Source organism: Trichosurus vulpecula, chromosome 1 (genome assembly GCF_011100635.1).
Source record: "Trichosurus vulpecula isolate mTriVul1 chromosome 1, mTriVul1.pri, whole genome shotgun sequence".
NCBI classification, from domain to species: Eukaryota; Metazoa; Chordata; class Mammalia; order Diprotodontia; family Phalangeridae; genus Trichosurus; species Trichosurus vulpecula.
The window spans coordinates 12412596-12515010 of record NC_050573.1 but is presented as its reverse complement, the minus strand read 5'-3'; the positions used below and the strand labels follow the sequence as shown (position 1 = coordinate 12515010).

Sequence of the window (102415 nt, the reverse complement as noted above, 5' to 3'; positions counted from 1 at the left end):
AGCTACAGACACACGTTACTAATGACCTTTTAGACATCCAGAGCTAGATGTTCTATAGGCATTTGAAACTCACATGTCATATTGTCTTTTCCCTTCAAGCTCTTCTCTAGTTCTCAAATTTCCCTATTGCTATCTAGAATTTCATCATCTTTCCAGTCCTCATGGTTAATAGGAGTCATCTTGAATTTTTCACTATCTCCCCCCTCCCCCACTCCAATCTGTTGTCAAGGCATGTCACCTTTGTAGCATCTCTCGAATACACCTCCCTCTCTCCTCTGACACTGCCGCCACTCTGGTGCAAACCACTCATCACCTCATGCCTGGACTATTGAAATAGCCTGCTGCTGGCTCTGCTCACCTCCAATTTCTTCCCACTCCAATCCATCCTCCATTCAGCTACCAAAATGATTTTCTCAAAGCACAGGTCTGACCATTTCACTCCTCTATTCTTCAAACTCCAGTGTCTTCCTATCAGCTCCAGGATCAAATCCCAAATTCTCTGTTTAGTGTTCAAAGTGCTTTATAATCTGGTCCCTTCCTTCCTTTCCAGTGTTCTTATACCATACTCCCCAACACATATTCTATAATACAGTCACACTGGTCTATTTGCTGTTCCTTATTGGGGACACAAGATCTCTTGAACCCAGGGCACTACTTTGATTTTCTCTCATGGCCACGATACTTTCCCTATTCATCTCACTCCACACTCCCATCCACCTTACCCCAACCCCAGCATCTTCTCTCTGAAGCTATCTTCCCACCCTGCCCCATGTATATCTTCTATGTATATAAATTTTACCATATTGTCTATCCATTGGACTAGGAACTCCTGGAGAGCAGGGACTGTCTTTTACCTTTCTTTGTATCTCCAGTGGACACTTAGTAAGTGCTGCTTGATCAATTGATTATTTAAATCTCTGGTCCTCAGTTAAGAAATGGTGTTCAGAGGTGGAGCCAAGATGGTGGAGTAAGACAGCAACCCAGTTGAATGTTTCCAATATTTTCCTCCAAATAACTTTTAAAATAACACCTGAAATAAAAATTTGGAGCGGCAGAGCCAACAAAAGGTTAGAGTGAGACATTTCTCCAGCCTAAGATGACTTAAGAGGTCAGCAAGAGAGACCTATCATATCAGGGTGGAAGCTAGCCTAAAGTCTACATAGAGGCAGGCTTATGGCAGGCCTTGGAGATGGGCACAACAGTGGTGGTGGCAGCAGCAGTAACAGCTTTGGGAGCTCTCAGCCCAGAGATAGTAAGGAGGTTGGACAACTGGTCAGAAAGAGATTACAGGGGACTCTTTTCTGGCACTGGTGCAGCTGGTGCTGAGTGGCAACTCTATTGTCCATATGCAGTTCTGGGTTGCAGTTACAGGGCAGAGAGGAGTGTTTGTGGCTGCAGAGGAGCAGGGGCCCTTCCTGGGTACAGATCAGAGTGCAGACAAGAAAAGCAGTGACTATACATTTCCCAGGATCACTCCCCTTGGAAGCACCTAAAACTTGCAGACCTCCAGAACTAGCTCTGAAAATAGCAGCATGAAAAAGTCTGAAGCTTGCACAGTTCTTCCCAGGGGAAAAGCACCCAACTTTGACAAAAAGTTCAAAGTTAAGAAATAGGCTGAAAAAATGAGCAAACAACAACAAAAAGAAAAGAACTTGACCATAAAAAGCTACCATGGTGACAGAGAAGGCCAAGACATAAACTCAGAAAAAGATAACAATGTAAAAACAGGTACAAGCAAAGCCTCAAAGAAAAATGCTAATTGAACTCAAACCCAACAAGAATTCTTAGAAGAGTTAAAGAAAGAGATTAGACTAGTAGAGGAGAAATTGGGAAAAGAAGTGAGAGTGATGCAAGAAAATTATGAAAAGAGAATTAACAGCTAGGTAAAAGAGGCACGAAAAATACTGAAGAAAACATTACCTTAAAAACAGAATTGGCCTACTGGTGAAAGAGGCGAAAAAAATTCACTGAAGAAAAGAACTCCTTTAAAAGCAGAATTGGTCAAATGAGAAAACAGATACAAAAGATTGCTGAAGAAAAGAATTCCTTAAAAATTGGAATTGGGCAAGTGAGACATCAAGAAACAATAAAAGAGTCAGAAGAATGAAAAAGAAGAAGAAAATGTGAAATTCTCATTGGAAAAACAATTGACCTAGAAAATAGATCGAAGAGAAATAATTTAAAAATTATTGGACTATTTGAAAGTCACAATCAAAACAAGAGCATAGACAACATATTTCAAGAAATTATAAAGGAAACTGCTTCAATATCTTAGATCCAGAGAGTAAAATAGAAATAAAAAGAATCCACTGATGACCTCCTTAAAGCTTTCTCAAAATTAAAACTTGCAGAAATACTATAGCCAAATTCCAGAGCTCCCAGGTCAAGGAGAAAATATTGCAAGCAATCAGAAAGAAACAGTTCAAATATTGTGGAGCCACAGGTAGGATTGCACAAGATGTAACAGCTTCCATAGTAAAGGAATGGGGGGCTTGGAATATGATATTCTGGAGGGCAAAGGAGCTAGGATTACAACTAGCAATAAGTTACCAAAAAAAAAACCAAGTATAATCCTTCAGGGGGAAAATGGATATTTAAAAGAAACTGAGGGCTTTCAAGCATTCCTGATGAAAACACCAGAACTGAATAGAAAATTTGACATTCATAAGAAGACTAGTGAAACACAAAAAGGTAAGCATGAAAGAAAGGACTCAATAAAGTTAAACTTTATATATGGGAAGATGACGCATATAATTCCTAAGAATTTTATCTTTATTAGGGCAGTTAGAAAGAGTCTACAGAGATAGAGGGTAGCAGTGTGAGTTGATTATGTTGGAATGATCTCAAAAAAGAAGGGATGAGAAAGAGAGATGCACTGGGAGAAGAGGTAAGGGAGAGGTGATATGGAGAAAATTTTCTCACATAAAAGAGGCTTGCTAGAAAGACCTTTTATCATGAAGGGGAAAATGGGGATGGGTGGGCAATGCTTGATCCTCACTCTCATGAGAATTGGTTGAAAGAGGGAGGTCTGTAGAAACACACACACACACACACACACACATTCAGTTGGGTATAGAAATCTATTTTACCCAGTAGGGAAATAAGAGGGGAGAGGGTTAAGAGATATGAGAGGGGAGAGGAAGATAAAAAAGGGAGGGTGGATTAAGGGAGGCAGTAGTCAGACGCAAAACAGACTTTAGAGGAGGGACAAGGTAAAAAGAGAGAGAAGGATAAACAGAAGAAAATAGAATGAAGGGAAATACACAGAAATCATAACTATGAATGTGAATGGGAGGAGCTCACTCATAAAATGGAAGACAACAGCAGAATGAATTAGAAACCAGAATCCAACAATATGTTCCTTACAAGTGACACACTTGAAACAAAAAGACACAGTTAAAATAAAGGGCTTGAGGAGAATCTATTATGTTTCACCTTAAGTAAAAAAAGCAGGGGGTAGCAATCATCTCAGACAAAGCAAAAACAAAATTAGACCTGATTGAAAGAGATAATCAGGGAAACTACATTTTGCAGAAAGGTGACATAGACAATGATGTAGTATCAATGTTTTTACAACAATTTCTCTGATAAAGGCATCATTTCTCAAACATTTAGGGAACTGTTGTTGTTGAGTTGCGTCCAAGTCTCCATGACCCATTTGGGCTTTTCTTGGCAAAGATACTGGAGTGGTTTGCCATTTCCTTCTCCAACTTATGAAGCAGCTAGATATTTCAGTGGATAGAGGGCACTTCTTTGTGAGTTCAAATCTAGTCTTTCTCTTTGTGTCAGTTTTCTCATCTGTAAAATGAGCTGGAGAAGGAAATGGCAAACTTTTCCAGTTTCTTTGCTAAGAAAAACCGAATGGGGTCAGGAAGACTTGGATACGAATGAAATGACTGAACAAGAACAATGGTGAAAAAATGCTGTCTACTTCCAGAGAGAGAACTGATGAACTCTGAGAATAAATTGAAATATAATTTTCTCATTTTTTTTAGCCTTTATTGTTTTTGTGATATGGCTGCTCACACTTACCTCTCCTCTGTGTATCCTACAACCATCCACACTCACCTTCTTGTTGTTCCTCAGACAGGACATGCTCTCAATCTCTCTCTCTCTCTCTCTCTCTCTCTCTCTCTCTCTGTCTGTCTCTCTCTCTCCCTCTCTCTCTCCCTTTTTCCCTCTCTTCCTCCCTCTTTCCCCTCTCCTCCCTCCTTTCCTCCCCTCCTTCCCTCCTTCCTTCTTTGTCTCTCTTCCTCCTTCCTGTCCTCTCTCTCTCTCCATCTCTCTCTCTCTCTTGACCTTGGCCTTTTCACTGGCTCTGACCCCATCCTTGGAATTCTCTCCCTCCTGGTCTCCATATCTTGGCTTCTTTCCAAACTTGGTTCAAATACCACCATGCACAGGAAGCCTTTCCTGGTCCTCTGCCACTACTAGTGCCTTCTTCCAGTTAGGAAAGGGGCGGAGCTGGAATTTGAACCCAGGTCCTTCATGTCCAAATTCAGCATTCTTCCCACTGCCCTCAACAGCCTCCCTGGTGCTACATTGATAAGCCTGGTGATTACTTCCAAAGGGAATTGCTTTTTCGATTATCTGATGTTTGGTGTTACCGAGTCCTGGCTCCTCTTCCTTTAGTTGATGACCTTTGGCTCTCACACTTGTGTTGCATGTATGATTTACAATCTATAATAAAAACAACAATAATACTTTATATCTCATTTGATCCTCATAACAACCCTTGGTACTATTGTTATACCCAATTTACAGAAGAGGAAACTGAGGCTGAGAGGTTAATTGACTGCTCAGGGTCATACACAGAGGGTGCCTGAAACTAGATTTGGACTCATGTCTTCCTGATGTGCCTTCTATCCACTCTCCCAAGTGTGTGTGTGTGTGTGTGTGTGTGTGTGTGTGTGTGTGTATGTGTGTGTGTGTGTGTGTGTGTATGGGGCTCTGTATATTATGATAGCATGTGTGTGTATCCATTAGAGGTGATGTTGACTTCTTGAAGAATCTGCCAAAGCAGCCTGGCCACTTACACTTGTATGACCCTAACCAAGTCTCTGGACATCTCTGGGCCTCAGTTTCCATTTTTATAAAATGAGGGGGTTGGACTGGGTGACCCTTAAGATCCTTTCCAATTCTCTCTGATCCTGGGCTGGCCAAGCTTGTTCTCCTTCCATTCGAGGTAGGATGTCAGTGATAGAGAATGGTTTCAGGGTGACCCCTTTCAGGGCTATTTGCATTTCTTTAGGTCTCAGAACTTCCAGCAAAAGGAATGAAGCTTTAAGTAGGAATTTCAGTCACCAGAAGACAGAAGAGGTATGTTATTGTTAACATATAGTATATATGTTGCATGTGAGCTGGAGGGTTTTCCCTGTTTATTTATATTTGTAAATGTGTGTATATACATGTATATTGTCAATGTATGTATGTATTTGTATGTACATTTTGGGGCACCTGTGTACATGAATATTAGTGTGTTGATGTGTCTTTTTCTCTGTGTGTGTGTCTGTGTGTGCTATGGGTGTGTCTGCAACATACGTCTTTTTGTATGTGTATGTACATGCTGGTGTCTATAGATTGCATGTGAGTTCACCAATAACTTCAAACACTCCTTGAAGGAGGCTGCCTATTACAAGGAATTCCTGGGACCTCCTTCTTCTATCCAGATAAAGTAGGGGGCACTCTCTATGCCTCCCTTCTCCACCTGAGTTGCCCAAGTTGGAAAAATCCCAGAAGATATATTTTTCTCCAGCCTTTTACCTTTACTCTGTGTGTATCTCTCTGCTTCAAATATGTTTCTTCTAAACAACATATTGTAGGATTATTAAGTAGGTTATTAGGTATGTTTTTAATCCATTCTGCTATCTGCTTCCATTTTATGGGAGAGTTAATCCCATTCACATTCACAGTTATGATTACTGTATCTTTCTCTTCATGCTATAACCCTCCCTCTGCCCCCGTTTATGATTTTCTCTCTTCTTTCTCCCTTTCCCTCCTTACTGGTATTTTGCTTCTGACCACTGCCTCCCTCCATCTGACCTCCCTTCTTTCAATCCCCCTCCCTTTTCTTTCCCCTTTCCCCTCCTACTTCCTATAGGGCAGGGCCTCTTAAACTTTTTCCACTTGCAACTCCTTTTTGCCCAAGAAATTTTTATGCAACCTCAGGTATACATATCAAACATTTACTGATAATAAATCATAAAGAAATTTATTTTAAAAAATCTTTGGTTTACATATAATTTTACCATTTGTTAAAGAAGAAAGTAAATTTGCATACTAATGAGATGGATGGGTTTGTTCATATTTACGTAAGGAATTAAATCATGCTGTGGAATATTTGATACTTTAGAACGTAGAGCATCTTCAACATTTTTCAGAGTTGATCGATATTTTGATTTTATAATCGTCAATCGTCAATGCTGAGAACACTGCTTTCATAAACATGTAGCACAAAATGGCAGAAGTATGTTTAGGGCCATTCCAGAAATTGTTGGAAATTATGTCCCAATTCCAAACCAAAATTCATTCAATTATTTTGTATGTACAATAAGAACACTGCAATTCATAACATACCATAGTCTCAAACCCAAGCCAAGGTGTTTCTGGCAGCATTCGTTGGCGTTGTGTGGTTGTGCAGTGCAAAGTGCACATGTTATGTGTTCAGAACCAAGACTACCATGAAGTTGTGTGATGCAACATGGGCAAGCACTGCCAGAACCACCTTGGATTCATTACACATTTGATTTTTAATTAATTTTTGGTTGTTGTGTATTCAAAAACCTTTTACTGTTGCCAACTTTTTTTTTTGCGATCTCTACATTCACTCACATGACCCCATATGGGGTCGTGACCCACAGTTTAAGAAGTGCTCCTATAGGGTAAGATAAATTTCTATACCCAATTGAGTGTGTATGCCATTCCTTCTTTGAACCAAATCTGATGAGAGTAAGGTTCAAACAATGCTTGCCTCCTTCCTTTCTTTCCCTGTATTGTAGTAAGTATTTACACTTCTTCATGTGATGTAATTTTCACATTTCCACCTCCTCCTTTCCTCTTCTCCCAGTACAACCAATTTTCAACCCTTAATTAATTGATTTTATCATCACATCAAAGTCAACTTATACCCGTACCCTCTGTCTATGTATACTCCTTCTAAATGTCATAATAAAGATACATCTTTCCAGAGCTACAGTATCATCTTCCCATGTAGGGAGGTAAACTGTTGAATCTTAGTGAATAACATGTTTGTTTTTTCTTTCCTGTTTAACTTTTTATGCTTCTCTTGAGTCTTGCATTTGAAGATTGAATTTTCTGTTCAGCTCTGGTTTTTTCATCAGGAAAGTTTGGAAGTCTCTGATTTCATTGAATATCCATCTCCTCCCCTGAAAGATTATGCTCAGTTTTGCTGGGTAGTTGTTTCTTGGTTGTAACCCAAGTTCCTTTGCCTTCCAGAATATTATATTCTATGTCCTCCAATCCTTTAATGTAGATGCTGTTAGGTCCTACATAATCCTGACTGTGGTCTCACGATATTAAAATTATTTCTTTCTTGCTGCTTACAGTATTTTCTTCTTGATCTGATAATTCTGGAATTTGGCTACAATATTCCTTGACGTTTTCATTTTGGGATCTCTTTTAGAAGGTGATCGGTGGATTCTTTCAATGACTATTTTATGCTCTGGTTTTATGATATCAGGGTAGTTTTCCTTGATAATTTCTTAAAAAATGCTGTCCAGGCTCTTTTTTTGATCATGGCTTTCAGGTGGACCAATAATCCTTAAATTATCTCTCCTGTATCTATTTTCCAGGTCAGTGGTTTTTCCAATGAGGTATTTTACATTTTCTTCTATTTTTTCATACTTTTCATTTTGCTTGATTGATTCTTGATGTCTCATAGAGTCATTAGCTTCCTCTCGCCCAATTCTAATTTTTAAGGAATTGTTTTCTTCAGCTGGATTTTGTACCTCCTTTTCCATTTGGCCAATTCTGCTTTTTAAGGAGTTGTTTTTTTCAGTGGATTTTTTTTTTGCATTTGGCCAACTGTATTTTTTAAGGAATTGCTTTCTTCAGTCAATTTTTGTCCTTCCTTTTCCAAGCTGTTGACTCTTTCTTTCATACCTGAGGCTTCATACAGTTGAATCAACTAAGTCACATTTTAGCCCACTGAAACCCAAGATAGTTTTCAGATGAGCTTCTGTCTAACCAGACCTCATCTGGCTCATCCTTGGGAAATTGAGTTTTTGAACTGCAATGTAAGACTTTACATGGACCTTGATTACATTTCATCTTCTTCAGCCTGGTCCAATGTTCTGTCCTGTCAAGATCTTTTTGAATCCTGATTCTGTTATCTGCTGTGTTGGCTAGTCCCTCCAACTTGGTGTCATTGACAATTTATAAACAGATTACTTATTATGGATACAGCACTGGACTTGGAGTTAGAAAGACCTAAGTTCAAATCCAGCTTCAAACACTTATTAGCTGTGTGACTCTGGGCAAGTCACTTACTTAACCTCTGTTGGCTTCAGCTTCTTCACCTGTAAAATGGGGATAATAATAGCAATCCCTGCACAAGTTGGTTGCGAGGATCAAATGAGATGTTTGTAAGGCATTTTATAAGCCTTAAAGTGCTATAAACATCCAAGCTATTATTTATGCCCTCATCCAAATTAATGATTTCCTTCTTGACCTTCTAAATTCTACTCATCATGGCAACCCTTGCCAATCTTCTCTCCCTCTATGACATTGTACCACTTACTTTTGCAATTCATCCAGTGTGTCCAGCCCTGACCTCTTTTAGAGTTCTTTGTTTTTGTTGTTATTATTGTTGTTCATCCTTGGTTCTGGAGGAGGGACCAATGACATCACAAGGGTGATGTCCTGACCTGCTCATGAATTGGATTTAAGTGAGGCAGAGCCATAATTGGGCAATGTTTTAGAATTCTAGATTCTGTCTGGATGTCCTACTGTTACCTTAGTCGTGACATGTCAACCAATCAATCAACAACATTTATTAAATGCCTGCTATGCTCTGGGCTAGTTGTTGGGATTACAAGGACAATGGATGAAACCATTCCTAGTCACAAGGAACTTCATGCTCTAATGGGAAAGATAACAAATACACACATACAGAATGAATATAAGGAGAAAAATCCAGATAAACCCAAAGTAAAATATAAGGTAGTTTGGGAGGGAAGGAACTAGTAATTGGGGGAATCAGTTAAGTCAACAAGTATTTATTAAGCGCCTACAATGTGCCAGGTACCCTTAAGCATGGGGGATACAAAGAAAGGCAAAAGACAGCTTCTGCCCTCCAGGATGTTACAGTGATGAAAGATTTCATACAGAAGGTAATACTTAAGGTTCATGAGATGGAGGAAAGAAGGGAGTGCCTTCCAGGCGTGCGGGATGGCCAGAGCAAGGCCCTGAGATTGGAGATGGATGGTGGAGAGAAGAGGTGTTTGGCTGAGTATCAGAGGGGAAGCAAGCCCACTTTCTCATCCCCTATCAATCTTCCTTTCCCTCTTTCTGTTCATGGCACCCAGCAACCAAGCCTCAAAAGCCGAGTAATCTTTGACTTCTAATTCCTTCTCTCCCCTACTCCCCTCATTCAATTAGGCCCCAAATGCTATCATTTTTTGTCTTCTCCATCTTCCCTAACCATCCCCTTCTTTTAGCCTCCACAGCCACCCCAGTCATTCACCTCAGGAGCTCCCCACTTCTCACCTGTACTAGCTTTTCTCCTCCAGCCTATCCTACATGTCCACACCAAGTTAGTCCATTGAATGCAAAGATCTTTTCACATCCTGCCCTCACTCATGACTCTGGCTTATTTTGCTTGAGTATTTGAAATAAAACCTCATTCAATCCTCACAGCAACTCTGTGAGGTGGGTGCTATTATTATCACTTTCATCTTGCAGATGAAAAAATTGAGGGTCAGAGAGGTTACATGAGTTGCCCAGGGTCACACAGGACTTGACCTCATCTCTCTTGATTCTAAAACTACTTCCCCAGTTTGTCTCTGTAATTTCTCTCCTCATCCAAACTTGTGCTTAGATAAGTTCTATCCATATGGTCTCTCGCTGAGCTCTCCCTTATCCAATAAGCTATGAATTCACAGAATCTCAGAGATGGCAGTTTGGAAGAAATCAAATCCCATCTACATGCACAACTGTACAACTTCTTGGGCAACTGTTTGAATTGCTCTCCTTCCAAGGCAGCCGACTCTGCTTGGCTCACAATATTTCCGTTAGTTCTGTCCCCCAGGATCAAACAGAATAAGTTTAATCCCTTTGCCAAGTGCCAGCCCTTCAGATACCTGCTGACAGATATTTAATTTCCCTCTCCCACCCCTCTAGGTTAAGCATCCCTTTGTCTGGCATTCAAGGCCTTATGAAGACTGTTTCTGCTCTATCTCTCCAGTCCCACGCAACAGAGGGAGCCATGGTTTTGTTCTTAGTTGCATCCTCAACACTTAGTTAATAAACATTTATTAGGTGCCAACTATGTGTCAGGCACTGTGCTAAATGCTGAGCATACAAAAAGAGACAAAAGACAGTCCCTACTCTTGAGGAGCTCACAGTCAGAGTGCCTGGCTTATAATAGAAGCTTAATAAATATTTTATTTACTGATGGATAATTAAAATGTAATGAACATTTGTCAAGTACCACCTCTGATTAGAATTCTGTGGTCTATACTAGGGAAGTACAAGATTGAGCTGACTTCAGGGAGCTTGCTGTCTAATAAGTTCACAGGGCTCCTGCCAAACCTTGGGACTTGCTGACCCCTGAACCAGAACTGACTCGCCCCCCTCCCCCATATTCACCTTTTGAAACTAAGCCTGGGCTCCTCCTTGAACCCTCCTGGATACCTACCCTGACCCACCATGCTCCTTTCTCTGAAGCCCAGGAGCCCTGTACTCTACTCCTCTTGGACCCCTCTACAACCCAACATCCTGTCCAGGAAGGACCCACTCCTCCTCCCCTAAACCTGGTGGAGTCCCTCTTCTGCCCTGCCCTCCTCTGCTCCGCTACCTGCCAACCGCTTCTTCTTTTTACTCTTGTTCTCCCCTCTCCCAATTACTTTGTTTTAACTCCTTACACACTCTATATGTGTTCATGTTGTTCCCGAAATTGAATGTAAGTTTCTTGAGGGCAGGGACCGTTTTGATTTTGTCTCTGGTGCCTTCTGATAATTGCACAAACATTTACAAAGTGCTTGCTGGTGTCAGGGACCCAAAGACAAAATGAAATCACCCCTGTCTTCAAAAGGCTCACATTCTACTGAGGGTTTGGTGGGCAACATGAACATAGATAAGCAAATTCAAATACATGCTGTATATAGCATATTTTATATATAATGCACTTGTTATACATAATATCTAAGAGATGTGAATCTATGATATCTATATAATGCACTTATATCCATGCTTATAGCCAGCAAGCTCAACTGCCTTGTGATTGTAAATGGTAACTGACTGGGGATACAGGAGTTGCCATTCCCCATAGGCTGGCTTTATCTCTACATTTATATGGCTGCAGAGGTAGGTTGGGGGTCAGGTTCCTAGATAAAGCTATAATACTAATAACTCACATCAGACTAGCACGTTCTATCACTGCATCAAGGACCTGTGATTTCTTTGGGAGGGGTGTCATGAATTATATTGATCTGGAAGGGACCTTGGGCTCCAATCAGATCCAACTTCTCCATTTTACAGGTGAGGAAACTGACACTCAGAGGGGTAAAGGGACTTTCTCAAGCTAGTAACTTGAACCCAACTCCTCTGACATCCAATCCAGCAGTGCCCATTGTACTAAGCTGCCTCCCTCTCCACCCTGGGCAGATGGTGAAGCACCAACTCTATAATTCAGTGTCTTACTTGCTGGAGTCTCAGAGGGGTGATTTGTCCCAGGCCAGTCACTATGGTAGGAACCGGCGAACCCCTGGGCTAAGTGCTAGGGACAAAAGGCAAAGGTGAACAGTCTGTGCCCTCAAGGGGGCTTGCATTCTAGTCAGAAAGACATATATACATCCATAGGCATATACAAAAGAGCCACAAGATAGTTTTGGGGGTGGAGAAGGGCAATAGCATCTGGGGGATCAGGAAAAGCTTCATGCAGATGTTTCAGTTGTGTATGGAAGGTGAAGAAAGAGTACATTCCAGGCATGAGGAACAATAGGTACAAAGGCATGAAAAGAGGAGATGGGCTGTCCAAAGGAAGCAATCTAAAGGACAATGTCTGGACCAGACACAGAGTGTGTGACAAAAAAAGATCAGAGGGAGACATTTATCCAACCTAAGACAACTTCAGAGATCTGCAGGAGAGGTCTGCAACACAGGGTGGGTGAAAGTCTGGAGGATGGCAGGACCACCAGTAGTGGGCCTTGCAGATGGCCATTGCAGCAGCAGCAGCTTCAGGAGCTCTCAGCCCAGAGACAGTGAAGGGGTTAGACAACTGGTCAGAAAGAGTTTACAGGGAACCCTCTGCTGGCACTGGGTGCAGTTGGCACTGATTGGCAAGTCTGTTCCTAATAAGCAGTTCTGAGTTGCAGTTCCAGGGCAGAAAAGAGCACTGGTTGTTGGTCCCAAGGGAGCAGGGACCCTGGTCTCAGTTCCAAGGCAGAGAGGAGCAACAGTACTTGTGGCTTCCTGGGTAAAGACCAGAATGCAGACAAGGAGAGCACCACAGCACACACAGCAACCATACTTCTCTCAGGATCACACTACCTTGAAAATACTAAAAACTTGCAGTCCCCCAGAACTAGCTCTGAAAATAGATGCCTGAAGAAGTCTGAAGCTTGAAGCTTGAGCCAGTGCCTCCCCATCCCAGGTGAGCAGAGTGAAACTTTAACACAAAGTTCAAAGTCAAGAAATGGGTTGGAAAGATGAGCAACCACCAACAACAAAAATAACAATCATAAAAACTTAACCATAAAAATCAGGGAAAACTAAGACAGTAACTGAGGAGAAGACAACAATGTGAAAATAGCTCAAAAAAACCAGCCTCCAATTGAAATGCTAATTGGACCCAAATGCAACAAGAATTCCTGGAAGAGTTAAAGAAAGAGATTAGGACAGTAAAGGAAAACTTGGGAAAAGAAATGGGAGTGATGCAAGCAATATATGAAAAAAGAAGAACTTCATAAAAAAGACAACAAAAATACTGAAGAAAATATCACCTTGAAAAACAGGATTACCCTAATGGTCAAAGATGCACAAAAGTTCACCAGAGAAAAGAATTCCATTAAAAGCAGAATAAACCAAATGGAAGAAGTGGTACAAAAATTCACTGAAGAAAATAACTCCTTAAAAAGCAGAATTGGCGAATGGAAATAGAGGTTAAAAAGCTCACTGAAGAAAATAATTGCTTAAAAGTTAGCATTGGGCAAGTGGAAGCTAATGACTGCATGAGACATTAGAAACAATAAACGGAGTAAAAAGAATGAAAAAAAATGGAAGAAAATGTGAAATAACTCATTGGAAAAACAACTGAAGTGGCAAACAGATTGAGGACAGATAATCTAAGAATTATTAGACTACCTGGAAGACATGATTAAAGAAAGAGTCTAGACATCATATTTTGAGAAATTATAAAGGACACTACCCCAATATCTTAGATCCAGAAGGTAAAATAGAAATTGCAAATATTCATCTCCTGAAAGTGATCCCCAAATGAAAACTTCCAGGAATGTGATAGCTAAATTCCAGAGACAATATTTGTAAAGCACTTATGTAAATGCTAAGCTATAAATGCTTATTATTATTGTTATTATTATAGCACTTATGGAATGGCAAGGCATTTTGCAAATACTATCTCATTTGACTCTTACAATAACCCTATAAGTAGTTGTTATTCTTATAACTATTTTACACATGAGGAAACTGAGGTAGACAGAGATGAAATGACTTACTGAGGGCCACACAGCTGGTAAGTATCTGAGGCTAGATTTGAACACAGGTCTTGACTCCAAGGCTAGCTCTCCCTCAGGTTTATGCTTAAGTTAGCTCTCTTTCCACTAGTCCACACTGGATTTCCTCCCAAGAGCTTCTTGAGATAAATAGTGCAAGTGAATGGAGGAGGGGTACCCAGGTATCCAATAGTAGAGTTTGCATTTGAAGCTGGTTTTCTAGGTGCCAAATGCAGTGTTCTTTCCTTTACATGATTGTGCCTATTTTCCACATGATCAAGGGACTTGACCAGAGTCACAAAGGGAGCAAGTGGCAGAGTCCATACTTCTTATTTTTAATTTAGTATTTAATTTTTTCCAAATTACATGTAAAAACAATTTTTAACATTTGTTTTTTAAAATTTTGAGTTCTAAATTCTCTCCCTTCCTCCCTCCCACCTCCCCTCCTTTTGAGAAGGCAAGCAATTCCATATAAGTTATTCATGTGTAGTCAGGCAAAACATATTCATAATAGTCATGTTGTGAAAGAAAACATAGACAAGAAAAAAACAACCTCACAACATAAAGTTAACAAGGATGCTTCAACCTGTATTCAGACAGCAACAGTCTTTCTCTGGGAATGGATCTAAGTCCTTCAGAGTTGTCTCGGATCATTGTGTTGCTGAGTATAGCTAAGTCATTCACAGCTGAGCATCTTACAATATTGCCGTCACTTTGTACACAGTACATGTCACTTTACATCAGCTCATGTAAATCTTTCCACATTTCCTGAGAAAATCCTTCTCATCATTTTTTTTTACAGTACAATAGTATTCCACCATAGTCACATGCCACAACTTGTTCAGCCATTTCCTAATTGATGGGCATCCCCTCAACTTCTAATTCTTTACTCCCAGAAAAGAGCTGCTATAAATACACACATACACATATCCTTTTCCTTTTTGTTTTTTTTTTTACTCTCTTGGGGGATACAGACCCAGTAGTGGTATTGCTGGATCAAAGGGTTTTATGGTCCTTTTGGCATAGTTCCAAAGTGCTCTACAGAATGTTTGAATCAATTCACAATTTCACCAACAGTACATTAAAGTCTCATCTTCTCACATTCCCTCCAACATCTGACATTTACCTTTTCTGTCCTATTAGCCAATCTGATAGGTATGTGGTAGTACCACTGAATTGTTTTAGTTTGCATTTCTCCTATCAATAGTGAGTTAGAGTATTTTTTCATATGGCTATAGATAGTTTTGATTACTTCAACTGAAAACTGATCGTATATCAATTGGGGAAGGCTCTTATTTTTATAAATATGACTCAATTTTTCTACATGTTTGAGAAATGAGGCCTTTATTAGAGAAGCTTGCTTCAAAAAGTTTTTCACAGTTACTATTGCTCCCTGTATTTCCCTCCATCCTATTCCCCCCTCCATTTTTCTATTCTCTCTCTCCTTTCACCCTGTCTCTCTTCAAAAGTGTTTTGCTTCTGAACACCCCCTCCCTCAATCTGTCCTCTCTTCTATCACCCTTTGCAAACCCCCAGCCCTTCTCTTATTCCCTTCCTTTCCTACTTTTTGGTAGGGTAAGGTGGTATTAGTGTGATTAAAGATCTTCCCTGACCATTAATCCCCTTAATAGGCCTCAGGTGGAACTAGTTAAGGGAAACTTGATTAGGGGAGGCTTATTTGTAGGAAGGGCCACACTCTTTTGCTATTAGTTCACAAGAGCTGTGAAACCCTCAGGCCCTAAAAAGTTTTATATTCCCTGAGGGTAGCTGTTAAGCTCTCAGAATTGCCAGGGTTCTCAGAATGTAAACTCTCAGAACTTCGGGAGCAGAGGAGGCAGGCAAGCAGACAACTAGGATTTCTGAGTGTGTGTTTACTGGAAGGCACCAGCAGAGGGGAAGGTTATGGGATGGCTTGGCTGCCTGCTGGGATATTGTGTTTTAATTTCCTTGCTGTTTTAGTGAAGTGGACTTCCTGGTTTTGGGATACAATTGCTGCTATGTTGAATTAGAGTTATTGGTTTTGGGATTTGATCCTCTGGTGTCTGAATAAATGTTTTACTTCTTCCACCTTCTATATAGATAGTCCCTTACATTCTGCAATACAGAGCTATACAGGCATATTCATGGTCACCATCAATGTTGTGACACTTGCCTTATAGATACAGATAAGTAAGATAGATTTCTATACCCAATTGAGTATGTATGTTATTTCCTCTTTGAGCCAGTTCTGATGAGAGTAAGGTTCACTCACTGGCCCTCACTTCCCGCTTCTTCCTCATCACTGCAAAAGCTTTTTCTTGTCTCTTTTACATGAGATAATTTACCCCAGTCTACCTCTCCTTTTCTCTTTTTCCCAGTACATTCCTCTCACCTCTTAATTTTATTTTTTAGATATCATCCCTTCATATTCAGCTCACATCTGTGTCCTCTATCTATATATGCTCCTTCTAACTATCCTCATAATGAGGAAGGTCTTGTGAGTTAAAAATATCATCTTCACATGTAGGAATGTAAATAGTTAAAACTTATTAAGTCCCTTATGATTTCCTTTTCCTGTTTACCTTTTAATGCTTCTCTCTTTTTAGATTTTTTTAAATTTTCAGTTTACAACAGTAAGTTCCACAAGTTTTTGAGTTCCAAATTTTCTTCCCCTCCCTTCCCTCCCCCCTACCCCTAAGACAGACTGGAATCCAATATATGTTCTACATATACTTTCTCATTAAACATGTTTACACAATAGTCAAGTTGTAGAGAAGAACCATGATCAACGGAGTGAATCACGAGAAAGAAGAAACAAAACCAAAAAAGAGGAGACAGAAAAAAAGAAAGGAAAAAAGAGAAAAAAAGAGAGCAGATAATTTGCCTCAATCCGCATTCAGACTTCACAGTTCTTTTTCTGGATGTAGATAGCTCTTTCCATCATGGGTCCTTTGGAACTGTCTTTGAACCTTATATTGCTGAGAAGAGCCAAGTCTATCAAAGTAAGTCACCACAGAATCAATATGTCTGTGGTTGTGTACAATGTTCTCCTGGTTCTGCTCCTCTCACTCAGCATCATATCATGTAGTTCTTTCTGGGTTATCATGAAGTCCATATCTTCCCCATTTCTTTTTTTTCTTTTTTATATTTTTTCAATAATTTTTTAATCTTTTTTTGAAATTTTTTATTTTTAGTTTACAACCCTCGGTTCTACATAGTTTTGAGTTCTGCATTTTCTTCCTCCCCCCCCACGCCCTCCCCAAGACGGCATGGAATCCGATATATCTTCTACGTATAACTTCACATTGAACTTATTTACACACTAGTCAAGTTATGAAGAAGAATTATGATGAATGGAATGAATCATGAGAAAGAGGAAACAGAACCAAAAAACCCCTCAAAAACAAAAACAAAAGAGAGAAAAAAGGGAAAAAAAGGCAAGCATAAAGTGTGCCTCAATCTGCATTCAGACTCCATAGTTCTTTCTCTGGATGTAGATAGCTCTCTCCCTCGTGAGTCCTTTGGAATTGTCTTTGCATCTTGTATTGTTGAGAAGAGCAAAGTCTATCAGGGTTAGTCATCACAGAATCCTTCCCCATTTCTTATAGCAAAATAGTATTCCATGACATTCATACACCACAACTTGTTCAGCCATTCTCCAATTGGTGGGCATCTCCTTGATGTCCAATTCTTTGCTACCACAAAAGAGCTGCTATAAATATTTTTGTACATATGGGTCCCTTTCCCCCTTGTGTGATCTCTTTTGGATATAGCCCTAGAAGTGGTATTGCTGGGTCAAAGAGTATGCACATTTTTATAGCCCTTTGGTCATAGTTCCAAATTGCTCTCCAGAATGGCTGGATAAGTTCACAACTCCACCAACAATGTATTAATATTCCAATTTTCCCACATCCTCTCCAGCATTTATCATTTTCCTGTTTTGTCATTTTAGCCAATCTGACAGGAGAGATGTGGTATCTAAGAGTTGTTTTGATTTGCATTTCTCTAATAAATAGTGATTTAGAGTATTTTTTCATATGCCTATAGATACCTTTAATTTCTTCCTCTGAAAATTTTCTGTTCATATCCTTTGACCATTTCTCAATTAAGGAATGACTTGTATTCCTATACGTTTGGCTCAGCTCCCTGTATATTTTAGATACGAGGCCTTTATCAGAGACGCTGGTTGTAAAGATTTTCTCCTGATTTTCTGCTTCCTGCCTAATCTTTGTTGCATTGGCTTTGTTTATAATATAATCAAAATTAACCATTTTGCATTTTGTAATGCTCTCTATCTCTTGTTGGGTCATGAATTCTTTTCTTTCTCATAAATCTCACAGGTAAACTATTTCTTGCTCTCCCAAATTGCTTATAGTATCAGCCTTTATTCCCAAATTGTGAACCCATTTTGCCTCTATTTTGGTATACAGTGTAAGATATTTGTCTATGCCCAGTTTCTGCCATACCATTTTCCAATTTTCCCAGCACTTTTTGTGAAATAGTGGATTCTTAGCCCAGAAGCTAGATTCTTTGGGTTTATCAAAGAGTAGATTGCTATAGTTGTTGACTGCTGCATCTTGTGTACCTATCCTATTCCACTGATCCACCACTCTGTTTCTTAGCCAGTACCAAGTAGTTTTAATGACTGCTGCTTTATAATACAGTTCAATATCTGGTGTGGCTAGGCCACCTTCCCTAGCATTTATTTTAATTAATTCCCTTGATATTCTGGACCTTTTGTTCTTCCAGATGAATTTTGTTATTATTTTATCCAGCTCTGTAAAATAATTTTTTGGTAGTTCGATTGGTATGGCACTGAATAAGTAAATTAATTTGGGTAAAATTGTAATTTTTATTATATTAACTTGGCCTAACCATGAGGAACTGATGTTTTCCCATTTATTTAGATCTTACTTTATTTGTGTGAAAAGTGTTTTGTAATTGAGTTTGTAAAGGCCCTGGGTTTGTCTTGGCAGGTAGACTCCCAAATATTTTATAGTGTCTACTTTAAATGGAATTTCTCTTTCTGTCTCTTGCTGTTGGACTTTGTTAGTAATATATATGAATACTGAGGATTTATGTGGGTTTATTTTATATCCTACAACTTTGCTAAAGTTTTTTATTATATCAAATAGTTTTTTACTTGATTCTCTAAGTAAATCATCATATCATCTGCAAAGAGTAATAACTTAACTTCTTCTTTGCTTATTCTAATTCCTTCAATTTCTTTTTCTTCTCTTATTGCTAAAGCTAACATTTCTAGTAATGAATTGAGTAATAGGGGTGATGATGGACATCCTTGTTTCACCCCTGATCTTATTGGGAATGGATCTAGCTCATCCCCGTTACATTTAATGCTTGCTGATGGTTTTAGGTAGACGCTACTTAGAATTTTGAGGAAGACTCCATTTATTCCTATGCTTTCTAGTGTTTTTTTTAATAGGAATGGATGTCATGTTTTGTCAAAAGCTTTTTCTGCATCTATTGAGATAATCATATGGATTCTGCTAGTTTTGTTGTTGATATGATCAATTATGCTGATGGTTTACCTAATATTGAACCAGCCTTGCATTCCTGGAATAAATCCTACCTGGTCATAGTGTCTTATTCTTGTGATAAGTTGCTGCAATCTTTTTGCTAATATTTTATTTAAAATTTTTGCATCAATATTCATTAGGGCAATTCATCTATAGCTTTCTTTCTCTATTTTGACTCTTCCTGGTTTGGGTATCAGTACCATATTTGTGTCATAAAAAGCATTTCTTAGGACTCCTTTTTCACCTCTTTTCCCAAATAGTTTGTACAGTATGGGAATTAATTGTTCTTTAAATGTTTGATAGTATTCACATGTAAAACCATTTGGCCCCGGGAGATTTTTTTCCTAAGGAGTTCATTGACGGCTTGCTCAATTTCTTTTTCTGAGATGGGGTTATTTAGATATTTTATTTCCTTTCTGTTAAACTGGGCAATTTGTATTTTTGCAAATATTCATCCATTTCCCTAAGGTTGTCAAATTTATGGGCATACAATTGGGCAAAATAATTCCTAATTATTGTTTTGATTTCCTCTTTATTGGAGGTGAATTCACCCTTTTCATTTTCAATACGGGTAATTTGTTTTTCTTTTATGCTTCTCCTGAGTCTTGTATTTGAAAGTGAAATGTCTATTTAACGCTGGTCTTTTCATCAAGAATGCTTGAAAGTAGTCTATTTCATTGAATTTCCATTTTGTTCCATGAGGGATTATCCTCAGTTTTGCTGGGTAGGTGATTCTTGGTTGTAATCCTAGTTCCTTGGCCTTCCAGAATATCATATTCTAAGCCCTCCAGTCATTTACTGCGGAAGCTGCTAAATCTTGCACTTTCCCGACAGTGGCTCAACAATATTTGAACTGCTTCTTTCTGGCTTCTTGTAATATTTTCTCCTTGACCTGGGAACTCTAGAATTTGGCTATGATACTCCTTGGAGTTTTCATTTTGGGATATCTTTCAGGGGGTGATTGGTGAATCCTTTTAATTTCTATTTTACCTTCTGGTTCTAGAGTATCAGGGCAGTCTTCCTTGATAATTTCTTGAAAGATGATCTCCAGGCTCTTTTTTTTGATCCTGGCCTCCAGGAAGTCCAACAATTTTAAAATCATCTCTCTTGGATCTACTTTCCAGGTCAGTTGTTTTTCCAATGAGTTATTTCACATTATCTTCTATTTTTTCATTCTTTTTGTTTTGTTTTATTGTTTCTTGATTTCTCATGATGTCATTAGCTTCCATTTGCTCCATTCTAATTTTCAAGGAACTATTTTCTTCAGTGAGCTTTTAGATCTCCTTTTCCATTTGGCTAGTTCTGCTTTTTTAAGGCATTCTGTTCATTGGATTTTTGGACTTCTACCATTTGGCTTGGTCTGATTTTTAAGGTATTATTTTCTTCAGTAGTTTTTTTGTGTCTCTTTTGCCAAGCTGTTGACTCATTTTTCATGATTTTTTTTCATCACTCTCATTTCTCTTCCCAAATTTTCCTCAACCTCTCTTACTTGATTTTCAAAATCCTTTTCTAACTCTTCCATGCCCTGAGACCAATTAATATATTTCTTGGAGACTTTGGATATAGGAGCTTTGACTTTGTTGTTTCCTTCTGAGTGTGTATTTTGATCTTCCTTGTCACCATAGTAACTTTCAATAGTCAGAGCTTTTTTTCCTTTGTTTGCTCATTTTCCCAGCTTATTAGTTGACTTCTAAGTCTTTGTCAAAGTAGGGCTCTGCTTCCAGGGTGGAGGGCACACTGTCCCAAGTTTCAGGGGGTTTGCGCAGCTTTTTTCAGAGATGCTTGTAGGGATCTGTAAGTATTCAGTTCTTCCAAGGCAGTATGATCTAAGGAGAGGTGTTTACTACTCTCCTGGCCTGTGCTCTGGTCTGTGGGAGAACACAAGCACTCTTTTCTACCCTGGAACTGTGAGGAGGGTCCCCTCTCTGTTGTGGCTTCGACCTCTGTTATGCTAGTGCTGCTTCTCATCCTGGGACTGCCGTCCAGGACCTGGATCTGAGCATGGGCAAAGCAAGAGAGTCCTGCCTCAGTGCTAGCAAAAAGACCCCTGTAATCTCCTTCTGACCAGTTGTTTGACTCCCTTACTGTCTGTGAGCTGAGAGCTCTGGAAGCAGGCATTAATGCTGCTGCAGCCAGTTCAGTCACTACCAAGGCCTGCTCTGGTTTTGCTGGGGCCAGGGTTGTGCTGGCACAGCCTGCGCTGGACTGTGATCCACTCTCATCCAGGTGTGACGGATCTTTCCTGCTGACCTTCTAAGTTGTCTTTGGCATCTTTGGGGTGAGAGGTCTGGAAACCACCACTGCTGCTAGTGTTGCACTCACTGAGGCCTGCTCTGGTTTTTCTGGGACTTCATCTACCTGCAGTCTTCCCTTGCCTTGTTATAACAAACCTTTCCTGCCTACTTTCCAAGTTGTGCTGGGCTGGAAATTTGTTTTACTCTACCTTTTTTGTGGGTTCTCTAGAACTTATTTAGAGTCATTTTTAAAAGGTATTTGGGGAAGCAGAGGGGAAGGGCAGGAGAGAACGGACAGCAGGAGCTAAGGGGAGAGCTCAGGTGAGTTCCTGTCTTTATTGTGCCATCTTGGCTCCATCTCCAGAGTCTGTATTTCAACCCAAGAAATCAATCCTTCTTTCCACTAGGTTATTCTGTCCATTTTCACAGCTATGGAGGCCCAGAGAGGGTCATCAACATGCCTGGGGACCCCAGGGTTTCCCTTGGCAGGAGTCCAGCTTTAGGAGTGGCCACCATTATTTTTTTTTGGCAGGGCAATTGGGGTTAAGGGACTTGCCCAAGGTCACACAGCTAGTACACGTGTCAAGTATATGAGGCTGGATTTGAACTCAGATCCTCCTGACTCCAGGGCTGGTGCTTTAGTCACTGCACGACCTAGCTGCACCTGGCCACCATTCTTGGCCCTAGGATCCCCAAGGCCAGGTTGGCACCCTCTCCTCCCTTCCCCAGGGCTCCTAGGTCTCCTCCCTGAACCCATTTTGATACCTGCCCTATCCATGCTCTGCTGTAGCCCAGCCTCTGCCTTTCTCAGGATCCCAGGAGCTCGGCACTCCACTCCTCTCAGATCCACCTCAAAATCTGTACCCAATGAATGTCTGCCCAGGAAGGAACCACTCCCTACCCTTCTGAGTCTTTCTCTCCCACCTTTCTAGCCACTCCCTTGTCCTGCCCTCCACTGCCTCCTCTGTCCTCCTGACCCAGGCCGGGGCTGATCATTAACCTGGAACCCTGACATGGGCACTATGAGGATGCAAGCAGTGGCCTGGGACTGTACAGAACAGTCTGTCTGTCTGTCGGGACGGACCTGCCACCATGGATGCCACTGTGAGCCCCAGCGTCTCTGCCGGGACCCCTGTGCCTCCCCTCCCATCAGACCGTGTCAATAATGCTGCGGACATCTCAGTCATTGTAATCTACTTCGTGGTGGTCATGGCCGTGGGCGTGTGGGTACGTGGGTGACCCAGGGGCAGGGGCAGGTGGAACCTAAGGGGGTGACTGAAATACTTAGGATAAATCATTCACCTTTTGAGCCTGTAAAATGAGGGGGCTGGACTAGCTGAGCTAGCTCTCCAACTATGACACTATTTTAGGGGCGCTTTCAACTCTGACAGTGTGTTCTAAGTTTCCTCCCAGCTGTGACAGATATTCAATGTTCCGTGTTCCAAGAGCCCTCTTAACCTGGATATGCTATTTTCTAAAGGGTGGATCAGACACTATGCTTAAAGGTCTTTCCAGCTGGAGAGTCTATGATCCTATGACTTGGAGAGGATTGATGCATGGGAAAGGGAGTGCAGGGAGGGAGCAGGAGAGCAGGAGCTGGAAAACCCAGGCTTAGACAGTGGCTCTGCTGCACCAAGGAAGAGGGACTGGGGCAGCAGAAACAAGGAAAGCGAGGGGGAGTTTCTGGGTTAGCAGTATAGTTCAGAAACTTGGGGAAAGAGAGGCAAGGGACAGTTTGAGGAAGTAAGGATGACTGAGGCAGCAGGGGATGGGAAGGTGGGTGGAGGCAGGGGCTGAGGCTAGAGGTCCCCAGGCTAATGGTAGGCTCAAGGGGCTGGGAATTGGGTGCAGGGTTGGGAGAACAGGGAAGGGACTTGGAGAAAGGGCCACCTATCAGGAATCATGAGGGTCTGGGAACGGTGGTGGGGAAGCAGAAGGTAGGAGAGCTCAGTGAAGCAGGGAGGGGGCATAGAATCCATAAGAGAGCTGGGGGATTTGGAGAAGGTCAGAGGGTAGAGTGTGAGGGGCTGGGCACCAGAGTCAGGGAAGGCAGAAAAGGGACTTGCCCAGTGGCTCAGGGTCAGGTACAGAGCTGAGAGGCCACATTCCCCAAAGGCTCACAGGTGTTCACATCTAGGGACTGAGAGAAGCCAGCTTGGGCTGCCAGACCTTCAGTGCCCTATGGATCCCAGTGAGGAGGGGCAGAATGCCTAGGGGTCTGGGACTCCAGAAGGGTCCAAGAGTTAGCTTCCTGGCAGCCATCCCTTCAGACACTGGTGACTCTGCCCAGATTCTCAGGGAGGCCCTTCTTATGAGGGAGGTACTTCTGGGACATGGCACCTAACCAGAGAAACTTGTTCTCAGGGCACACCCAGGGGACAGTGAAGGGGGTGGCTTAGCCAGCAAACTTCCCAAGTGGGTTCTGTGGTTGTATAGGTGACTGATTGAGTGAGGAGGCAGGAGTGAGTGTGGTTCCCTTGCTTAACTCTGGGTGGCTCAGAAGATGAGGGAATTGAGGATTAACACTTTAGGAACTGCTGAAGACCTTTTCCCTAGGAGTCAGTGACAGTACTGAATGAATTACCCAGGAATTGTCCAAACAAGACAGGGCTATGGCTGTAACCCAACCAGGGCCCTAGGATCATCACAGGCTCATTGACGAACTGGCAGAAAAGACCTTTAAAGGTCACCAAGTCTAACCCCCTCTTTTTACAGATGGGAAAACCAAGGCACAGGGGGGTCACACAATGTATTATCTGACTCCTAGGGTCCTTTCCTCTATCATGCTGTCCCCTCATGCATTTTGCCATTTAATAACTGAGCAAATTGAGATGCTGAACAACGAGGTCACCTAGAGAGGTTAGCAGCAGAGCCAGCAGCAGAGAACCCTGGTCCCATGGTTCCTAGCTCTGGGCTCTGGCTATTGGAGCCCACGGGGCCAGGACATGGAGCTGTCCCTAGGCTGGGTTGGAGGCAGAGCCAGATAGTCCATTGATGGGACCCTGTTTTCTGTCTGCCGTTTCCCCCCCACCCTACCCCGGGACCTTTGCTCCCAGCACCCATCGCTGGTGGTGTTCTTCCCAAGGGCCAAGCCTTCTCAGACACACTCTGTTAATCTCCTGTCCTTTCCTCAGCTCATCTGCTCTCTCCTGCCTCTGAGGTGTTTACACCTTCCCAATGTTCATGCCTCATTAATGGCCATTTAGTTCAACGCTGACCATTTCAGCTTTTATTCCTGCCCATAAACCTTGTTCTCTAGAGCCTGCTGCCTTGCTTTATGGCCCCCATAGCCTTCAGTTCACATTCTTTTCGCCTGGAGAGTTCTGAGAAGAACATCCCCTGTGCGAGATGCTATCTCCCTGCCTCTCAGAGGAGGACCCAGGACTGTCCCTGCCTGGCCTCTCCCCTGCCCTTGGCCAGCCTGCGGCCTGCCAGTCCTTCTTCTGGGGATTCTCCCACTTTGTCACAGGGATAACGGCCCCTCAGCGCCTGGGTCTGTTTGTTCCCACACACCAGTGTCTTCTTCCTTAGTCATTTGTATCGCTTTGCACGAACCTCCCTCAGCTGTCCTGCCAGCACATTGTGGAGACTGCGATTGAGAGCTGGGAGTTACCTTCAAGGCCATCTTAGTCACCCCCCTCCCAGTTTACAAGGAAGGAAACTGAGGACAGAGAGGAAGTATGGAGTGTTGGATAGAAGGCTGGACTTTATTTGAGTCAGGGAGGGTCTGGGTTCAAATCTCACCTCTGACTATTAGTAGCTGAGTCACCCTGGGCAAGTCACTTTTTGGGGTCACCATCCTCATCTGTAAAATGAGCTGCATGTGCTAGATGGCCTCTGGGTCCTTTCTGCTTCTAAGTTCAGACTCCTGGGAGCTTCAGGGAAGTGACTTATTCAAGGTCACAGTGGTGGAGTGAGGTACATGGCTGAGATGGGAAGAGAGCCCAGATTCTCTGGCTTGCCATGTAGTACTGCTTCTCCATCCCTTTTGAGGGCATGAGTGCCTTACATATGTTAGCAAGGAAACATTTATAAAGTGCTCACTATGCGCATGGCATTGTGGTAAGCACTTTCTAAATCATTTCTCATTTCATCCTTACAATAACCCTGGGAGACAGGTATCATTATTATTTCTACTTTACAGTGGAAGAAACTGAGGCAGACAAAGGTTTAGTGGCTTGTCCAGGGTCACAGAGATGGTGCTTGAGTTTGGATTTGACCTCATGTCCTCCTTACCCCAGGCCCAGCATTCTGACCACTGAGCCACCAGCCACCTCTGTTAGAATTATAGGATGTTTAAGAACTTAGAGTCTTCTGATGTTAGAATCATAGACAGTCAGGGGTGGCCAGGACATCAGAGATCATTCCATGCCCTTCACCAAGCATTTTCCAGGGGAGGAAACTGAAGCCCAGGGAGATTTAGTGACAAACTTGTTCAAGGTCATCTGGGCAGTAAGCCTCAGGGGTGACACTGATCACAGGATGGAAACTTTAGAACTGGGAGGGATCTGAGAAGTCACTGAGTCCAATCTGTCCATTTCACAGAGGAGGAAAACTGAGGCCCAGGGAGGCTGGGGAAGGGAGCCAAGGCTACCTAGGGGATACGTAGCAGACCCAGGGTTCAAAGCCTGGCCCTATGATTTCAAATGCAGCACTCTTTTGACTGTGCATTAGGAGAGCAGTGAGAGGAAGGAGGAATCAGAGGGAGGAGGGATTGAGGACCAGCTGGCTTGGAAGCTTCACTCTGATGCACTGGGCTGACTGGCAATGAAGTGAACGGGGGTGGGAGTTGTGTGGCCCTGGGGAAGAGGAGGCAATGCTGGGAGGTAGTGGGAGATACTGGTTTGGTAGCCTGACAGATCTGAGAGTTTATGCATGAGGGGATGGGAAGGAAGAGGGCGGGTCAGAGGAGATAGTCAGTCAGTCAGTGAACAAGCATTTATTACGTGCTTGCTGTGTCCAAGGCCCTCATGGACCTCCTGAGAAGGAGACAATATAAGTATTAGATTCATGGAGTCCATGGAAGGTCAGCTGGGAGGGAAGGGCCTAGCTCTGGGAGCCTGGGAAAGGCTTCCTGCCCAAGGTGGCATTGGAGATGAGGCTCAGGAAGTGAGGGGTGAGAGCAAGCCAGGCATGGGAACAGCCAATGCAAAGGCACATAGGTGGGAGAAAAGAGAATTCAATCAAATTTATATTTACTAGTTTTCTTCTCTGTGTAACAGGGTGCTGGTCCTGGAGTCAGGAAGACTCATCTTCCTGAGTTCAAATCTGGCATTGGACACTTACTAGCTGTGTGACCTTGGCAAGTCACTTAACCCTGTCTGCCTCAGCTTCCTCTTCTGTAAAATGAGCTGGAGAAGGAAATGGCAAGCCACTCCAGTATCTTTGCCAAGAAAACCCCAAATAGGGCATAAAGAGTCAGACAGGACTGAAAAATGCCTCAACAGTCTGTGTAATGCGTAATTTCTGGTCCCTACTGTGGTACAATGGGTAGGTATCTGAACCTAGAGTCTAAGAGGACTGAGGATATGGAATGTCAGGGTTGGGAGGGGTCTTAGAACAGAGGATGGCAGAGCTAGGAGGGGCCTTAGAACAAGGGATGTCAGAGTTCAGAAGTGAGACTTCCCAGAAAAGAAATCAAGGAAGTCCTTCTAGTGGAGGCATCACTGGATCTCCACCCTGAAGGGAAGCAGAATGATGAGGCCCCAGTGACATTCTAGCTCTTTCCAAGTGCCCCAACGTCTGAGGGGAATGGCCTTTGTACCCACACCAATCCCCATTGTGGCCTCTTCCTACATAAAGAGTTTGCTTAGATAACATTCACACCAATGGTTCCAAAGTTGGTCTAATTTGCCCCCTTGGTGGCTCCCATTTCCTAATTTCTAAGAGTCCACAGGTAAAGGCAAGTCAGTCAGTCAATAAACTTTTATTAAGCACTTACTGTGTTCCAAGTGCAACCAAGAGCTGGGGATATAAAGAAAGACAAAAGACAGTCTCTGCCCTTGAGAAACTCACAGTCTAATGGGGAGACAATATGCAAACACTACGTACAAAGAAGGTATAGCCAGGATAAATTGGGGATAATCAGTACAAAGTGGTAGAATTAAGAAAGATTGGAATAGGCTTCCTGTAGCAGATGATGTTTCAATAGCCTTGGGGAGGGACAAAGGCAGGGTAGTACAGTGGGGACAGAGCCTTGGATGAGTCAGGAGACCACCTTAGTCCTTTCCTTCAGTTTTCTCCCTAACTAGCTGTATGTTCTTTTGGTCAATTAGGTTTCTGAATCTTGGTTTCATCTGAGGAATGGGGAGAGTAATCCTCTCCCCACCACTCTCCCAGGGGTTGTTGTAAAGATCAAGTGAGACAGACAAAAACAAGTTTTGGGAAGTCTGGGATCTCACCAATGTGGCCATGCTTCCAGATTGCAGCTCATCCATATCTGTTCATCTTGTCTTGACTCTTATCCACCAACTCTCATAAATTAATCCCGGAGGGTTATTGGGCTACTAGATCTCAAATTTAAGGTGTCAGCAGCTTGTTTGTCTTTCTACCATTCACCACAGTCCCTGCAAAAACCAAAGTGTCCTCCAGTAGAGTCAAAGGCAATCTTGTATTTTTCTTTGTTCCATGGTTTGCTATGGCCAAACAACTCTTGGTGATAAGCCCCACTGTGCTTGACTTGGCTAGCTGTTGAACAGCAGACACAATTGTCTATTGCCAGCCCTGTACCCGAAGCCTTTCTAGCTTGGTAGGACCTGTGAGGACCCATACTCCATTGGTGTAGCTTTGAAGGCCTGTGTTCACCTCCACATCACCACGAGGGATCAGGTGGAGTCAAGGTGGGGCGTGATATGGAATGAGAAGGTCTTCTTTCCGTGGATCTCGTTAGAGTCTTCTGGATACCTATTAAGGTTCTGGTCTTATCCTTCTAGGCCATGCTGTCAACCAATCGTGGGACTGTCGGAGGCTTCTTCCTGGCAGGCCGGAGTATGGTGTGGTGGCCGGTGAGTGTTGATAGAGATGGTCCTTGGTTAAAAAAGATATTCCCCTTCTGGGGAATGGGCGGTGTTTCAACTTGTTCAATTCTAAAGAATCTCTATGTGTATATATGTGTGTGTGCACATGTAGTACACATTATAGAGTGCATACTGTATTACACACTATATTATATATAACTTATCACATATTATATAATATGGACATACATATATAAATGCATACACACATATGCACATGTATGTGTGTGTACAGATAGACAGATAGATGGACAGACAGATAGGTAGTCTGGATATTTATCAGAATGGGCCAGCCCAAGTGGTGCATTGAGCCAGTTCTCCAGGTAACTCAGTGCTCTAGCCCTGCTGTCCTCTGATCTACACTATCTCCCATTTTCTCCTGCCCACTGGAAAAACACCAAGGGCAGTGACTTGTGGGGTCAGGTGGGGAGGGCTGAGGTGGGGCCAGGAGCAAAAACAGGAATTTGACTTGCAATTATAGCATCCTAGACCTAGAGCTGAGAGGGACCTTATCACTTATCAGGTACAATGCCTCCATTTCACAGATGAGAAAACTGAGGTCCAGGAATATTGCAGAATCATTGATCTATCACTGACCTTAGAGGCCCTCTTTTCCAACCCCTTAATTTTACAACTCAGACCCATGGAAATCAAGTGACTCACCCACTGTCACTCTGATTCCAGGGCCATTGGCTTCTTTCACTGAACCATATTTGAAATGTCCCTTAGAGAGGCTTAATATTAAGAAAAAAGAAGAATCTGAAAGAGAATGTTTCTGTAAGATGACATCTGCATCTCTTTGGAGCAGTCCCTTCCTGATTTATTATTTTCAGGCATCACTTTTTATGTGTGCCATTTTCTTAATCCTCTTTAAAACATGACTTGTGGCTAAACAGTGAAGCACATTCCAAGGTAAACCTTGTCCCAGGCACCTGATCAACACCTAGGGGCTGCCGCAGTGTGTAAGCAGGCTGGTCTTTCTCTCTCCTGCTGCTCATCCATCCATCAGAGGGGTCCCTCTGTTTCACACTCCTATTTCCTCCCAGAGATTTTCCTTTCATGTTAACCTTCGCTTCCTACAAGCAAATGATTTCTAGAGGGGAACAAACAAAGACAACCAGGGTCAATGTCGGAGTTTGTTTGTAGGAATGTGTAACCGAGCGCACCTTCTTCACTGACCCCCTGAGTGTGGTACTGGCCTGGGGGAATCAAAGAAAGGGGAACCATCAGGAAATTTATGGGAGTGAGGGATCATGGGAGTATAGATTTAGAACAGGAGGGCCCTTAGAGGCAGATCATAAAATCCAAACCCATCGCTTTATAGGTGAGGAAACTGAGTCCCAAGGAAAGGACGTGACTTGCCAAAGGGTACCCAGCTAGCCTTTAAGTTACAGAGCAGGGACTCAAACTCAGGTCCTCTGGTTACAAATCCTGGACACTTTCCACTATAACATAATGTCTCTCCAGCAGGGATATAAGTAAAAGGCAACCTGCTGAGGTGAACATAACTGTGTGCATATTGTATCTCCCAATAGAAAGGAAGCAGGGATAGTTTCACTTTTTCCTTTATATTGTCAGTGCTTGGCCCATATTAGGTGCTTAATACATTTAATAAATGCTGGATGATCGGAAGAAAGAAGGCTAGGCAGGCTAAGGCGGGGGGAGGGAACAGGATATGATTTTTTTCTCCTCTTCTACAAGTCCAGCTGGGAGCAAGAAAGGCAAAGCAGAGATAGGTACCCTGGAAGTCAGTCAGAAGAGAGGGAGAAGCAGAGTCCTTAGGGCCTCCCAACATGATGTCACATAGATCCAAAGGCCCAAGACCTTTACCCAACAATGCCCAATCCCTCCAGATTTCTCCCTGGGCCTGAAGCTTGGGGGTTTATTGGTGAGGATGATAACACCAAAAGACATGGGGGTGCTGGTGGGGGTGCAGGGGGGAGGCTGGCTGCCAAAGATTTGTACAAGGGTTCTCCAATCTGGAATTGTTCTGCCCAACAAAGAAGCCTGACATTATCCTTTCATGCTTCACTCACCACTAAGCTAAACATGCTCTTAGTATACTCAAAGGGTTATAAATTCAGTTGTTTTTCAGTCATGTCTGACTCTTCGTGACCCCATTTGAGGTTTTTTTTCTTGCCAAAGATACTGGAATACTTTGCCATTTCTTTCTCCATCTCATTTTACAGATGAGGAAACTGAGACAAATCGGGTGAAGTGGCTTGCCTAGGGTCACATAGACAGTAAGTGTCTGAGGCCATATTTTATCCCAGGTCTTCCTGATTCCAGGTCTGGAGCTCTATCCACTCTGCCACTTATTTATTATGTCCCCTATTATTAATAGCAATAATAACAATTATGTACATAGCTATCTATGTATCATTTATATATTCATCCATCTGTCCATCCATCTATCCATCCATCCATCCATCCATCCATCCATCTATCTATCCTGCATCATAGTGGGTAGGGAGCTGTCCTTGGAATCAGAAAGACTAGGGTTATAATCCTGCCTCCATTACATACTGGTTGTGCATTCATTTAAGCTCTCAGGGCCTCAGGCAACTCTCTAAGATCAATGTCCAGAGAAAGCAGTGATCTGTCTACATTGGTAGGTTGAATTTCCATACCAAGGGTTTCCTTACACCAATGAAATCATAGATCTGGTCACCCCTCCCCAAAATCAACCTCCCTGTAGGGCTTTCAGGTTTGCAAAGCACTTTCCTCACAATTGAAGTAAGGGGCAGAGATCATGCCTTGTGTTGTTTTTGTGGTCTTCACAGTATCCTGTACATAGTTGAAGCTTGGTTAATATTTGTTGAAATCAATTGGACTCCAGGGCTTCTCTGGGCAGGGTGAGGAGAGTCCTTCTAGGTTGAATCTGGGGGCTTATTTGGTTTGGACCCTTTGGGAGTACCCAGGACTTATTGGAGTACTAGGGTGCTTCTTGGACTTGGGGAAGCCCCAGACCTGGTTAGTTGAGAGAGGTCTAGCCCAGCATGAACCACTGGAGAGGAGAGCTGACCTAGAGGGCTTCTCTTCCCCGAGAACTGGGACCCAGAGCTAGCTGACAAGGGTTAGTCAATAGCTGGGGTCAAGACTTAGATGGCAGCTGGAGTTGGGGGGGGTCAGCCTAGGTCTCGAGGTCAGGGTTAGGTTTGGATCTGGCCTGGAAAAGGGGGAAAGAAGAATCTGAGGAAGGTAGCATGTTATGTGTAAAGCCTCTTGGACTTGTTTCCAGGGGATCTGGGTTCAAATTCACACTTACTATCTAATCCTAAACCAGCCACTCGACCTTTGGGAATACATGCACAAAATAAGGACAATAGTGCTGAGAAAAAAGCACTGAATTTGGAGTCTGAACACTTGGTTTCAAAAATGAGGGAGAAAATAAGCATTTATGTAGCACCCACTATATATCAGGCACAGTGCTAAGCACTTTTACAAGTATCTCATTTGATCCTCACCACAACCCTTCAATGTAGGTGCTATACTATCCCCACTTTACAGTAGATAAAACGGAGGCAGATGGAGGTCATTATTTACTACCAGGGATCATGGAAGGCACACTGGATGTCTGGATCCTAGATGGTGCTTGATTTGGCCTTCAAAGGGGCATCCAAGAAGAGGCAGCAGCCAGGTCTTGGGATCAGGAAGTTAGACTCCTTGAATCATGGAGATTCAGGGAGGGAAGGTGTGTTGTAAGCCACAGAACAACTATCCTTGCTTCCCACCTTAGTCATTTACTACCGCTGTGATCTTGTGGGTAAAACCTCCCTGGGCTTCAATGTCCTCTAGAAAATGAGGAGGTTCAACTAGATGGTCTAATACTTCAAGAGAGTTCACCAAAGTCCAGTGAAGCTCTAATGTCTAAGCTAAAAACCAAGCTATGAGGATGTGCCGCTGGCCAGGGTCCTGAAGGGTTTATGTAACTGACATGGGGGTTAGGGGCTCTAAAGCCATAATGCTCCAGTTAGGACTGTTGAATTCTGTGTATTCAATATTGAAAGCCAAGGGAGGAGAGCCTCTAGGCTCCCAAAGACCTTCATGCCACGTCCCAGACATAAACAGGTGTCTTTAAATACCTTGCTGTGGGGGGAAAATTTCTAGTTAAGTAGCATACAGCTGTGCAGGAGTTCCAGTGACATCCCCCACCCTGCTTCCTTAAACCATAGAATGGTAGAGATGGAATGGTTTTTAGAGATACTTTGGTCTAGCAATAGTTCTGCTGGATCATATGGCTCAAATTCTTCCTCTTCTACTTACTTCTTACTGTGGAACCTTGGACAATTCAGTTAACCACTCCTGGCCTCAGTTTCCTCATGGGTACAATGAGGGGGTTGGAATCAATGTCCTCTAAGGTTCCTTCTAGCTCTGAAGCTACAAACACTTGCATTTTACAGAAGAGGAAACAGGTTCAGAGGGAGGAAGTGACTTATCCCTGGAGACACAACTAATTGGTAGGAACAGCAAATCTTAGAATCCTGGTATCCTGGCTTCTAATCTAGCACTCATTTCCACCAGGCTGAGGAGCCATAGGGAGACATTGAGGGGCTGGTAGGTGGCATAGTAGATAAGATACTGGGCCTAGAATCAGAAAGACTCATGTCCCTGAGTTCAAATCTGGCTTCAGACATTTCCTAGTTGCATGACTCTGGGCAAATCACTTCACCCTGTTTGTTTCAGTTTCTTCCTTTGTAAAATGATTTCAAGAAGGAAACGGCAAACTGCTCCAGTATCTTTGCCATGAAAAAGCTAAACCTCCAAATGGGTTCACAGAGAGTCAGATATGGCTGAAAAATGAAAAAGGGAACAGCATACAGTGCCTGGAACAAAATTGTCCCTGAATAAATGCTTGCTGAGTTAAAGGTCTCACCCTTGGGTGCCAGAGATTTACCATACAAGAACCAGATGGGAGGGGTGCAGCAGCAGCTCATCCAAGAAAGAGTCTGAAGCTTTAGTGGATAGTAAACCCAGTCTGAGTCAGTAGCATGATGTAGCTGCCAGGAAAGTGAATTTTCTAGTAAACAAAAGAGGAGACAGTCCCATCATCCTCTACCCTAAATCCACCACTATGGGAGGATTGTGCTCCATTCTGGGTGTTGCAGTTTAGGAAAGATGTTGATAAGCTGGTGAGAGGACACAGGGAGGTGACCAAGATTCATAAAGGGCCTCTAGATCATAGCATAAGAGGTTCAATGAAAGGAATTGGGAATATTTAGCCCAGAGAAAAGGAGACGCAGGGCTACCATAACATCTGACTTAAGTATGTGAAAGACAGTGATGTGCCTGAATCCAGAAAGCTGGACTAGAAATAATTGGTGGAAGTTGCAAAGAGGAATATTTAGGCTTGAAATCAGATAAAACTTCTTAACTACCAGAGCTGCCCCAAAGTAGAGTGGACAGGCTGGGAGGTAGTGAGCTCTCCATCTTTGGAAGCATTGTAAAGGAAAATCTTTTTAGGTATGGGTTGGATTAGGTGCCTCTAAGGTCCCTTCCAACTCTGAAATTTGGCCAATTCAGGATGGATTGGAGAGACATGGAGGCAAGGAGGTTCATTTCAGAGGCTATCAAAACAAGCTGTGTAAATAGGAATAGCTCTCTGATTTGGGGGAGGGTGGGAGTGGGAATGAACAGGGATGAATATGAAGGCCATAGTGAAGGAAAGGTCTTGATGGGGGGGGGGGCGGGGAAGGAAGAGGGAAGAATCAAGGCTGACTCCAGGGTTCTGAGCCTCAGAAAATCATAATAAGGCCAGCTAGCACAACCTCTCATCCTTATTTAAGGTCTGCCATTTTGTTTTTAATTAAGACTTTTGATAGTTTTTGGTTTTTAATCACCTTCATTTCCAAATCCAAGGTGCACCCAAGTCTTAGTGCAGTTTTCATTTATTAAAGACTTAAGGGAAGGGGGAAGGATAAAAGCGCTTATTGAGGCCCTGTCATGTGCTAATTTTATAAGTATCACCTCATCTGATCCTCAGGACAACCATGGGAGGTAGGTGCTAATGTTTTTATGTTATTATTTATAGCTAAGGAAACTGAGGCGCACAGAGGTGACTTGTCCAGGGCCGCAAGTAAGTGTCTGAGGCTGGATTTGGACTCACATTTTCTGCCTCCAGGCCCAGCTTGAAGCTTTGATATATTAAGTATACATAAGAGATATATTAAATATATCTCTCCTGACTCTCCTACCCAGAAGGATATTCCTTATAACAAAGAATGAAAGAGAAAAAAGAAACAAAGCAGTTCATTGAAACTAACCAAATGCACCAGCTTAGTCTGACAGTATATTCAGTGTTCCACACCCATAGTCCCCCACCTCTGCAAAAGAAGGAAGAGAGGTACATTTAGAAAAGAACTCGTTTCTTTAGAGCCAGGCTCTAGGGCTGCCAAAGTCCTTTCCTCCCAAAAATCCAGTGACATGGGTATTGCAAACATGATTATCCCCATTCTAAGGATGAGGAAACTGAGGCTCCAGTAGGTGATGTGACTGGCTTCCAATCACACGGCTGGAATTGCCCAAGGCAGGATTTGAACCCGGGTTTCCTGTGATCTCTCTATTATTTCTCCATATAAGAAAACTGACAGAAACTACCACAGAATCACAAGACGTGGGAGCTGGAAAGGAGCTCAGAGATCATTAAAGGCAGCTCCCTTATTTTAGAGAAGAGGAAGCAGACTCAGAGAGGGGAAGTAACTTACCTAAGGGCATAGAGCTAAGCAATCAGCCAATTCACTGAATTTATTTAGTGTCTCCCACGTGGCAGGCGCTGTCCTTGGTGCTGAGGGGCAACGACAGAGAAGAAATAGTTCCTGCCCTCCAGGAGATTACATTCTAATGGGAGTGGGGAGTAAAGACACAACATACAAACGTTTAGAGATATACAAAACACACAGAGAACAGACACAAACCATCCCATGAATTTGGCTGAGAAATCCCTGGCCAGATCCAGGGTGCCCACTGGACCCCAGAGCCAAAGCTGAGGGAGAGTGAATCGTGAGAATTAGGGATGAACTGGGGACAGTTAATCATTGCTGGAAATCGCACCCTTAATAATCTAGTGTTAAGATTAATAATTCATCCAGAGCTAAAGATTAGGTGGGAAGATAACAGACAGAAAGATAGGTGCTGATAAGAAGAGCCCTCTGAACTCTGGCCTCTGCAGCGACCTATGCCTGACTAGAAGAATGAAAGCCAAGTAATGAGCAATCGACAGGCGTTTATTAAGCACCCACTCTGTGCCAGGCACTGCGACGATAAATAAAGACAATAAATGAAACAAGCCCTACTCACAAGCATGTTACAACCTATCAAGGCCAACGAGTAGAACAGATGGAAGTATCTTCAGAATAGCTTTAAAAGAGAGTAATTACAAGCATATGGAAAGTAGGTAGTGACGAGGTACTTGGGAGAGAAGATACCATCAGCCGTGGGGATCAGGAAAAATTTCACAAAGAAGCCAGTGCTTGAGCCAAGTCTTGAAGGAAGAGAGAGATTCTATAAGGTTGAGGTGAGGGGGCAGTGAATTCCAGGGAGGGGGCATAGCCAGTGCAAAGGCGTGGAGGAGGAGATGGAGTATTTTGTATAAGGAACAGAGAGAAGGCCATTTTGGCTGATAGCAGGTGTGAGCCAGGTGATGATGTCCAATGAGGCTAAGAAGGGAAATTGGGGTCAGGTCATGAAGGACTCTAAAATCCAAAGAGAGGAGTTATATTCGATCTAATTGGAGAGGAACATGGTCAGATCTATGCTTAAGGAAAATTTGGGAAGAATAGACTAGGGAGAGACTTGAGATTGGAAAATCATTTAGGAGGTTGTTATAGTAATCTTGATGATGACCTGACTAAGATGGTAGCTATGAGAGTAGAGAGAAGAAGTTGCATTTGAGAAATGATTTTGTGGTTGAGTTGTTTCAGATGTGTCTGACCTTCCACGACCCCATTTGGGGTTTTCTTGACAAGGCTGCTTGAGTGGTTTTCATTTTTCTTCTCCAGCTCATTTGACAGATGAAGAAATTGAGGTGAACAGGGTGAAATGATTTGCTCAGGGTCACACAACTAGGAAATGTCTGAGGCTGGATTCCAGCATTCTATGCACTGCACCATCTGGCTGCCCCGGAGAGATGTTACAGACAGAGAAATGGCAAGATTTGGCAATAATTAGATACGTGGAGTGAGGGAGAGTGAGGATAATGCCAAAGTTACAAACCTGGGAGACTGGAAGAATGGTAGATACCATGTACATATGTTGAGGAGCATTGGCCGGAGAAGGAAGTTTGGGTTTAGGAGTTAGTGGGGTGGTAAATGGAGCCAGAAAATCAACTCTTGGTCACACCCTTTCCAGAAACAATAGTAATACACATGTGGTAATTGGTTCCAGCCCAATGGAAATATGCAGTACCAATTCAAGTCATGGGACCATTATTTGAATTCCATTGAAACTGCTCTCTACAAAGTTACTAATGATCTCTTACTTGCCTAATCCAATGGCCCTTTCTGAATCCTCACTCTCCTTGACAGCCTTTAACACTGTTCATCACCCTTTTCTTGAAACTCATACCTTTAGGTTTTCAGGATACCAGTTTCTCCTGGTTCTCCTCCTACATCTCTGACTACCCTTTCTTGGTTTCCTTTGCAGGTCTTCTTCATCCAGGTCGTACCCACTAACTGTGGGTGTCCTCTAGGGTTCTGTCCTTGGCCCTCTTCTCTTCTTCCTCTACACTGCTTCTCTTGGTGATCTCATCATGGATTGAATTATCATCTCTCTAGTGATGATTCCCAAATCTACGTTTCTTGCTCCAAACCCTCTGCTGACCTCCAATTTCACATTTCCAACTGCCTTTCAGACATCTTGAACTGGATGTCTAGGAGACATCTTAAACTCTACATGTCCTAAACTAAATTCATTATCTTTCCCCCCAAATCGTCTCCTCCTCCTAACTTTCCTGTTACAGCCAGGGCAACATCCTCCTCCCAATCCCTCAGTATGGAAACCTAGGAGTCATCCTGGATTCTTCATTATCTCTCACCCCTCCCTGCTGTATCAGATCTTTTGTCAAGGCCTGTCAATTTCATCTTTGCAGCATCTCTCACATGAACCCCCCTCCTCTGACATGGCCCACACCTTGGTACGGACCCTTGTCACCTCATGCCAGAACTATTACAATAGCTGCTGGGGAGGGGGAAACAGATGGCCTTTCTGCCTCAAGTCTCTCCCCATTCCAATCTATTGTCCATTCAGCCATCAATGAAATTCTCCTAAAGCACAGGTTTGGCCATGTTATTCTATCATTTCCACACCCCTGCCCCACCCAATAAACTCCAGTGGCTCCCTATTGTCTCCAGAATCAAATAAAATATCCTTTCCTTGGCATTCAAAGTTCTTTATTATCTAGCTCTCTCCTACCTTCCCAGTCTTCCTTCTCCTTACTCCCCAATACATACTCTTTGACCCAGAGACACTGACCTCCTGCCACTTCTACAAACCAGACCTTCCATTTCTTGGCTCTGACTGCCTCCCATGGCTGGAACACTTTTTCTCCTCATTTCAACATTCCCTTGATCCCTTCAAGTCCCAACTAAAATCCCATCTTTTATAGGAAGCCCTTCCCCTCTTCTTAATTCTAGTACCTTCCTGTTTATCCAGTACATATTTGTTTGTTTGCACTTATTTGTTTGTGTGTTGTCTCTCCCATTAGACTGTAAGCTCCTTGAGGGCAGGGACTGTTTTTTTTGCCTCTTTTTGTGTCCTCAGTGCTTAGCAAAGTTCCTGGCACATAGTAGGTGCTTAATAAATATTTCTTGACTTTTAACCACGTGATAGGTTCTGACTGTATTGATTTGATGATGGCTCTCAGAGTGTGGTTGGTGGTGGTACATTTGGCAGGAAGGTAGCAGGAGTGAATCACATGGTGTGGGGAGTCAGTGAGCTCCTGTGAAGTGGATATTGCAATACTATTTGGAGACCATCTCATCCAACTCCTTAATTTGTCAGAAGAGGGAGATGAGGCTCAGAGAGGGAACCCTAGGTCCCACAATAAAATTGTGGTAGAATACAACCTAGAACTTGGTGTTCTTGTGTTCTCCATGAACCATGCAATTTGTTACTTAAATCAAGACAGCTCCATCCTGTTCCCTGTTTCATACACATGCATCTTCTCTTCCCAGCAAAACCATGATTTCCTTGGGGGCTTTTGCTGCAGCCTCTGCAGCCTTACTGAGCCTAGGGTTGGACACAGTGGATGGTGCTAAGGAAGCACAGATTTTCTGATGGATCATCTGTCTGGATCCTCTCCCCTCAGCTTCTCCCAGCCCTGGGAGATTCCATAACTCTCATGAGCATTATCTCAGAGTTCCTCCCATTCAGGTTAGGATTAAGTCCAGATTGAGCTCCATCTTGGCCAGGTCCTTGTTCTCTATCATGGCTCCTGATGATGACCAGAGCTCCAGTGAATGGATCTTTTATGAGATGATCTCTAAGGGTCCAGCATGAGGGATTCTGACTTGGTTTGTCTTTTCTTCCAGATTGGCGCTTCTCTCTTTGCCAGTAACATTGGCAGTGGCCAGCTTGTGGGGCTGGCTGGAACTGGAGCAGCATCAGGCATTGCTATAGGAGGCTTTGAATGGAATGTGAGTAAGAGACATGGAATGTTGGAGTTAGGAGGAACAGCTCCAGATAGAGAAGAGAAAATGTTGGAGCTGAGAGGGCCTTAGGACATGGACGGCAGAGCTGGGAGGGACCCTAGAACAGGGGATGTTAGGGCTGGGAAGGCCCTTGGGATATGGATGTCAGAGCTTGGAGTTGTTTTAGAACAGCATAGTCAGAACTGGGAGGGGCCCTAGAACAGGGGATGTTAGGGCTGGGAGGGTCCTTAGAACTAAGAATGTCAGGGCTGGGAAGGCCCTTAGAACACAGAATGTCAGAGCTGGAAGGGCCCTTAGAACAGAGAATGTCAGGGCTCTCCAGGTAATGTCAGTGCTGGGAGGGGCCTTGGAATTGAGAATGTCAGATTTGGGAAAGGAATATATTTAGACCAAGCTCCTCATTTTACAGAGAAGAAAATTAAGGCACAGAGAGAAGAAATGACTTGGCCTGTGACATATAGCAAATTGCAATAATATCATTGCTACTTTTATCTTTCTTTTGACCCCACAACCACCCCCCCATCAGCTCTTGTCAGTGATGTGGCCCTTCCATCATTAAACATTTTCATTAGATTGTTTTTGAAAGGTAAGGATGTAGCCTTATCTGGGGCTCAGAAGATCTTGCTAGCCTTGGGTCTCTACTGAGAATGTGGAACCTTCTGAGTCTTCTTCATTGTCCACCAAGTCTAGTCCCCACTGGGGCCATTGAATGGGGAGTCTTCCAGACTATATGTGCTATCCAAGAAATTCTATCCTTAAGCTTCTTTATGGTCAAAGGAAAGGAAAGCCTGAATTATATTGTACTGGATGCCAAAAGACATCTCTGGGTCATCTGTTGACCCATCTTAGTTGAAACTCTCTGGGGTCATTGGGTTCTCAGGTAATGCATAGGCCAGGATGGGAGACAGATTGTGCAGTTTTCTAAAGGCTTCCTTCTTGGTTTCAGGCCCTTGTGCTTGTGGTTGTCTTGGGCTGGGTGTTTGTACCAATCTACATCAGGGCTGGGGTGAGTATTTGTACTCTGTGACTTGGTTACCTACATGCAAGTGTTGAAGGTGGGCTGATAGAATCCTGGGAAACACATGTGACTTTTCCCAGTGAGGCAGTAGAGAAAGTTTAGCTTTCGGTCTTTGGCCCCGAGTTCCCAAGGTATTGACTGGCTCAGAACCACAGGATTTCATTGATGGAAAGGACCTCAGAACCCATACAGTCCAACTTCTACCGGGATGAAAATTCCTTCTGCATCACACCTGGCAAATGTTCATCTGGTGTCAGTGTGGGGGAAGCTACAAAATAATGAGAGAGTGTCTGTGTGCATGAGAGAAGTGGTCTGCCCACAAGTACACTTGTGAATGGATACAACAGTTTAATGTTTGTGTGTATATGTGGAAATGTGTGGGAGAGTGTGCCTACAAGTGTGCATATGTGTCAATGTGGAGGTGTTCACCTCCAGTTGTGTCAATGTGTGTCAATGTGTGTAAGTGTGCACCAAGTGCTGGTTTCAGAATTTTTTCCTGTGTCTGAGAGATTCCAGGCATGTGTGAGTGTAAATGTGCATGAGATTGCCGATCCAACTTTCTTCCAAAACCTTCCTGCTGTTCCTTCTCTTTCCTTACTAAATGCTTAATTGCTTCACCTATTTGTTTTATGCACTGGTTGTACTTGTCTCACCATCTGCCTTTTCCTTTCCTTGGGTTCTGCTCTTCAGGAACCTTTTTACCTTACTCCTTTTCCTCCTTCCCATTGATCCCTCCATCTCCTTTCACACAGATGGTTCTCCTTTGGCCTCATCTCTAGTTCTCCCAAATTTCTCTTTCCCAAATTCAATCTTCAGCCTTCTTTGCAAGTTGAATCCCCTTCAGATCACAATTTCCTTTTTCTGCTTGTTCATTCTGAGTCCTTCTCTTTTCTGTTTCTCCCACATAAGTTGGAAGTAGTTCCTGTGTGATTGTAGGAATATGTATAGGATACACTTTGCTCTTCAGGGTTCCCAGGATTCAGAGTGTGCTTCCATATATGCACCTAAAGAAACTTGTTTCTTTATTATAGTACCTTTATTATTTATATATAATACATCATCTTTATTATCCATGAGCAAATAGACTAGTGGGAATTCTCAGTCAAGCCAGAACTTACTCTAGCCCAGCCATTACTAAACTAGGGCCTGGGAACTCAGAATTATGGATTGATGCTATCTTTGACAAGGTAAATTTCCTGTCTTTTAGAATTCTATGTGACTTTTCTAGTACTGATTTTATATCTTGCATATATTACAGGTGGTGACAATGCCAGAATACCTAAGGAAGCGATTTGGTGGGAAGCGCATACAAATCTACCTGTCTCTCCTTTCTTTGATCATTTACATTTTTACCAAGATCTCGGTGAGTTCTTCTCCCCTGACTATGCCATTTCAGTGAATGTCTTTGCTTTAAGCTAATTGTATCCTCTGGCTGATGAGAATTAAGGTAAACACACTGGTGGGGCCTCATGAGTTATACAACTTAGGAGTACAGACCCACGGAGTTTTTTTGACCTGGGGGCAATCCTAGGATCATCTATGATAACACAACTTTGTAATATTTCCTCCTCTACCACCCTTCTCTTCCCTCATCTCCTTCCCATTCCCCTTCCTTAATAATTTCCGTTTCTTGAACACAGCAAGGTTTACAAAGTGCTTTCTCCATGGCAACCCCTTAATGCAAGAATTATTGTGCTTGTATTACTGATGTGAAAATGGAGTTCCAGGTGTCACAACTTCCCATGGGCATCAGTTCCTCAAGGAGAATTGTGGGATTTGAGCCTCTAACCTAGGTGTCCTGACTCCTGCTATACCATGTTGTTACCTCTCCTGTAGGAAAGGAGAAAGATGGAATTTTGTGAAATGCCATGAACCTGGATTTAGCAAGATAAAAATATAAAATTCTCCCTTACATGGAGATGAATCAAGAGATAGAATTTATCATCCATCCATTCATTCATTCATTCATTCATTATCTTTTTGAATGGTATAGGCTGAAAATATAGTTGGAGACTGAGTTTCAAGAAATTCATTGGTATAGGATCTGTTCTTCTTCAGAATTCAAATAGATCTGTGACTTTATGGGTGGGAGGGTTTTCTCCAGCAAGGCAGAAACCAGCCACTCCCAGTCTCAGAGTTCAGAGGGCCCTTGGAAGTCATCTAGTTCAAACCTCTTATTTTTCCAATGAGAATATGGAAACCCCGAGAAACTGAATTGACTTGCTTGAAACCAGCCAAGCAGTAAATGAGAGGTAGGATTTGAATCCAGGTCCTTGGAGTTCCCTGTCCCTTGTCACTGATTTAGGATGACAAAACAAGGAGCAAGACAGGATCAGCTTGGGGGGTGGGGCTGTGAAAATAGTTGAGAGGATTTCTCTTGGGAATAGAGACTGAAATCTTCACATATCTTCTTTACTTCCTTCTTCTACTTCTGCTTTGGCTTCTTTACAAGTGCAATTCAATTTTATCCAACTGAATTCAATTAAATAAATACTTACCAAGTGCCTAATATGTGCGCTCATCATAGGGTTGTACATCATTCAGTCAGTCAATGGTCAACAAACATTTATTAAGGTCAGGCACTGTGCTAAGTACTCGGGGTACAAAAGCGCAGAAAATAGTCCCTGACTTCCAGGATTTACAGCCTAATAGGAGAAACTACATACACATATGGAAATAAATAGAGAAAGAAAGGAGAGAAATTAGATCTGGACTCAGAAGATGAGGGTTCAGATTTCTGTGCTTACTCTCTGTGTGACCTTAGCTAAGCCATTTCCTCTCTCTAGGTCTCAGTTTCCCCACTTGTAAAATGAAAGGGTTGGCTTTGATGGGCTCTGAGATCCCTTCCAGTGGGGACCTTCTCCAAGGTAGTATGCTAATGGCTCTGGTTAGATGTGCTTGCTGATGCGTGTGTAGTAAGCACATTGTAGGAGGGGAGCTGGGCTCAGCCCTTCTCTGGAGCCACCAAGTCCACAGTTCAGCTGGTGATGAGGGGCTGTGAGTCACAGTTGCCATGACAGACCACTCTTTGCCCTCTGCATCTATGCTTAGGATAATAATATAAATTAACCTAAAAGTACTGACCTTTCTCACCTCCCTCCTCCAACCCCTTGACTCTGGTTACTGATTAAGCTAGACTCACCCTGGAGCTCCCCAACCATTTGTAAGGCTAACCCAGGCTTGGATGCTGGCAGAGGCTATCTGCATGCACATGGATTTGTCCTCTGAGTTTGACAGGGACTGGGATGCTAATGGGGCTGTCCTCAATGTGGGTGGTGTAGGTGACTGCCCTCCCAGTGGGATTTCACAGAAAGCCTCAATCTGAGTTGGGAGGACCCTCAGAGGCATCTAGTCCAACCTGTATGTAAACAACAATTTCCTCTGCCATACCCCTGACAACTGGTCCCCCAGCCCTTGCTACCTCCCAGGGCAGACACTTTTAAAAAAATAGTATTTTTTTGCCACTTCTATGAAAGACAATTTTTTTAAGCATTCATTTTTGCAAGATTTTGAGTTCCAAATTTTTCTCCTCCTCTCCCCTCCCCCCTTTCCCTAAAAGGATAAGCAGTTTGATAGAGGGTATATCTATCAAGGGCAGCCACCTTTAGACAGTTTTTATGGCTAGGAAGCCTATTTCCTTTTGTGTTTGTTGTTCACTCATTTTTCAGTCTTGTCTGACTCTCTGTGACCCCAACTGGCATTTTCTTGACGGAGATATTGGAGTGGTTTGCCATTTCCTTCTCCATCTCATTTTACAGATGAGGAAACTGAGGCAAACAGGATGAAATGTCTTGACCAGGGTCACACAGGTAAGAAGTGTGAGGCTGGAATTGAATTCAGGAAGATGAGTCTTCCTGATTCTAGGCCTGGTGCTCTGTGCACTATTGTGCCCCCTAGTGGTCTATCCTATAATGGTCTTTTTGTCTCACCTCACTGATGTTGGTTTGGCCTTCTGGCTTCAAGAAGAGCAAAGCTAATCTCTCTTCCACAAGACAGGCCTTCAAGTGCTTGAAGGGAGCTGCCATCCCTGCCCCCCCAACCTGAGTCTTCTCTTTTTCAAACTAACCACCCTCACTTTCTTCACTCAGTCCTCATGATTTGACCTTGATGTCCTTCACTTTTCTGCTTGCCCTCCTCTGGCTCCTCTTCAGAGGGTCCAGGAATCTTCCCATTCCCCTGCATGGCACCCATAAAAGCAGACCTTCTCAATTACTGTCCAGAGCCTGAAGGTTCATCCACAGGGCTAGAGTTCTCTTCTTCCCTTCTCTGGGCCTCCATTTCCCTTCTCTGTAAGATGAAAAAGTTGGACTGGATCTTTGAGACTTTCTGTATCTAAATTCTTTTAAAAATCTTATGACAAAAAGAATAAAAAATAAAGAAAAAGTGCATCAAGAAAACCAGCCAGCCTGACACCATATGTCCTATTCTATACCTATAGTCCCCCACCTCTTCAGAGAGTGGAGGGAGAGTCAGTTCTGAATTCTATGGCTCTGTGACTCCAGAGCAATGTCAAGGCTCCAGATACAAAGGACTCTGAGACAGAGAGAGAGAGAGCCCAGGAACTTGGAAATACAGGGTTTTAGACACTGTAGGGGGAGATGAAAACTGTATTTTATAGATGGGGAAAATTTCAATGATGGGCCCAGTACAAACCACTATTTCAGTAGGTAGGAGAGAAGGGGAGGGAGGGAGGAAAGAGGGGAGAGAAAGAGGGAAGGAAGGAAGGAAAGAAAGAAAAGAAGAAGAGGAAGAGGAGGAGGGAGAGGAAGGGAGAGAAGAGGAAGAAGAGAGAACTAGAGGAAGAAAAGGAAGGAGAAGTAGAGGAGAGAGAGGGACCAACAGAGACAGAGAGAGAGGGAGGGAGATGGAGAGACAGACAGACAGACAGACAGACAGACACACACACACACACAGATAGAAACAAAGACAGAGAGAACATTCAGTTGTGGAGGGAGTGGCAACTGAGCTGGGTCCTTGATGGAAAAGAAGGATTTCGACAGAAGAAGAGGAATGAATGACTTTCTCAGGTGCTTACTAGGTGCCAAGCACATAAGTAGTGGGGATATAAATCGTCAAAGGGAACTAGTCTGTGTTTTCAAAGACAACTCATAAAGAGAGCCCAGTCGTAGAGTGGATGGAAAGGCCAAGGAATCTCAAGAGTTAACTAGTCAGGCAGACATTGAGGTTCAGGGCTTCTTAACGATGTAACATCCTTAAGTGAAAATTCTGATCTTAGCATGTGACTCCCCAGGACTCCACTCCAGAAGCTTCCTGTTGCCGCCAGGATACACTTCAGATATCTCTCTTCAGCCCCAGGCTAGCCTCACAGTGTCGCCCTCCCTGCCCCCAATTCTTCCATCCACCCAGCCTGGCCTCTCTCCACTCCTTTGCAGGGGCCATCCCCAATGCCTGCAATGCACTACCTCCTTATCTCTGCCTCATAGACTTTGTCACTTGCTTTGCTATATGGTTCCAGTGCTGTTTTCTATATGAGGCTTTGCCCAATTCTCCCAACTTCTGGTACCCTCCCTCCCCAAACACCTTGTATTTTCCCCCTTTGTATATATTTATATAGAATCCCTTTCTATCAATACTGTAAACAGTTATATATGTGCTTGTATCCCCCATTAGAATGAAATCTGGAGATCAGGGGTTGTTCATTCTGGATACTTGTATCCCCATTGCTTGGCACATAGTAGGCTCTTAATAAACATTTGTCAGTTGATCGGTAGGTCAGATGGTAGGGTAGCACATGGGTAGGTACTGGTGGGATTCCAGAAATAGAGATGGGGAAGACAGTAAGGTCTAGAGGACCCTAGGAGGCAGTAGCAGGGAAGATGGCTAGTCAGTCAGCAAACACCATGTGCCAGGCACTGTACTAGGGATACAAAAAAGAGCAAAAAACAACCCCTGTTCTCAAGGAGCTCAGGAGCCATGTAAATAAATATCTAGGAACATACAAGACATACAGAATATAGGAAGGCAAAGCCTGTTGTTCTCCATGTCATCAGAAGGAACAGAGGCAGTAACTCACATCTTATCCAAGCCTTGTGAGCAGTCATGTAGGAGATGAGGAAGAGGGGCTCTCAACGCACAGGGGATGGCTCTCACCAATGCATGGACCTGGCATTGAATCAGTGAGGGCCCTGCCAGATTCCAGCTGAGGCTGAGTTCTCCTTAAGCATCCTGCCCTCTTCCTCCCTGGCCATCACTCAGAATCCCGGAGGGCTAGGATGCCAGAGGTGGAAAGGCCCTTAGCGATTATCTTTTTCTCTCCCCTCAATTGACAGATGTGGAAACTACTTAGCAAAGACCACACAGCTGACTGACTGTAGCAGGATAAGAACCCACTATGTGACCTTCCACAAGGAAGAGGCAGCTGGTGGGACAGTGGATAGATCACTGGACCAAGACCTAAATTTCAACTTGAGTTAAAATCTGGCCTTAGACACTTATTAGCAGTGTGATCCTGGGCATATCACTATTTACTGTTTGCCTCAGTTTCCTCAACTGTAAAATAGGGATCATAATAGTACCTACCTCCTAGGGTTGTTGTGAAGATCAAATATTTATAAATACTGTGTATTATTAAAGAGGTAATATTTATACAATCTATAATATTATTTAAGAGATAGTATTTGTAAACAATGTTTAACACAGTGCCCGGAACATAGTAGGTACTTAAAAAGGCCTATTCCATTTCATTACACAAGTACCTTCCTCTCTGTGGGCTTTACTTTCCTTATCTGGAAACAAGGGAGTTTGATTTTAACTGGATTGGGCATTGATCCAGAGAATGTAGAGAGGAGGATGATGAGCATGAGGGAGGCCTGGCATCTAAGCTATAATAAAGATATTTAATTTGGAGAAAAGAGGACTTGGGGGGGATGGGACATAAGAGCAACTTTCAAGCATTTGAAAGCTTACCTCATAGAAGGAATAAACCTCTGTTTGGCCCCAGAGGGCAGAGCCAGGACCATTGAAAGGATGTTGCAAAGAAATGGATTTCACCTTGTTATCAGGGAACACTTCGGATCAATGACAGCTGTCCCATAGTGGAATGGGTTGGCTTAGAAAGTTGTGAGTTCCCTGTCACTGGAGGTTTTCAAGCACATGCTTCTCATGATGTAGATTCTAGTATCAGCCAAGAATTTTGACTAGATGGCCTAAAGCAGCTTTTAGCTCTGGCAGGTGATAACTTTGGGAAGGCACATCTAATTATGACACCTTAGTTAAGAAGCAGGTGGTTGCATTGTTGATATGGGGGGATAGAGAGGAAATGATCTGAAATCTTTGGGGGCTCTATAATCAATCATCCCAGTCCCACAGATGCTCTTGAGTGATTCCTGGGAACAGCTGGGCTTCAGGAATGAGAGCCATCTTCTCAAAAAGTATTTATGAAGGACCTACTATGTGCCAAGCACTGTGCTAGGTGCTAAGGACAAAAAGACAAAATGAAGCAGTTCCTGCCCTCAGGATGCTTACCTTCTGCTGGGGTATACAACTTGTATACTCCAACTTGTTCCTAAGAATGTGGTATGAATCAATGATTTCATTGGCCTAGAGAGTTCCTGGAGGAGGAAACTCTTCACTAATGTAAGTCAGTGCCTCTTCTGCAACTTATAATAGAAGAGACTTGGCTAGAATTCTGAGGAGATAAGAGATTTACTCAGGGTCACACAGGTAAGATGTCAGAGGCAGGACTCAAACCCAGGTCTTCCTTGCTGCTATACAACACTGTCTCTCATATGCAAAAGTGACAAAATGAATATGAGGTGATTACTTGGGGTGTCAGGGGAGACACTATGGGCCACCAGGAGAGTCCTCAGGTGGGAGGATATGTCCAAGCTTTCTCAACTTGGGCAGTGTGAGCAGAGTGAGGATGGGAGAGAGGGTGTGGATGGGGAGTCAACAAAACTTGACAACAGACTGGGGATCTTTGGAAGGAAGATCCCAGGGGAACTCTGAGGTGGTGATCCTGGGTGCCTGGGAAAATGGCGACTCCATTTACCTGAATGGGGAAGTTTGATATTGGCATGATGCTAAAGTACCATGAATTCTATCATGTACGCATTGACTGTGATGGCCCTTTCTCTTTTTCAGGCTGACATCTTCTCAGGAGCCATGTTCATTCAGTTGGCCTTGGGAATCAACCTGTACCTGGCCATCATTATTCTTCTGCTCATCACAGGCCTTTATACTATTACAGGTAAGATATGGGGAAGAGGGGGAGCAGTCTTGGAGTGTGCTGTGTGTGGCCAGCTCTGTGCCAGGCACTTTGGAGAAACACAGAGCAGTTGGAGTGGGAGAGCACTTTCTGCTCTCAAGGATCAAGGGTTGGTTGGAGAGAAAATTTACATCCAAAAAATTATTAGGTATTGATATAAGACAAGGCCTCAGCTGAATGTCCTCAAGATACGCAGGGGCCACGTGCACTACAGGCAGGTAGGGAGGAGGTAACTGTGGCCCGGCCAGCTGGAATGAGATATCGAGCCTGGATGGGACCAGCTGTGGCCCTGGAAATGGGAGGGATCATCCAAGTTCACCCAGTGTGAGAAGCAGAATTAGAACCGGGTTTGTCTGACTCCAATGCCATATCCAAATGCCAGGTAGCAATTAGCAGATCTGAGCCAACATTTATATAGCACTTCAAAGTTTCCAGAGCATTTTATAATCATTAGCTTATTTATCTTCACAAAAACCCTGGGATGATTAATTATTAATTAGTGTTAGTAATAATCGTATTAATCACATTAACAACTGAGATATGGAGCTGCTGAAATGTTTGCCACATGCCTGACATGTGGAATCTCATTGAGCCTCACAGGAACTTCACATGGGAGATGCTACAGATGTGGAAACTGAGGCTCAGAGAAATGACCTGGTTTGCTCAAGCTCACACAGCTAGTTAGCAAGGATCTGAGGTGAGAGTTTAAATTCCAAGCTCAGTGCTCTCCATGGTACCAGTTCTGGCACAGACACTTTCTTCCTTTGTAACCTGGGGCTGGGCACCTCTGAATTCCAAAACTCATGTCAGCAGACCAGTTAACAAGCACTTATTAAGGACTTACTAGAACTGGCAGCCAAGAACCCAAAGAAAGGCAAAAGCAGTGCTTCCCCTCAAGGAGCTCACAATCTAAGGAGAGGGACAACATACAAATAAAGCAGGGCATACAAGCTTCATCTAGTGTAAATGCGAGGTAATCTCAAAGCGGAAGGCATGAGCAGCTAGGGGGACTAGAAAAAGCCTCCTCCAGAAGGTGGGATTTGAGGTGAGTCTTGAGGGAAGCCAGGAGGTGTAGGAGAGGAGGGAGGGCATTTCAGGGAGGGGACACAACCAGTGCAAAGGTACAAAGATGAGAGGTAGAGTATTGTGTTTGAGGAACACCATGTAAACCAATGTAGCTGGATCACCAAGAGTTTAGAGGGGAATAAGATGTGAAAAGACTGGAAAGGTAGAAAGGGGCCAGGTGGTGAAGAGCTTTCAGTGTCAAATAGAGGATTTTATATTCTATCCTGGAGGCAACAGAGCATCTGGATTTATTGACCAGGATGGGTGACATGGTCAGATCTTTGTTTTAGGAAAATCACTTTAGTTGCTGAATGGTGGAATGGCTGGAGTGGGGAGAGAGTTGAAGCAGGCAGACCCCTCCCAGCAGGTCACTGGGATGGGTGTGAGGAGATGAGGGTCTGCACCAGGTAGGGGCAGTGTCAGAGGAGAAGGGGGATAAATGTGAGAGATACTGTGAATATAGAAATGACAAGATTTGACAACAGATTGTATATGCGGGAAGAATGAGAGTGAGGAGAGATGATGATACTGAGGTTGTGAGCCTTGGTGACAAGGAGAATGGAGGTGACCTCGACAGTAATGGGGAAGTTTTGATTTGGAGGAAAGAGAATGAGTTCAATTTGGGATGTGTTGAGTTTGAGATGACTGTGGGACACCCAGTTTGAGATGTGTAATAATGGACTGTTGGTGACACAGAGCTCAGGAGAGAGATTGGAGCTGGATTTGTAGATCCGGGAAGCATTTTCATAGAGATGATCATCAAACCCATGGGGACTGGTGACTAAGGGAGATTATCTAGAAGGAGAAGAGGATCACCCAGAGCAGAGCCTTGCAGGCCCCCACTGTTTGTGGGAATGACCTGGATGAAGATTCAGCCAAGGAGATGGAGAAGGAACATCTCCCAGGTCGAAGGGACCTCAGTGGCCACCGAGTCCAATCCAGACTTGGATTTGACCCCTTCTATGACATCCAACCTTTGCTTAAAGAATTTCTGTTGGGCAGGGGAAGGGAAGGGAGATTCACTAAATTCTAAGGCAACCTGTTCGCATTTAGTCATGCACTGAATTTCCTCATCATGAGAAGATCAAGTGGAAAGCATGCTGTATTTGGACTCAGAGTAACTGAATTCAAATCCTGACTTTAACTCTTACTAGTTGTGTGGCCCTGGGTAAGTCACCCAACCTTTCTGGACTTTAGTTCCCTCATTTGTCAAATGTGGGATTGGGCCAGATGGCGTTTAAGTTCCCTCTTTGTACAAGATCTATGATCTTGTATGAGCCCTTTGATTCTATCAAGCTACAGTGGTCCATGATTTTCAGACTAATCATATCACTCTGCTGACACACCAGCTCCCTCTTGTGGCCAAATAGTTAATGCAGGCTTTCCTCCAAAGTGCATTGGCGGGTGCTCGTATGCAAACATGGTGGGGTGGGGGTGGGGGCGGGAAGAACTGAGGAAGGGTCCTCTAGAATAGATCCAATTTTCTTGTTCTCTCCTCCTAGTGGTTTTGAAGCTATTTCTGGGGTAAGAGTGGGGTTCTTCGCCTATACAAGCAGAAGCTGAGGGATATAGCTGATGGTTTAGTAGAAGGAGAGTGAATTGATCAAAGATTTCAATGTCATCTAGTGCAGTCTCCAAATTTTATAGAGGAGGAAACTGAGGTGGAAGAGAAGGGACTCAGTCAAAGTCGCAAGCTGATTTCACAGATGAGATGAGGAATTGAGGCATTTAGAGGATAAGTGAATTACCCAAGGTCACCAGGTAGCACATGGCATAATTAGAATTTGAACCCAGGTCCTCTGACTCCAGTCAGGGCTGTCTCCATTGTGCCACATTGCTTCCAGCTTTTCACATCAGTGTTTGATCTGGTGCATTGTTTCTTAGCTCTGTTTGGAATTTTATGGAGAGCAGCTTGCTTCTACTACTTCCAGGTCTTCCACCATCTTGGCTTTGCCTCCATTCATGTTGCTTCCAAAAACAATAATACATTTTGGGGGCGGGGTCTGGACTTGTGAATAAATTGGTTAGAGGGCCTCCAAGTATGGATGGAAACTTCCTTCACCAAAGCAGATGCAGGTCAGATTGGTATGTACCTCACACCTTTAAAGAGTTGCCTTGGGCACTGAGAGGTTTAGTGATTTGCCTAGAGTCACACAGCTACTAATAACAATGATAGCCAACATTTATACTGCACTTGCTATGTGCCTGATATTGTGTTAGGTGCTTTGCAATTACTATCTCATTTGATCCTCACCACAACCCTGCGAGAGAGGTGCTATTATTATCCAGATTTTACATTTAGGGAAACTGAGGGAAATAGTGATTTGTCCAGGATCACACAGCTAGTAAGTGTCTGAGGCGGATTTAAACTCAGGTCCTCCTGACTCCATACTGGGTGCTCTGCCCATTGCACCACCTGGCTGCCCAGTATGAGTCAGAGGTAAGACTTACAGACCCTGCAGCTGCCTCTCTGTCTAATGTGCCACTGTAAGTATGACTCAAATTTTTATGGCCCTGTAAGACTTGCCAAGTGTTTTCTATTATCTCATTTGTGAAATGGATTTAACAATAGCACCCACCCTCCAGGGTTGTGGTGAGGATCAAATGAGGTAACATTTGTAAAGTGCTTAGTACAGTGCCTGGCGCATAGTAGGTCATTGTCATCATCATCATCATCACCATCACCATCGTCATCCTCATCATAATCCCCAATCTTCATAATGAACATCGCCATTGGAATGTGTGTGCACTTACAGACAACACAGAATCCTGAAAGACATGTAGCTCTGTTGCAAGAGAACTCAGCATCCAAACTCACATCCAAATAGCAGCAGTGTTTTCTTGGTGTTGTTAGGCCAACATTAGCACAAGCAGCAGAGAATTGATCCATACTTTGTTGCATCTCAGCTTCAGAGGCTGCACTGAGTGCACAATCGCCCGCAAACAGAAAATCATGCCCCAACACTCCCTCCACTTTGGTCTTGGCTTGTGGCCTTTTCAAGTTGAAGAATTTACCATCAGTGCGGTAGCTGACCTTGATGCCACGTTAATCCTCACCGAAAGCATTTGACAATGTGGCTGAAAACATCATGCATGAGAGCAAGCACACAGCCTTGTTCCACTCCACTGGTGCCTGGGAAGGCATGAGGGTACTGTCCATTATCTAGAACCCGGGCCAGCGTGCCATCGTGAAATTGATGTACAATGCTGATGAACTTCTCCGGGCAGCCAAATTTTGACATACTTTTCCATAAGCCCTCACGACTGACAGTATCAAAGGCCTTGGTCAGATCTACAAATGTGTACAGACCTCTGTTCTGCTCCTGGCATTTCTCCGGGAGTTGGACAGCAAACACCACATCGATTGCTCCTTGGCCCTTTCTGAAGCCACACTGGTTCTCAGGTGACCATCTTCCAGGTGAAGGATCAGCCTATTAAGCAGGAATCTGTCAAAAATCTTGCCAGCAATGACTAACAGAGACCCCCCCCCCGCCATGATTGTCACAGGACAATCGATTTTCTTTACCTTTATAGAGATGGACAATGGAAGTGTCCTTGAATTCCTGGGGGATAAACTCCTCTTGCCGTATAACCTGCAACAAAGTATAGATCAATTCTGTGCTGCTTGTGCTAATTTTGACCTAACAACTAACACCAAGAAAGGTGCTCCATCAGCTACTACCACACCATCCATATGTGGAACCATTCGTTACAGCAAATGAAGAAGTTCTGAGTGCTGTGCATAAGTTCACTGACCTTGGTAGTGCACTTTCCAGGGATGTACACATTGATAATGAGGCTGATGCATGCATTGCCTGAGCTAGCTTAGTGTTTGGGGGGCTCCAAAGGAAAGTATGGGAGAGAAGAGGTATTAGACTGACTACCAAACTGAAGGTCTACAGAGCCGCTGTGCCGACCTCATTGTTGTATGAAACCTGAACAGTCTACCAGCGCCATGCCAGGAAACTGAAGGGCTTCCATTTGAATTGTCTTAGGAAGATTCTGAGGATCACCTGGCAGGAGAAGGTACCAAACACTGAGGTCCTTACTCGAACTAAGCTGCCAAGCATTCAAACTCTGCTTCAGAGAGCACAACTCCAATGGGCTGGCCATGTCGTTTGAATGCAAAACATATACTTGCCAAAAGACTGATTTATGGAGAACTCACACAGGGCAAGTATTCACAAGGTGGTCAGAAGAAGCTATACAAGGATACTCTCTTAAAAACTTTGGAATTGATTGTGTGACATGGGAGACACTGGCACAGGACTGCTCAGCATGGTGTGCCCACATCAGAGAAGGTGCTGTGCTCTATGAGCAAAACAGAATTGAAACAGCTCAAAGGAAACACAATATGTGCAAATTTAGAGTATCCACCCCAAAAGCTCACATGGACTATTTGCGCCTGATCTGTGGGAGAACATTCTGGTCTCATATTGGTCTGATCTGCTACAGCTAGACACACTGAATCCTGACTCTAGCATAGTGATGTAAATTTGGTCCTCTTCGAGAATGAAAGACAACAACGAACCAACCATCTTCCTCGTCAACGTCATCATTATCATCACTGTCATCATCACCACCGCCGCCACCATCGCCGCCACCACCGCCGCCACCACCGCCGCCACCACCATCACCACCTCCATCGCCGCCGCCCCCGCCGCAGCCGCTGCCACCACCACCATCATTATCATTACATGACTACTTATTTGTTCACTTCCATTGTCTCCAAACTTGTCCCAAATAGCCCGGGAGACACTGACTTAATCTTCACAACAATCCTGTGAAGTAGGTACTATTATTTCCCCCATTTTACAGATGAAGAGACTGAGATGAAAAAGATAAAGTGACCTGTCCAGGGTCACACAGCTGGCATTGATCCAATTTGAATCCAACATGTCCTGACTCCAAGCCCAGGGCTCTTGAAAAACAGTCCTCTGATGGAGTCTAATTTTGTTTCCTTCTGCTTACCAGGGGGCTTGGCAGCTGTGATCTATACAGACACCTTACAGACTTTGATCATGGTGGTGGGGTGCTTCATCCTGACAGGGATTGGTAAGTGAGACTGGAGAATGTTTTGCGGTATGTGGGGGGGGGGGAGGGAAATCCTAAAAACACTGGCCACCTCTGAATTGGGATTTGGATTTAGGGAGAGACGGGAAGTGGAGTAGGGCAGGATGAGCTGTGGGACTAATGATCTTGTGGCTTTGCCTGGGAAGGCTACTTGTCCCACAGGGACAAAAAGAGAGTGAGATTAGGGGAGGGGGGTTTAGTGTTCCCTTCTCAGAAAAAAAAATGCGAAATCCCAGAAGTACACATCCTTTTTAATTCCAAGAAGGAAGATGAGCTCATTTTAATATACAAAATGAGTGAATAATTAGTTATGTAGGAACAGAGGACACCTTTTCTCATGATTGAAATTTGGGTGATCAGGGATCAGTATGGGACTCATTCAGAGAGCAGCCTAGATCAGGAGTGGAGAATCTATGGCCTTGAGGCCACATGTTGCCTTCTAGGTCCTTGGGTGTGCCCTTTTGACTGAGTCCAAGTTTTACCAAACAAATCCTTTTATTAAGGGAATTTGTTTTGTGAAGTTTGGATTCAGTTAAAGGGCCATACTTGAAGACCTAGAGGGCCACATGTGGCCTTGAGACTGCAAGATTTGCTTGCTGTCAAAATCTCAGTTGGAAAGACCATCCCAAGTCATCTAGTTCACCCAGGTCCTGACCAAAGTTTCCCCTCCATAGAATAAATAGTCTTCCAGGCTTTACTGGAAGAGTTCCAGCAAGGGAGAAACTCACCAGAATGGTTTGTCTCACTCTTTTTTCCCTTAAAAGTATTTTGGTTTTTTTCCAATTACATGTAAAGATAGTTTTCAGATTTCACTTTTATAAGATTTTGAATTCCAATTTTTTTCCTCCCTCCCTTTCCTGCCCCCTCCCCAAAACAGCATGCAATTTGATGAAGACTGTACATGTACAGTCACGTTGAACATATTTCCACATTAGTCATATTGTGAAAGAAGAATCAGAATAAAAGGGAAAAACTGTGAGAAAGAAAAAAAAGAGGAAATAGTCTGCTTCGATTTGCATTCAGACTCCATAGTTTTTTCTCTGGATGTGGATAGTATATCCCATCTTGAGACTTTCGGAATTGTCTTAGAACATTGTATTGCTGAGAAAAGCTAGGTCTGTCAGAGTTGGTCATCACACAGTGTTGCTGTTATTATGTACCATGTTCTCCTGGTTCTGCTCACTTCACTCAGCATCAGTTCATGTAGGTCTTTTCAGGTTTTTCTGAAATCCACTTGTTCATCATTTCTTACAGAGCAATAGCATTCCATTACATTCATACCACAAATTATTCAGCCATTCCCCGATTGATGGGCATCCCCTCAATTTCCAATTCTTTGCCACCACAAAGAGTTGCCATAAAGATTTTTGTACATGTGGGTTTTTTCCCTTTTTATGATCTCTTCAGGATACAGACCTAGTAGTGGTATTGCTGGGTCAAAGGGTAATCACAGCTTTATAGCTCTTTGGGCATAGTTCTAAATTGTTCTCCAGAATGGTTGTATCAGTTCACAAGTCCACCAACAATGCATTAGTGTTCCTATTTTCCCACATCTTCTGCAACATTTATCATTTTGGGGGTCATATTAGTCAATCTGATAGGTGTAAGGTGGTGGCTCAGAGTTGTTTTAATTTGCATTTCTCTAATCAACAGTGATTTGGAGCATTTTTTATATGACTGTAAATGGCTTTAATTTCTTCATCTGAAAACTGCCTGTTCATATCCTTTGACCATTTATCAATTGTGGAATGACTTGTATTTTTATAAATTTCCATCCCACTCTTGGATAGCATTCTAAGTGTTAAGATGTTTTTCTTAGTTTTTTTTTGGGGGGGGCAGGGCAATTGGGATTAAGGTCACACAGCTAGTAAATGTGTCAAGTGTCTGAGGCCGGATTTAAACTCAGGTCCTCCTGACTCCAGGGCCGGTGCTCTACTCTCTGTGCCACCTAGCTGCCCCAAGATTTTTTCTTTAAAATCAGCCTATATTTGCCTCCCCCACTTCCACCCACTGCTCTTGGTTCTTCTCTGTGGCTCCAAAAAGAATAAATTGAATCCTTCTTTCCCCATGATAGTGTCACTTGTCACAACCTGCCATGAGTTTTATCTTTCCCATATGAAACATCCCCATTTCCCACCGCCTGGGTTCATGTGGCTGATTCCCCAACTCTCTCCCACATCCTAGTGGTCCATCCCTGAGATGGTTTCCTGCTAACCAAGGTCTTTCCTAAACGTGGGCACCCAGAGCTAAATACATACTCCAGCTGGGGACTGACCACGGCACGTTCCCTCACCTGTCTTTCTTGCTGTAGCTTAAGTTACCTTGTTACATGGGTAATTTGATTTGATTTGATTTCATATTCATCCTTAGTCAATTTCTTTGGTGTGAATGTCTCTGTGTGTGTGTGTGTGTGTGTGTGTGTGTGTGTGTGTGTGTGTTCATGTCCACACACTCCCAGAGGCAGGGAAAGGGTGGAGGAGTCAGTGTGAGTCTGATTCTGGAGTCCAGAAAGATAGGGAAACTCCTTCTCCTAAGACAGATTGCAGCGCTATCTATGACCCAGTCAGGAAGACCTAGGGAATTCACCAGAAATGAAGTCACTTGACTTGCCCAAGGCCACATAGCTAGTAAGGGTTTGAGGTGGATTTTGAACTCAGATTTTCCTCACTGTCCTTTCTGATATACTGAGGAGGGGTATTTAAAAATAATAAACAATTTCATATTTATACAGGGCTTTGCAGTGAACAAACTGGATTTTGTCAGATGCTTAATGAAACATTTACTGAATGAATAATTTGATTTGGTTCTCACAGGAAGCCTGAGTGGTGGGCAGGGAGGGGCCCCTCTTACAGATGAGCCTTGCCTAGGATCACCCAGGGGGCTTGTGGTAGAGAGAGAGGCCTCTTGACCTCCATCTAGTCTGATCTTTCTCCTCTCCTCACCAGAAACCTACTCATCTTTGAATTTCAGAGCTGGAAGGCGACCTAAAAGAGAATCTAGTCCAGTTCCCCCTCATTATACAGATGGGAAAACTGAGGCTCAGTGAGGGCAGAGGATTTGCCCATCCAGGACTGGAGCTCAGGTTTCCCATCAGTTAGCCTAGTAGCTGTGTTTCTGCCCAGGTTCCCTTTCCCCTTGGGTATTCCTTGGATATTGATGGATTGCCATGGGTGGGGGCTGATTGCTCACCAGTGTTTGTCATGGTTTTTTTAAAGCCTTTAGTGAAGTCGGGGGCTATAATGCCTTCATGGAGAAGTACATGAAAGCCATTCCAAGCAAAATCTCTGAGGGGAACTTCACTGCCCCTTCCGAGTGCTACACACCGAGGGCAGATTCCTTTCATCTGTTTCGTGATCCTATAACCGGTGACCTCCCCTGGCCGGGTCTTACCTTTGGGCTTGCCGTCCTTGCCCTGTGGTATTGGTGCACGGATCAGGTAAGAGACTCCAATGAGGGATGGTGTGTGTGAGTGTGAGCATGTGTGAATATTAGTGTGTGTGTGCATGTGTACACGTGTGTGCCTGTGCACATGTGTGTGAGCATGAATGTGAGTGTGTGGGTGTGCATGTGTGTGTTTGAGCATGTGTGCCTGTGCACATGTGAGTGTGTGCCTGTGCAATCTTTGTGTGAGTGTGAATGTGTTTGCATATGTACATGTATGTGTGAGTGTGTACCACTCTCTGCCCTCAGGGAGCTTACTCTAAGATAGATACTATGTGTTTATGTGGGTACATACATAATCTACGCAGTCAGTTAAGCAGCAAGCATTTGTGAAGTGGTGCCTACCTAGAATCCCTGCCCTCAGTTTCTTTCTCCCCACTCCAGCCCACTCTCAACTATGAAATCAACGTTCCTAAACTATAGGTCTGAGAAGGTCAGTAACCTTCAGTGTCTCCCTATGACCTCCAGGATGCAACACGAGGTCCTCTGTTTGGCATTCAAGGCCTTCCATAACCTGTCCCCTGCCCCCATCTTTCTAGTCTTCATATGCCTTACACTCCCCTTGCCCACATACTCTTTTATCTTTGTACATCGATCTTGAACAAGCCCCTCCATCTCCTGACTCCAGGCATTTTTCTTGGCTGTGCCCCCTACCTGGAATGCTCTTCCTCCTTATCTCCCCCTCCTGCCTTCTCTGGCTTCCTTCAACTCCCTGCTAAAATCCCATCTTTTACAAGAAGCCTTCCTGGCTCTCTCTTAAGGGCAGCGCCTTCCCTTTGGGGCTTATTTCCCATTTTCCTATTCTTATCTTGCTTATCTACAGTTATTTGCATGTTGTTTCCACAATTCCTGGAGACAATACCGGGTTTCTTTAAACATTTCTTTGTATCTTCAAAGCTTATCACATATTAGGTGCTTAATACTTATTCACTAGACTTGAGGACTATGGACACTTAACAGAGAGAATGTCAAATGATGAATAGAGAGCCAGTCTCCACATCAGGAAGATAGGGGTTCAAGTGCCAACACTACCATGGACTGGGCACCTTTCAGGGCTCCAGGCAAGGGGCAGAGCTATGTTGACAGAAGGAGGTTCCCTAGGCCAGCTCCTACTTTGTGCCAGGCACTGTGTTAGGAACCAGGGCTACAAAGACCGAAAAACTGAAATGTGCCCTGCCCACAAGAAGCTTAATGGGAGAGACAACAAGTACAGATGCAGGGATTCACAAGATAGTTAACAATGTTTGCTTCTGGGTCAAGTGGCCTCAAATGTAGGGGTGATGAGCAGCCATGGGAGGATGGAAGAAGAACCTGGTGGTCCTACATAAAGGAGTTCTTCTTTGTACTGAGCTCAATAATTTTTTTTTCTGCTGCTGAGAGGCTGTTCCCACCTCCCTCTCAATGGAGGTCCTCAAGGGCTCTAGCTGTGGAGGTGGCAGGTATGGTGGGGCTGGAGGTCCGGCCTGTGTTCCTCATTCTGTGGGTTTTCCTGGCAGGTCATCGTGCAGAGGTGCCTCTCAGGAAAGAACATGTCCCATGTGAAGGCCGGCTGCATATTGTGTGGTTATGTGAAGCTTCTGCCTATGTTTCTTATCGTGATGCCTGGCATGATCAGTCGAATACTCTACACAGGTAGCTTCTGCAGCCCCAGGCCCACCTGCATGGAATCCCGGCCCCTTCTCAACAGTTCCTTGTGTCTCCTCCTTTTTTGCCTTGGCTCCCAAGTGAGGCTGGCCTAGCCCCAGACATGGGCATTATTTGCTTGTCAAGAGCCTAGACTGTTCCTGTCTCCTCTTGCCAACCCATCCTTTGCCACTTTCTGAAAACTCGACCTTCTTTTAGGGTGATGTGACACATGCCCAAGATAAGTCAGATGCAGAGAGGGGATTTGGTGGGTGTCCAGGGAGAAGGAAGCAAGTCAGAGCTCTCCGAGATGTTCCAGGAGGGAGTGATCACTTGGAAGTGGGAGGGAAGGGGTCAGAGGAATCTGTCTGCTTGGAGGGGCTGGCATCTGTGGTGGGCCTGGAATCCAATGCAGTCCAGCTTTAGTCAACAAACTAGTGGTTTTTGAAAATACTTATTGCTCTTTTGTTTTCATAGCAAACTAAATTTGCCATAAATTTACTTTTTAATTATATCCCTTCTCCATCCCCTAAGAGGGCCTGTTTATTCATGTGACCACAAGGTCTTGAGGTATAAAGACAAAGATGAATCGGTCCCTATCCTCAAGGGGAGACTGGGCGAGACCAACCAATCAACAGCATTTATTAATCACCTTCTGTGTGCCAGGCTCAGTGCTGGGTGCCGGGGTTACTAGGACACAAATGAATCAGCCCAGTTCCTCAAGCCAATAACACTCTACTGGGCACCACAGGATATACACAGACATACAGCAACTTTGCACAGGATCAATACAAAACAGTTTTAGTGAGGAGAGAGTACTGTGCAGAGGAGGAAGGGCTCATGTAGGAAGTGGCACCTATATGGAAGCCAAAGATGTTGTGAAGTGGAGGTGATGGCATTCTAGGAGTGGGGAGCACACTGTGCAAAATCACAGAGGTGGGAGATGAGAATGTTGTGTAGAGGAAATAACTAGCCAGCCAATTTGGCAGGGACAGAGAGAGTGAATGAAGGGGAATGATATGAGATAGGATTAGGAAGACAGGCGGGAGCCAGATTGTGGAGAATCCCGAAGGAAGAGAGAGGACTTCAAGAGACGGAAATGATGGGAGTGGGACAGATACTTCAGGGGATAGAGGATGGGGGAGGGGGATACCCCCATTAGATCACAATCTCCTTGAGGCCAGGGACTTTGTCATTTTTCATCCTTGCATCTCTAGTCTCTTGCATGTAGCAATGTTTGTTGAGTTGAATTTCTGGATTGCAACTCTCAGGAGAAATGAGACAATTGTCCCCACAGCAAAGAGGGGTAGGACACCTCCTCCCACTCTACCTTCAAGCCTTCCCTCCCTCTGCCCCTGCCCAGGAGCTGTAGTTGCCCTCATCTGGGGTGGGGCTGGAGCAACAGGATGTGGGCATAGGGGTAGCTGGATCTTTGAGGGAGATCCAGGGAGATTATGGGGGTCTGGGGATGCCAGGCAAAGGGATTGGGTTGGATCTTGGTGTGGGGAACCAAGGCAGGTTTCTGAGTAGGGGAGTGATCTGATGACAGTAGGCATTTGAGGAGGTCCCAGTGGGGCAGGAGTCCCAGGTTCAAGTCCTCATCTCTGCCACACTCTTCCTTCCAGATAAGGTGGCCTGTGTCCTTCCCTCAGAGTGTGAAGCCCAGTGTGGCATCAGAGTAGGCTGTACCAACATTGCCTTCCCAACCCTGGTGGTGGAACTCATGCCGAATGGTAAGGACCCGGCTCAGCCAGTAGGGCCAGTTCTGGGAGGGCAGGTGGCAGGGGGATCTTGGGAAGGAAGGGGCTGTTGGAGGGTCTAGGTCCATAGAGATTTTTGATGAGGGTGTTTGCATTTGGTCTGGGCCACAAGGGCAAAACATCTATAGAGTCTGGACAGCAAAGGACATCAGAACCCATCTTGTTCTAGATCACACATTTGGATCTAGATCACACATTGTTATCTGGTCTAATTACCTCACAAGACCCAGAGTCTTACTGGCTTTTCCAAGGTAACAGACAGCAAGAAGACTCATGAGGTCAAGGCTACATAGTTGGAAGGAACCTCAGTGGCCATCTGGTCCAATGCATACACTCATGGAAAGAATGCCCAATGACAACAGGTCATTTCTCCTCTGCTTAAACACCTCCAAGGAGAGTGAGCTCACTACCTCTGCTTGCAGCCTTGCCACAAGCCTCTGCTTGCAGCTGTCATGGATCACACATTTGTTCCTGACATCAAGCCTAATTTGGCTTCTTTGCCACTTTTTGGCTCTGCCTTCTGCAGATGTAACCCCTCTTCCACATGAAGTCTTTCAGATACTTGTACACAATTTTCATATCTCCCCCACATTCTTTTCTTCTCCAAGTTAAACACTCCCAGTTTCCTCAACTGATCTTTCTAAAATAGGCTCCCAAAGCCCTTCCCCAGCCTAGCTTATTCACATCCTTTAACTGTGTTATCCAGAGCTGAACAGAATACTTCAGATGAGGTCTGACCAGGGGCTGTCAGCTCTCTCTTCCTGGAAATTTGGCCTCTCTGAATGAAAACCAAGATCCCATTATTTTTTTCTTTTCTTTTTTGGTCTCTGCATCACTCTGCTGATTCATATTGAGCTTGCAGTCCACTAAGAACCCGAGATCTTCTTCAGACATGTTGCTATTTAACCATGTCTCTCCCTTGAGCTCAAGGAAGGCTTAGGATGGGGAAGGGACTTAATCAAGGTCATATGGGGAATTATTGACTCCACACAATGGCCTGGAATATTCTGTCCTGGATTGAGAGGGAAGAATGTGGAGCTTTTCCACTTAATTCTTAACTTTGGGCAAAACATTATAAACTAACAACAACCAGAGGTGTAACAGCAATGTAGCTACTGGCCACTACTGTGGCTGTATAAAGCCAGTAACACCAGCACACAGAAGGGCTACTAGCACAGGTTCTTTGATTTGCTTTTCTAAGGAAAGCAACTTTAAGCAGTTTACAGTCTCACTTTAATGAAACATACATATATCATTCACTTAGTTCGGGGGAAATAGTCAGCACCCTGAACTTCAGAGCAAATACAAACAGAAATTACAAGCAGAGAAAATATAAACAGAGCAAATAGCAAACCAGTCTATCCATAGCAATACATACATAGTTAACAGAGAGAGAAGCACCAACATCTGGGTTTTTCAAAGCCAGGGGGCTCCTTAGCAGCTACCCAGAGTCTCCACACCAACACTCTTCCAACAAGTGAGCCCCAAACAAAATGCTAACCTCAGAGTATATATACACTTCTTCAGGGTCAGAGTGCTTCACACCTCTTGAGGGTTTCGTACCTCTCATGACCTAACTAGCAAAAGGGTGTGGGCCTTCCTACAAACAAAGGCAAGACTCAATCAAAGGCACTTGATTGCCTTAGTGCTGAGAAGCACTGCAAAACAAAAGACAACAAAAAGTCCCACTTTGCTTGCCCTTATAAGAGATAAACACTAACCACCCGAGAGACTGGGGCTGTCTGTTGATTAAGCTCCATAATTAACAAAAGGTTTAAATGACTGTTTGGGTCCCAGCTGGGGCTATGATGACCTCCATGTAGGAGAGTTGCTGCCCATTGGTCAAGAATGCGGTTGATGCTATCTGAATGGGCACCTGAATGGCTACAAGAATGTTTTGATATGAGGGGAGTATAGTAGGAAGAACCCTGGTGCTGGAGTCAAGTCTTTACTTCTCTCTGTGACCTTGGGTGAGGTCCTTCCCATCTTTGAGCCTCAGTTTCCTTGTCTGTAAAATGTAGGGGTTGGACTTGGCCTTTGTGGTCCCTTCTGTGATCCAATGAGGTTGATATTGTCAGTGGTGAGGGGGGGAGGGCCATGGGGAGGGGAGAAAGCACACCCCTGGGAGGTGCTGTTGGCTTCCTCTGAAGTTTCTTACCCAGAGGAAAAGTGCTTGGACAAAGTCATAGAATCCCAAAATATAGACTGACAGAGTTGGGAGGGTCCTTAGAACATAGAATGCCAAAGTTGAGATTGCCCTTAGGGCAGAGAATCTTAGAAGGAGGAAGAGTTTTAGAACAGAGAATGTCAGAGCCAGGAAGGGCCTTAGAATAGGGAATGTCAGAGCTGGGAGGGGCTTTAGAACATGGAATGCCAAAGCTGACACTGACCTTGGAGCAGAGAATCTTAGAGCCAAGAAGGGCTTTAGAACAGGGAATGTCAGAGCTGGGAGGGGCCTTAGAACAGGGAATGTCAGAGCTGGGAGAGAAATTAGATCATAGAATGTTGATGTGGGGAGAGACATTAGACCACAGAACATAGAAGATCTTTACAAGGGACTTTAGAGATCGAATGATCTGATCATACAAATGGAGAAACTGAGGCCCAGACAGAGGAAATGTTTTCCTCAAAATCAGTCAATAACAACTTATTTACTCATCATTCAGTGAAGTAGTTGCCAAGGCAAGGCCAGAAGCCCAATATCTTGGGCACTTGTGATGGTGATGTGTTTGGAGAACAATGAAGGCTGGCTTCTGGCATCTAAAGGTTCAGCACATGTCCCAGCTCAGAGCACGAAGCTCACAAAGTGGTGTCAGTGGACAGCTAGAGGAACAGCAATAAGCGTGGTGGGTGGAGTGAAGAGAAGGGGGGTGGGAGAGGGGAGGGAAGTGATAAACTGGACATTTATTAGCTGTTTCCAGCCTCTGACAATGGCTCCTCCCAGACTCAACCTCAGGAGCCTCCTTTGTGTTCTAGGTCTTCGTGGCCTGATGCTGTCTGTCATGATGGCCTCCCTTATGAGCTCCCTCACCTCCATCTTCAATAGTTCCAGCACTCTGTTCACCATGGACGTCTACACCAAAATCCGGAAGAAGGCATCTGAGAGGGAGCTTATGATAGCTGGAAGGTGAGACCATCTCCTCCTCTTGCCTGAATCATAAATCTAGGGGGTCAAATAATGTCAGAGCTAGGGGAACCCTTAGAACCCAAATTGTCTGAAATGGGAAGGACAGAGAATATAAGAACTAGGAATATAGTCTGAGATGGAAAGGACCTTAGAACAGAATGTCAGAGCTGGGAGGTGCCTTAGACCATGGAATGTCAGAACTTGGAAGACCTTTGGGACAGATGATGTCAGAGCTGGGGGTTGGGAAGGACCTTAGGACATAAAATGTCAGAATTTTTGGAACTGAAAGGGACCTCAGAACATAGAGTATTTGAGTTGGGAGAGGGCTTAGATTTAATCTGAAGTCCTTCCCAGCACTAAGCCAGGACATGGATGGGCTTTAGAATGTTGGAGCTAGGAAGAACCTTGGAACATTGAATGTGTGAGCTGGAAGAGTCTTGAGAAGACAGAATGTTAAAACGTGGAGGAACTTCCGTGCCTAAAAAGGTGGAGTGAGCTGGAAGAAACCTTATTCACAAACTGAAGTTACTGTCTTTCCCCCCCAATCCCTCCCATTTTCAAACTTCCCTATTACTGTTGAGGGCAGCATCATACTCTCTGTCCCCCAGGCTCCCAACCTAGGAGTCATCCTGGACTCCTTACTTTCCCACTCCCCCCATAACCATGCTGTTGCCAAAGTCTGTCCATTTTACCTTTGGGACATCACTCAAATGAGCCCTCATCCCTCTTCTGACACTGCCCCAACTCTGTGTAGGCCCTCATCACCTCATACCTGGACTATTGCAATGGCTACTGAGAGATCTGTCTGCCACAAGTCTATCCCCACTCCAGTACATCCTCTACTGGCCCCAAAGTGATTTTCCCATCACACAGGTCTGACCATGTCACCCACATCCCATCCCACCATAACTCAATCAACACCAGTGGCTCCCTATCATCTTCAAGATCAAATACAAAATCCTCTGTTTGATATTCACAGCCCTTCCTAACCAGTCCTTCCTCCTTTTCCAGTCTTCTTATATTTCTGCCCATCCTACCCTATTCTTTGCTCCAGTGACACCAGCCTCCTGGCCGTCCTTTGGAGAAGACCATCCATCTCTCCCCTCCAGGCATTTTCATTGGCATCCCCCATACCTGGAATGCTCTCTCTCCCTCCTCATCTTCTATCCTGGTTTCCTTCAGGTGCCAACTAAAATCCTACTACCTGCAGGAAACCTTTTTCAACCCCTCCATTCTAGAGCCCTCCTTCTGTTGGTGATTTCCTGTTTATCCTTCTATAGTTTGTTGCTATGTAGTTGTTAGTATGTGTTGGATTGTGAGCTCCTCCAGGGTGGGGATTGTCTTTTGATTTTCTTTTTATCTTTTTCTTTTTATCTATTTCTTTTAGAACAGTGCCTGACACATAGTAGGTGCCTAATACATATCTATTGATTGAAAGCAGAACATTGCAAGCCAGGGTTGAGAGGGACCTTAAAACTAGGTGTACCCAGATAGAGCCACAATAGCTCCCTTCTCATACCCATGTCTCCCATGATGGCCAGGGCTTGTGTGGAACATGAGCATCTCTCTGTGGCTACTTTTGTTCCCTCCTTGTACATTACCTTTATCTAGAAATTTTGAAGCTGTGCTTCCGAAGCTACTTTCAACCTCAGGGTTTAGTCTAGGTCACAGAAGGCTAGAACCAAGAAGGAACCTAGAAATCAATCATTTATCAGTCACCCCAAACCCATTTTGCGGATGAGAAGGCTGAGACTCAGAGAGGGGCTTCCAGGTCACAAGATAATCTAGTAGCAGAGTCAGGGCTCCAGCCCAGGTTCATAGGTCTCATTGGGTCTAGAGCTAGAAGGAACTTTCAAGAGCATGAGGTCATAGAATAAACAAATGTTGCATTTGGAAGGGTCCTTGGAGAGCAGCTAGTGCATTCCTCTCATTTTCGTATGAGGAACCTGACAGAGAGTGGTTGTGACCTGCCAGGACTTCACACCTAGTAGGTGTCATGATTAGGACTTCACACAATTCTTCAGATTCTGTGTCTATTTCTACCACAACATGTCCAAATGCCTCTTTTACAAGCGAGCAAATGGAGACCCAGAGGGAAGAGATAACTTGTCCAAGGTCACCCAGGTAGCAGAGACTCAAACCTATGTATGTCATCTGCCTCCAGATCTGGGGCTCTCAGCCTCAGACACTTCCTAGCTGGGCAAGTCATTTAACCTGTGTTTGCCTCAGTTTCATCATCTATAAAATGGGGTTAATGATAGCATCTATTTTCCAGGCTTGTTGTGAGGATCAAATGAAATAATCATTTTAAAGCACATAGCACTGGCACATAGAAATCATCACACACACACATGCACACACACACATACACACACATACATATACGTGTGTTTTTGTTAACTATTATTATTGTAGTACACTTCCAGTTTCATTCCTCCCAGCCCTGTACTTTCCCAACTGCCCCACAATGCCCTTTTTATTCCATTTAATAGAATTTCAGGACTTTGGAGCTGGAAGGGAGCTGAGAAGCATTCTGGGCCAACCTCAGAATCCCTGTCCTGGTATAACATCCCCAGCAAGTTGATCATCCCGTGTTTGCTGGAAGACCTCCACTAATGGGGAAACTCCTACATCCTGTGGCAGTTCATTCCTTTTATTACTTTTTAAAAAAGTTGTATTGCTTTCTTCAATTCCATTTGTGCTCTTCATCCCTTCCTTCCCTGAAGAACTATCTCTAAAAATAAAAATAGAGGGAAAAAAGCATTTTAGCAAAGCCAAAACCAAACGGCAACCAGGACAGTTGGTGTATGCAGTGTTCCGCACTCAGAATGTCCCACCTGCGAAGAAGGGAGGGAAGTGCATTTTCTCACTCCTTTTCCAGGACCAAACATGATCATTATAATCACATGGTTTTCAGTTTCAGATTCTTCCTCCATGCCCCATTTCCACTGTTGTATTCATTGTGTAAATTACTGACCTTGCACAGCCATCCCTCATTCAAATCAAAGTCAACTCCAAGTCATATCATCATCTCACTGATGCCACGGTCCTCTTCTAGAATGAAGGACAAACCACACACATCAGTTCACATATGTTTTCTTATGCTTTATGCTTTTTCATATCTAGCATTTTTATGGAACAGTAATATTTTTTATTTATTTTTATTTTTATTTTTTTATTTTTAGTTTACCATACATGGTTCTACATAGTTTTGAGTTCCAGATTTTCTCCCCTCCCTCCCCCCTCCTTCCCCAAGACGGCATGGAATCTCATATAACTATCATGTATAACTTCGCATTGAATTAATTTATGCACTAGTCAAGTTGTGGAGAAGAATTATGACCAATGGAATGAATCATGAGAAAGAAGAAACAGAACCAAAAAAAAAAACAACCCAAGAACAAAAACAAAAGAGAAGCAAAAAAGGCGAGCATGTAGTGCACCTCGATCTGTATTCAAACTTCACAGTTCTTTCTCTGGATGAAGATAGCATTCATGGAACAGTAATATTACATTCATTCATGTACTGAAATTTGTTTAGTCATTCTCCAATCAATGGGCATATCCTTTGTTTTCAGTTCTTCATTGACACAGAAAGTGCTGCTATGAATATACCTGTGTCCAAGGGACCTATCTTAATTGTGGCACCTCTGCCACTTCTACTTTTTGGGCTTCAGTTTGTCCATTGGTAAAATGAGGGAGTTGTACCAGATGATATCAGGAGAAGTAGAAAAGCAGGAGGCAAAGAGATCCCTCTGTGAAGGTTCATAGTTAATTAGCTTAAGATTCTGTGCTTTGACTGTATAGGCAAGCAATGACTGAGCCTGGATCCCTGCCAGAAAATGTGATTATTGGGGAAAGTCAAACACATTTTCATTTACTATTGGCATAGATGCCTTCCACAGAGGCAGAACATTCCATTAAAAATAAGTGATTGGCCTTGGGAGCAGTCAGGAAAGCAGGCTGATAATTCACAGACTTGCTCATTATTCTTCTCTGCTGCCAATATTAGGTACCTTTGTGCTAGGATACTTGTATGTGTTTTGATCACTCCATTAAGTGGATTCAGTGTCCTGACTTGTGTGGGCTGGTTTCATTTGCAGGCTGTTCATCCTGATACTAATTGGCATCAGCATTGCCTGGGTCCCTGTTGTGCAGTCAGCTCAGAGTGGGCAGCTCTTTGACTATATTCAGTCGATCACCAGTTACTTGGGGCCACCCATTGGTGCTGTTTTCCTGCTTGCCATTTTCTGGAAGAGAGTCAATGAGCCGGTGTGTATAAACCTTGGAGAAATGTTGTTATACTCAAAACTTTAGCACTTCTTTCCCTGAAGTTGAATCTCTCCCTATGCCAGTGGGTTCTGTTTGTCAAAGCTGTGACCTTCCCCAGAACTCTTAGTTATTGGCAGCAGTGAAGAACTAAGAAGCAGGACTCTTAGATGTTGTGAGCGAACCAACTACAGTCAGGGACTGGGCATCATGTAAGGAAAGACTCACAGACCAGAGCCCTTGTCTTGGCTCTGTTATTTAATAGCTTTGCGATCTTGGCCAAAGTCATTTCTCTCCTGGCCTCAGTTTCCTCATCTACAAAATCAGGGGATTGGACAAGATCATCCCTAAGGTCTCCTTCAGTTCTAAAATTTTATGAATCCTATGAGCCATTTTGTGCCCTCTCACCCAAATTCCCAGTTGAGTGCCCTGCCCTCACTTGGCACTCAACAAATCCCCTAAAACAGATTTTCATGGCCTCAGATCCCTTGGTGATCTTGTAAGAGCCAGCTTCAAATTTTATGAAAGTCCAACAAAGAGGGTACCGGAATGACCTCAATTGTGACTTAGAGCAAAGAAGTGTTAAGTGAGCACCTGTTACTTCTCCATCCCCATGTTAGGTGCTAGGAAAGATACAAGGGAAGTCTAAGGCATTGTTTCTACTTAGTCTCATGGCAATAAGACTTGAGGAGCATTGAGGATACAGTCTTAAAGAGATAAGACACATATACATAAAAATCAGTATTCGATGTAATAACAAGAATATGTCTTTAAGATTTAAAAAGCATTTTCCTCACAACATTGTAACATTGCAGTACAATTAATGGAGTCTCTAAAATATAGGCCCATGAGTTTAATTTTGATTCCTAACAAAATTCTAGTGTGTGTTATTATAAGGATGGTTAGTGAATATTGAGAAAATAAAGCAGTGTTCACGAAGAGCCAGCATAGCCTCACCAAGAACAGGATATGCTAAAATCACCTACTTTCCATTTCTGACAAGGTAACTATGCTGATATAAGCACAGGAACCAGCAAAAACCTAAACAACTAGACTTGAATCAGGAGAATGTTGTAGATATGGTTTACCTAGATTTTAGCAAAGTGTTTGCCAAAATCCTTCATGTTATTTTTGTGGAAAATATGGAGAGACATGGGCTAGACAAGAATACAACTACTAACAGTCAGACAAAGAGAGTAGTCATTAGTAGTTCAATGTCAACACAAAAGGCTGTCTCCACTGGAGTGCCCCAAGGACCAGTGCTTGCTCCTGTATTTTTAAACATCTTTGTTAGTGATTGAATAAAGTGATCAGACAATTTGCTTACTAAATGTGAGATGTGTAAGTGACAGAAAGTGGAAAGGGATAGATAACGTGTTGGAGTCAGGACTGGAATTTATAGGGACAAAGTCAAAGCATGCAACAGAATTAATACATCAATTTCCCCACATACAACTTAGGGTAGATGTGGCCATTTAGACATTTGTTTGAAAAAAAAAACATCTGGGGGTTTAATGTACAATACAAGTCAGTGTGTGATTTGGCAGCATCTAAATTAATGCATTATTTAACAACATTAAAAGAGGCCTAGTTCCCAGGAATAAGGAAGTTATAGTTCCATTGTATCTTGTCCTGGTCAGGCCATATCTTCTAAATCCTGGGGACCATATTTTAGGAAAAATATGGATAGGATAAAAAGTATCCAGAGGGCAAACAGGATGTTAACAGTCTCCTAGATCATCCCATATGACCATCAGTTGAAGGAAAGGGGGATGCATAGCCTGAAGAAGAGAAGACTCAGGGGAGACAGTTGTTGTTGAGTCATGTTTTAGTTATATCTGACTTTTCCTGACCCCATTTGGAGTTTTCTGGGCAAAGACACTGGGGTGGTTTGCCATTTCCTTCTTTAGCTCATTTTAGTTCATTCAGGAGCTGAAGCAAACAGGGTTAAGTTACTTGCCCAGGGTCCCATAGCTAGTAAGTGTCTGAGGCCATATTTAAACTCACAAAGAGGAGTCTTCCTGACTCCAGGCCCAACAATCTATCCACTGCACCACCGATTTGCTCCAGGGGAGACATAGTTGTCTTCAAATACTTGAAAGGATATTAAATGTGTAAGGGATTAGATTCATTGGGCATAGCCTCAGAGGGCAGAAGTAGGAACAATGAATGGATGGATGTTACATAGACCAGTTTAAATTTGTTTGTTTTTTTTTTTTGGTTTTTTTTTGGGGGGGCAGGGCAATTGGGATTAAGTGACTTGCCCAAGGTCACACAGCTAGTACATGTGACAAGTGTCTGAGGCCGGATTTGAACTCAGGTCCTCCTGACTCCAGGGCCGGTGCTCTACTGACTGCGCCACCTAGCTGCCCCTACCAGTTTAAATTTGATGTAAGGAAAAAACTTTCTAAAAATCACAAATATATATATGTCAAATAGGCTGCTTTAGAAGAGAGTGGAATTCTCCTCACCGGAGAGTTTCAATCAGAGACTGGACCAGGGTGGTGATCTTGTGGCCTCGAGGCCACATGTGGCTTTCTAGGTCCTTGGGTGTGGCCTTTTGATTTTGTCCAAGTGTTACAGAACAAGTCCTTTCATAAAGAGGCTCTGTTCTGTGAAGTTTAAATTCAGTCAGAGGGCTGCACTTGAGGACCCAGAGGGCCACATGTAGCCTCAAGGCCTCAGATCCCCCACCCTTAGCCGGACCATCCTTCATCAGGGATATGTTAGGAGGGATTCTTGCTCAGCTAGTTTCCTCTAGCCCTGAGATTTTGTGATGACAAATCACATATAAATGAGCTAACCAGAAATGTAGGGAGATTAGGTGACTTATCTAGGGTCACCTGGCCAGTTAGTTCCAGAGTTGAAGACCTTGAGACTAGGCCTTCACCCAAGACCACCATCACAGCTGTGAGTTCATTTGTCCCAGTGTAAGACACACTTTGTCTCTTCTCCCCCAAGGACTTTTCCATTTCATTGAGGACACAAGACAAGTATATATCACAAAAGTGAAGTAGATAGTGGAGTTTCATTATTTCCATTTTACAGATGAGTAAACCAAGGCCCAGAGTGGTTCCATGACTTGACTGAAGCCAGAATTCAAATCTGTCTTTTGACTTCAAGTCTAGTGCTTTACTCATGACATCAAGCCACCTCCTCAACTTTGCAAACATGGCTTCCCAGTAAAAGTGTCTACCTTCACAGTTAACATGCCTTCTCTGTCTTTCTTTTGCAGGGTGCCTTTTGGGGTTTGGTTGTGGGACTACTGATTGGACTGTCTCGAATGATTACAGAGTTCGCCTATGGAACAGGCAGCTGTGTGGAGCCCAGCAACTGTCCTACAATAATTTGTGGTGTTCATTACCTCTACTTTGCCATTATCCTGTTTGTAGTGTCCGTCATCATCATTTCAGTCGTCTCTCTCTTGACTAAGCCCATCCCAGATGTGCATGTAAGTGTTATCACTTTTGCATGACTCTTCCATTGATAGTTGCCCTCTTGCTTCTTGTTTTGATTCTACTCCACAAAGATCTATGGAATCCATAAGAAACCCACAATCTTACTGTCAGGTCCCCAAGGAATTGCTAACCTTACTGTCAGATCCTTAAAGCTGTTGATGAATAACCATAGCATCAGCTTCCAGATTGTGAAACTTGAGCTATACTTACAGTGTCAGTGGGTGGCCTGATTGGCCATGATCCTGGGCCAGCCCAGTTCTGCTTGATTTTTAAAAGTAATTTTATCTATATCTTTTGTCTTTATATTACTTAAATCTCCCCCTTGTATTATTTGCACCCCCTCCCCAAGAGACATTCAATATATCCAAGAATTTTTTAAGGAAAAAAAGAAAGAGGAAGAAGAGGAAAAAAATCAGCCAAACCAATCAACATTTCAGAATATCTGACAGTGTATGTAGTGTTGTGCTCACTTATATCTTACATTTCTGCAAAGGAATAGGGGATGTCTCCCCATCTCTCTTCTTTGGGGTCAGGCTTATTCTTTGTAATTTGTCAACATTCATTTTTGATTTGTTCAGTTTTTAAAGAAATGGGCAGGCATGAATGACTTATGGACTTCCTTGTTGGAAGGAGTACTTGCACGATGAGATCCCACCACTTTTGGAGAGTTGGAGCAGGGTCCTAAACACACTCAGTCTGATTCTTCACCCTGCCTTAATTCAGTTCAATTCACCAAATATTGATTAAATACATCTGTGCAAGGCACTGCCCTAGGCACTGGGGATGTAGAGACAAAAACTAAACAGTCCTCGCCCCTAAATGGTTCACATTCTGCTGGGGATGTACCACATATACATAGCTCAGTAAATACAAAGTGACTTCAGGAGATAGAAGGAATTAACAGAACGCTGCGAGGTTAATGGGACAGAGTCTCACATCAAGCAATGCAGTTAGACATGTCTCTGAAAAATTTAGCCCTTCACAAAAAATTGGCTCCAACCCCAGGCCACTCAGGTACATTGCAAAGCATTGGAGCAGGTCAGTTAGGAGGCAGAGTGAATAGATTTCTTGACTTGGTGTTAGACATATCCTAGCTATATGACCCTGGGGAAATTATTGAACCTCTTTTTAGCCTTTATCTGCAAAATGGTGATGATAATGGCACCTGCACCCCCAGGCTGGGAATATACCTTGTTCCCAACTTTTTGCCATTAGAAATAATGCTTCTATGAATGTTTGTGTACAGATAAATATTTCCTTCCTGTCATTGATTTCCTTGAGAGTATAAATTTAGCAGGGGGATCACGGCATCAAAATTTAAGAATGATTTGGTAATTTTTTCGTATAATTTCATTTAATTGACTTGTGATTTCATTGGCATGGGGAACTTTCATTGAGGAAATTCCACCTACCAATGCAGATGGACACCTGCTGTGTAAATGACAGTCTTAGAGAGTTTTCTGTAGCTCCTAAGAGGTTAAACAACTTTTTAGAGTAACACTGGTAGTTTGTGTCAGAAATAGGACTTGAAACTGAGTCTTCCTGAGGTTAGCGCTCCATCCACTGTGTCATGCTGCCTCTCCACATTGCTTCCTAAAATCATCTGGATCACTTCACAGGCAACTGTGAATCAGTGTGCCCATTTCCTCTGTCTAGCCAACACTAAATTCCCCCCACTCCGAAAAATCTCTCCTTCTTGGGGATCTGATATATCCCTCCTGGAAATTGTAGCTAGTTCAACAGCTATGTCCTCAACTGTGCAGCCAGCAGTGCTATTTGTTTTCCTTGGCTAATCTGCTTCTGCTTTTTCCATCCTGTCAGCTTTATCGCCTATGTTGGAGTTTGAGGAACAGCAAGGAAGAACGCATTGATCTGGATGCAGGTGATGAGAAGGAAGTCCCGGATAATCCTGAAGACAAGTTGGAAATAGGTGAGTTAGGACTCCAGTTCTTTTTACAGACCTCAAATTATTTCTCCCTACAGTGATAGTAAACCACACTTTCTGTGTGGTTCAGCCTGGATTGGAGTGTGGGGCCAGAATCAGAGCAGAGGTAAAACCAAAAACATGTTGTTATAGCTATGGAGTCATGGCCCTTCCCACTTCTCTTATATTTTGTTAGGAAGAGGGATCTGGATTCTAGCCCCATTGACTGCTGTATATTCTGCCACTGACTTTCTGTATATTCCTGCTAAAGTTGTTCCTCATCCATGGACCTCAGTTTTCTCCTCTGTAAAATGAGTTTGGATAATATGGTCTTTTAATGTATCAGAAAGAACCTTGGACTTGGAGTTGGAGGACTGGACTTGAACTAACCACTTTTGTGACTTCATCTTTCTGGACCTCAACTTCCTCATCTGTAAAATTAGCAGGGGGCAGGGTGGGGAGACACTAGACAATCCCTAAGGTTCCTTTCAATGCTGAAGCCTATGAGCCTATAGTCATTCCCTTGTAGTATTCAGACAAAAGTGGCTATGAATGCCAGAGCATGCTGGAATGTATTCAGGAGCTGTCCACGGTTCTGAAATAAGATATCTGGTTCTCCAGAGCAGGCTAGAGTACGCAGAAGCCTCCAGCAATTCTGTTTCACTGGTAAAAGAGCCTTCCAACTGCTCTGTTTGCTTACATGGCTACTGACAAATATCATTCTCAGAATGGAGAGGAGGAATGGAAGTCATTGGTGTATTTAGGCCCAGGTATATTAAATCATGAGCTATATAAAGCACCTGTCCCTAATCTTCTGAGAAATACTAGCCACCCATTTCTGGACTATATGTAAAATAAATCAATAAATAATAAAATTATTACCATTCATAATTAATGCATTTTAATGCACTTTTTGAATTATTTATTTAATATCTTACTTCCCACCTATTACTTGTAAAACATCGAGTTCCAAATTCTTTCCTGCCCTCCTTCCCCTCTTCCCTCTTTAAGAAAGCAATCAATTTGATATAAGTTATACATGTGCAGTCATGCAAAGTATATTTCCATATCAGTTATGTTGTAAAAAGACAGACAAAAACACAGCAAGAAAAATGAAGTAAAAAGGTATCCTTCAATCTGTATTCGGGCTCCATCAGTTCTTTCTCTGCATGTATATAGAATTTTCATTATAAGACCCTAGGAATATTCCTGGCTCATTGTACTGCTGAGAATAGGTAAGTCATTCATCAGACAATATTGCTATTTCTGTGTATGATGTTCTCCTGGTTCTGAAGTCTTTCCAGGTCTTTCAGAAGTCATTCTGCTCATCATTTCTTATACCACAATAGTATTCCATCACAATCATGTACAACAACTTGTTCAGACACTTCCCAATTGATGGGCATCCTCTCAGTTTCCAATTCTTTGCCACCACTACAAGAGTGGGTATATTTTTGTACATGTAGGTCCTTTTCCTTTTTGCTTTTATTTCTTTGGGATAATTATGAATTTTGATAGGGTTTTTGGTACCAGAAGGGACATTGAAGATCTGTTAGTTCAACCCCCTCATGAATCTCAGAAAGATCATAGACTTTAGAGTTGGGAAAGAGCTTGGAAAGGGGACTTGCCTAGGATCACATAGAAAGTAAGTAGTAGAGTCAAGATTTGAACTCAGGTCCTCTGAATCTAAATCCAGCACTGTTTCTTCCATACCATCAGAGCCTCTGGTGGGAGGAGGGACATGATTCTCATCATTACCATTCATAATGATATGATAGTGCTAGATATCTCTGATTAAATGCTTACATTCATCATGTGTTTCATAACTTACAAAATACTTCCACATCCATTCATTTATGTGATCTTTACAATGGCCCCATGAGGAAGGCAGGCCAATGAGTATATTGCTCATTTTCTAGATGAGAAAAAGGAGGCCCAGAGAGGGAGAGAATTTTGCCTAGTTTATTAGTGAAATATTAGAGACTAGAATCCTGGTCTCCTGATTCCTACATCAGGACTGACTCACTCCTGTGGGCCTGACTCTGCCAGCATCCTCTCTGTAGAAGCAGAGAGTGGACAAGGAGGCCAAAAGGAGAGAATCTGATTCCTGAGGTGGCAAGATCAATACCTTATTTTCTCAATGAGATATCATTGGAAGACCAGACCCAAAGTTGAACAGCAAATTATCCCTGTTACTGTGCCTATAGACCAACCCTTTGTATCCTAGTGCATTTGTCAGGAACACCTGTATGAATTACAGTCAGATGACTCTGAGAGCCTGTCAGTCTGGGCATTTGCAGAGAATCCATCCATGTATGCATGCATCCATTCCTTCAAAAGGAATTTATTAAGCACATAACATGTATCAGACACCTGAAATTTTACAAAAGCAAAAAAGAAAACAGTTCATGCTGTCAAGGAGCTTGCATTGTATGGGGGAGGGGAATAATAAGAAATATAACTAGCATTTGTATAGTGCTTTAACACTTTCCATAGGCCATTTGATCCTCACAACATCCTGTGAGATAGGTGTGCTATTATCCTTACTTTTTATACAAGGAAACTGAGGTTGAGAGAGGTTAAGTGCCTTACTCAGGGTTATACAGCTAACAATATAAATACAGTCTAATTTAAGGAGCCAGAGAGGAGTGATTAGTATCACAAGTGAGCTTATAGATGTATTTTGGAAAGGATTTTTAAGAAAACCCCAACTTTCCCCTTGTTATAAATTCATCACCCTGAGGCCCCTGTATAAACTGCTCTGGGAGATCAGTGGTCTGGTTTCAGAACCACGGACAGCTTCCTTCAAGCGTTCTCCAGGATTTAGAGCCATTTTTGTCAACATTTCACAAGGTAATTGAAGAAATCCTAGGCTCACAGGTTTTAATGTTGAAGGGGGACTTTGTCTAGTTTTGGGAAATCTCTCCAAACCTCGCCATCCTCATCTCTAGTTTGGAAGGAACTTTTTGCCTTTGAGAGCCCAGGGTCACCTCCAGGTCCCAGTGTACTGCAGGAGTAAGACATTAGTGGAAGAATAAAGAAGTCATCAGCACTAACTTCTATTGGAGAATTAGGGCTTAAAGAGCCAAACCTGATATCAGGACAACACTGCATTCAAGCTTTGCCTCTGCCTTGTGCTGGTGGTGTGACCCTTGGCAAGGCACTTAGCATCTCAGGGCCCTGGGCACTTTTATAAGATCCTAAACTGCAGGACAGGTTGCTAATATTCATTGGTAGAGGGCATTAACTCACTGGGGGTTCACTACATGAATGAAATCATGCATCTGGAAACAAAGAGAAAAAGCCCTGTAACATTTACAAAGTTCTTTATGACTATAAGTGTGATGTGCGAGTGTGGTGAACTGGAGTCAAGAGAACTGGTTTCAAATCCTGCCTCTCCCTTTTATCAGCTGTGTTGCTATGGGCAAGTTGAGCCTCAGTTTCCTCACTGCCAAAATGGGAATGATAGTCTCTACTTCATGAGGTTACTGTTAGCCTAGAGTGGAAAATATGTAAAAGTGCTTTGAAAGCTCTAAATCTGGGAAGAAATGTTGTTCCTCATTATTATTATTATCTCATTACAACAAGTGTAAGTATCATTAACCCATCAGTAACCCACACTGGAGCCCAAGGGTCCTGGACTAAAGACTCAGGATCCTTCCACTCCTCTTTTCTGGCCTCCTTATGGCTGGCAAGTTTGACACATTCTTGAAAACATTTTAAATCATTTACATTTCTGTAAACAAGTACAGAAGAAAGTCATCCTTGGGACAGCTAGCAACCAGAGGGGAAGTTGCCGTCTTAATAGGAGACTCTCTCTCTCTCTTTGCTGTTTTCAGGTTTCCTCACCTCTTAAGTCCCATAATTCTGTTGTGCTTCTTTCATGCAGAAGTCCCTCAGGAGAATAAGAGCTGCCTCAGGAAGACCTATGACATGTTCTGTGGACTGGACCAGCAGCAGGGGCCCAAGCTGACCAAGGAGGAGGAGGCTGCCCTCAAGATGAAGCTGACAGACACATCAGAAGATCCCTTGTGGAGAGATATTGTCAACATTAATGGCATCATCCTCCTGGCTGTGGCTGTCTTCTGCCATGCTTACTTTGCTTAGATTCAGTTGGCTCGCTTCTGCAAACCAGGTTCCTGAAGGCCAGCCTCTCATCTTTTCTCCACCACCGGATTCCATGCTGCACTGTGATGGGGGAGGGGGAGAGAGGAATAGAATTGTAAATTAGAACTAAGAATATGAGTGTACATATGTATAATTAGAGCCTATACAAATGAAAAAAAATTCTCATTGTTAAATTATGTTTGAAACAAAGCTAATAAAGGTGTATATACTAAGACCCCCTAAAACAAGGAGAAAAGGTCACTTAATTTCCTTAGGGATTACGCTTTTACCATTGTGCTAGGTGATGCCAAGATGAAGATAAACAGAAAAGGTCCCTGAGGATGTGCAGGCTTGGGGACTTTGGCTTCCATGAGATTGGCTGCATTTTGGCCCTAGGAATCAGAGAAATCATGTGTGATAACTGCCAGAAGAGTTGAGATAGCTGGTGATCCTGAGCCTCAGAATCCTGAGGCATAAGCTGGAGTCCTGGTTCTGCACTGACTTTCTGGGTTACCCTGAGCAAGTTCCTTTTCTTCTCTGAGCCTCAATTTCACCATCTGTAAAATGAAGGCATTGGACTAGTGTCTTTCCAAGGACAGCCCTAACAATTAGAGCTGTCCCCAAGGGGAATGGGCTACCTTTGCAATTGGCAAGTTGCTCTTTCTTGGCCATATTCAAGCAAGAGGGAGACAACCACTTGTTAGTCATATTATTATGGTATTCCCTTTCTCATGTGGGTTGGACTAGGTGGCCACTGAGGCCTCTTCCAGCTCTCAAATTCTATGATTCTTTGACTGGATGGTCTCTGAAGGTTCCTTCCATTTCTAACACAAGAGGCAATCTGGTACAATGGAAACAGCAGGACATAAATCCCACATCTGGCACTGCCAGGCTATGTTTCTTACTGTTTCCTTTACTTGTCGTGAATCCACTCGCCACATGTTCTGGAAGGATTGTATATCTGTTGTCCATCAAATAAAATTTTTTTGACCATTTTTGAGCCAGGTTCACTGAGTGCATCAGTAAAATGTGTAACAGAACTGGAGACTTTAGTCACAGGAATCTCTTTTGAGAGAAGAGTATGTGTGTTAAGTTTTGGAATGAGAATCAGGAGAACTGTTTGAATTCGCCTGACACTTAGTAGCTGTGTGAACATAAGCAAACCACTTAACCTCAATGAATGTCAGTTTTCTCCTCTCTAAAACTGGGGTAACAATACCCCTTATGTTCCTCTGTAGGATGGAAACAAGGTCACAAATAGTATGTGTGAGTGCAGGTCAATTTCACCTGCAGGAGCTCCCCAGGCACCAGGTGTGTATCGTCATTTTGTTAACCTCAAGAAAAGATTCATTTGATAGCTCTTTCCCACAACATGAAGAAAAAGAAGCTTTCTGGCTCCCCTTAGTGTTCATCCAAAGTCACAGCTTATCCCAGGCTTTAGGATGAGAAGAAGAGAAAAACAGAATTTCAGGGATCAGAGGGTATCTTCCTCAGATAATCAGCTCCTTAAAGGAGGAATATTCAGTGATGGCTTTTAACTCAGCTTTTCTTGTAAAAAACAAGCATCTTACCAAGAACTCCACAAAGCTGCTGATGAGTTAGGAAGGACTTTTATTTAATGTTCTTGCTCGAGCAGGTACCTAACAAGTAGGGCAACCCATTGAGACAAATACAATGCTTTTTATTACCTATTCCGATTCGTATTTCCCTCCCCTGCTTCCCCATTGACTGGGTACTGCAGGTTTTACAGCCTATCCAGAGTGCCTAAACTCCCTATGTGATTCTCTGCTCCCATTTACATCTCCCATTACCCTGTCTCCTTATCCTCATTTTCTTTATACTATCCAGCTGCCTCATAAGCACCTGCATCCTGTTTAACAACTTGGCTTTTATGTAGAAACAACAACCTCCTATTTCCCACTTTCTTATAGACCTAGGCTGGCTCACCTTGAAGAATGAGGAACTAGGGAGTTTGCACAGTTGGGTAGCGGTGGCTACATTGGTGGAATGTTCCTTTCAGAACATTTTTCACAGTGACCGCATACCATAGGTGCTTAATAAATGCTTGATGTTTATTGGTTCTTGGAACCCACTAGCAGAAGGTAGAATACCATTCATCTGATTCGTAAACATTTATTGAAATTCTAAATATTTTGTATCTTTCCCTGCAAATTTTAAAATATGAATTTCCATATAATGAGGTATGTCTGTATTTGGCAAATGGGACCAGAAAAAGACTTATTGGATCAATTCAGAATTCTAATACGATAGTGTAATCAGTATTTTACAACCAATTCCATAAGTTATTTTGTGAATATTCTTCCATCTAGCATTCAGTTTTTGCCGGCATATGTATGCGAGGGGTGTTCCTTTACGCAACAGTACTTGCTTTACTTTAGCAGGAGAGGTGAGCTCACACATAAGGTGGTGGTGGTGGTGGTGGTGGTGGTGGTGGTGGTTGTGGAGATGTGTTTGCAACCATGACTTCCTCTGCCTCTTTCCTAAGGGGGCAGAACTGGAAAAGCAATTCAGGGTGCAACATCTAGGTATGCCACCAGATGGCGCTCAGAGCTTGGGTTGCTTCAATTCCCTTCAGTTCAGTTTTTATTTTTTATTTTTTCCACTTATGGTATTTTATTCTTTTCCCAGTTTCATGCAATGATAGTTTTCAACATTAACTTTTACAAGATTTTGAGTTCAGATTTTTTTTCTCTTCTCTTACCTCCTCCCCCAGACGACGTGCAATCTGAGATAGGCTATAATGTACCGTCATATTAAACATATTTCCACATTAATTATGTTTTGAAAGAAGAATTAGAAGAAAAATTTAAAACCACAAGAAAGAAAAAACAGAAAAGAGAAAATAATATGCTTCGATCTGCCTTCAGACTCCATAGTTCCTTCTTTGGATGTGGACAACATTTTCCATCACGAGTCCCTTGGAATTATCCTAGATCATTATATTGCTGAGAAGAGCTGAGTCTATCAGAGTTGGTCATCTCACAGCATGGCTGTTACTGTGTAAAATGTTCTCTTGCTTCTGCTTACTTCACTCAGCCTCAGTTCATATAAGTCTTTCCAAGTTTTTCTGAAACCTGCCTTCTTATCATTTCTTATAGAACAATAGTATTCCATTACATATACCACAACTTGTTCGACAATTCCCCAATTGATGGACTTCCCCTCAATTTCCAATTTTTTTGCTACCACAAAAGAGCTGCTATAAATATTTTGTACATGTGCGTCCTTTTCCCTTTTTCATGATCTCTTCAGGATACAGACCTAGTAGTGGCATTGCTGGATCAAAGGGTTTGCAAATATTTTTTTCTTGTTATTTTTTTAATTTAATATATTTAGTTTTCAGCATTGATTTTCACAAGACTTTGAATTACAAATTTTCTCCCCATTTCTACCCTCCCCCCACTTCAAGATGGCATATATTCTGGTTGCCCTGTTCCCCAGTCAGCCCTCCCTTCTGTCACCCCACTCCCCTCCTATCCCCTTTTCCCTTCCTTTCTTGTAGGGCAAGATAAATTTCTACTCCCCATTGCCTGTGTATCTTATTTTCTAGTTGCATGCAAAAACACTTTTTTTTTGTTTTTGGACATCTGTTTTTAAAACTTTGAGTTCCAAATTCTCTCCACTCTTCCCTTCCCACCCACCCTCCCTAAGAAGTCAAGCAATTCAACATAGGCCACATGCGTATCATTATGTATAACCCTTCCACAATACTCATGTTGTGAAAGACTAACTATATTTTGCTCCTTCCTAACCTATCCCCCTTTATTGAATTTTCTCCCTTGACCCTGTCCCCTTTCGAAAGTGTTTGTTTTTGATTACCTTCACCCCCATCTGCCCTCCCTTCTATCATCCCCCCTTTTTTATCTTCTTCCTTCTTCTTTCCTGTGGGGTAAGATACCCAATTGAGTATGCATGGTATTCTCTCCTCAGGTCAAATCTGATGAGAGCAAGATTCACTCATTCCCCCCTCACCTGCCTTCTCTTCTCTTCCTACAGAACTGCTTTTTCTTGCCACTTTTATGCGAGATAATATACCCCATTCTATCTTTCCCTATCTCCCTCTCTCAATATATTCCTCTCTCATCCCTTAATTTGATTTTATTTCTTTTAGATATCTTCCCTTCATCTTCAACTCACCCTGTGCCCGCTCTCTCTCTCTCTCTCTCTCTCTCTCTCTCTCTCTCTCTCTCTCTCTCTCTCTCCCCCTCTCAATATATATATACACATTCATATATACATACATACACATATATATGCATATTCCCATCAGCTACCCTAATACTGAGGTCTCATGAATCATACACATCATCTTTCCATGTAGGAATGTAAACAAAACAGTTCAACTTTAGTAAGTCCCTTGCAATTTCTTTTTCTTGTTCTTTTTCTTGATTACCTTTTCATGCTTCTCTTGATTCCTGTGTTTGAAAGTCAAATTTTCTGTTCAGCTCTGGTCTTTTCACTGAGAAAGCTTGAAAGTCCTCTGTTTTATTGAAAATCCATATTTTGCCTTGGAGCATGATACTCAGTTTTGCTGGATAGGTGATTCTTGATTTTAATCCTAGCTCCATTGACCTCCGGAATATCATATTCCAAGCCCTTCAATCTCTTAATGTAGAAGCTTCCAGATCTTGGGTTATTATGATTGTGTTTCCACAATACTCAAATTGTTTCTTTCTGGCTGCTTGCAGTATTTTCTCCTTAATCTGGGAGCTCTGGAATTTGGCAACAATATTCCTAGGAGATTACTTTTTGGGATCTATTTGAGGAGGCAATTGATGGATTCTTTCAATTTCTATTTTGCCCTGTGGCTCTAGAATATCAGGGCAATTCTCCTTGATAATTTCTTGAAAGATGATATCTAGGCTCTTTTTTTGATCATACCTTTCAGGTAGTCCAATAATTTTTAAATTATCTCTCCTGGATCTATTTTCTAGGTCAGTGGTTTTTCCAATGAGATATTTCACATTGTCTTCCATTTTTTCATTCCTTTGGTTCTGTTTTATAATATCTTGATTTCTCATCAAGTCACTAGCTTCCACTTGCTCCAATCTAATTTTTAAGGTAGTATTTTCTTCAGTGGTCTTTTGGACCTCCTTTTCCATTTGGCTAATTCTGCTTTTCAAGGCATTCTTCTCCTCATTGGCTTTTTGGAGCTCTTTTGCCATTTGAGTTAGTCTATTTTTTAAGGTGTTGTTTTCTTCAGTATATTTTTCAGTATTTTTTGGGGTCTCCTTTAGCAAGTCATTGACTTGTTTTTCATGGTTTTCTCACATCCTTCTCATTTCTCTTCCCAATTTTTCCTCTACTTCTCTAACTTGCTTTTCCAAATCCTTTCTGGGCTCTTCCATGGCCTGAGACCAGTTCATGTTTTTCTTGGAGGCTTTTGCTGTAAGCTCTTTGACTTTGTTGACTTCTTCTGGCTGTATGTTTTGGTCTTCTTTGTCACCAAAGAAAGAATCCAAAGTCTGAGACTGAATCTGGGTGCGTTTTCGCTGCCTGGCCATATTCCCAGCCAACTACTTTGACCCTTGAGTTTTTCAGTGGGGAATGACTGCTTGTAGAGTTAAGAGAACTATGTTCCAAGCTTGGGGGGGATGTGCCAGCTCTGCCACACCAGCCCTCCTCCTTCCCCAAGAACCCCCAACCCAGACTGGACTTAGAGATCTTCAGCAGGCTCTTCACTCCTGCTCTGATCCACCACTCAATTCCTCCCACCAGGTGGGCCTGGGGCCAGAAGCAACTGCAGCTGTAGTTCTGTAGCTGTCCCACCTCTGCTGCCCTGGGGGCAGTGGCCGAACCACGAACTCCTTTTTTCACTCTGTCCCCAGCAGCTTTTTCCACTAACCTTCTCTGTTGTCTTTGGTGTTTGTGGGTTGAGAAGTCTGGTAACTGCTGCAGCTTACTGATTCAGGCCGCTAGGGCATGCTCTGCCTGGCTCCTGGTCTGGTTGGTCCGTGCCGCCCATGCTGGGCTGTGCTCCACTCTGCTCCACTCTGCTCCCAGCTCCGTGCGGGATAGACCTCACCCAGAGACCATCCAGGCTGTCCTGGGCTGGAGCCCTGCTTTCCTCTGCTATTTTGTGGGTTCTGCAGTTATAGAATTGGTTCGGAGCCATTTTTTATAGGTTTTTGGAGGGACTCAGCAGGGAGCTCACACTAGTCCCTGCTTTCCAGCTGCCATCTTGGCTCCGCCCCGGTTTGCAAATTTTTATATCCCTTTGGGCATCATTCCAACTTGCTACAACATTTATCATTTTCCTTTTTTTTCATATTAGTCAATTTGATACATGTGACATGATACCTTAGAGTTGTTTTAATTTGCATTTCTCTAATCAGTAGTGATCTAGAGAATTTTTTCATATGACTATGGATAGCTTTAATTTTTTCATCTGAAAACTGCCCGTTCATATCCTTTGACCATTTATCAATTGGGGAATGACTTGTATTTTCAGTTATCTATGTATTTTAGAAATGAGACCTTTATCAGAGACTCTGGGTGTAAAAATTATTTCCCAGCTTTCTGCTTCCTTCTAATTTTGGTTGCATAGGCTTTGTTTGTGCAAACCTTTTTTTAATTTAATGTAATCAAAATTATTCATTTTGCATTTCATGATGTTCTCTGTCTCTTGTTTGATCATAAATTCTTCCCTTCTACATAGAACTGATGGGTAAACTCTTCCTTGCTCTCCTATTTTGCTTATGGTATCACTCTTTATGTCTAAATCATGTACCCATTTTGACCTTATCTTTATATAATATGTAAGATGTTGTCCTATGCCCAGTTCCTGCCATATTATTTTCCAGTTTTCCCAGCAGTTTTTGTCAAATAGTGAGTTCTTATCCCAAAAGCTGGAGTGTTTGGGTTTATCAGACTATAGATTACTATGGTCATTGAGTATTGCATCTTGTGTATCTAACCTATTCCACTGATCCACCCCTCTGTTTCTTAGCCCGTACCAGATACTTTTGATGATTGCTGCTTTATGACACAGTTTTAGATCTGATACAGCTAGGCCACCTTCCCTTGAATTTCTTTTCATTAATTACCTTGATATTCTTGACCTTTTGTTCTTTCACATGAATTTTGTTATTATTTTTTCTAGCTCTATAGAATAATGTTTTGGTAGTTTGATTGGGATGGTACTGAATAAGTAAATTAACTTAGGTAGAATTTTCATTTTTATTATTTTAGCTCAGCCTACCCATGAGCAACTGATATTTTTTCAATTATTTAGATCTGACTTTATTTGTCTGAAAAGTGTTTTGTAATTGTATTCATATAGTTCCTGGGTTTGTCTTGGCAAGTAAACTCCCAAATATTTTATATTATCTACAATTCTTTTAAATGGAACTGATATTTCTATCTCTTGCTGCTGGGCTTTGTTAGTTACATATAGCAACCCTGATGATTTATGTGGGTGTATTTTATATCCTGCAAATTTGCTGAAGTTGTTAATTATTTCAAGTAGTTTTTAAGTTATTTCTCTAGGATTCTCTAAGTATACCAACATATCAGCTCCAAAGAATGATAGGTTTTTTTCTTCAATGTCTACTTTAATTCCTTCGATATCTTTTTCTTCTCTTATTGCTAAAGCTAACATTTCTAGTACAATATTGAATAACAATGGTGATAATGGACCTTCTTGTTTCACCCCTGATCTTATTGGGAATGCTTCTAGCTTATGCCCGTATGTATGATGCTTGCTGATGGTTTTAGTAGATGCTACTTATCATTTTAAGGAAGACTCCATTTATTCCTATGCTCCCTAGCATTTTAATAGGAATGGGTGCTGCATTTTGTCAAAAGATTTTTCTGCATCTATTGTGATAATCATATGATTTCTGTTAATTTTGTTATTGATATGGTCAATTATACTGATAGTTTTCCAGCCCTGCATTTCTAGTATCAATTCCAGTTGGTCGTAGTGTATTATCCTCATGATAAGTTGCTCTAACATCTTTGCTAATATTTTATTTTAAAAATTTGCATCAATATTTATTAGAGAAATTGGTTTATAAGTTTCTTTTTCTGTTTTGGATCTTCCTGGTTTAGGTATCAGCACCATATTTGTATCATAAAAAGAATTTGGTAGGACTCCTTCATCTATTTTTACAAATAGTTTATATAGTTTTGGAATTAAATATTCTTTAAATGTTTTGAAGAATTCACTTATAAATCCATCTGGCCCTGGAGATTTTTTCTTAGGGAGTTTATTGATTGCTTGTTCAATTTCTTTTTCTGGAATGGGGTTATTTAAGTATTTTGTTTCCTCTTCTGTTAATCTGGGCAATTTATATTTTTGTAAATATTCATCCATTTACTCTTTTTAACTGTTCTTAATTGATTTTGCTTTTTAAAGTCATGTCATACTCAGGACTATCCCAATCTTTCTTACAAAGTACCCAATTACCAATAGCAATCTTAGACATACATTTTACATACTTGAAAGGTAAACAGCCTATCTTTATTGAGTCCCTTGTACTTAGTCTTTGGTATGTACCTTATATTTCTCTTAACTCTTGTATATCAAATCTTCTATTAAGTTCAGTTTTTTTAAAACAAAGTCCTGAAAGTCTGACAATTCATTAAATCTCCATTTTTCCCATTCAAGATTATGCTTAACTTTGCTGGATAAGAGAGTTTCGGCTGAAAGCCCAGTTCTTTTTTTTTTTTTCAACACAATGCATACTATTCACTATATAGGTTTTTTAAAAAAAAAATTAATTATTTTTTTAAAGTTTGCAACACTCAGTTCCACAAGTTTTTGAGTTCCAAATTTTCTCCCCCTCCTTCTCCCCCTCCCTCCCCCTCCAAGGTGGCATGTAATCTGATATAGATTCTACATACCTCCACATTGAACTTATTTTCCCAACAATCAAATTGTAAAGAATTATGACCAATGAAATGAACTATGAGAAAGATGAAACAAAACCAAACATAACATAAAATAGAGAGAGCAAATAGTTTACTTCAATATGCATTCAGACTCTGTAATTCTTTCTCTGGATGTGAATAGCTTTTTCCATCATTAGTCTTTTGGAGCTGTCTTAGAACCTTGCATTGTTGAGAAGAGCCAAGTCTATCAAAGTTAGTCATCACAGAAGCAATGTGTTTGTGGTTGTGCACAATGTTCTCTTGGTTCTGCTCCCTTCACTCATCGTAAGATCATATAAGACTCTCCAGGTTCTTATGAAGTCCATCTCCTCCTCACTTTTTATAGCACAATAGTATTCCATTACATTCATATACCACAATTTGTTTAGCCATTCCCCAATTGATGGGCATCCCCTTGATTTCCAATTCTTTGATACCACAAAAAGGGCTGCTATAAATATTTTTGTGTATGTGGGTCCTTTTCCCTCTTGTATGATCTCTTTGTGATACAGCCACAGAAATGGTATTGCTGGGGCAAAGGGTTTGTACATTTTTATAGCCCTTTGGGCATAGTTCTGAATTGCTCTCCAGAATGGTTGGATCAGTTCACAACTCCACCAACAATGCAGTCTTCTCCGGCACTTATCATTTTCCTGTTTTGACAAGTTAGCCAATCTGACAGGGGAGATGTGGCACCTGAGAGTTGTTTTGATTTGCATTTCTCTAATCAATAGTGATTTAGAGCATTTTTTCATATGACAATAAATATCTTTAGTTTCTTCCTCTGAAAGCTGTCTGCCTATTTCCTTTGACCATTTATCAATTGGGGAATGACTTGTGTTCTTATTAATTTGGCTCAGTTCCCTGTATATTTTAGATATGAGGCCTTTGTCAGAGATACTGGTTGTAAAAGTTTGCTCCCAGTTTTCTACTTCCCTCCTAATCTTGGTTGCATTGGCTTTGTTTGTATAAAAGCTTTTCAATTTAATGTAATCAAAATTATCCATTTGACATTTCAGAATTCTCTCTATTTCTTTTTTAATCATAAATTCTTCCCTTCTCCATTAGTCTGACAGGTAAACTATTACCTTCTCTCCCAAACTGCTTATAGTATCAGCCTTTAAATCTAAGTCTTGAACTCATTTTTACTTTATTTTGGTATATGTAGTAAGATACTGGTTTATGCCCAATTTCTGCCATACTGTTTTCCAGTTTTCCCAGCAGTTTTTGTCATATAGTGAGTTCTTATCCCAGAAGCTGGACTCTGGGTTTATCAAAGGGTAGATTGCTATAGTCGTTGACTACTGCATCTTGTGTACCTAACCTATTCCACTGATCCATCACTCTATTTCTTAGCCAGTACCAAATAGTTTTGATGATTGCAACTTTATGATACAGTTTAATATTTGGTATGGCTAGGGCTCCTTCCCTAGCATTTCTTTTCATTAATTCCCTTGATATTCTGGATCTTTTGTTCTTCCAGATGAATTTTGTCATTATTTTATTTGGCTCTGTAAAATAATTTTTTTTGGTGGTTTGATTGGTATGGCACTGAATAAGTAAATTAATTTAGGTAAAATTGTCATTTTTATTATATTAGCTCAGCCTAACCATGAGCAACGGATGTTCTTCCATTTATTTAGATCTGACGTCATTTGTGTGAGAAGTGTTTTTATAATTGTGTTCATATAGTTCCTGGGTTTGTCTTAGCAGGTAGACTCCCAAATATTTTATAGTGTTTACAGTAACTTTAAGTGGAATTTCTCTTTCTATCTCTTACTGTTGGGCTTTGTTAGTAATATACAGGAATGCTGAGGATTTATGTGGGTTTATTTTATATCTTTCAACTTTGCTAAAGTTATTTATTATTTCAACTAGTTTTTTACTTGGTTCTCTGGTATTCTCTGCTAAAAGTGATAACTTAGTTTCTTCAATGTCTACTTTAATTCCTTCAATTTCTCTTTCTTCTCTTATTGCTACAGCTAACATTTCTAGTACCAAATTGAACAATACGGGTGATAATGGACAGCCTTGTTTCACCCCTGATCTAATTGGAAATGCATCTAGCTTATCCCCATTACATATAATGCTTGCTGATGGTTTTAGGTAGATGCTAATTATTATTTTCAGGGAAGACTCCATTTATTCCTATGCTTTCTACTGTTTTTAATAGGATTGAATGTTGTATTTTATCAAAGTCTTTTTCTGCATCTATTGAAGTAATCATATAGTTTCTGCTAGTTTTGTTGTTGATATGACCAATTATGCTGACAGTTTTCCTAATATTGAACCAGCCTTGCATTCCTGGAATAGATTCTACCTGGTCATAGTATATTATTCTTATGATAAGTTGCTGTAATCTTTTTGCTAATATTTTATGTAAAATTTTTGCATCTATATTCAATAGGGAAATTGTTCTATAATTTTCTTTCTCTGTTTTGGCTCTTCCTGATTTAGGAATTATTACCACGTTTGTGTAGTAAAAAAGAATTTGGTAGGACTCTTTCTTCACCTATTTTCCAAAACAGTCTATAAAGGATTGGAATTAACTGTTCTTTAAATATTTGATAGAATTTGCTTGTAAATCCATCTGGCCCTGGAGATTTTTCCTAGGGATTTCATTGATGGCTTGTTCAATTTCTTTTTCTGAGATGAGGTTATTTAAGTATTTTACTTTCTCCTCTGTTAATTTGGGCAATTTATATTTTTGTAAATATTCATTCATTTCCCTAAGATTATCAAGTTTATGTGTATACAATCGGGCAAAATAATTTCTAATTATTGTTTTAATTTTTTTTTCATTGGAGGTGAATTCACCCCTTTCATTTTTGATACTTGAAGTAAACTTTGGTTTACTTCTTTCTTTTTTTTAAATCAAATTGACCAAAGGTTTATCAATTTTATTGGTTTTTTCATAAAGCCAGCTCTTAGTTTTATTTATTAGTTCAATAGTTTTCTGGATTTCAATTTTATCAATCTGTCCTTAGGTTTTCAGTATTTCTAATTTTGTATTTAATTAGAGATTTTCAATTGTTCTTTTTCTAACTTTTTCAGTTGCATGCCCAGTTCATTGATCATCATTATCATCATCATCATCATCATCATCTTCTTCTTCTTCTTCTTCTTCTTCTTCTTCTTCTTCTTCTTCTTCTTCTTCTTCTTCTTCTTCTTCTTCTTCTTCTTCTTCTTCTTCTTCTTCTTCTTCTTCTTCTTTATTTTATTCATGTAAGCATTCAGAGATATAAAACTTCCCCTAAGAACTACTTTCACTGCATCCCATAAGTTTTGGTATGTTGTTTCATTATGGTCATTCTCTTGAATGAACTTACTGATTGTTTCTATGATTTGTTGTTTGACCCACTCATTCTTTAGAATTAGATTAGTTTCCAATTAGTCTTTAACCTATCTTTTCATGGTTATTTATTACATGTAATTTTTATTGCATCATGATCTGAAAAGGATGCACTTAATATTTCTGCCTTTCTGCACTAGTACATGCTCAATTTTTTGGTAGGTGCCATGTACCACAGAGAAAGAGGTATATTCTTTTATATCCCCATTCAGTTTTCTCCAGAGGTCTATCATATCTGCATTTTCTAAAATTCTATTCACCTCCTTAACTTCTTTCTTGTTTATTTTGAGGCTAGATTTATCAAGTTCAGAGAGGGGGAGGTTGAGGTCCCCCACTAGTATAGTTTTCCTGTCATTTTCTTCCTGTAACTCCCCTAAATTCTCTAAGAATTTGCATGCTATACCACTTGGTGTATATATGTTAAGTAATGATATTGCTTCATTGTCTATGGTGTCTTTTAGAAGGATATAGTGTCCTTCCTTATGTCTTTTAATTAGATCTATCTTTGTTTTTGCTTTGCCAGAGATTAGGATTGCTACCCCTGCTTTTTTACTTTAGCTGAAGCACAAGCTACTCCAGCTTTTTCTTTTTACTCTGTGTGTATCCCCCTGTTTCAAACGTGTTTCTTGTAAACAACATATTGTAAGATTATGGTTTTTAATCCATTCTGCTACCCACCTCCATTTTGTGGGAGAGTTCATCCCATTCACATTCATAGTTATGATTACAATCTGTATCTTTTTCTTCATCCTATTTCTCCCCCGCCATTTATGCTTTTATTTCTCCCTTCTCCCTTCCATTCCTCCAAAGAATTTTGCTTTTGACTGCCGCCTTCCTCCGTTTGCCCTCCCTATTGATTTCCCTCCCTCGTCTTACACTTTTCACCTTGCTACTTGTTCGCTCCCTTCTGACCCCCCCCCCCTTTCTTTCCCCTTTCCCCTCCTACTGCCCGTAGGGCAAGTTTGGTTTCCATACTTAATATAGTATGTCATGTAAGCATTTAGAGATATAAAATTTCCCCTAAGAATTGCTTTGATTGCATCCCATAAGTTTTGGTACGTCGTCTCATCATTATCATTCTCTAGGATGAAGCTATTGATTGTTTCTATGATTTATTGTTGGACCTACTCATTCTTTAGGATTAGATCATTTAGTTTCCAATTAATTTTTAGTCTATCTTTCCATGGTCATTTATTACATGCAATTTTTATTGCATCATGACCTGAAAAGGATGCAATTAATATTTATGCCTTTCTGCATTAGATTGTGAGGCTTTTATGCCCCAGTACATGGTCAATTTTTGTGTAGGTGCTATGTGCCACTGAGAAAAATGTATATTCCTTTATATCCTCATTCAGTTTTCTCCAATGGTATACCATATCTAACTTTTGTAAAATTCTACTCACCTCCTTAACTTCTTTCTTGTTGATTTTGTGGTTAGATTTATCTAGTTCTGAGAGGGGGAGGTTGAGATCCTCAACTAGTATAGTTTTGCTGCCTGTTTCTTCCTGATACTCACTTAACTTCTGCTGGAAGAATTTGGATGCTATACCACTTCGTGCATATATGTTTAGTATTGGTATTACTTCATTATGTATGGCACCTTTTAGCAAGATTTGTTTCCTTCCTTATCTCTTTTAATTAGATCTATTTTTATTTTTGCTTTGTCTGAGATCAGGATTGCCACTCCTGCTTTTTTTTACTTCATCTGAAGCATAATATATTCTGCTCCAGCTTTTTATCTTTACTCCATGTGTATCTCTCTGTTTCAAATGTGTTTCTTGTAAACAACATATTGCAGGATTATGGTTTTTAATCCACTATGCTATCTACTTCCATTTTATGGGAGAGTTCATCCCATTCATATTCGTAGTTATGATTACTAACTGGGTCTTTCTCTCCATCTTGTTACCCCCCTCATTTATACTTTTCTCTTTCCTTTCACCATTTCCTTCCTCACCAGTGTTTTGCTTCTGATCATTGCCTCCCTCAATCTGCCCTCCCTTCCATCAACCCCCCTCCCTTTTATTTCCACTTCCCTCTACTACTTCTTCCCTCCCTTTTGCCTTCTCTTCTCTCTACCCCTCCCTTTTCTTTCTCCTTTCTCCTCCTACTTCCCTATAGAGTAAGATAGACTTCTATAACCAACTGAATGTGTTTGCTATTTCCTCTTTGAGCCAAATCTGATGACAGTAAGGTTCAAACATGCATACCTCCCTCCCTTCTTTCCCTCTGCTATAATAGGCCTTTATTTCTCTTATTGTGATGTAATTTACCCTCTTCTCCCTTCTCCTGCCCTCTTCTCTCAATACAATCTTTTTCACCCCTTAATGTTTTTTATCATCACATCAAACTCAACTCATATCCACAACCACTGTCTAAGTATACCCCTTCTAAATGTCATAATGAGGATATAGTTCTCAAAAGTTAGAAATATCATCTTCCCATGTAGGGATGTAAACAGTTTAACCTGATTGAGTAACATGCTTGTTTTTATTTCCTTTCTACCTTTCTATGCTTCTCTTGAGTCCTGCATTTGAAGATTGAATTTTTTTGTTCAGCTCTGGTTTTTTCATCAGGAAAGTTTAGAAGTCCCCTATTTTATAGAATGTCCATCTCCTCCCCTGGAAAATTATGCTCAGCTTTGCTGGGTAGTTGATTCTTGGTAATAACCTGAGCTCCTTTGCCTTCCAGAATATAGTATTCCAAGTCCTCCAGTCCTTTAATATAGAAGCTGCTAGGTCCTGCATATTCCTGACCATGGTTTCATGATATTCAAATTGTTTCTTTCCAGCTGCATGCAGTATTTTCTTTTTGATCTGATAATTTTGAAATTTGGCTACAATATTCCTTGGAGTTTTCATTTTGGGATCTCTTTCACGAAGTGATCAGTGGACTATTTTACCCTCTGGTTCTAGGGCTTCAGTGCAGTTTTTCTTGATAATTTCTTGAAAAATGCTGTTCAGGCTGTTTTTTTGACCATGACTCCCAGGTAGACCAATAATTCTTAAATTATCTCTCCTGTATCTACTTTCGAGGTCAGTGGTTTTTCCAATGAGGTGCTTAACATTTTCTTCTATTTTTTCATTCTTTTGATTTTGTTTGATTGATTCTTGATGTCTCATAGAGTCACTAGCTTCCACTTGCCCAATTCTACTTCTTAAGGAGTTGTTTCCTTCAGTGGATTTTTTTCCCATTTGGCCAATTGAATTTTTTAAGGAATTGTTTTCTTCAATCAATTTTTTGTCCTTCCTTTTCTAAGCTGTTGGTTCTCTCTTGAATACCTCTCATTTCTTTTCCTATTTTTCTTCTACCTCTCTTATTCAACTTTTAAAATCTTTCTTGAGCTTGCCCAAGAAGGTTTTTGGGCTTGGGACCACTTCATATTCCCCTTTGAGGTTTCAGATGTAGCTATACTGACAATATTGGCCTCTTCTAAGTTTGTGTTTTGATCTTCTGTGTTACCACAGTTACTTTCTATGGTTAATGGTCACTTTTGCTTTTTGCTGATCTTGTTTGCCTATTTCCTGTCTTTTAAAGTTGAGCTCTCCTTCTGGAGCCCAGAGGGTACTGTGCCAGGCTTCTTGTGTTGGGGGCCAGGGGCCTGGTCACTGGCTTCATGCACTGGGGTCTCAGGTGCTGGCAGCTGGGAGCTGCAGGGGTTTGGCACTTATCTGCTGCCGAACTGGGTTGCTAGTAGTGGTGTCTGGCATATGCTGAGGCCAGGTGGTGTTTTTCTGAATTTCCCTGGGGCTACACTGAAGCATGTAGAAGTTTAGCAGCTGGAGGATGCCTGCCCATCCAGGGCTGCACCAAAGCACATGGTGGTTCTCTGAGCTGGAGTTTCCTAGTTCCCCTGTCTATGCTAAGGCACGTGGGGGTCCTCATGTTGACATTTGCCTGCCCCACCACACTGGGGCTCAGAATCTCCCACTGGTTTGTTGAGGTGGGGCTTGCTTCTGGCTTGCTGGCATGCTTCCTGTCCTGGAATGTGATGCCGTTTTACACAAGCAAGATGGACCTTTTTTTTGCCAATCCTCCAAGTTTCCTGAACTAAAAGACTGCTCCACCTCATCTTTCTGCTGGTTCCACTGCTCCAGGATTTTTTCTGGGGCACTATTTTAAGGTTTTTCAGAGGTGTATTTGGGCAAGGGACAGTGATTTACTGACTGCTTACTCTGCCATCTTGGCTCCTGGAAGGCCCAGTTCAGTTTTTATATGTGCGAAGGAGATAGAATACGCTCAGGTCCAAATTCCCCTTTTAATCTTGTACATACACAGATAGGACTTGCCTGTGTCCTGCACAGTACCTCATCCAAGATTTTATCTACTCTATTGTAAGGGTATGAAGATTCCCAACCATCATTCATAATTCATCACAATCGCTTAGCCCCCATACTATTTTATAATCTCACTTTTTTTCTCAGTTTCTGGTGCCCCAGAAAAGTCTCTAAATAGTGTGAAGTGTAATCCATGCTCTGAGACACTTATCCTACCTCCTACTTGTCCTGTTGTAGTGTCAGTGTGATATTCACAGTGCCTACTGTGGCTATGAATATGCCAGCATAGTTTTGAATTCCAAAATATAACAGATTCTCTATATGGAAGATGGAATGAAAACATTTATTCAAACACCAGAAAGCCAAATCCATCATATTAACAAAGAAATTAGTAACGCAGGGGGCACCGCCATCCCCAAGCCTTCCCTCTGTTAGGACCTTCCCACAATGCAAGCTCCCTCTCTCACTCATGCTAGCTGCTGCCTGTGCCTGCCTTTCTCTGTCTCCAGGCTACAACTCCCACCATCTCTCTTCTGGCTCTGACTCTCTCCAACTTCCTCTCAGCTCTGCTCCACGCTTCCTGCTCCACCCCTTCCTGTTCCACTCATTCAGCAAGCTCCTTCCACCACAGGATCATGTGACTCAGACTTTCATGGGACTCAGGTCACATGGGTCTATTAATGGAGGGGAAGATCTTCAAATTGTATTACCATTACACCTGTTGAGTTTAGTTCTTAGAACATGGTTATTATATCTCCTCGGGATTCTAGAGCTAGACCTGGAAGGTTAGGGAAGGTTTTGTTCTAGTACTATGGTTCATAATCTCCTCACTGGTATACTTCTCTCCAAAATTATTAGTTGCAAATGAATTCAATCATCTATTAATTCTAGCAGCATCTTGGCTTGTTCTTCATAATCAGTCTTCACTGATTATGTCACATTCATACTAGTTTCAAGTAGCTTTTAGAAAGGAATATTTACTAAGGTGATGCAGTAGGAGCAGTTAACACAAAATACCTCCCATTGTTAATTATGTGATAAATGCTCCCATCTGTACATACAGTGTCCAAGGGGAAGTGGGCTCAAGCTTAGAAAGAACATGTGGAGAAAGCATAACTCACAGATCCTGGTTGCTAAAAGCACCAAGTGTTCATGTGTTCAAGACATTTTCCTCAGTCATGTAACTCCTTTTCTGTGCTCCTTGTGGAGCTGTGAACACATCGCCATGCATCATATCCGAGGGCTGTTGTTTGGGGAGGAAGGGGGATGATGCTGGTAAGCTGATAGAACATCCTTTGAAGCTCAAACAAAGAAGGTGGAGAAAGAGACCTAGGCTGGGCTGAAAGCCAAGGCTTCTTTCCTCACACACCCTCGATGATTGCTCCTTGAGGTTTTACTGGAATGCCACAATTGCTGTGATCTCTGGAATAATGCTGGCTCTTAATTAGCTTGATATTTTATAGTAGACCCCTAGAGTGTGTCATGGTTTCTGTGAAATATCATTCCAGTTCCTAGGATTCTTCAAATTATTCTAACATGTTTGATCAATTGATCAAGATCTGTTCTTACCTGTTTAAGTGTCCTCAGGGCATCTGATCACTTACTTTAAGTGGGCTGCGGTTGCTTGATTGATTCATACAATTTATCCCACCCTTACAATATATTGGAGTAATTTTGATTTAATGTAAAAAATGTAAATTAGAAATCCCAAAGAATGGACAATCCATTGCTCCCAGTGTAGCCTGACACCTCAACAGGAATATGGCAACAAGGTCACCACAACAGCTCTGTAGACTGTCAGTGTGGTAGGCAATCCCACACTTTCCTTTGGAACCTCCCAAAACTCCACCAGCTCTGTCAATGCATGTGTCAACCTCAACATCTATGGGGACTTCCTTGGAAAGTATACTGCCAAGGTACTCAAAATTTCTCCATTTGCTGTAACTGATGGTTCCACGTAGGGATGGTGTGGTGCTAGTTAGTAAAGAACCTGTGTTTTCTTGGTGCTAATTGTTAGGTCCAAATTAGCATGAGCAGAAGAGAATCTATCCATGCTTTGCTGCATCTCAGCCCTAGAGGATGCAGTGAGTGCACAATCATCTACAAAGAAAAAAATTATTCACCAACTCTCCCTCCACTTTAGTCTTGGCTTGCAGCCTTTTCAAGTTGACAAATTTACCAGCAGTGTGGTAGCTGACTTTAGTGCTGCATTCTTCATCACTGGGTCTGACAACCATTACTGAAACCACCATGCTAAAAAGCAAGCCCACAGCCTTGCTTCACTCCATTGGTGACTGGGAAAGCACGAGAGCATCACCAATTGTCCAGAGCCCAAGCACACATGACATCATGAAACTGACATACAGTACTGACAGACTTCTCCAGACAACTTTGTGACTTAATTTTCCAGCAGCAGCAGCAGTCTTTGTTATAGTAATAATAGTTGTAGTAGTCATAGAAGTGGCAGCTAGCATTTATATAGCACTTTGAGGTTTGCAAAGCACTTTACAAATATTATTTTATTCTATTCTCCCAACAACTTTGGAAGGGAAGTTCCATTATTATCCCCCCTCTTAAAGATGAGAAAGCTGAGACTAATTGATGTTAGTTAATATGCCTAAGGTGACATGAAGACAGGGATAGGCTGGTAAATGTTTAACAACGGGCTCTCTGAAAAAAATTTTATCATGACACATTTTTAAGTTTAATCTCCATTCTTAACATTTTCTACATCATTTTCTTACATCTAAACAATCCAGAAAACATTAAATCTAACCCTGACATGTAGCATTTGCCAATTTCTGAGATGCAAATCCTCACCCTGAACATTTAACAGCCTGACCCCCACTTGGCGAGTGTGTGAGGCTGAATTTGAACTTCAGTCTTCTTGATTCAGATCTAACACTCTGTGCACACCTAGCTGTCATTCATGACAGCATGCTGACTGATGGGCTCAGATTCAGCAGATACACAAGGGAATTAGATACTGTCTCTGGCCTCCTGGACTTTAGAGTGCAATAAAAGATAGAAGGCAGGTAACACAAATAAACACAAAACACATTAGAAGATCAAAGGACTCCAAAGCTTGAGCAGAACAATCTGCCTTATCTCCTCAAGGGGATCACTTTCAGCAGGATCCAGGGCAGTTTCTTAGAGGAGGTGAGAATAGAACTGAACCTTGAAGAATGGAGAGGCCCTTTGTAGAGCTCAGGGTACCTGGACAAGAGGCAGGCTATCTGATGGGCAAGGAAGTGTCTGAGGCCAAGTGGGATTTAGGACTTCTTGACCTCAAGGCCAGTGACACCTAGCTGCCTCCCAAACCAAGGCCACAGGGAGGTGGGGTCAAGGTCTACATGCAAAGAAAATGTTGCCAGGGGTCCCCGAGTCTGGGGCTTGCTCAAAGGCCCTCTGTCCCAGAGGATCCTCTGCCCGCACTTATGACACAGAATGTAAGAATCAGGAGGAATCTAAGAAGAGAGAATTTCAGAACTTGGAGGATCCTTAGGACAGGGAATTTCAGTGCTAGGAGGGCCCTTAGAATAGAGAATGTCAGTGCTGGGAGGGACCTTGGAAAAGAGTATGTCAGTTGGAAGGGGCAGGGGCATGATCCACTCCAGTCTCCTTTCACCATTAAGCAAAGTGAAAACTACATTCAGAGTGGGGAAGGGACTTGTCCAAGGTCACACAAGGTTACTAGAGAGACTGGAACCAATGGCTCCTGAGCCCTAGCTCAGTGCTTTTCCTACAGCATTGGCCACTGTGTCCATGGGTTTGCAAAATTTAGAGGTCCCCCACCCGCACCAAGCAATATTACCATGCAATTTGGCCAGACTTTCCTTTGCTTGGCTCCATGGTTCTGGGGAAGGAATGAAAAAATGGAAGACAATGTGAAATATCTCATTGGAAAAATGACTGACCTGGAGAATAGATCCAAGTGAGATAATGTCAGAATTATTGGACTACCTGAAAGCCATGATCAAAAAAATAGCCTACACATCATCTTTTAAGAAATTATCAAGGAAAACTGCCCTGATATTCTAGAACCAGAGGGTGAAATAGAAATTGAAAGAGTCCACCAATCACCTCTTGAAAAAACTCCTAGGAATATTGTTGCCAAATTCCAAAGTTCCCAGGTCAAGGAGAAAATAATGCAAGCATCCAGAAAGAAACAATTTGAGTATTGTGGAAACACAATCAGGATAACACAGGATCTAGCAGCTTCTATATTAAGGGATTGAAAGGTTTGGAATATGATATTCCAGAGGTCAAAGGAGCTGGGATTAAAACCAAGAATCACCTACCCAGCAAAACTGAGTATAATGCTCCAAGGCAAAATATGGATTTTCAATAAAATAGAGGACTTTCAAGCTTTCTCAGTGAAAAGACCAGAGCTGAATAGAAAATTTAACTTTCAAACACACTAATCAAGAGAAGCATGAAAAAGTAAACAAGAAAGAGAACTCATAAGGGACTTACTAAAGTTGAACTGTTTTGTTTACTTTCCTACATGGAATGTATGTGTGTAATTCATAAGACCTTTCTCAGTACTGGTGTAGTTGAAGGGAATATACATATATAGACAGAGGTCGCTGGATGAGTTCAATATGAAGAGATGATATCTAAAAATAATCAGATTAAGGGATGAGAAAGGAATATATTGAAAGAGGGAGAAAGGGAGAGATAGAATGGGGTAAATTATCTCACATAAAAATGGCAAGAAAAAGCAGTTCTGTTGGAAGGGAAGAGGGGGCAGGTGAGGGGGAATGAATGAATCTTGCTCTCATTGGATTTGATTTAAGTAGGGAATAACATACACATTCAATTAGGTATCTTACCCCACAGAAAAGTAGGGTGGAGGGGATAAAAAAGGGGAGATGATAGAAGGGAGGGCAGTTAGGGGAGGAGGTAATCAAAAGCAAACACTTTTGAAAAGCAACAAGGTCAAGGGAGAAAACTGAATAAAGGGGATAGGACAGGATGGAGGGAAACATAATCTTTCACAACATGAGTATTGTGGAAGTGTTTTACATAATGATACATGTGTGGCCGATGTTGAATTGCTTGCCTTCTTAGGGAGAGTGGGTGGGAAGGGAAGAGGGGAGAGAATTTGGAAGTCAAAGTCTTAAAATCAGATGGTCAAAGGAAAAAGTTGTTTTTGCATGCAACCGAGAAATAAGATATAGGGAAGGGGGCATAGAAATCTATCCTGCCCTACAAGAAAGTAAGGGGAAAGGATATGGGGGGGGAGTGGGGTGACAGAAGGGAGGGCTGGCTGGGGGACAGGGCAATCAGAATATATGCCATCTTGGAGTGGGTTGGAGAGTAGAAATGGGGAGAAAATTTGTAACTCCAAATCTTGTGGAAATCAATATTGAAAACGAAAATATTATATAAATAATAAAATTTAAAAAAAAAAGAAAAAAAGATTGAGAAGACAAAAGGGGAAAATTCCATTCTGGATGTGATCCTCACTGACCGGGAAGAACTGGTTTGTCGGGGGAAAATAATGGGAATTCTGGGGCAAAGCGACTGAGCCCTTCTAGAATTCATCATAGTGGAGAGTCGATCTAGACAGAGCTTGATGATCACTTTGGATCTGGGGTAAGCAGATTTCCTTTTCAGAGGAAAGTGAGGTAAGATCTGATGGAGACTTCCTCTCCTCCATTTCCTCAGCTAAGTGAAGATTACAATAGCCCCTACCTTGCCTGGTTGTTGTGAGGATCAAAGGAGATAGTAATTGCAAAGCACTTAGCACAGTGCTGGCACATAGTAGACACTTGATAAATGTTTATTAGCTATTGACTATGGGATCAAGTGCTTCATGAGAAGTCATCCAAGGAAGGATGGGAGATGTTCAAGGGTGAAATTCTGAAGACACAAAGGACAATTCCATGGGGAGGGAAAATGAGGTTTGTCTGAAGACATTGATGAAGTTGCACTGGGGATTCATGAATGAACTTAGATTTTAAAACAAATTGTATGGAAGATGAAAACAAGATCAGTTAACAGAGGATGTATATAAGGCTATGCCATGGACCTCCAAAAGAATGTCAGAAATGCTGATGCTCAGATTGAGCTGAAGCTGGTCAGACTAAGGACAACAACAAGCCTTTTAAATCTAAATTGTGAAAAAGAAGGTTCAAAAAAGGATGGGACCATTGCTTGCAGTGGATGGGATGGTGGTAACTGACAGTAGAGAGGGCAGGGGCAAAAGGGAGCAACTTTTGTGCTGACAATGACAGAACAAAACCAATCAACAGGGAGATGATCTCCAAACTGCCCCTGAGGAATTCATGTCCCTTGGCCCAGATGAACTACATCCACAGATTCTGAAAGAATTAGTCAATATGATTGTTGAGAAACTGGCAGTAATGATAATATTGTTAATAATAATAATTAGAATTTGTACAGCATTTGAATATGTGTGAACTGATTTTTACAAATATCAAATCTGATCCTCACAATCCTGGAAAATGGGTTATTATCATCTCCATTTTACAAATGAAGAAATTGAGGCATATGGAAGTACAGTGAATCATCCAGATGCTAGGAAGCATCTGAGGCAGGATTTGAATCCCAGTCTGGCATTCTATTCACTACACCACTTAATCCCTCAGTCAAACCAGAAAAGTCATGGAAAATGGGAGAGATGGCCTGAGATTGGAAGAGAAATATCCCTATTTCCAAAAAAGGAAACAGAATCAAATCTGTCGATTACAGTTCAGTGAACCTGACTCAGTTCATGGAAAATTTTAAGAAAGCTCATTAAAGGGATGGCTGGTGAATACTTAGAAAAGGAAGCAATGATCACACCCCTCTAACCTCTCTGCTGACCTCCAGTCTCCCATCTTCAGCTATGTCTTTGCCATTTCACACTGGATGTTTAAACTCAACATTTCTCAAACTAAATTCATCGTTTTCCCCCAAGCCCTCCTCTCTTTCTCTCTTCCCTATTATTTTCAAGGGCACACTTCTATTCAGTCAACTCCAGTGCCTTCCTATAACTGATTCCAGAATCAAATATTCAAATATAAAATCCTGGTTGTCTTTTAAAGCCCTTCATAACCTTCCTACCTAGCCAGCATTCTTACATCTTAGATCGCTCTACATATTCTATTACCCAGTGACTCTGGCCTCCTTTCTGTTCCTAAGACTCCATCTCTCAGCTCAATGAATTTTTACTGGCTGTCCACCATTCCTGGAATGCCCTCCCCCTTGTCTGTCTCTTTTGCCTTCCCTGGCTTATTTTTGGTCTCATCTAAAATCCCACTTTCTGTAATGTCTTCCCTAGGCCTCCTTAATCCCAGTGCTCTCCCTCTGTTGATCATCTCCAATTTATCCTGCTTTTAGCTTGTTTGTCCAGAGTTGTTTGCATGGCATCTCCTTGATTAGACTGTGAATTCCTTGAGGGTAGGGGTTGTTTTTCTATTTTATTCTATCCCTAGTTCAGCTGTTTAATGTTTCTCAGTAGCTG

The 102415-nt window shown here is 42.3% G+C and overlaps 1 protein-coding gene across 4 annotated transcripts; it reads left to right on the top strand.

The window, feature by feature from the left end:
- The first annotated feature begins 22752 nt into the window (after positions 1-22752).
- LOC118847401 (sodium/glucose cotransporter 1-like) lies at positions 22753-78414 on the top strand. Of its 4 annotated transcripts, XM_036755879.1 has the most exons (16): positions 22753-22887; positions 28593-28664; positions 39203-39307; positions 40269-40328; positions 41599-41703; positions 48444-48549; positions 54607-54687; positions 57921-58141; positions 59643-59778; positions 61395-61502; positions 64506-64656; positions 68760-68928; positions 72161-72376; positions 74205-74302; positions 77287-77292; positions 78219-78414. In XM_036755879.1, exons 1-16 carry the CDS (start codon positions 22753-22755, stop codon positions 78412-78414), a joined length of 1965 nt encoding a protein of 654 aa, XP_036611774.1. The 4 variants fall into 4 exon arrangements, with proteins under 4 accessions (XP_036611774.1, XP_036611766.1, XP_036611756.1 ...); XM_036755871.1 differs by lacking the exon at positions 77287-77292 and having other exon boundaries at positions 74205-74313; positions 78200-78414; XM_036755861.1 differs by lacking the exon at positions 77287-77292 and having other exon boundaries at positions 74205-74313; positions 78197-78414.
- The last annotated feature ends 24001 nt before the right edge of the window (positions 78415-102415 follow it).

Excerpts from the sequence above, each read along its gene's own strand:
- LOC118847401 (XM_036755852.1), top strand. The coding sequence starts at position 22,753 with ATGGATGCCACTGTGAGCCCCAGCGTCTCTGCCGGGACCCCTGTGCCT. Across the intron at positions 41,704-48,443 it reads ACATTTTTACCAAGATCTCG|GCTGACATCTTCTCAGGAGC; the intron begins GTGAGTTCTTCT and ends TCTCTTTTTCAG. Across the intron at positions 72,377-74,204 it reads AGCCCATCCCAGATGTGCAT|CTTTATCGCCTATGTTGGAG; the intron begins GTAAGTGTTATC and ends CCATCCTGTCAG.